At 39.8% G+C, this 107,074-nt stretch overlaps 2 protein-coding genes across 3 annotated transcripts; one reads left to right on the top strand and one right to left on the bottom strand.

The window, feature by feature from the left end:
• Positions 1-14,107: 14,107 nt before the first annotated feature.
• Positions 14,108-94,240, bottom strand: LOC120546828 (steroid hormone receptor ERR2-like). 2 transcript variants are annotated; one of them, XM_039782050.1, is made up of 10 exons: positions 94,203-94,240; positions 91,685-91,724; positions 90,577-90,751; positions 84,397-84,537; positions 41,931-42,346; positions 35,575-35,691; positions 25,657-25,767; positions 24,973-25,134; positions 18,719-18,988; positions 14,108-16,071 (listed from the first exon to the last, which is right to left on the bottom strand). In XM_039782050.1, the coding sequence occupies exons 4-10, from the start codon at positions 84,489-84,491 to the stop codon at positions 15,827-15,829; spliced, it is 1,416 nt and encodes a 471-aa protein (XP_039637984.1). In that variant the 5' UTR covers positions 84,492-84,537; positions 90,577-90,751; positions 91,685-91,724; positions 94,203-94,240; the 3' UTR covers positions 14,108-15,826. The 2 variants fall into 2 exon arrangements, with proteins under 2 accessions (XP_039637984.1, XP_039637985.1); XM_039782051.1 differs by lacking the exons at positions 84,397-84,537; positions 90,577-90,751; positions 91,685-91,724; positions 94,203-94,240 and adding an exon at positions 52,186-52,679.
• Positions 89,033-105,416, top strand: LOC120546829 (transforming growth factor beta-3 proprotein-like). Its single transcript, XM_039782052.1, has 7 exons — positions 89,033-89,850; positions 95,135-95,298; positions 101,378-101,507; positions 101,658-101,809; positions 102,375-102,490; positions 103,016-103,169; positions 103,594-105,416. The coding sequence occupies exons 1-7, from the start codon at positions 89,505-89,507 to the stop codon at positions 103,750-103,752; spliced, it is 1,221 nt and encodes a 406-aa protein (XP_039637986.1). The 5' UTR covers positions 89,033-89,504; the 3' UTR covers positions 103,753-105,416.
• Positions 105,417-107,074: the final 1,658 nt, after the last annotated feature.

Raw genomic sequence — 107,074 nt, 5'->3', positions numbered from 1 at the left:
TCAATAACTTCCTTACTTGGACTCCAAGTAAAACAATGCAGTATAATATAATACATGCATGACATAGTACATAAATAGCAGTAATCTTCACTCCTATCAAAGAGGAAAGACAAATAGACCTGCAAATGTGGCATAACAATACTGTTTGCATTTAATCTTTCTTATAGTTTACTGTATATTGTGCAGCCTGTGGTTCTTAGGGAGAGGTTCATGCCTAACTCCAATGGTGGCTTAGAAAATAAGGGAAGAAAATGAAAAAGTGAATCTAGTAAAAGTTTCTCAGTTGTAATCGGTGCATTTTTTGTAAATAGAGTTAGACATTTCTGCATTAAATCAGATCTAAAAACAACATTCTTTTGTCCCGCCATGGTCCCGATACTGAATGCAGATTAGTTTGGGGGTAAAAGAAAATGGACACGTTCTGGTCTAAAATACTAAAACAGGCAATAATCTACGTTCTATATAGTGTCGTTATTTTTTGACATAAAAAGGACCAAATTTCCCTGAATCAAATAAGACTGCAGTTATCTGCACGCCATTATTCATCACCATTTATTTATCATTCACAATGACTAATTGCCTGACTTGACTTCAATTTTGTGGGCTGGGTTCCTTACAGAGCAAGCTGCTCAGCTGCCCACCTCCCTATCACCCCAACACACCCACTTGCCTTTGAAAAACTGTAATTGAATGAGTTTATGTCGTCAAATTGATTAATCATATTAATTTTTACTTATTAGTGGGATGGTTGAAAGTGATGACAATTAGATTAATGAAATTAGTTAATTCTTCCTACCCACACCATACTCCCAACTATAACGAACCACAAAAAAAAAAACATTGAAAGGGAGACTGTTATGACAAAATTGGCAATCAAGATTTGGCTGCTAATTGAATGTCTGCTTTTATTAATGATGAGGTTTATAAAAAGACCTTGAGAAAGGAATATTAATTGATTAATCAAAGCACTCCAAATTAAAGGGGGAGTATACAAAGCAGAGGTCGGAAATTTTTTCTCACATTTGATTGTGAAGAATGCTGCAGCGTCTTTCACAGAATGAAAACATACCTGATTGATAAACAATCAACTGTTTACTGACATTTGACTCTATAGCTATCGTTTAAATTTCCCTGTTGACTGATATATTGGTGAAATATGTTTTGGAAGTTTTGGCTGTTAATATTAAAATACAATTCATATAATTTTCTTTCAGTATATTGTGATTAAAACTAATGCCTTTGCCAAATGTTGTCCACACATTACTGTGATCAAAAGATTAGTCAGTGTTTGTCAGTACAACATGTTGACATGATGAAGAGGCTCCACTCCAGATTTTACAGTGAAACTGGAAGTTGCCTGACCACAGATCAGTTCTGCAGGGAGCCACATGTCCCGGTGGGACCGCAGCAATTCATTCATCATGCCTGTTTGCCTGTTGTGGAAAAACAAAATCCGCATAAATATATGTAGATATAAGTAAACAGAGTGTGAGATCTCTCTAGCCGATATACTGCTTTGAATTTCATTACGCAACAAGCTGTCCGGCGGTTATAAACGATGCTCATGAGAAAGAAGTGATTGTTCGATATGATAAAGATAAAATGTAATAGTTTATGGCACCATGAATCTGATTGTAACATCCACACTATTATAAAGACAGATAAGAGCATTTATGACTATTTGCTTTGTGTCATAAAGGGAAGTGGGCTATTTGATTAATATGAGCAACTGGCTGGCTCAGGTTCAACAGATTGTGTTGTTGCATATAACTTACAGAGGCGGTAATGGGCTGGTTTATATACTAAAATGTGAGCTGTCACACATGTGAGATAAGCAGAATTATGACACACACAAACACATTCTGCATTTACACAGTGTAAGGTTTGATATGCATGCTGTGTTAATGTAGGTGAGTAATGTTTTTGTTTTCGCTGAAGAAATATTTACTTATGGCAAGATGCTATCTGCTCATGTGGTCTATACAAAAGTGTAAAATAGGTTGGTTTTCACATTCAAAAAACATATAAATCTTACTCATAGTTACGCTGCAGGAATGGATTACACCATGACTTCACCTATTCAATCAATGTATTGGGTCAGCATTTTTTTTTTGTATGTAGCTTCAATTATATTCAGTCCATCCTTTCATGTGTAGGGAATTATTGCCAGCGAAACAAAAGAGGAACTCCACCAGTTTCACACAACAAAGTCTGTTTGCAATTTTTTTAATTGCCTCAAGTGATGTCACTTGAGTTAGGGACACTTAGGGTTGAATACTAGTTTAAAGGTCCAATGTGTAATACTGACAGCTAGTGTTTAAAGTGGTTACTGTAGTCCAAATTCAAAATACTGAAAAGAGTCGTCTCCTCTGGCCCCTCCTCCCCCAGCGTCAAACGAAAATTTCAAAAGGAGAAAATACCTTTAAAACCTTTAAAAATTAAAAAGATTTAGGGGAGTAAGCTTACCAGACCATTGTGGGTAATGTAGGTACTAGGTTTTGACCATGGATACATTTTAAGAACTGGATACAGCATTCGAGGCGGAGCCCCGTTCATTCTTATGAGAGTTGCTCAGGGGCGCATGAAGCCTTCATGGAGCCAAAAATTACCCCGATGATCGGCACTACTTCCGCACTGTGCGGCCCACAGAGCAGGCACACTATAGGTTTTGACAAGGAAGAATACTGTGCGGAAAAAAAGAAGATATCTTTGTTTCTGCTGCATTCATTTTGATACTTTTTTAATAAACTATCCAGCATAATTCCAACAATGTTATAAGAGTGCTATGCTAAATCAGTGGAGTAGTCTTTAAAGTTCACAGACTTTTATTTTAGCAAAGAAAAATTAATTTACATCATATGTATTTTTTGTGTGTATGTTTCACAAGCATTCTAAACAATGCAATGGACAAGTCTTGTGAAAAAATATTTTAAAAACGCAACCATGAAAATACACTTCTAGGTTTGCGTCATGTAGATCTCTTTCCTCATCTTACATTTACATTTGCACCTTGCAGCCTCTATATATGGGGCTTGTTGGAAACTTTAAAAAGACTGATCTATACTACAGATGCAAATATATTAAGGCTTTGAGATTATGTTTACATTACAGGAGTAATGTAATGTATAACTCTATATTGTATTTGATCTTGATTATAACTTTTTTATTGTGAGTCTGACGGATTTGCTGTCACTATATTACACTCATACAACATGGCCCATTAACACAGCGGAAAAGAGTAATATTGTATGCAAAAAGTTGATGCCTGAGGTATGGTAATGCAAGTTTTCAAAGATGCAGTAAAATGTTTTATTTATAATAAATCACAAAATGAATGCCATCCAGGTTTACCTGATATTAATTAATACACTCATTAAAATCTTTAGTCTGCATCTATGAAATGGACAATTTGCTGCTGATTAAATGTGTTTTTATTCACTTCTTTTTGTGCAATTCTGCAATAAAATGTAAAGACAAATAGTAAAAAATGCCTACCGCAGTTTCCTAAAACCCAAGTGATGTCTTCAAATGTCTTGTTTTGTCTATAACCCAAAGATATTCAATTTAAAATAATATTAAATATAGAAAAGCAGCAAATCCTGACAATTGACGCATGTGTGCTTCAGTCACTTTGAACTGGACAAGGTGAATCTGCACACTGGACACCCACGGGATGCTGTTATTGGATGCCCATTTGCCAATACCTGCCTGCAACACCAGATCCCTAATGGCCCTATTCATCCTTCACTGACCACTCATCTTTGGACCCAACCCCTATACATTTCACATTTCTGATGTCCCGCTGACAGGGTCCAAACCTCTCTGTTGCCAGATGTATTGACAGCCATCAATGTTAGACTTGATCAAATGCTACCGCACCAGTCAGAGGCCATCAGTGGTCAAGGCATCCTCATCGGCAGGATCTATCGTCTCTGTTTACGCAGTCCATCCTCTTTAAACTGTGCTATTGATCTTGGCCTAGGTCATGGAGGTTTGGCATCAAGGTAGGGGAGAGGTGGAGGGGTGGTGGATGGGAGAGTAGGACGGAGAAGAAGGAGAATAAGGACACAGAGGAGGAGGATTCCCCTGGGTGTCTCCAGTGCCAGTTTCTTCTTATTTAGCATTTGACCCTGCTCTTGGCTTTACTGCTCAATGCGGCTGCCTTATTTTCAGCATATAGTCAATGGCTGCCAATATTGTGAATGCAGACTTGTCACTGCTCTTCAACAAAAGCTTAAAAATACTCTAAACAAAGACTTGATGTAGGCTATTTGAGGTCAATGGTTTAATTTCTTTCCCCTCCAAATTCGACTTTTGTCAGGTAAATATTTGAGTGAAAGATGATATCAAACAGTTTTTAAATCAATTGTCTTGCTTCTCACAATGTGACAGGTGCTCTGTACCTCCACACTTGCCGTTCAATTATGGGCATTTCTCGTGGTCGCCTGTTGCTGCCGTTATTTTACAGCTCTGCGCTCTAGTCCATTAGCAACACCGCTGCCAGAGCAGAGCCGATAAACCATCTGGCCAGGCTCCTGGAACAGATAGCAGCCTCTTAATGGAGTGAAAAAGTAAAAGCAATTAATGTCACATTAGCACATCACTAATAAGGTCTGCCCTCCAGTATGCTGCGGCAACAATAATCGTTAGGTTCAGACTGAGATGCATCCCAACAGCCCGTCACTACTAAGTCCTGAGGAAGGCCATGGTAGGAGAACTGATTTCCACAAACAAATAAAACCCTTTCAGATGAACTGATCACTCACTTGGAATGTAAAGTCAATGTCGACTTATTTACAATATTATTTAAACGTCCCATTTACTTTATGAGTTTTTTTTAACATTAATATGCGTTCCCCCAGTGGCTTGAAATGGTGATAAGTGTAAACCGAGCCCTGGGTATCCTGCTCTGTCTTTGAGAAAATGAAAGCTCAGATGGGCCGATCTGGAATCTGCTCCTTATGAGGTCATAGCAACATTAACATTCATTTGCACTTGTGTGTCTGGCCACTTGGTGAATGTAAGTCTAATATTCCACTCTCTATCTCTCTCTTAAGCTGCTAAATGCTCCACTATATTCACCAGCTATTCCCAAATTATGTCTGTCTGTTGTTTGGTGCTGAGTAGGTACAATGGGTTTACCGTATTTCCATTGTGATGAGTTAGCATGCTAACATTAGCTAATTAGTACTAAACTCAACACACAGCTGAGACTGATGGGAGTTTTTCAGGTGTTTGCTTATAAACCAAGAGGATTAACACAATATTATTCTCACCTGGACATACCAATATGTCTTTTATATTAGAACATTTTGTGTTCAAACTAATATAGATGCAGTTTTGGGTTTTTTTTTTGTTTGGGGGGGTGCCCTCCCCCGTTTTTTTGGACCCCCTTTTTTTTTTTAAATTTTTTTTCCAAAAAAAAAATAAACCCCCCCCCCTCTTTTTCTTTTTCCCCCCCAACACAAAAAAAACAAATGGGGGGGGTGAAATTAACAATAGATGTCATTCAGTTCTCTATACCAAACACGGCACCTACTGCAGCACAGTAGCTGTGTTTGAGTCTCAGGCCTCCATGAATCTGTCACATTGTTGTCATGACCTCCCTCACTTTCAGCTCTTGTCTTTGAACTGTAATTCAAACTTCACACAACAGCAGCTTCGTCTCAAGAGCTTTCCCAAAAACAATGCATGTCCTCTCTGGCTTGAATGAGACTGGGGTTTTAAGATCTGGCTTAATTGTTGTCTTTTCCCCGTGTTTAATTATAAAAAGACCAAAGCGCTGTCATTGCTGCTGTCTAATTCCACCATGTTCCGCTAATTATGCTGTGTTAAAAGAGGTTTTTCTGTTACGGCGTCACACTCATTAACTCAGTGGTGACACTGCCCTTAATTGGATAAGAGGCCATTAAGTCACTTTTCTCTGTTTAAAATTATTGCTTCTTTATAAACATCAACGCTGACACTAACTGGTTTAAAGCACATGAAACTACATCACACATAGCGTTCACCATGGTGTGTATTCAATATGTTGCCTTTTGTGTTGGTTCCACCTTTTTGAAAGATGTTAGCAAAATGTAAATCAATCAGATTTCTAAATATAATATCACAGATTTAAGTCCATATTATAAAACCTACTCATCACAGCTGCTCATACCATCACAAAGAAAAAATGTTCTTCCATATTAGGGGAAGATGTGCCAATTGCTCCGGCATTCTCTAGTTGCAGATACAACGCAGCTCTATAGGTTTAATAAGGGTCAGTCTGAAAAGAGAAGCTCTACAAACCTACAAAATGTCAGACACTGCAGTGTCATTACTCACAGTAAATGGGCTTCTTTTCCCAGCGTCTCCCTTTTGTCTTTTTTGTTGTGATCCTCCTGGATCCGGTGCACAGCGGGGATGCTGGGAACTGATATCCAATTATTTAAGTAGCTTGTAAAATACTAACTTTCAGGTCAACTGACGGAGCAACAAACCGATCTCAGTGATTGAATTGAATTTATGTAGAATTTTGGTTATGCTATTTAAGGCTAAAGCAAAATCCACAATCAATAGTACTGCTCGCCACCATGTTTAAATACCTCAAAGTTAAAATCAAGCAGATCCCCATTTAACATAAGGTATAGACAGAAAACAGACTGACACCACCACTGCTTGGCATTCCCCAGTACCCCTGTTCCCATACCCACACATGCCCTCAATTACCCTATGAGCACCACATGTGCAACATCATTAATAAGATCCACTAATAATGGTGGTGAGCTCCATTGGCCGTGAGTGAGATTTGACTAATTACTGTAATTGTATTGGAGTCATGCTCATTAAATATGAAAATTGTGTTCTGTGAAATGAATGGGTTTTCATGATCACTCTTGTATGGACAGGCAAGAAATAAATTAGAGAGCAGTTTCTCGTTGTGCAATTAACTACAGCACACACAGCTACCTGCCACACCCCGCAGTCTGGTAATATAACATGTGTGTATGTGTGTGTGTGTGTGTGTGTGTGTGTGTGTGTGTGTGTGTGTGTGTGTGTGTGTGTGGGGTATTTTTGTGGATGTTTGCCAATTTGCCATTACTTGTTGCTTATGATTCTCTTTACACATACTGTATGCATGACCTGCCTGCCCACGAGACGTGGAAATGTTAATATTGCACAGAGCATATAATTGCAATTGTAATGATGTTTTTCTTTATCTTTTATAGATAAAGTAGTTGTTCAGCTACATTTAATACATTTTTTTTTCATTTGATTTGATTTTTCCTGTAGCTTATATCAAGTGTCTTCTCTTTTTCTGATATGGTTGTACTGTATGAATGAACATCGGACATGGCACAGCTTATTTACATACACTAAAATTCCTTTTATGCAATTTTTATCTTTTATTTGTAAACCACTTATTTAAACCTGCAGCTGCTGAATGTTTTTATTTTTTTAATGGCTCTGCAACCATAATGTATGATCACTGTCACGGGTGAAGAAAAGCTCCATGTTATATAAGGCATTCATGACATTTCTTGCCATAAGCAATTAGTGGTGAAAAAAACTTCCTATCCAAACACAACAGAATGTGCCTGTGACTCTTTACTGTAACTTTTGTTCATACTTCTTTCGATCATCTCTGGGGATTTCAGCAGCTGTCAGGACTCCAGAGCCTAGACGACAGCGTCTGGGAGTGGCTACGTCCCAGAGGAGCAGAACACTCCCCCCTCCCCCCCCCCCCTTGGTTCTGCATGCTCAAGTTGTTTGAGAAATCTTGCAATGCAAATGTGGTACTTACCTTTGCCGCCCAGCAACAAAACTGTGTCACACTCACGGCGTTCTGTGAAAGCCCTGATTTTGTCTGAGGAGATATGGAGGTGAGGAAAGGCAGGTAAACAAAGCATAATGTGGAGGTCAAATGCTAATGAGTGCTCCATTTGTTACGTCTGGCTCCCTCCAAAGGCAAAGTAACAACGTCAGAGGCGCCCAGACATAATAAATCATCCCAATAAATAATAAACTTTAAGATTCAGAGTGGAGTTAATGGTATTCATTGTGCTACCTCGAATGAATTTACAACCGAGTCCTGATTTCTCTCATGTGGCCCTATTTAAATTGTCCCATTTTAAGCTGCGTGCTTAAGACGGCAAGATGCTTGCAAGTCCATTTTCAGGCCAAACGCCCTACCATATAATTTCCATCTGCTCACTGGTTAATAGGGTAAGACCAGAGAGAACCCCACTATGAACTATAATGTAACTTGCTTTAGATGAGATACAGGCCATAATGCTGCAAGACTTGAACAGATGCAATGCCATGCAGGGTTTGCAGCTGTTGCGAGGCCTTAGAAAACCCACAGCTGTCCCATCTCTGTCTGAGTCCCCAAGTAAAAGGAGACTGAAAGACGGACGTGACTGATGAGGTGATGAAAACCCTAAAGAGGAGAGGATGAGGAGTATCACAGGTAGTGAAGTGCACCATTATAATACACATCTGTTTCTTTTCTGAACTCTCTGCACGCCCGAGGTACCATCACTCAGTCAGTGTGGCTGCCTATAGATGGCGCTCAATTCATTTTGAAAAACACTGGCCTTTCTCATGGCTGTCTAACACAAAGTGCCACAGACTGCATGGTGGTGGGGATGAGCTGCAGAGAAAGGCACCCTTACCTGTCCTTGAGCCAGGCGACAGAGGGAGAAAAAAAGAGTAGATTCAGCATGTATGTACGCTGTAGCCGGGAGCCATAAATCATGACCTTCTTCAATTTACACAGGAAGCATATTGATGGTTTCTTATCTCCTTCCCTCACTTTCACCTAGTTACATTGTCTAAGACAACACCACTCTGGGTAACCATGACTGACACTTTACAGCCTATTCCTCGGTGGACTCTCACCTCAGCTGCTGAATAATCCTCACATGAGGCAAAAGAAAGGAGTGTGAGTGTACGGTAGTAGTGGTGACAATACAAGGTTGCACTAACAGTGTGATCATAGATTTTCTGAAAGAGGTAGGCAACAAGGTTGCCTGATTAACTGTGTGACAGTGTCAATGCCCCTTCTAAAGCACCGGCAGGCCCGACGACTGGTGACGATTTAAGGAGAATAAAACATGGTTTACATGATGGAAAGTCACTCTGAGGACAGTGGGCCATGCCCTAAATCCCTCCTAAAAGACTGAAAACAGAGAAAAGAATACTCACAATCCTACGAGGGAAGAGCGGCAATGATGAGAAGTGTATGAGACAGGTGATTATGTTTTATTATTTGACTTTCCTTGGAGTTTTTTTTCTTCAGTGTTTTTTTAGCGGCCCTAAGCCTTGTGCATCCCTTTAAAAAAGTTGCTTTGGTGTCCTTAGAGGACAAAAATGTCTGCCTCAAAATGCTGTAATGGTTGGTGTATTTTAAATGGGTTTCAATGGGGACATTTTTGTCCTTGAGGGTGAGGCTGAGTGTCTGTAGTTATTTTATTTTAGTTATTATTGATATTATTATTATTATTATTATTATTATTATTATAGGAGCTGAGGTTGAACTTCTTCCAAAATTCGAAAAGAAAACCTCACACCCTTGCCAAAATGTATGCCATATGAATTCACACCGCCAAAATGATCGGAAAATTAAAAAGCCGAAAGAAATTCCTATTGATGCATAAAGGTTAAGTGCCAATGGATGACACTTGTACATTCACTACACTAACATACTGGTATTGCTGATGTACTGTGCAGAACATTCCACAAGTTAATACACAGTTGTTATTGCCAGCAATAATATGGAGTGGCAGGCGTAGCCGTGCCAAGAGAATAAATAAAAAAAATGGAAAAGTGACAAGTCCATTTATTTGTTTAATTCAATCTTCTGTTGAGAGATGTTTTCGCTGGACACCATAGTTGATTTTGTTTAAGGGAATGGTTTGTGGCAGGCTGATTAAACACAGACTTACTCCCCCAACCCCTAAAGTTTAAAGCCTAGTAAATGAAATGACTTCCACAGGATTGCACCACAAAGGAACAGAGTGTGTCAGATGTGCATTCAGCCAGTGTTGTAGCCAACGCAAGGTCAAACGGGACATCGTGTAGACAGCAAACCAACTGACAGTCGGGGCAGGAGGATGCCGTTACACCCCAAGGCACCCTCTTGCTAAAGTGCACACAGACAGATGCACACATGATTGGTCATGCTAGGAACCGTTTGACTGTACATTTCATATGCTGAGATCAGGACAAGGCTGTACTGTAACACTAATAGATGTGTCTAATGAAAGCATGACGAGTACTCACTATTATTTTGTTAATAACCATTGAATAAAAAATGTCAAACTGCAAATGTGATTTTAACTGAGTCTTTAATCTACTGTAGGTAATGTTAAAGCTCTGCATATTTTTTTTATGTTAGGGCAAAATTCCAATAAAATATATATTTTTTTACATTATATAGTGTCAGTATTATCATTGTAGGGTGAAAACATTAACATTTTATTTACCTGTTAAAAGCCAAAACCATCAGTATTGTTGCATACCATACTATATACCAGCCTATATATATATATATATATATATACCAGCCTATATATATATATATATATATATACAGTACAGGCCAAAAGTTTGGACACACCTTCTCATTCAATGCATTTCCTTTATTTTCATGACTATTTACATTGTAGATTCTCACTGAAGGCATCAAAACTATGAATGAACACATATGGAATTATGTACTTAACAAAAAAGTGTGAAATAACTGAAAAAGCGTCTTATATTTTAGATTCCTCAAAGTAGCCACCCTTTGCTTTTTTTGATAGCACTGCAAACCCTTGGTGTTCTCTCAATGAGCTTCATGAGGTAGTCACCTGAAATGGTTTTCACTTCACAGGTGTGTTTTGTCAGGTGTAATTAGTGGAATATTTTCCCTTAATAATAAAAAAAGCAAAGGGTGGCTACTTTGAAGAATCTAAAATATAAGACTATGTTTTCAGTTATTTCACACTTTTTTGTTAAGTACATAATTCCATATGCGTTCATTCATAGTTTTGATGCCTTTAGTGAGAATCTACAATGTAAATAGTCATGAAAATAAATAAAAAAACGCATTGAGTGAGAAGGTGTGTCCAAACTTTTGGCCTGTACTGTATATATATATATATATATATATATATATATATATATATATTCCTTATTCGGTATATTCACATATTTTAGAGTTTATCAAACTGATGCTCAAAGTGTTTTATAGACTCAAAGATACAGTTTTGTTGAGGGTATCCATGGAGTCAATCATCACAAGGTTCATCTATCCAAGCATCTTCGTAGATGCTGGGTGACAATCTGCACAAAAAAGATCATAAAGGTCTTCCTCAGGACTGAGGATTGGGTTTAGAATCTGACAAAGACCACTGTGGTTGAAACAATGTCACGTTCATGTAGAACAAACAAGATAGCAGTGTGGGATTTTCTTTTTTGGTATCCATAAAGGCTCTTGTTATCCTGAAAGAATGTTTCGTTAGCTTGAAGGTATTCAAAGAAATAATTTGCAATGATTACATAAACCATGTGATTTTATTGTCACTGTACATTCAGTGCACTCTTAGATCTGACTCACTCCAAAAAAAAGCATATATTTACACATGGGTACATTAGGCATGAACACAACAAACAAAACACAAGAAAATGTCACACAATACTGTCCAGTGAAACCCAGCTGTGGTTGGCTTTTTGCTTGTTAATCCCAATTTTTTGTAAATTTTTTTCTCAATGTCTCCCCAGGACTGTGTGTGCATAGTTACCCTGTCCTATTCCAAGCATAGGGTAAGTTTATAATTAAAATGAGCCAAATTGATTCATATATCACAATTGCTAACATATTGCTTTTAAGGGGAGTAAACCTCTTGGGTAATCACATGTCTACGGTACATACACCTAGCAGGGTCCTTTATACACCGCGGACCAGGGACGGCCAGGGAGGTTTATCCATGTTTTATGTAAATCTCGTCATCTGAGTGCATGGAGATAAGTCCGCAAATGGAACAGCGAATAAGCAGCTTTCTCCTCCGAGGAATGTGTTCCCCAATTGCAGCAGGTTCATCTACATTTTTTTTAATACCCAGTCAGTGATGTCACTTTATTTCTGTGCCACTGATTCCCAGGAGGAACCCATGGCCCGTTTCCAAACCCAGTGTAATTTTCAAAATATGAATTGAGGTATAGGGTCTAGACTACTTCACTCGCTATACGTCCTGCTGTGCTGAAAACCAAAATCGATGATAACGTAGAGTGTGTGTTTCAGCATTGAGAGACACAAAGACCCAGAAAGGAAAAAAAAATATCTCACCTTAGACCAAATATAACAGACTCACGACTCATTACAGTGATTTATATTACGCAGCTATTCAGGTGGGCTCTAAATGTGTGTGTTGAAGTTGCTGATAAATCATGAGAAATTCATTAAATGGGCAAATAAAACAAACGATCATAGTTATATCAATGCACAGCAGCTACAGTATAGTATGGTGAAATATGCACAATACATTTGCAACGCACACCACTGTACAATATGTCCACATTGTAAACAAAGCACAACTAAATGTCTGATGCTCCACAACACAAGGGGTGGCCATATTTGCCTTGCATAGCCCAGTGATCGGTCTGTTATGAAACTATTACAGACCCCCATGAAATCGCCTTTGTAAAGGTTTTGACAAACCCTCCCCACTGTCAACCGAAATAAAATGTCTCTCGTCCCCAAGGTAGAGCCAAAGCAGAAATTTAATTGCTCCATTTCTATTGAGAATTTCAGCTAAGGAGACAATTAGAATTAATTGGATGTAGTAGAACCATTTTAGAACTCTGGAAATAAATTAAGCATTTTTCTTTTATTTTCTAATATTAATTTGAGAAGCAGGGAAAGTTGGGAAACAATTAACTACGATCAGTCTTCAAAGTGCACAGAGAAGGTACGTGTAGAAGAGAAGTTATGGGCCAGAACGTGTTTATCAACACTTAAAACACTCTCCTTTAACCATGGTAATATGAAAAACATCACTTATTTTAGTTTCTTCTCATAGTTAGGCTACAGGGCGAGGCTTCACACAGCAGCGTCTCTATCGACAAAGAGGCTGATGCTTGATCAATGCGTATATCGACTGAATAAAAAAAAGATCAAAGGTTTTCACCACCATCGTAGGTTTTAGAGGATGCTGAAAATGAAATGACGCACAGCTGGATGATAAGCAGATAGAAGGTACAACCATTAATAATATACTGTAAATAACATCAGTCAGGCTCAAAATGCAGTTTTATCAGTTTCCCCAAGTATTTGAAGAAATTATGCTTTGGTTTGCTACTGTACAGCAGTGATACATCCCTTGTTTTCAATTGGGGATGGTTTAGCTGGTTACACATTTGGGGAAGTGTATCATGGGAATTGTATTCTCTACTGTACTGCGTTAGAATTATATATGCATTACATTACAGTGAATCAATAGCGTCTGTTCCTGTGGGGATCATTTCAAGTATAGAAACTGGCTGTAGTTACTGGTGGCTTGGCTTTATGTTTTCTTCTCGTTTAGGCAGAAGCTAATGGCACTTTAAAACACTTTTAAGACACTACTGCTTTAAAGTGTTGATAAGGGACAATATCTGTCTCACTAAAATCCTAAGAGCAGCTGCTTATTGTATTATTTTGATCTTATGATAACATGTTTATAACTATTACATTATTCTGATTGCTTTCTTTGAATAATTTGGCAATTGGTTTACAATTGTTAGATATTACCCTATACAAGTTTACTATCACTTCTGGAGTATACAGATTTTTAAAATTAGTTAGAGCAACTCAGTGTCAGCGTTTCTAGACATGAACATTCAGTGCCCGTCTGAATGATTTGCACCTTCATTAAAGATAAAAGAGCAAAATAATTGTCGAAAAATACAGAACATCAGTGAGCCGTAATCTGAGGTCTGATATAGTCTGTTTCAATTCAGAGTAATTCAAGTTATTCTCAGAAACACAAGTGTCATTATATCGTTGCACTTAAACATTTAAACCTGCAGTAAAGTCTAGCAAATAGTTTTAAAAGGCTGCCATTTTAGACTTTAACAATCAAGGAGACAAAGGGACTCAAAACCCTCAGTTTAAAAAAAATGCATTAGTTTTATTTGAACTTGCCATCTTGAAACTCAAAAAGATCACAAGGATAAAAAGGAGACATTATCTGTCAAACGTAAGCTGTGGCAGATGTGTGTACTTGCATGCGAAAACGTCTATTGGCCATTTATATACGGGCGAATTTTGGCCTTGCTGAAATAGTTTGAAAGGGGAGAGATCAAGCCCAGTTTGAGTCCATTCATAAAGACGTGGGGGCTTTGTTGAGTTTTTTTTTCTCACTTGAGTTATTTGGAAATCTTAATGCCCAGCGACAACAGAGTCAAAATGTCAAAATCTCCTCTCTCAGAGCCACAATATTTAACCTGTAGTCCACACTGAGAACAAAATATTGGATCATTAAAAAATAGTTTAGATGCGATCATACAGACTTTGGTATCACACAAGACTTTGACGAAAAACAAACAAAGGACTAATGTGATTAGCTGTGGAATTAATGCTATCAATATAGTGACACTTGTTTGAGCATACAACCTAAACAAAGGGGTGTGGATATGAAAAAAAGCAAAACCTATACAATATAATGCAATCTAATACTGCACCATCACAAACTATGGACTCAAAACAACCAGAGAGTTGAATCAGCACCTATGTGACACAAACTGAACATTATAAACTTTACAAAGGTAGTATTTATTGCAGGGCTACGAGGTTGCATTACACATCATTTTAGATTGCATTAAATTGCATAGATGTTGCAGTTATTGTACCTGTATTTAAATAAAATAAATATGTTTTAACAAGCCATAGTTTAAAATTCTCAGCACAGAATATTAGCTTATCATGTGTATTTTTCACAGTATGCTTAGTTGCCAATATTTGTGTATGACACTGAACACAGATAGAAGTGAAGAATGAGGAGGGAGTTTAGTGTCCATAAGCAAAAACCACTGACTGAGACTCAGAGGCTACCAGACAGAGCTCGCTATTACAATACCCATTATTGCCACATTATTCACAGATGCTTAGTGCAAACTCTTTGTGAACTCTGATCACCAGCCAACCAATGTCCTTCTGTAAGCACCAAGTTGACTCTAACCGCTGAGTCAATGAAGCTACTACGAGGTAAATACATTACGAGGAAATCGAGAGAGTCCTACAGACCCATGGCGGGTACCGCTTTCTTTGATGACGAATATAAGAATATGTCTAGCAATTCTCTCACCCCCCTCCCAGTGCAATTTCACACAATATACAGTACACATATTATATGTAGACCAGTTAGAGACTATTGCTTTAACAACTGAGATTAGAAAATATGGAAAAAATAACCAAAAACACATAATGTGGCTACGTAGCCGTAGGGTTCTTCAGGACATTTATATTAACACACTTCCATTTTGAGATGAAAATAAGATAAGAAACAAATTCACAGAAGCTTCAGGTGATATAGAGCATTGGGTCTCTGGTTATAACAAGACCTTGGTTGCCTGATTTCTGTACACAACATCTTTATATACATCATCATGATCCCATGTCAATCAAGTTGATATTCACCCTTTTCAAAACTATTTCAAGTCCCCTTTTCTTTTATGTGTATTACCATTTAAAAGTGTTAACATGACTCAGTAGTCCAAGCTTCATCCTTTCACTCTCAATTGGCACACCACCTTTATTTTTTATGGGCTGACCCTTGCCTCCCATTGGGTGATGCTGCTGTCTGTCAAACATCTGGCCCAGGTGTCAAGCCTTGGCCTCCAACATCTCGAGGAATAGTTTGTGCATGGGGACTTTGCCCTGCATTTTGATGCTGTAGAAGTGCTGAACAGCCTTAGTGGCGGTCTGACGGAGCAGAGGCAGGGTCATTAGCAGCTTGCCTGCCCGTCGAGGGTCCTCTGGATGCTGGGAGCCCTCAAAGTCCTGCAGAGCCTCGTGGAGAGAATCCTGGAGCCTTTGGACAGCCTCGATGTTCTCTATGTGCATGGAGTCTGGAGCAAGAAGGGTGGTGGGGAAGGATGGAAGGAGAAAAGAAAAGATTTTTATTATTCATAATTCAAAGCTATAACTATTAAATATATTAAATGAAAAGCAAACATTTTCTATTGATCTGCAGTTTGACAAATGCAACAACAACTTGGTGTTTTGCAGCAGCATCGGCTGCCTTTAAATTCTGCAGCCTGTCTTTGCAAACATGCAATTTTGGAGAAAGGTTTTCTCTTGGTAGTAGTTAATGACGCTCCTTAAATAAATGCCTATGCATGTCCAGGACTCTAGGGAGAGAGAGGGAGAGGTACTGTAGGTCTGTATAAATATACAATGGGACAGGAAAAAGATTCATTTCTTTGGGTATCATGGACCACATACATCCCCCCTGCTAATGAATTCAGATGGCTGCATTACTAGGATATCGTTCAGCTGAATGATGGCGGCAGATGGCCTTCATTTCCATAAGAAAGAGCAGTTGGCCCCCTTATGTATAGGCTCTGAAATAAAACCAGTTGAGACTTATTAAAAACTGCTCTCTATGTACAAGTCTACAAGTCAGGGGGAAAAACAGGCTTGTCCTCCAAAGGACAAGCTGACACAGAGAGCGTTTTAATGGACAAGCAGTGGTTTGCTTTCAGCCAATTTCACTGTACAGACTTACAGTGTCGGGCCTAATCTGTGTATGTATCATAGCCACACTACATTTACTGATAGAAACAATTGTGCACGGCAAAATGGGAATTCAATTCAGTATTATAATTGAATCGAAGCAATGCATCTTGGTATATCTAAGAATAAGAGCAACTCGTCTCATCCTATAAACACACTGTATTGCTGTAGCTAAACCAAATGTGGCTGCTGATTGAAGCGTGTGAGGGAATTAGATCAGCTCTGCTATGTGTCATGAAAGTTGTGGAGTGAAGTAAGACCGTGTATAAACATGTAAATGAGGCAGAAAAAAGGAAAGTACAAGGCTAATTATGTTCCTAACTGACTGATTAAGTCTCTTTTACCAGTCGCCTTCTGTGTAAATTGCATTTCTATCTTGGGAAATTAACTAGGCTATGTGGACCGCACATGTGTTCCAGCTCTCTTCATTTGAAACCTTCATGTTAATACTGATCTGATCCTCCTTTGGCTGTGTGAGCATATGTGTGTGTGTGTGTGTGTGTGTGTGTGTGTGTGTGTGTGTGTGTGTGTGTGTAAAACAGAGAGAGAAAGGGAGATGCAAAGAAAGAATGTTTTCAAATGTGTGTCAGTGTGTGAGAAATGTGTGTAAAAGCACAGTGGTTTTTTTCCCTGTGTGTGTGTGTGTGTGTGTGTGCGTGTGTGCGTTGGAGGTGTTTAGGGGCGGAATGCAAAACTAACTTTGAAGAAACAATTTCCATGTAATCCGTCAGCAGCCTGGCGTCAATCCCGTCGATACTCCGCTAATTACAAAATCAATGGCCATGAATTTCCACAGCTGTCACACCCACAGGACCCCAGGAGCCGAAGCTGAGACTGTGTTCAAACGAGCCAAAGCTGCCCTTTCGCCCTCCCTGAGCCTCCCTCTCAACCCCTGGCTTCCTCTCTCACACTTCTCCCTTAGCTTTACATCCCTGTCTTTCCATCAACCCCCCTTACCCTCCAACTCTCCCCTCCCATTTATCCTCCCCTCTCTCCACTCTCCCATGGAGAGTTTGTCATCAGAAGACTAAAGCTCTGGGCTCAGCATTTTTCATTTTTCAGTCAGGCAGGAGAAAAGACTCCTAACAGGCATTGATTAGTGGGGGACAGGCCTGGTCTCATGAAAAGCAAACTGTCGATACGGGCGCAGCATCTTCACATTGGAACAAACGAGGCCCGTCGCTCCCCAACGCTCATTCCACTCCACTTAACACATTTTATTGACAGCCCCTGTTTTCCTAATGAAATGCTAAATATATCTCCCTCGGCTGTGGCACGCTGGCAGCCACTGTTATGGAGATGGAGAGAATGAGAGCACAATGTGACAGACAGACAGACAGACACACACACACACACACACACACACACACACACACACACACACACACACACACACACACACACACACACACACACACACACACACACACACACACACACACACACACACACAAATTAAAATATATAAGCGCACACACACTCACACACACACATAGGGAGTGTTGAATTAAACGACCATGCTCCTGACCTTTTCGTCCCCTCTTATCAGGTATCCTTCAGCGTGGAAGTGATCGGCTCACCAGATATAGACAATCACCTGACATTTTTTTGCTTTATTTCTTTGTTTGGTTTAATTAAATGCCAACTATCTAGATTCATGTAAGATTTAATGTAGAGATGTACCTTCATGTCAAGCTCATGGCACCTTTGCGTTTGCAGAGAAAAATAAGGAGATAATAATAGGATATTTGCAATAAAAATACAAGTTCTTGATGCTACACAATATCACTTTTGTTTAGCCAAGTGCCTAAACCAAAAGTAAGAAGCATTAAAGTTGAAAAAAACCTAAGAAAATCCAAGAAAAAATCCAAGAACTTTGGTAGATCTACTATAATTATTATTTAAAATAAAGTTCTATTGTTTGGCTGAACTGCATCAGTTTATAGTGACCAACAGTGGGATTGAGGAGGCTAAATATACCCGAGTTGGCGAGGGCGATGGCTTTGAGCGTGACAAACTCTTCCTTCTCCATGCGAAGCTTCTTGTAGCGTCGGACGAGCGGCAGGATGGCGACGTGCAGGTCCAGTAGGCCTGAGATCCTCGCCTGCTCCTCGTCCACCACGTAGTCCTCTGCGTACACAATCTCGTCTTCGCAGGGCAGCGAGCGAAACACGATGCTCAGCACCAGGATCTCCATCCAAGCACTCTGCAGTAGACTCATCTGGTCTGCCAGTGAGAGAGAGGAAAAACCTGCAGAATTGAAAAGAAAATGGGTTATTTTTTTGATATTTTCTTTCCAGGTATTGCTGCACTCACACTGTATAACCACATGACAAATCACGAGATCAACCCATTAACCTCAGTGCACTGTAATTGGCCGACTCAAGCCCTCAATGTGTTTTCTGGGCTGTCTGCAGCCCTGTATAATCCGCGAAGAAGTCCAACTTGAAACAGAGGCCGATGACTGTATGTGGGGGGCTTAAGGGGAGAATATAAATCAGTCAAGTATGGAGGCCTTTGAAACATGAGCTAGGGCTGCTTCAACCGCAAGATGCCGCTTAGTGAGGACAAATCCACTTTTAAACCTAACCATCTCTTATTCTTGTCATGGCACTAAAGAAAGAACATAAAGTGAATTCTGAAATCAAACTGACTAAATGAATGGGTTGAAATCAAAGTGGCCTCAGTCACTTCATCATTGTTTCATGGTTTGTGTCACCATCTGTCATAATATGAAGTTATCCATCATATAACTTGTAAAACTCTCCTCAAATATAGCGGATTTCATCTCTCAAATATTGTTTTGGCTATCATACCTTCATCGGAGTCATTTTTATAGTCATCTGAACTTTCAAGGAGTTTGGAATTTATAAAGGCACTTTAAGCCTGAAAGGTTAAACAAGCAACTATATTTGATGCCATTTTTGTAGAGTTTAATGGACTACATTTATTTAAAAAAACAAACAAGAAATCTTAAAAAAGGGATATGTTGAAGTCAAAAAGCGATGGAAGAGATTCGAGTATGCTGTGTTTTGAAAGGGTATAGATTTTCCTTTTTTGTACTGAAAATGAAGATTCAACTTTTATCTATCCATTATGGATTTAGCTTAATACTATAAAGATAGTTGTAATTTGACACACAAAAAAAATCCTAACTTCCACTTATTTGCTTTTCCTTAAAGTTTTCAGTGGAGGAGTTTGCTCAGTTGCCTTGAATGATGTACTGGTTGTAATGTTAGGTATATCTTATTTCATTCATTTCTATTTCTCTTGTAAAGTAACTGTAGAGTCTTTTGAGTGGTTACATAAGGGCTCCAACAGTAACTAATGGATGAACTATATACAAAGAAACTTCAGATACCACCCTGATGAAGGCAAGATGGCGGAACATTTTTGGGTAATAAAGCACAGTGTATTTAAGACGAGTGTGTTTGGTCTTACGCACACACTGATCCACATCTTGTGTGTGCGCTCTCGAAATTAGAGCTGGTTATAACATTAAGTCATAAACATAATTGATGGAATTCTCTTTAAATTAAATGCATTATTATTATAATTATTACAGAGGGACATAATGGTATTATGATGGGAAAGATTTTCAATCAAGGTAAGACAAAACAAAAACATATTCCACCTGATAGACACTTTCTTGATCCTTTTGTCTCATGCGTTCAACCTTCTGCACTCGAGGTAACAATCCATCCAAGATCTCGAGGTCGACCCGTCAACTCTCTTCTCTAACATTCGCACACACCGCATCAAACAGACGGACATCTGAAAGGACCTCAAGCGCCACAATACCTTTCACTACTCTATAGTGAATGGGAAGGTGATTGGGGGTATTGACCAGGGCCTTGAACCCACCACTCTGCTTACTTAAATCTGAGGTTGTATGGATGGGTATAGGGCAGGTTGACTTAAAAGAGGTCCTTCTGATGGTTCTTATCAAGCAAATAGAGAAACGACACGGAGAGACAGAATCAGGGAAAGAGAAAAGAGTGCTGGGGGTGTCATTGATTAGTAGATTGTAATCAGTCCACCAAATGCGCAAGGGGGATCGATCCAAGCCTCAGATCTGACAAACAGACAGTTGATGGAGGACATCCGGTACACGTTTAGTGATGGTGGTGGTGGTGGTGGTGTGGGCGGTTGGGGGGGTGGAGGGACTACAGGATCACTGAATGTACATACTGTAGGCTGCACCAGGAACTCATGAATTTACTCTCCATCCCCAAAGACAAGAAAATTAATGGCTTTAATCCAGCAAGGTGTATTTAGAGTAATGAGGGAGGATCAATGAGTCTAACATAATACATGTGTGGACGAAGTGAGTGAGAAAAACAGATGTAAAGGAGCAATGATTTAGACAAAAAATAATGCTTATTACTAGTGTGTAATACATCAAAGCTCTCATTTGGTTCACCCACCCAAAAAAGCATTAAAAGATCATTTTATACCACCATTTCTTGTTATGTTATCTCAGGTTTTTCTTTTAACATTTCTTTACACATTTTGTGAAAGAAGTGCACCCTTTTTAGCGGTCTCATTCTTTTCTTCATCATTCTTTTCTTTTCCCCAGACTGTGTGTGTGTTTTTTTTTTTCTCTACTCAATTTACTGAAGCGGTGCAGTGACTTCTTGGCTCCCTGGGGGTCACCCCCGAGCTTCAGGTGCGTCGCCCGGAGGTGGCTGAGTTAAGTGTCGCTGTGGAGGGTGATTCCCCCTGATGAAATATCAATATTTCACCCTACTGATTGACTGCTGTTTGACCAAACATGACACATTATTGAGCAAACTGGGAATGTCTCTGTCTCTGCTGTTTTCTCCCCATGAAGACAAAAAGCATGAACAAGGGATGCCACAGGTTTCCACTACACTATAAAGAAAGGAATTATCATCTACTATTCTGCCCTACAACGGCAGAGAGCAGTGAAGGAGAAATTAAGGAAAAAGAGTTTAAATTTTACAGGCTGCCAGGAAAACTGCATAGAAAGGTTGTAATGCTTTAATTTTATACCTTTTAATGCTGATTAGTCCACCTAATTAAATCATAGGCTATAAAGGATACTTAAAAAAAATGCAGATACTGCACTCTGCCTTTGGATGAAATCGAAATAAAAATCAATCTATAGTTTAATACATTTAAATATGGGATTTAAAGGCAACTTAAACACACCAAATTATGTGAATTCACTAAAGTCAAAAGATGAGATGGCAGTTACTGACACTCTGCTAAGCTAACGTTATCTTTTAGTCAAACTAACTTAGGTTAGCTTTAGCTACTGCTTTATTTAGCTACTGTATGTTGGATAACAAACTGAATGAACAAAATATTGGTTCAACTGATCATTTTCAGTTAAAGAGAAAGTGGAATAAGTAAATGTAGCTAGATAGTTGCTATCACATAGCTTTCTTGCTATACATTTTCATTGTGACAGAGCCCGTAGATTATTATTTTTTTTTTTTACAGAAATGCATTTTAATGGGATGGCGTTTGTTATACAGTTAAACCGAGTCTTTCTGTTTAATAATAACCAAATAGTTGTTGTTTGTCTTTGTAACACTGAATTAAGTGACGGAGAATCAAATTTGGGATTCAATTCTACTTACTAGGACAGTAAATCTACATGTAACAGCCTATGATGTTACAGGTCATACAGAATCACTGTACCATATGATTTAACAGTATATCATGCGTCTATTTCTATAAGGTACCAATCCTCAGCATACTGTGGGATGTTAGTGATTGTTTGCACAAAAGAAGAGAGCTCTGGCTATGCAACAGTACAGTACAGGTACAGATCAGATAAGTAATTGAATCCCTATTCAGTACAATGAAGATACTGAGTGGTTGGCAGTGAAGCTTGAAGCTGTCATTGAGAGCTAGGTCTAAAACAGACAGCAGTTCACTCTCTATTCATTTAGTATCATTACAGGCCTCCTAAGAGCCCTAATGGGCCTAATAAAAAGACAGAGGTAATAATGAGACTAGAGGGCCCTATATGAGCAGGAGGAGTAGGAGGGGGAGAGCCAGGGGAACACGCGAACAAGGAAGCCACAGAGTGTGTGTGAAAGATATGATGGTAGAGAGAGTCTGTGTGTGTGAGTGGCAGAGAAAAAGAGAGGAAAGAGGAAGAAAGCAATGCTGAACTGAATGAACACTAAATACTAAAGGGCGCTGGATGCTGTTGTGTGCACTTACATGAAGGTGTGTGTGTGTTAACAGCTGCACAAATTAGTGGTCACCTCTGACCTCCTGCTGCTATTCTGTTTCCATTTTCACAACAGTGTTTGCAACATCCAATCAATGGCTGCCTTGTGATGACTTACAGCCTTCCTCTGTACTTGGGCTTCTGTAGAAGCCCAAGTTAAACATGTTATTTATTTGGTGCACATATTTGCTTTCATATTTAAAGCAAACTGGTGCACATTAAAGCACATCATAGTAAGTTGCCTTTAGCTCGGCTTTTCAAATTCACAAATAATCAAGCCTTCAAAATGACAAAATGTAACAGAAAACCTATTCAACGTGGCATGTTTCCTCCCAGGTCTCCACATCTATATGTTGAAGGACTTTTACATTAATGGAGCGATCTGCAGTAATGACTCTTATTACCTCATCGTTAAGGCCATTTGCGCAGTGGGCTATGAGTGTAATGATGGGAGTGGACTGTTAAACTGTAGGGACCCCTTTTGTCTTAATCGTTACTTGGTGACACTCTGACCCGGTGGCCCCGGGTAAAATGTCCCCAGAGTGTCCCATGCCCCTTTAATAACTCTGTCAGGTCTGGATTTAGATCTACATAGCTTTCAAGATCAATAGTTATACATAGGAAATGGAACAGAAATTGAGGTCCAAAAATATGACGGCAGATTGCTTGAATTAATTTCTGACCCCCTGTAGCTATGACGTTGTTAAAGAATTGGATTTGGGATCTCTTTCTCTCTCTAGATTTATTTTTAAAAGCCAGTTAAAAAAAAGATTTGTGTCAAAATGTTTGATGAAAAAGAGAAAAGACTTCCTTTTATCCCTGTTAAAGCATCTTGCGGAGGTGAGACAGCACCCTTGCCTCGGACCCAAGCGTCCCTCCAAAGCCAAACGGCTCCCCTTTGTAAAGTCAATCCTCTGAGGTTCCCAGGACAGGTTTGGTATCAACACATTGATTATCATATCATATGACATCTTTATCAATGAAATATCTTTGGGTTTTGTACTGTTGGTGGGACAAAACCAAGGCATTTGAAGATGTTACTTTGTACTGTAAAATTGTGATGGGAATTGATTGAGAAAATATGTAGCAGTTAATTGATGATGAAACTTGTGTCCTGCAGCAATAAATTGCAATAACAAAAGGTTGAATTGGCCACATGTGCAATATTGTACAAACCATACTTGACTGGATCAATGAGATGTATCTACTTTGAGTCTAACCTGTGCTTCCTTTAAACATACAGAGGCCCAAAGTGTATGTTTCAACTGAGATAAAAAGAGAACATTTGAATAACAAGTCTTATTTAAGAATCTGTCAACAAGGAGCGGGTAAATCCATCAGTATTCCCCTAAATAAATCAATTTTACTGTGTAGTCTCCTTAAGTAAGTAAGAGGATTGCTTTCTTTAAGTCTGGGATTGAAATGGAATACATTGACATAGGGGTGGACCTCCCCCCCCAGACTCTCCCACCCTACCCAGTCAAATCAAAGGTTTCAGCTGCTCTTTATTGATTAGATTTTAGAATATGGGACTAGCTTCTCCCTAAGGTGCAGATGAGTAGCAGATGTTAATTATCCTGTGTGTGTGTGTGTGTGTGTTTGTTTGTGTGTGTCTGTGTGTGTCTGTGTGTGTTTGTGAGTGTGTGTGGGGGTTTATGTATGTGCAACAGTCAGTAAACTACTTCAGTAAGCTCATACTATATCGTTCCAGAAAATAAAAGTACAAATGTGGGATACTTCATTGTCAAAAGCTCACACTACCTTACACACTACAATAGATGTTTTTAAATTTCATGAACCAAAACAGCTGGTCCAATAATCACAGTCCTATTTCTTATGTCATACATTAATTAGCATATCAAAAAAAAAAAACATGATTGTATTTTGTTTTTAATCTACTTTTGGCAAAACACGGGGAAAAAAGTAAATAGTAAGTGCTTAAAATTGTTATATTAAGAAAAAAAGAATCTGAAAACGATTTCCCAGACAACACATTCCTTCATTAGCAGTCATGTCTCTCTACCTGGGATATGTTTTGCCCAGCCGATGATGACCACCAGTTCGCGGTCGGCCAAGTCGCACAGCGTGGTCAGGGCCTTGATGTCTCCGTCGGGCATGGTGGGGTCAGGCATGGCATAGATTTTTTCTGGTTCCACTACCAACAGATGGGAAACGATCTTCGTCACTGAAAGAGGGGAGGACGGATGCAGAGATGGAGAGAGAAATGAGAGATGGATTGTGAAACAGTTTTAGCAGTATAGCATATATAGTTAAAAAAAGAAGAAAATAAAAGAAATGTAGGCTGGACTGGGGCACAGAAATGACACAACAAGTGAATGATTAAATAATACATAGCAAAAGTGTTAATTCAAAATATAGTCTTGCGTGTCATAATATATGGTGAAGTCAAAAAAGTGTCAGGTTGAGATTGGCCTGGTCCTGAATCAGACTATAGCACATCTGAACACAGATTGTTTCCCCTGACATTGAAATCCCATGTACAAAATTTTTTAATGTAAATTGTAAAATGAATATATTTCCAATAGCAGTACTCCGAGTCCCAACATTTCTATAAATGCCCAAAGTTTTGAAATGGCTGCTTTGATATAAAAATAAATGTAATGTTAAGGTGCCTCCTTTAACATTAACACTCAGCATTCAGCTAAGTGAGATAGAAAAAAAAGAAGAAAAAAAAACTGTGACTCACATGGCTTTTTAGCTGGAGGAGGGATGCCGAGGCCGAGGTAGGCGCTGTTCTCGGCGTCCAACCTCCGTTTGTACTTCTGTCTCCCCCCTCTCACCCGGTCCAGACGTACACCTGCAAAAAATATTACACATGTATAAATGGCTGCTGCACCAAAGAAACTTTAAAGCTTTTAACATGATAAAAGACTATTTGCATAATATATTGCTGAGTCATAAATCTCTCTCAAGGATTTCAGTGTTTTTATTATTTTTTACATTTATTATAAACTGAGTATTTCTTCAGTATCATACACAGCTATTTTTCTAGTTATAGCACGTTAAGGAAGCCTTTTGTAGTACTTTATTTAAGCAATATTACACAAGAGGGGTTTGCTTTAATGACAGTGATGCGGCTAGGACCGAGGTGCTTTCATTTATTACATCAATTACAAATACAAATATTTTTAAATAGTGTTTTAATTCAACTCCGTAGTGTTGACAGAAATGGCGGAGTGATATTTTAAGTGATGCGCCAGGTGTGCTCAAATAGCTCTGGGTGTGATGTCATGCTGATTTGAGCATGTTCTAAATGTCTAGTTGACCAATCAGGTTGTCTGGTCAGATCTACTTGTTGTATAATCCTGTATGTAAGTAAGTCATTATATATGCATATACTGTAACTGGGACTACTAGTTTTTTTCTTTTATTTTCGACCTTTTAACAGAAAGAGTTCAATACCTCCTTGTTGCAGATGGAAGAGTGTAAGTATCTAGTTAGTATACAAACTGACATATCAGGGATTATCTTGAAAGCCATCTCAAAGGACACAGGCTACATCAGATGCACCGTATGTGCTGGATTTACACCCTTGTATTAAAAGTTGTTTGAGCATTGAGGGACAGCAAACAGATTTTACATGGTCAAGTGGAATTGAGTCGTGTGAGATTTCCCAGTGACTCGTATACATTTCTTTGATTCCCCTGGAAACAAAAGAATCCGATTAGGATGGTCTTTCAATTTCCTGACACCGACTATCCACTAACCTAATTACCCACCGTGCCCAGAGGGAGCTGATTCTTCCCAGCAAACACAGTGAGATCATTTTATGCCTGGCAGATTGAAGCTAAATCGAGAGTCCCTCTCCTAACACAGCTTTCCATTTGTACGCCTTAAAGTAATCAATAAGGCTTGCAAACAGACTTCTTGTTCTTTGAACACATGTGGATGCGGTTTTAATTAGTCAGTTAGGCAGCTTGGAACTGGGTTTGCGATAGATGGAACTTTAGTACTTGTTTCTACCATTACTCTTGGTTAAGGTAAATTTAAAATTATAAATTGTGCTTCAGGAAACTGTACGCATGTACTCCAGATATTAAATCAATTCAATAGCTTCTCTCTATTTAATGACACACACACACACACACACACACACACACACACACACACACACACACACACACACACACACACACACACACACACACAAACACAGGCCTAATAAAGGGCCATGCAGTCAGTAAATGCTTTCACAACAATAAGCTTGTGTAATGCAAAAACGTATCAAGCAGGTGTATACCCTAAATTGACAGACTTGTCAGACTAACTGACAGCAAATTGTTGCTGCTTTTGTCCCTGACATCTATCACCATCCTCACATGCATGCACACACGCACACGCATGCACGTCCGCACACACGCATGCACCCACAGGCAGGCACACACACACACACACACACACACACACACACACACACACACACACACACACACACACACACACACACACACACACACACAAACACACACACACACACACACACACACACACACACACACACACACACACACACACACTGTTTTCCCTACTGCAGGCTGCGGGGTCATGTGGCTGTGACAAGCGACAAGTGACCAAACAGCCGGAGTTAGAATTCCAAGATCCGCGGGGGCTGTTTGAACTGGAACATCCAACTGGCCCATAATTAATAGACGCTGACAAGAATTAAGAGCTCAGCGCTAACCAGTTTCAGTTTACAGCTTAGCGGTGCTGCAAACGGCAGAGACCCAAGGCAGGAGGGCAGAGAGAATGACAGAGAGGAAAAAAATGGTTAGATAATGTTGAAGAATGGCAGGGTCAGGGAATAAGACGGAACAAGCTGCTGTTTTTGGCTGAATGTATCAGTTTTCTGCAAGATCTCTGTTTTTCTTTCTCTCACTTTCCTGTCTGTCTGTCTCTTTTTTCTCTCCCTTTCAGCATCGGGTGTACATCTCCCTCCCTGACAGCCCTTCCTGTCCCAGCGAGCGCCTGATCCGACCAGTGCGGGATTATCTCCTCCCCATGTGATAGGGCACAGTACTGAGAATCTGACCACAACAAGACAGCTGGATGAGGCCCCTTGTGGAGGGCTGGGGGTGGGCGGGTGGGGGTTTGTGTCATCGTCAGCACCACATTCCACACCTCAGGCCCAAAACCACACCAGCCAGCATGCTTCAAGACAAATCAGGTCAAGAGGAGAGCTTGTGTTTTGGTAGTGTGAGAGCCTGGGACATGAGAGCAACAGATCATCTTTAAAGCATCCAGATCCATTTTTTTTTACGGTTGCTGGCCTTAACGTGTGGCAGCCAAAGTATGGATGCAGGGGTGAGGCTGGTAGAAGTCTGTGTGCTGAATGTTATGAACTTGGTAAGATCATACAGTACAGTATGCTCATAACTTAGACGGCCTAAGACACAAAGATACTGGCTGACAGTCCATTCTTGCTCTGCGTGTGTGTACATGAGTGGGGAAAGACGATGAGGCATGTTTGAATAGGAGCAATCTTTACGGCCACCTGTTTTCCTTTATGTGGCGGCCGCTGTGCGTGTGTTTGTGTCATGTGGATTTATTTAATTCTTTTAATGTGCTTAATAGGCTATTTATTCTTTATTTTTATTCCTATTCTTTTCAGCAAAGTAGTTGCCAATCCTGATTTTATGTCTACATAAAAGAAAAACAATTATAGAAATCATACAGCTAGGTTTATAGCCAGGATTTTAGGTATACTTAAATTCCACCAACACAAACACAAAAAAAGGTCACTAAATCGTAATTGTATAATAATAATAACTTTATTTTTTCTGTTAAATGTAATCACATTTTCTGTAAATCTCATAAAAAAAGACCCAACATTCTGGTGCGGAAATAATGAATCGTTTATTTATTTATCTTCTGGTTGTTATATTGAGTCTAAAGATACTATAACCACCATATGTGATACACACCATGTGTACCTTTTTATTAAAATATAGCATGTAACTCGCTCACAAAGTACAGACAGCATGACTTCAGTGTCCTCATTGGCTACAGGCCTGCACACTATTAATGACACTAGAAAAATACAGAACAAATCAAACATGGATAGAAACGATAGAAATTAAGTGAAAACTAATGATGCTGCTCCCAAAATAAAAAAACAGAGTTTATCTTTGTGACATTCGTTCATACTATGAAGCTCTATAGAGAACAGATTTCATCACACAAATGTGTGTTTGGCTCATACAGAGTGTATCGAGCTTGTCTGTTCCTAAATGAACATGTGCTTGTGTGTGTGTGTGTGTTTGTGTGTGAGTGTGTGTGTGTGTGTGTGTGTTTATGTATCTCTTGCACTATTTTCAGCCGCTCACCTGTCAGAGGCGCTTCTTTCTAGAAAATGTGTCAGAATTGGCTGGCTGGCTAACACTGCCAAAGGGAGATTACGAGCTCCCTATTTTAGCTGGGAAAAATCAGAGGGATGCAGCGTACGCCCCCTCCTACACAGTCGCTTACCCTTTACAGGGCACATGGACCTTGGCCTTGCAGAGCTACTTGTGAGGGTCGAGTCTCCGAGCCTGTGAAGAGCTAAAGACATCGGACAGCTTTTGTTTGATTGTAGAGAGAGAGGGAGGGTAGAGGAAAATGGGCATAGGACAAGGGGAGGAGGAGGGGGTGTATCAGGATGGCGTCCCACCTGTTCTAAACCCCAATGGGCTGACAAGACAAAACAGGAGTTGTTCTCCCATAACCGCACACTGGCATCGCTCTCTTTATCATGTTTTACACTTTTTATAAATCTGAGCCGGCGTGTCTGCAAGGGGTATTACTGTGTATTACAGAGCCGCGCTGACCACAAATGTGCCTGTATTTGAAAACATCTGCGTGGCTGGAGATGGCCGGGTCGATTCAGGATCCCCGATGTGTTGGCGGGCAGGCGTACAGTCTGTGGTGCACAAATTGCTGTGTGTTGGAGTGGGTAAAAGAAAAAGAACACAGAGGGAGAAGGGTGCCAAGAGGAAACATGGACCTCAAGGTCCGATCCCATGTCACTTGTCAAGGGTGATATACATTTGGCATGTGCGTACATGAATGTGTGTGCTGTGAGTCGAGTGTGTGTATCGGAGGGTTGTAAAGAGGTCAGCGCTTCGCTAAATCCCCTTCTTCAGAGGAACACGTGTTAGCCTCCGTGTCTGATCTATCACCTGCCAGACAGTGAGGACAGGCCAGTGCGGAGCCTCTGGGTGGGCGCTGACTCTCAGCTGCAGTCTGCCAGCTACTCTGACACCCTAAAAAGCAAACAAGGCCCCACACATGGGCTGTTAGATAGACAAGTTTGCCGTACAAGACAAATTCAAGTGGCAAGGGGTCAGAGGCCATTTTGTCTTTACAGCTTAACTGCCTTCAATACACAGACATAGAGCAACACAGGTGAAACTGAATCTGGTTTTGTATGCTGTGCAGATGTATCGGCTAAGACTTTAAAGGCACCCATACAGTATAGATTTTTGCTATATCTTTATTTTGATGATGTAATCTTAGTGTATAGATTGGTTTCTGATCTAAGCCTATTGATTGGAAAAGGGACCTGACAGTCTGTGATATTAGATATGGCTTTACTAATCTTTTGTGTATGTGGCTGGAGGAAAATAAGGCTGTAACGTTATCCCGGTAGCCACGTTCGCTCAGGAAAGACTGCTGATCCCTATCTGTGGTTGGGCGAGGGCGAGACAGCGGTGTAGGTTGCCAAAATAGTCTGGCAGCTTGTATTTATCCACCACGTTACTGTACAGTGGTGTCAGAAAAACCCCACAAGCAAAGAATACACCACAGAAACGGCGAGCTAACACTAAAATCGGCAAGCATGGACTTCAGAAGAGCAAAGGCTCAAGTGTCTTTTATAGAAATCGTTAAAATGTTCATTCATGGCAGAAATTCTGTAAACCTAACAGAGTTGTACACTTCTATTTCAATAGGACATACTTTTTAAACATGCTTGCTAACATGATGATGTGATTTCTTAGATTACGAAGAATTTGTTGCAGCACTAAAACTACAAAAAGTTAAAAATAAACCTTCCATCTTCACTGGAAAATACCAGGAGTGACTCAACACACAAAGTAAAAAAGAAATCTAATTAATTCCAGAAAATTCTTTCATAATTTAACATTATACAGTAATGCTAAAGGGTTATTAGCCCTGCTATAAGCTGCAGGCAGTGACTCCTGGCAGGAGTGACTGACACCATACCTTCCGCGAGTTGTAATTACGTGAGAATTTTTCCATTGGACCTGTGACCTTTTATCAGCCTCAGCTGGACATTTAAGGGGTCACTGAGCGAGGCTGGTTTCCTCAAACAGACTCCTGCAGCTACCTTCCGTGCAGCTCATCCAGGCGCTCTGCAGAGGCACAGCAGTAAAGCCAGATCTGGAAAGAAGCCTGGCATCTACAATATTTTTTCCAAGAGTCTCTTTGATTTTTTCTCTCACACACAAGATAATTAATTCATTTCTTGTCACAAAAACGGCTTACTCACATCCAAACTCACGTAATGTGCACCCACACAGGGAACATCATACAATATATAATGGTTAACCCCTCATCACTTTAATTCACTGGCTCATTTTGCTTCCCCTACTGTTTACGAAACAGATGATTTGTTTGGACCGACACTGGACTCCAAACACACCTGAAGCCACCAAACTGGGCTTGAGAACTCAAGTCAGCTGATTAGGCAGGTGTTACAGGGAGGAGGGGTTTCCCCTGCCCACCAACGGTGCTGGTGTATAACTGTGGCAGCTGGCACTTTATAATTCGGGATGGCATGCTTAGAGCGGAGCTTAGGAGGGTCCTGGTGGAAATATTAGACACTTTTAGAACGACTGATCACATAAGTTCTTTCAACATCTTCTGCAGTGCAAAGTAGTTCTTATGACACTGCCGCACTGTAACTATTTAAAACATAACTTTGGGATGTTGAGAGCATGGGAAGATTGTAATCTGAGCATTGGTAATACGAATTCATGAGGTAATAACTCTAACATGATAACGTTTTGGTCATTTGGTATACCAATAGTTGTAAAATAGACAATTTTAAGAGGTTTACAATGCAACATGTGGCGGTAATGTAATGCAGATCTCTTTAAGACTAGTTTGCTTCTTACATGCATCCTGCATTCATATTTGTGATTATTCCTTTTCCATGACCAGTCCTGTGCCACTTGTTACATGGTGATCACATTACATGAAGTAGGGCAAGCCGCTGTCCCCCATTGATTCCATGATCAAAGCCCCCCCATGTCTGTAAAAGGTTGTGTGGCACTATGCTACAATTAAATGTCCTTTTTCCTTTTAATTGAATGTCATCACTTTCAGAGAATAAACTACTGTGCCACATGTTGAGGTGGCTGTGATGCCGCGTCTCAGGAGCAGCAGGCAATGGAGGCTACAGATTTCCCCTCACACACACACACACACACACACACACACACACACACACACACACACACACACACACACACACACACACACACACACACACACACACACACACACACACACACACACACACACACACACACACACACACACACACACACACGCTGACTGTCCACATCAACGGCTTAGCTCGGCCCGCCACAGACAATACCCCACCGTTTTCCTCTAAGCATGCGCTAATAGTTTCAGCTTTATTTCTGAAGGAACTTAGTTTTTTCTGGCTGAGAGTCAATGCCTCGGCGTGAGATATTTGGGCCGGGATGAAGACATCAAGAGTGGGCGCATGTATAAATAGTGTGTTAATGGCAATACAATGAATGACCCTTCATTCTGAGATGAACAAACACAGCATACATAGTGAAGTTGTATTAGTGGCAGTGAACCAAGAGCCTGACATACAATCTTGTGTTACCAACACAGATTGCAGTTAACTGCTCCTAGCTTCTATTATGAGTTGTGTTTGGTGCTGGCAGAACACAACAAAATGGTATGACCATGGTTTATTTTAGGAAATGATGACTGTTGAGTCTATGAACAGTTTTTTTGAACGCTCCTTTTAACATTAGGATATATATTATACAATCAGTGTAGATGGCAGTGGACTGAACTCTGAATTTAACATGGTGTAATCTGTGTTAAAACTGGTATATAATGTTGTACTTAGTGGAGTTTCATGCTGGTCCTAACATTGTGAAGGGATGTTAATAATATCAGAGCTCAAATAATGTTCTGTTGAATAAGTATTAAAAAACACAGACACTACTCTGAAGCTATCATTTGTCAACTAAACTCTAAGTGTTGGTTTGGTGGATGGAGACCAGTCCCATATAAAGTATTTAAAAGCAATACTTGAGTAAAAGTACAAGTATCTTAACAGAAAATGACTTTGGTAGAAGTTAAAGTCACCTTTTAGAATATTACTTGAGTAAAAGTCTTAAAGTATTTGATATTTACTGTACTTGAATACCAAAAGTAATTTTCTGAAATAAAATGTACTTAACTATTAGAAGTAAAAGTACAGAAAAACTTTGATAATGAACTTTATTGTGGCTTCCTTATAGTAAAGCATAATATTCAGGGTGTCCACACCTTCTTAAACATCAAAGTCTGACATTAACAAAGAGAAAAACAGAATTTGAAGTTTTTGTTCACTCCAACGTATGACAACATTTCTTGTTAGTAACGAAGACGCTGAGGGAAAATGTAGTGGCGTAAAAGTGAAAGTTTCCAATAATATAAATAACGAAGTAAAGTACAGATACGTGAAAATTCTACTTAAGTACAGTAACTAAGTATTTGTACTTTGTTACATTACAACACTGATGGGGACTATCATGCCCATCCCACAATGTACCCATAGATGTAAGCTCACTGAGTTACTTTGATTCTGAAGAAAACTTGAAAAACATAATTCTCCCACAAGTTCTTCATAAGGAGTGCCTTTTTTCTATACATTTTTAAAGTTGATTGTGCACTAAGGGTTTTAAAATACCTCAAACAATTCCATGAGTTATGTGTTACAGCCACTGCTGCTGCTCCTGACAAGCGGGACAAATCAAACTATATTAACTAACTTTCCATTGTTTTCAGAACACCTGAACAGAACACATTCTCCTCTCCCTTTCACCTCACACAGTATCTCTGCCTCCGTAGCTCCCTCGGCACCTCACAGTTTGGAAACCCCTGATCTAAAGTAACTAAAACCCGAGGGAGTAAAAATGTGCCAATGAAATACATGGCATGAAATTCAACAAATAAATTATACATAATTCTCCCTTGCTTTCACAAAGCATATATATATATTATTATTATTATTATTATATTTTTTTTAAGGTGCATCTTATTGCATAAAAATCTGTCCAAAAAGGTGTACAGTGAAGTCCCAATTCAGCATTAGGTATTATAATACTCTCTACAAAAGCATAACTAAGAGCTAGACTATATGCATCAGGGTGGAATAGCTCTTCTAGCTAAACAAACAAATGCAAAAAAACAAACACATAACAACCCTCTTTCCTTTGAAAAAAAGAAAAAGAAAAATCTATCGGCTAGATTTTCCCTCTGTACTCCCAAAGGTCTCTCTCTAGAGGAGAAACAACACATGCAGGAAGTGAGGTGGGATGTTCGGAAAGCATTTAGCGGATCAATATGCCAGGCAAGAGAGGGGAAGGGAGACAGACAGACAGACAGAGAGGGAGAGAGAGGGTGAGGGAGAGAGACACCCAGAGCCCAGGGGAGAGGGAAGTCTTAGGAGAACAGCCTGTGCTTTTCAAGAGTACTGTTACACTTCTCAGTCAGTCTTGGTAGGAACATCCAACTCAGCAGTTTGTTCCTACCCGTCTGAGTTAAACGCAGAGAGGCTCAACAGTGTGAGGAGAGGTAAGCAAGGTTTGTGGGTGATGCCACTGGTGTCTCCCGGAGGACAAAGCTTGGTTTAATATCTGATCACTGACCCTTCTTTTAGCCCCCAGTAAAACTGTTAGACTGTGTTAGAGTCACGATCAACTGTCTATGTTCAACATTTTGATAGTTACTCCTAAAGCTCAGCAATCCACTTTATAACCCTAAATAATAAGCTTTTCATATTCATATTTCATTGATCAACTCTTCATGAGCTAAAAACACTTGTTTTAAGTTTGGTCACAATCTCAACAGCATCTAATAGGTTATTTAAAAGTTTTATAATTTAGATGATCATAAGGTTTTTGGTCCCATACAGGACAGCTTAATTCTAACTATAATAAAAAAAAAAACAGAAATCAGAAGAATGGGAGTAAGATTTCCATTTAAAAACAATATTTATTTTGCCTTTTCAATGCTACTTTTATCATAATTCTCTTAAATAGTTGAGACCAATAAGTGCTGTTTAAAATCTCACCAGGGCTGCAACTAACAATTATTTTAATTATTGATTAATTTAAATTGTCACAAATTAGTATAAAATAAAAGAAACAATACTTCACATTTGAGAAGATGACTTGACTTGATGGAACCAGATCATTTTGGTCAATGTTTGATATTAGGTTGTAGACTGCATTTCTGTTGATTGATACATCCATGATTTGTTTCAGCCCTATATCTCTTAAATTATACCTGAAGTAGAATTAGGTAAGAAGAAGAACACAAAAAATGACCAGGTAATAAAATCAGTACTCACCTTCTTTTAACATGCCAACTTTAAGACATTTCATGAAGCGGCACGCCTGGCACGACTTGCGTCTCCTTTTGGTGATCTCACATTCATTGGTGGCCGGACAGCTGTACTCAATATTCCCTGTAGAAGATTAGAAAAACATGATGTCATTAGAAGAATGACAGATGTTTTAGAATTTTTGCATAGAAAAGGAGACCAAATCGGAAAGAGTAAAGAACAGGCACAGAATGACAGTTAGAGACAACACATGCGTGTGTGTACACACACACACACACACACACACACACACACACACACACACACACACACACACACACACACACACACACACACACACACACACACACACACACACACACACACACACACACACACACACACACACACACACACACACACACACACACACACACACACACAGGCACACACACCTGTCCCAAGGTGACCCCGTATGACACTCCTGAAGGAGAGGAGGTTTTAGTGGCATTTTGATGGGACATGTAAAAAGCACCTCCCCGCCCCGGAGTCCCACCCCCATTTTGACTCACAGATAAATTGGCTTCATTAATGCAGAGCATCCTCTCTGCAACGCTCACCACGACCCCTTCAAGCTCATCCTTCTTCACCTAAAGGATGATGGGGAAGCTGCCCTCTCTCAACAACACAAGGGCTAAGAGATGGGCGCGCAGCTGAGCGCTCTGGATTAGGCTATCTAGTAAAAACCAAGAGCTGCTGTTAGACTCGCCAATCTAAGGCTTCCATATCATGCAGCAAAACTCAATGTATTATTCAAGTCCGTCTTGACGTTTGTTGGCTCACTATGGAAATAATTTGTATGCAATTTCATCAATCGGGTCCAAAAAAAGCCAGAAGTACAGACATTAAATCGGCTGCCATGTAACCGCTGCCTGTTTTTATCAACAGGTTTCGGTTAACAATTATTTTTAAGGGTCATTACGTGTCACTTCAAAAGCTGACGTGACCCCAAAAATCCAATGACAAATCCTCTATCCCAAGTACCTGAATCCTTTGATTGAGTGTTTAAACAATGTCCCCTAAGTCCAGAGATGTATTAATGGTACCTAAAAACAGCAAACCAGGTGTTATCTGTTGCAGTCCTGCCAAAGCTGCCCCCCACAACACACACACACACACACACACACACACACACACACACACACACACACACACACACACACACACACACACACACACACACACACACACACACACACACACACACACACACACACACACACACACACACACACACACACACACACACACACACAATCCCCTGTTGGTCGAGGGGAAGGTGCCAACATTTGTCAGGATCCCTGGCATCGATGGTGCCAGCAGGGTCATATGCACAGTGAGGGGCCCGGGGCACCATGCCAGGATGTTGGCAGAGGCTGCTGCTGGTTTCAGGGTAGGTAAAGTCTTTTAAACTGACAGGCGTTATAGGGAAAATACAGTACAGTGCTGATGTGTGTACCAATTCTATACTACAAACGTATTGTATACAGCATGTACTTCATACTAATTGTCATATTATACTGTTTGTGCAATTAAAATACAACAATTCAATAACTTTGTCTCAAATTAATACTACAACTTACTCTAAACAGGTTTTAAACATGTACTGTGTTCACACAGGAAAAGTGAAAAATGTAAATGAAGTAGCCTATACACAAAAGTATGCATACTAAAAGAATGCTTGATTTTTTTTAGGGTACTGTTGATGTACACTAACCGGTGCACACAAGAGAGATGGAGTTGGAAAACAAAATAAATGTGTATTCACTTTTTTTTTTTTAAACGTTCTGTTTGTAAAGTTTGATTGGCAACGTCATTTCATAGTTACAGTTTGACTGATGGCACAGGTAGCTGTCGGTCAAAGACGGTAATAAGTAATAAGTTATGTAAAGCACTTTGAATTACCTTGTTCTTGAAATGTGCTATATAAATAAAGCTGCCTAATCTTGCGTAAAGTATTCTTTTGAAATTTTTAAGAAATTACTGTACTGCAAAAACAGACAATCACTATATAGGACATACTGTCTACGATTAATATGTAGAATGGAATTTGGGCCCAACTAATGCATTATTTTGTACTAGCAGAAAATAATGCAATACGTGTTTGTCCACTAGTGCCCTCAAAAGTAGTGTCCATGGTATGGACAATCCCACAAAGCAATGCATCACATTTTACTGCTGTTGTGAAACACTGCTGTACACCCGTCAATAATGATGCAAAAATTATGATGATCCGTAGGTGCCCGAAATCTCAATTTACCTCTCACTATAGAGAAACTACCAAGTGGCTAATATACAGAGAAAATAGTGAATGGGCCGGCTTAGTTTAGCATACTTCTTTTTTCACCTTGTTTACCTTCTTCTTCTTTCATATTTATTTTATTCATGAACATTATTCTTACAAAAACATCATTTTTTTATGCTGCACCAGAATTGCCCTCTGGGGACAATAAGGTCACATTCAATATATCATTTTATAATTATTAAAGGAAACATTTTATACCTGAATGGATCCAAAATAACCTCTGTGTGTGTGTGTCATCATTGTGTGTGTATGTTGGGGGGGGGCGGGAGTTGCATTAGGGGTCCACAATAGTCTTAAATTGCCTGCCTCTAAAAGCTCACTGTCGGCATACCCTCTTAGTTAATCAGGTCTTGTGTCCACCTTTATTTCTCAAAGGACATTTCAGCCACTCTAATATCCTTCCTTAACCTCTCTTATTTTCCCTCTAAATTTTGATATATGATTATGCCATGCTATTATCCACGCACTCATCTCCACTCAAGCTGGACCTCTCCTTGTCCTCCTCCTTTACCGAGGCCGGGACCCCCCTTCCTGATTACCATTCCATTAAAGTGACTTCTCTGTTCAGTGAATGACCACGTCCCTTGTCCCTTGTCCCTTGTCCCTCTGCCTTTTATTTGGAGGACTCCTCAGCGTCTCTCTTCCCTTCCACTGTTATTGCCCCGATAACACGTGCCTCAGCTTCTAATTGCCCCCCCCCATCTCCTCCCTGTTGGGTGTGGGCTGGAGTGGCCAGGGGGCAAAGAACAGATCCTCACCTCCCTCCCTCCTTTCTTGACTTTCTCCCAATGAAATGCCTGGTTCTTAATTACAGTCACCCAACACTGATTGTTATTGACTGAAACTCCCGCGGCTCAGGACGAATCACGGACAGATTAGGTTCATTATGGGCCTGTCCTCAACGAAGGAGAAGAAGAAGAAGAAGAAGAAGAAGAAGAAGAAGAAGAAGAAGAAGAAAGAAGAAAGAAGAAGAAGAAGAAGAAGAAGAAGAAGAAGAAGAAGAAGAAGAAGAGAGGGGGATCTTTGCAAGACAACCCAAAGTCAAATGGGAACAATTTACAGTCCTTCACTGTTTTGCTGAGACACATGCAGCCTTTAATTGACCAGATTAAGCTAGAAAGTAAAGCTTTTACAGTCTAACTGGTATATACATTTTTAGGTTTACATTGCAACATGTTGAATGAATCCCTTCAACACACCGACTTCAGCCAGTAGGCTAATCAGGTAGCTTAAATCTGCCAGAAGACAGTGAGTGGCTTTAAGAAAATGTTGTCTGCTGTCTATTTGTCAACCTTTCATAAACACATACATCTAGCAGCAACGTTTATTAGAAGACAAATTTTTGTTGTCTCCACTTTTCTTAGTGATTGCTTGTTTTGTAAATCAATACAGACGGACACACATCATATTGTTATCCTTGACATTTATTTCTGTTTTAGCAAAAGTACAAACCAGTGAGTATCAGGAGTATCTGTGCAGCAGGCTGGGTAATAACTTTAGAGTTGGCCAACATGAATTGAAGTCACTATTTTATACTTGTGTTCTCTAATAGCATAAACAGAAAGGTATAACACCTCACTGATTCTTGAAACTTTGACAAAAACATGTCCCACTAAGAAAAGTGCCAATTCTTTTGGAAATTAATAACATTTTCATTAATAAAAAGAATCAAGGTTATAATCAGGGGGTCCTTTGCACATATGTAAGGTTTTATTTTATAGGTTTATTTTTAATTCTTTTTTAATTTAATGATTATTTGCTGGCCCATTGCCTACAAAATCAGTTGTCCTCGGACAGGAGATAATCATTTCAACTTGATTTAAAAAACAAAAAGTAATAATTGAATTGAATAATATCTTTACCACATGAAATAGTACATTGTAATATGTTTTAAAAACTACAGTGAGTTTTTAACAATATTTACTATTAATTTGTGGTTGCTCAAAATGTGTCCCACATATTTGTCACCACCGTCAGATATTTATAAAAAGCAATACAATCAGGCAACTACAAGGTCAACTACATTCCTGAGTACCCCATTTTCAAACCTTCATCTCTACTGCATGCTTCAAGATCACTCAAGCTCTTAAACTTTCTTTTTCGACACTGCTACTGTCACAACCATAAAATCTCAACACCGTCTCTTTTGTATGAAAAATATTAGATTAGATTTTGACATAAATGTATACTTTTTAAGAAGAGGTCTGAAGTAGCTAGCAATAGAGGGGAAACAAGACGGCTAATGTGAACAACTCATGCATATCATGTGAAAGAGTAGGTTTTTGTCACCACCGTCAGACGTCACCACCGTCAGGTTTTTGTGGATATCCTCGCGGCTGTGGTTCGGCCTTGAGGCTGGGGCCGAAACCACAGCCGTGAGGCCGTATTTATTTTGATCAACAATTATATTCTAGCCTCCGTTAAGGACTATTTGGAGGTTTTTGTCACCACCGTCAGACTGTATATCACAGAAAACCTGACAGTGGTGATGTCTGACGGTGGTGACAAAAACCTACTCTTTCACATAATATGCATGCTCAGGATTGTTATTTTTTTGGATCCAATAGTTAAATTAAGTTGTTAAGCAAGAAGCCATCTTGTGTGGTATACATTTTGGAATTGTATGTTGTTATGAGGCCACTGTTACCAGATTAGTGTCACCACCGTCAGTTCTAAAGTCACCACCGTCAGAGGGAGTTTTATTTGTTTTAAATGAATACGCTTACAATATGTTTCTTCTTCAGTGCTGTTGAGTTATTAAAGTAATAGTCTCTTTTAAGACAAATATATGTCTGTTAAATAAAAAAAACATTACTTTTTTCTATTTAGGCTTTAGTAAACGTTGTATGATGTTAGATCTTTTAAAGGAGTACACGTGAAACAGTATAAAAAATGAACAAAAGTGAATATTCAACATTTAACAGCATATCTGTGTACTACGAATGCCAGATAATGATTTAAAAACTCTAAATGCATATTAGACCAATTAAATAAAACATAATTTGCTTTTTATTGTGTCTGACGGTGTTGACAAAAACAAAGTAATAACTAGAAAAACATCTATTTTATGAAAAAAATATGAGGTGGTTGCACCAGTACATTGCTGAACAGCCAAGACTTTGGTCTATAATGATATACCTTCAGATTTTGTAATTTAACTAACTTTTTATTTTCAAAATTAAAACCTGTTTTATCCAAATTCCCAAGAATCCATGACCTGTAAAGTGTGCTGGGACAGTGAAACATTAACAGTGATTACAGAGAGAAAGTAACCAGCTACTGTATGTTTAATAAATCAGCCACGTTCAACTTATGTTTTGCAGTAATGCACTACTGTGTTTTTTTTTTTACTGTGCCAACTACCAATACAATTATATAGGTAAATGAAGAAGATGTTGAACTGTTTTGTATTGCTCCAGTAATTCAGAAGGGTTTGGACGGATCAAATTTATCTTCTCACTAACCTGCTGTCTAGTTCCATGTCTACAGACAACAAATCCTGCAAATAAAATTCTAAATTGTCAGTTGACAGCATATCCTCTCTGTCCAAGTGATTATTCTGGAACAGCTTCCACACATGGCAATGTCGATGCCATGAGTACAATTCACATGCAAACGCATCTAAAAATCCCAACCCAGAGCAGATTTACAGTCTGGGCCTAATGCCTGCTGTAGACGCTCGTAATCACTACCTTGTTTGAGTCCAATAAGAGCAGACGGTTGGATACCAGCACTGAGAAACACATAAAAATGGATTCCCCATCAGGTCAATATGTTTTCCTGGCAATCACAAATGTTGTGGTAAAGCTAGTAAAAACTATTTAGAATCATTATGAAAATATAGACAGGTGTGTTATAGTACATCTTGGTTAATGGGCTAACACTTTCTGAGAAGAACATTCAACCACCTGGGAAATTACAGAAAATATGATTTTTCTCAGGTTTAACTAGGAGTATATAGACATTGGAGATGAGCTCAGGTGAGCCAGTGAAAGTTGTAAGAAGAAGTGGGAAATACCTTGTATCGTCCTTTTGAAAAAGGCTTTGCAGGCCTCACAGGAGGCCACCCCGTAGTGGTACCCTGAAGCAATGTCACCACACACCAGGCACAGCCTCTTGGGAATGGCATTGAGCATGTACTCGCACTTGATCGGCGAGTCGTCTGCCACAACGCCGGAGCACTCCTCGTAGCGGCGTAGGCAAGCGGCAGCGCCACCACCGAGCATGCCTGGGTTGAACATCGGCGGGGAGTCCATTGCATGTGAGTGTCTGCTGCTGCCGTTAATGTAGCCGCTGGCGTCAGAGTTGCCGCTGGGACTGTGGTGACTACCGGTGTCTACTAGCGAGGAGGATGGACTGGAAGGCTCGGTTTTGACGTAAGAACCACAGCTGGAGGATAGATGTCGGTCCTCAGAGGGCATTCTGGTTAGCAGCCTGGATAAACACACACAAGGCGAGAGCTGTGGTCAATTTTAGTTATTGAATTTACAGAAAATAAAGTGCAAACTGGGGAGCAACAGAGCTAATTCATTGAGAAGAAACATTGTTCTTGGCCAATAACGGAACATCTTTAAAAATTCTTCTTAATTCTTTAAGGAGTCCGTTAGTCCAAATGTGGGAGAAAATTCCCTATTTTTTCTTAACTAGTCAGGGTCATGCAATCTTTTAATTAAAGTAAAACAAATACTGGAGGGACAGGGCTTTCAAACATCAGCGATATGAAAATGGAGCCTGTTTACCTCACATGCTAATAAGCACTGATTTTCTAGAGAACTGAGACACAAAGAACCGTACGTGAAACTTACTTATACATTAGAAAACTACAGTATCACTGAAATGATCACCACTAACAAGTGTTACAAGAAGCACTGAGCATTGCTTTCTTCCATCATCTCCTGATCATTCTGCGAGAAATTCATCAGCTGTGATGGAGCACGACGGTCCATCTGAGTTTGATAGATTATGTTACCGGCACAACCATTTATGTGTTGGAATGCCAAGTGATATACTACAGCAGCTTATTTCTCTCAGGCAAAATGGTAACTAACGACCATGTCAACAGATGCCCCATACATCTTGCAAACAATGCCCACAGTTGGTCGGCTGCCAGAAGTAAATGAATGAATGCAACTTCAGAAGGCTGTTAATGGACAGAGAGAGGTGTTACACTCAGCATATGGAGGATCATGGGTAATACATGACCCAATCAATAGTCCCGCTTAGTTTGCCAAAGGACGGTGCTGGGTTACGGTGGACTTAAGTGAGAGGTTGGAGAGCCTGAGGAAGAGGCACTGACCTGGGATTATGTTCCCTGATGGCAAACTTCATTATAAAGTTTGGGAAAAGGCAGAGTTAATGGAAAATGTAACTTCTGTACACACAACAGACTTACTAACAAAAATAAACTGTTGCCAGATAATTGAAAAATATGATCAGATGTGATCAAAAACAAAAGGTTTCTGGAGGGCTTCTTGCATTGCTGCATGTTTTTCTAGAACAACTTGAGTTGTATTTTATAAAGGGGAGGTTTAAAATGACAGACTTTTTTGGTTGAGCTTCAAGTGGACACAGTTCTTTATTTGCCATGAGAAGTACTTTCTGAAAAATGTCTTTTAAATTCACGAGGGCTGGGCACTTGTATGTGCATGACACAATAAATAGCAGCGAATACTAAGGCTATTGTTGGACAATAATTTCTCTTTAGGGCAGTGTAGCATCTGTATGTTGTTGTACTTGCAGTAGCTTAAATAACATCCTCTCAAACAAAGCATGAAACGAGGCTTGGATCTGTCTAAGAACCGCTGGCTCTGTCTATCAGAGTTGGTGCTGACCTTACACAACTTGAGCTCTACATGCTTGTGAGTTGTAAATATTGGACGAGAACAGGGGAAAGCCATGTTAAGAATGTCTGAAACTAACAAAAAGCTCATGTTGACCAGATTCCTCTGAACATGTTGCCTTTTTTCTGCCAGGGGCAGCCCTGGGTTTTCAAATTTAAAGTTGTTGTGGTTAGGCATGTATTTTTCCTCAGTGTTTATAAAGCCATGAAGTCATCAGGCCCTGATAACATGAAACCTCTCTTTTAACTGCTAACGGGTAGCGGGTGGAGGGAGGAGGAGGAGGAGATAGTCTCTACCCCTGGGCCCAGATCAGATCTATTGATCCTCTGCTTCCTTCCTGTTCCAGATGAGCCATGAAAAAATAAACCCTCCTCTTACGGGTCCCAGACATTCCTTATGCATTTTTAATCAGTCAGGACTGTTAACATAGTGTGAGATGGAGCGATACAACATTATGTTAGTCTTCATTCTGAAGCTATTGCGGTTTATAAAAGATTCACAGGGCACACGTTAAATCTGGTTAGCAATCAGCATGCATGCACCTATAGTCAATTGGAAGGTATATTTTCTCCCATCTGAGGGAATTGGAGAGAGCAGCGTGGTAGCAGTTAATACATCATCGCAGCCAGATAGGGGGATTCCCTATGGAATAGTACATTGTGGCATATGTAAAAAGTAGTTCATTCCCCACTTAGCACACAGTAACGCTGGGGAGATGTTTTTTGTTAGGTTTAATGGAAATTTCTAATGGGTCCTTTCAAATCTGTCGAAATGAAATAATGGCACGAGCCACCAATCCGTTCGGACAGAAATAGCTTCATAGTTTCATAATTTGGTTTCTTCCTCTTATTATGAAGACACAGATTTTCTAAGCGCAGCCTGACACTCCTCCACCTACCCCGCTCCCTTGGCAACACACACTCACTCAAACACGCACAAACGCATTGCACCTACAGTAATATCTAATGGGGTGTGTTTGCTCCGCCGCGCAGAAAAATGGTACAAACCGAGCAGACAAGCAAGACTCATCAGACAGACGTGAAGGTCACCTGCCTTCTCTGCTCTGCTGTTCTTAGAGGCCCAGACGGTCCCACAATGGACGCCAGACACAGGTTTCAGTGTGTCTACCCCGCTGAAGAAAGACAGCGTCTAGACACGACTTCATGGACAAAACTACAGCAGAGAGCTGTGCATAATGCTTAATATGACCGAGACGCTGCCTGAAATGCTGAACACACTCAGATCAGTGACCAATTCTTTTTTAGCTTGGAGCCAAAGCGTGAAGGGTGTAACATTTTCCAGCAGAGCAGCTTAAAATCTCAAATGTTTATGTTTGCATGTGTGTATGTGTATGTGTGTGTATTTTGGCATGCCTCCTCATGCTGGCAGTGTTTCAGATACCCTGCTTCCCTACATACATCCTGAATCCATCCACCTCTTCTCTAAACCATGAAATATGTTTTCCAGCCTTCCGAATTTCAGCACAGTAAATTTTTACCAGCAGTCAAAAATAAAAAATAAATTCTAAAATGTATAATCAAAGCAGTTCTCCACAATGACCTCATGCTATCCTCCTCATGTGTAAAGGGTTAACAATCAGACTTTCCATATTTGACTATGTATTTTCCCACTTAGGGGAAATATTGTTGTTAAGCTTGGGGCTAAGCTAGTAGCAAAGAACACAGCGTAAATCATAGTGCTGAACACACAGCCTAACATGGAAGCGCAGGGAAGGACAGAGGCAAGGAGCCATGCATGAAATTAGTTCATTAATCTTTCTATGATAGGCTGTCCTTGTTTGGGGCAAACTCTATCAGCCTTACACTGAGGGCCCCTTCCTGCCTGACACATAGATTACACTGTTAGTTCGCGGCCGGGGTGTCTGGGAAATGAATGGTCATGCGAGCGGGAAAATGGGGTAGCGTGTGTCGCCCAAGTGTTAAGTAGTAACAACAACATGCGTGTGACATAGCGTTGGCACAAATGAAGGTCATCAAAAAATGTATGCGTCTAAAATTTAAATGCATTTATGCGCTACTGCGAATGATTTAGTCGGTTTATGGAGAAAAGACATCAAATACATTTTTAAAGAATAGTTTAAGGTTACAATAGAAACAGCGTTAATTAAAATCTGCAAGCTGTGCATGTCTTCTCAATATCTTAAACAGTCTGCTCAAACCTTACAGCTTCAGTTAACACATCTAAATCACAGACTCTCAGCCATAAACTTAAATATTACATATACAATTCTAGTTACTATTCTAGCTATCAAGTCTGAATTGTTGTATCAATATATACCTCCTTAAGTTCTCTTACAGGTCTGCTTGATGAGATGATGCATTTACTGTCTTCAAACCGTGGAATAGTTTACTTCATTTAATTAATCGGCATTTAAAAGACTTATTTACTGCTATTATGGACTGAGGTAATTACCCTTTAAACAAAATGTTATTCCTGGTCTAATTTAGATTGTGTTGCATTTCTTTTGTGCTTTAATATCTTGCTTCTTTGTGGTAGGTTGTGCCTTCAGCATATGTTTTAGATATTTATATAATGTGCATTTTATTAGGTTTTATTTATCTAATGTTCAAGTCTGTGTGCATTTAATGTTTCGTCTGGCTGTAGGACAGGGGAAATAAAGTTTAGGGCTGCAACTGAAGATTATTTTCCAAATTGATTAATTTGCAATTGTTTTGACAGAAAATAATGAAAATGTCCATCACAAGGTCGCAGAGACTGAGGTGATGTCTTCATGTCTTGTTCTGTCTAACCGTACAAGATAGAAGAGGAAGAAGATAGATATCATGTTTATTATTATAGAAGAATAAGAAACCCCCCAAATATTCAATGTCACGATGCTGGAACCACTAAATGCTTTGCCATTTTTGCTTTAAAAAAATCCTTAAATGATCAATTGAATATAAAAATAACTGCAGATTTTCTAACTGTTAGAGCAATAATAACGTTAAAGCTAAAGTTTGAATTTTGTGCTTTCATTGTGAAGGACTGAATTTTCTGCTGTAATTATTCTAAACACACTTCATGGTTGAAATCTCAGAGAATAAGTTAGTGGACTTTTTTTTACTACAGATTTGTGTCCGGAAAGTGGAGAAAGAATATCCAGTGCTCTTTATGAATTTTGTTTTGAAAACCATTGTACAACAGCTTTACATTCTTACAAATATCCTACCTTTAAAAGTTACCACAAGTTCCAGTACTACTTTTGTATGTATACACACACACACACACACACACACACACACACACACACACACACACACACACACACACACACACACACACACACACACACACACACACACCTTCCAACATATGGCCTCTTCAATGTCACTGCCACGAGGAGAGATTGCATAGATTTCCCACATGGATGATGTCTCCTTACCTGGAGTATCAACTCCCCCCACCCCCCCCCATCTACATACACGTCCACCACCTCCAGGAAATTGCTCTCCCTGCAAAGTCAAACACACCCCTAACTGCCTTTTAAAAAGAGACAGAAGAAAGAGGTTATGGGGGAGAAAGAATAAACGAGCAGAGACTTAAGCCGTCATTGGGAATCAGAGGGGGGACTCATGAGGGACAGTTCCAATATTGATTTCATAAATAAACAGAGATGGCCATTGATCCTAATGTTATTTTGCATTTCAATTACTGCCCAGAAACATAACCTTCAAACGTCTGCTTCTCCACAGTAATAACATCCACTGATAATCACAAGCGAGTCTTGTCCGGCGCAAATTGGCTTCGTCTCTCTCTCTCTCTCTCTCTCTCTCTCTCTCTCTCCCCAAATGTGTAAATGACACAACTTTGCATTTGCCTAATGGTATTAGGGCATGGGCTGAATTTCAAGTGAGACTCAAGCTGATACAGTAAGCGCTCCGGTCAATTGACACAATGCAAATTAACGTGGTGAAGAGGAATTAAGTTCACAATGTGAGACCTCGTGAAGCTACGATGAGGCCCATTAAATTAAACATGCTGGCTGACCCACACCATGATTAGACGCACTGCTTCTTGTTCTCTGTGTGGGTGTGTGTTAGTGTGTGTGTGTGTGTGTGTTAATTTTACTTGATCAATAAAACAAACTCATTCTAAGAGGTCGTCTCTGCTGCTTGCACTCAGCCTGAGCACATGAAAGCCACATTAATGTTTTGATTGAAAAGCGGCTGCAAAAAAAGCCTCCATCTACATCCTGATGAATTCAGAGTCCTTGACAGGCTGCCTAAAGGATATATCTACATCACAAGGGGGGTCATGACATGTAATGAAGTTATTTCTTCCCTCATGCCGTCACACAGAGCTGGGCTGTACCCTCATATGCAGCAGCCATCGCCATTAATAAACACGTCAGGCGGAACACTTTTGAATTGTTTTTATCTGTGGTCATTTTTGCTGAAACTGCTTCCTGCATCCGTCAGTGGGTTCGTTTGGCTTCCCAGTCAATTGTACTGGTCCCCTTAGCCAACAAACTTGAATATGGGATTTAATAAAACAACAACAGTGACAGTGTTACTTAAAGTGCAGTGATAGCTGTTTCCATGCAGTGTAGAAGTGTGTGCTGGAAGCAGCCAAATTTGTCCTATCACTACGGTGATTAAGCAGAATGTAAGACACTGGCCCTCACAAGTAACAAAACAACATTTATAGCAATGTTACAAAGACTTAAAATTCTATTTATTATTTCTGATCTACACTTAAATGCTTTTGAAGAACACATAGAAGCAGCGATAAGACCCAAAATCTATCAGTAACATATTAAATATAATTTCATAAATATCAGATGTTTTTTGGGGGAAGTTTTATATCATGGCAGTTTCCAGTTAAAAATCTCCACTTTGGCCCAACATAATACAACATAATACTGTACACTATATGTCACTAATCAACTCCACAAAATGCGCTTATGCACAGGGCTGAAATATTCTGCTGTAATTTAATTAAGCCAATTTTTTTCCGATACTACATTTAAAAATATTAGTAAAATATTACTTATTAGTCAAAGATTAGTCAAAGTTATAGGTTATTTGTCAAAGAAAAAAACAAATAAAATAAAAGTATATTTAATATCAACTTTGTAATCTCTTCTTTATGAAATGGAATTATGCGGTGGTGCTAAGAATTTTGACAATGCTTGGACTAATTTTTATCGATTTATTTTTTAAGATATTAATGACACTGACAAATGAAAACACTACATTATAAACACAATATGACAATGTGCATACACTAGTGTAATAAATGCAGATGCAACGCATGATAAGATGATGTTTCTCTTAACAGACACAGTCAGGTGTTTCCATGATATATATGCAGCACTAAAATTAGATCCCAGGTCAGTGTGTGATTCTTTGGTCTCATCCTTATGTGCACGCACATATGTGTTTATGTGTCTATGATTGTGTGTGTGTGTGTTTGAATACGTTTGACTGATTGTGTTTATGTATTCCTGTTGGTTTGCTTATGAAGGGCACCTACGGGAACAGCAAGTGGAATAAGAGAGAAATGGATCTGATTTATAGAGCAAACTGAACATAAACAACATTTCAACTTTAAGTGTAAATGATGCCATTGTCAAAACTGCCACGGCTAATCACAGAGACATAATTAGGCTTGACCATTTTAAAATCAACAACTGCTTGTTAAACATTTATATAATAGAACAATAATGTGTCTTGGTTTCAAAAGATATAAAATTGTTGAAATTAGTGTTGACCATGAAAAAAACATTTATAGGCAGAAGGAATTTTTTCTCTTCCCAGAATTTTCAAATCATGTCATCTGACTGAAAAAGTGGAGAAGAATAACTGAAGAGACAGATTGTAATAGATTACACAGTTTAATGGACTCTGGGTCCAGTCGGTATTGTGGCTCCACACAAATTTGCTTAAAATGTGGTTCAAGAAACACCAAAACGGTCCTCAAGTGAATATTTTATAAAGATTAAATCATATATCCCAACACTAAATCAGCACATTATATTTACATGTATGTACAATAACATTTTTCATTTAATGTTTTGTGCAGAGGAAACACTGTTGCAAAAAAACATCTGTAAGAGTCAATAAGGATTTGTGTGGATATACATTTAAATATATCTATAATGTAACATGCCTGATAAGCTTATATTAGTTTGTTGGTAGAATAGCATATTTGCCTCCTCAGCAGAGACGTGGCGTGAGAGTCGGACACAGCAGTCGTGGGACCTCTGACCTCTGGCCAGTAGGTTGGTCGTCAGGCCAAAAGGCCACTAAGGGATTATTAATAGCATTCCCCAAAGCCAGACCTTACTAAGCATGGCTTTATGTGACACTACAGGCACATATTTACTGTGTGCAAATACATGAGCAACTACAATTACTTCTAGGTGGTAAACTGTATTACGTTAACAATACTTACAGGCAAAGACACTTTTTAGAATCATTTATATATTGTAGCTTCTGTTACGATACCTTTTTGCTAAAAAGAGTTTTTGCTACTACTGTATAGAATATAAACTGCACATTTTCTACAGTTTATAGTAAGGACAGGCTATTTTATTTTATTTTTTTAAAAGCCTTATCATTGTTTGCTCTCCTTAAATAATATAATCAACATAGCAGTTAAAATAACTCCCTTAGAAAATGCAGCATTAATCCGAGGAAGTACTCAGTTAGGCTAGTAGTATCACAGGTATGTGGAGTGGTGAGTTTGTGTGCGTCCACATATGCAGGGTATACAAGCAGATGCGCACACACACCCCACAAACACACACACACACACACACACACACACACACACACACACACACACACACACACACACACACACACACACACACCCAGTGTTAACATGTAATAAAACATATAATAACTTAAATACCAGTCTTTATTGAATGGATGTGTACTAAATGCAGTTCTACAGATTCTGGAAAGTGATGACTGTGCGAAAAAGAGCTCAGGGGTTGTGGAGTTTTTTCAACTGCACTGCAATCTGCACAGGAATTACTATATCGAATGTCAAAGGCTGTAAAGACAATACATGAAACCGATCTATTTAAACACACTAAAAAGTCATGAAACCCTGATCTGTTACTTTTATGTGAGATATCAAAACAACTGACAAATTCTCTAAACACTTGTGGTTAAACATTACACTCCCGAAACTAGTTCTCTGTCCACTAAGAAATTAGTGTGAATAATTTGACTGTAGTAATTAAATTAAATCTACTTACTTTATTTAATGGACCTTACTTTGTATACTGCACATTTCACTGCACTGTTGTCAATCTTATACTTTTTTTTTTTACTTGTCATTTTGTGTGCCAGTACAAATCTAAAATACAAAATAAAATGAATGTAAAAAATTAAGCACATTTTTGTGCATGTAGCATGAGAAGTGTATAAAAGCTTCAACCACTTTTAAATAATTGTTACTAATCCCCTTTACAGTAATAGGAGCAGTTACATTTGAATGCAAATATGTTTTTTATCTTGCTAAACAAATACAGGCTGATGTTATTTCACTTTTATGAGTTTTAGTTTAACATTACAGAAGATCTTGTGGACAGTTTGAAATATTCCCAATCATAGTCCTGTAAAAAGTGCTAAGCAGGTTAAACCTTTCCAATCCCATCTACAGCTTAACATTAAGAGGATCCCAGTAAAAAGAAGAGCTTCTTTCTAGGAATGCAAGAAGTGTAGTCGTGAAATTTAAAAGGACTGGTGCTTCATTTGAGATGCCAGAGTTTGACTACTGTAGAACAAGCTGCTTTATTCCTGCACTAAATGCACAATGACAATATGCATATACACTTTAATGTTATTCAAATATAATTTGTAAGTATAATATAAAAATTCTTTCCATGATAAGCAGCAAAATAAAAAAAAGCAAAGTGCAAAATTGCAAACAACAGCAAAGTGCTCAGAGCTGTAACCAAACACAGGCAGGCCCGTCGAATATACTCTTATCTGCCTCAAGAACACACTCTCACTCAGACTGGGCAACAGTAAAGTCACAGTTTTCTGTCCCTGGGACACCGGCTGCTGCCAGAGGATAGTTGTCTGGATATCCTCCGCATTAATCGGCCCCTGGCTCTTCCCTGTGGCGGAGGTTAAACCCTGGATTCTGATGCAGGGCTAGACAGCTGTAGGGCAACCTTCCGAGCTGGACTCCCCACGGGCTACTCTACCGCTACCGCAGCCTCACTGACACTACGGAGCTCTGCTGTCCCGCCGGGTTGGCTGTCCCGTACATTGGGGGGGGGGGTGAGGCAACACGAGGAACTCCCTGGCTTTTGAAATAGTTTACTTTATGCTTGAGATTTGTTTCACAAATGATTTAAACAGACTTTTATGATTTTTTTTCTCTCCGTTTTGATAAAAAGTAGAGCATAGAAGTAAAGATGAAACAGAGAAGAGAAAAAGATGCACCTACTGGTTGTGGTAGCAGAGAGGATCAGGGATGCACAATTCGGAAACATCCATCAGTCCACGTTAAGCATTCCAGGTGTTGCAATACAAAACAGATAAATACACAGCTGGGGAAAAGCTGGAGGAGGAAATCAGTTCCTAAGTCTCCACATATCTTGATGAAATGTTGGTCAGGTGTTCCTGGGTGTTGTCTCCCCTCCCTCCCCCTGTTCAACACACGCACAAAATTAAAAACAAAAAAACCTTCTGTCCGACAAACTCCAGTCTGCACAGGTGCTGCACACTCAGGCTCAGGAGTATGTGTGGATAGAGGAAGATTAGTGGTGATATAGAGAGGAGGAAAAACGTGAGGTAAAAATGATGAGAGGAAACAGGAAGTAAGTGTAGAGAAGAGAAGACAGAATAAAGATCAGGGTAGTGATGGATAGAGAAAGAGAGAATAAAAGGCAGACAGATGGATGGAGAGCAGCAGTGGTGAGAGCGCACTCAGGCTGAGTAAGTCAGTGAGGGGATTGAGTCTCCATTGAAGTCATGGGGGCTCTTTAAGAGCAGAAAGGAGTGGTTTGGTGCATATGGAGCAGCTGCCATTGGTCGGTTTCAGGAAGGCTGTCCTGAGAGCAGCCAATGAGGATGAAAGAGTACTGAGGTGGGACGGGCTAATGAACAACCAGTCGGTGTCCAGTCATTCACAAGGGAGCGCTGCAAAACACAGACACAGGCAGACCCTCCCCCAGATAGATATAGTTAAATATAGATATACGGATGTGGATGTGGATGTAGATAGATACAGAGAGGGAGATAGATGAGCAGTTTCTTTAGAGTCACAGTTGATGTTTACTTCTGCAAAAGTAAACTGAAGTGGACAGCAGTAATTGACAGGCAACAGAAGTAGCAGCACGTTCACTAAAGGCGATTTAAACAGGTCTGTTTACTGTGCTTTAAAAGGCTCAGTGCCAGCTTACAGAGCTAAACTGTTCCCTTTACTCTTTTATCCTCCCCACCGTGGATCTGGCTTTCCACAGCCTGCCCTTCTTTAAAGTAATGGCAGCTGCTTCCCACAGCATTTCACCAATCACACTGTGTAGAGAGGGGGATTTACCAAACCCGAAAGAGGCAGGATGTACTAAACCGAGAGTGATAATAACCTCGGCAGGAATGATAATAATGATGACAACGACAGACAAGTTTGAGTGGATCTTTACCACGTCTGTGTAAAGTGGCAGCCATCAGAGGAAACCCAAAGCCCTCCCTCCCCTCCGACCCACTTCATCAACCCACATTTTCCTGATCGATACAAAACCCATCACATGCTCTTATTGATCACAGCGTTGCTGTGTCGCCAGAAGCCTCGGGACAGACTCTGTTTCCCAACTGACTTTTAAATAAAAAGGAATTATAATTTTGAACGTCTTCTTTTCATGTCAGTCCATATCAAAGTCACAGGAGCAAAAGCTGATTGCTCTAATAAAAGGAGCTGTGCATTCTCAAATTAAATTTTTGATCAATATTTTGGCATTTAATGTACTTTTGTGCGGAGGAAAACCAGGATATTCCCGCTGATCTGATTAAGACATGCAGACATAATCAATAGAGGAGATATGTTTATGTTTTTAATGAGGCAGAGAGAGAAGACAGAAAAGGAAAGACACTAAGGTTTAGATGACATGTATGATTCATATCAAGGTTGATTGCTGGGGAATAAGTTTAATAAATAAATGTGGAAATGTTTTATTTTAAGATTTAAGTTATATCCAAATTTAGAGTGCATGTGAAAATATCTTGGCAATGGGAAATTATATAAAAGGTACTGTAAAGCTGCGGATTTGGTCAATTAAACATTGGAGAACCATTATCAAAATTGACATTCTCATCTTTTTTTCAGTCTATTAGTTAAATAAATTCACTGTATTTAATTCCGTAGCTCCACTCTTTTGTTTGTGTTGCCAGTTTTCTGAGGTGGGCCATATTGTTCGTCCAAGGCTCATCTGCCTCCCTCCCTTTCAGCCCAGCAAGGGGACACCGGGCTTCGTGGCATCTGACAGGAAATCTATTGAGCACACAGTCTGTAATCCCACTATCACGCTATCACCAAACGAAGAAACAGTAATCCAATCATTAGGTCTGTATTTAAGCAAAACAGATTTTCAGCTATACGACCAGGATGTCTCTTTAAGCAGATCACAGTAAGTCTGGGGTCTGAACACTTACAGTTTATGTTTTCATAATAGGTTTGCACTCATTAGCCGTTTTTCATTCTCAGTGATAAATTCACTATCTCCAGTGCCTCTGAATGCTGGGATATGGCCTTAATTTAACAGAGAAGAGATGGATACAAAAGGGAATTGGGTTCATTTTGGAAAGAACATTAGGCTTATACAGTATGTGAAAATGTGTGCACTTGTGAACAAAAATACATAAAACCTGAAGGAAACGTTTCTAAAGGCAGATCAGAAAAGCTAAGATTTAACCGTCTGTGTGCAATCAGCACCTTGTTTCTGAAAAGTGAAAGAGAAAACCAATCGTTAGCTGTCAATAAATAGTAATTACATATTGTGGTGAGTTGAGGGACACCCTGTCACATCGGTTGCATGTAATTAAATCTCTGATTCATGAGCAAACTAGTCTTTTATGACTGACCTTCTGACCTCTCCTGACAGACACACTGTACTATGTAGCTCAGCAGGAAGCTCACTGTGTGCTGTGGATAGAACTTGTGTCAAATGCTGCATGTCAACTTTTAATAATAAACTGATTTAACTGAATTGTTTCTGCATCCATATATTAGTATAACAGTTTAGCAAAATACGAAAAAATAGAATGAATTAAAAAGACAACAGGATGATAACAGAAAACTGAATTTCTCAGGTGTTTAGCTGTAGACTCAAATCGCTGCCACTTCTCTGGTTTTAATAAACTCATCACACGACATTACACTGACTTAAATTACTGATATTCAACAACAACAAAAATCAACGAAATGGGAAAAATACAAGCCAAAAAGTAATTTCCCTAAAATATGGAATTAAATGTTGTTTTCTATTTGAAAGGTAGCAAGTTGATGAAATCGGGTTTATCTCAGAGAAAATTATGACTGAACAAACTGTGTTTCCATTCAAATAGAAATGTTCTGCTGAACTCATTTGAGGAATGAGTGCAGAGAAAAACACAGCTGCTGATTCATATTTATCTTGTGAAAGCCCACAAACGTATGACATAGAAATATTATTAGCTTGGGAAAATCATGTTTATTCCTGTTATTTAACTAACAATAGAGACAGAGACACAGAGAACGAGAGAGAGAGAGAGAGAGAGAGAGAGAGAGAGCGAGCGAGAGAGAGAATGATAACGTGCACAACTCCATCGGAAATAATAACATCATGGAAACATAGAACCATGGTTCAAATTAAAACAAAAAAGAAGAGAAAGAAGATAATGTTTCTGTGTTGCACATTCCTAGAAGTCATTTCATTATAAAGCAGCTATAGCAACATTGTATATAAATAAGAGGGATCATCAGAGGTCAAGCTGAAAGATTATTAATGGCATTTTTACCTGTGCAGTAATCTGTTTTGATACATTTAGGTGCATTTTCTTTACTATTATTTTCTTTGGTTTACTGTGCACTGATGTGGTTCTGGTTTTAAGATGATATTGTTCATGTTGCATGTTTTATATGTGTTATTTAACATCTTGGGACCATGATGGAAATACGAGCTCTCACTTTAACGTTGAAATAAAAAATATATTTTAAAGACAAATTATATTTTCAACTACTTAAACACATGTAAAGAATTTAAACCCTCAGCAAAAAAGCAAGCATATTGTACACATGCAGCAATTAAACTTCTAAATGGAAGTGTAAAAGCTTTAACTCCACCTCCAGAACCAACCAAATCAACAAAAATGTGTCTTTATCCAACCACTAACACAGTGCTCTCAGATCCATCATTTGCACACTCCCCTCTCGATGCCACACACTTGTTTGGCTCGTCTGCTGGAGGAGTGTGGAGAGGGATAATTACTATAGCCACAGGGCTGCATTAATCAGCTGGGTGCATTTGTTGGTTTTTATTATGTTCCACTCCCCTCTCTGGGCCACGCCGACTGAGCCAGCAGGACTAGACGGTGGTGGAGGAGCGTGGTTGCCCCGCTGCCCGTTCACGCTGGGTTAATAAATGCTATTAGCCTCTATCTCTTGCCTCTTAATTTCTCATTTAACTGAGGACAGTTAAAACAAAGCTACACGAGCAGTGGTGTTAATCAGGGACTCGTAGCAGGACTTGCATATCTTGATTGCGAGAGCTGGACTCACACGATGAGGGAAAGAAATGTATGAGGGGATTTCTAGTACTGAGAGTGGACCTGTTTTTGCTGTGACACTGCTTCATGAAATATCCATGCAGGCAAATTCACATTTGATCATTCATTATAGTGGTGGTATGATTTGATATCACTGATAGTAAGCAACAGGCAGAGTACGTCCAAAAGTGTTATGTGAAATTATGCTTATTTGCTTGTGAGAAAACTTTGTATTATCTACTGTCCAGAGCTTCTCCTGAATAGTTTGCACTGATATTGTGGGAACATGTATTATTATTATTATTAATAATAATATATTAAGAGGAGGAGTTGTATACAGATTCCATGCAGAGACTGCAATAGTTTACTTTTATCATGATTTTAAAGCAAAATCTGTTCTTATAAACTCTTACATTATTGTCTACTTGCATTGGTGCTTTCATGTATCGTGGCACAGTTGTTCTCACTGCACCATTCATTATTAAAATGTCTTCAATCATGATAAAGACACTTTGGTTAAATGCAATCGCCAAATGGCATATATTATCTGGAGGACATTTTTCTACCTTGCGTTGCATCTACGCTCCAGTGAAAGCCGTGATTGTGATTCCAGCAACAGCAAAATGGTCTCCACTGTGTTTAATCACATTAAATATAAACAAAATCAATTGCTCCGCCATGCTCTAATTTTAAATAGCTCCTTGACACCAGTCAAATCCTCAGCGACACATCTACGTCACCTGCATAACACAAGAGGGTCTGGATGGAGTCACCTCTAAAGCGAAGCCAGGTTGTGTCATTGCCATCTAGAAACAGGATCAATACATTCCTCTCAAGTTCATTCAAATAAGGCAGCTGGCAAAAAACGGCCCTCGTGGTGTCAGCTTTTTACAGCTTTATGACGCTTATGCGTACGAAGCAAGCCTGCTGTGGTTAGAACCTGCAGGTAAAACAGCTAGAGCCAAGAGAAGTGGTTAACTTTTCACGGATGCTTTGAGCCTCTGGACAAACATAAAACATAAAAAAGCAAATAATATGTTAAGATATCTTAGTATTAAAAAATACTGAAGCAACAAGCTAGCTTGTGTTTAAAAAGGCCTGCAAAGAAAACGCATTGAGGAGTAGGCATGTACATTCATCTGTGCAGGTACACTGATCTGTAGAATAGCAGTAACAACTTGCGTGCTAAGTGAGTCTTAGCAAAAACGTCCAAGAGAAGGAAAAAGAACTGTATGTTCATTGAATTCGTTCCACGGAGCTGCCGGTTGGGCTCATACCGACTTCAACGTCTCAGAGCACCCACAGGGCTCTAGTAACTCTTCAATTACCAGCTTTCCTCTGAGGAGTGGTTAACTTGAGTACAAAACTTTCTTTTTTTAAATGACTTATAGTGTGTTTGATAAGGAAATTATCGTCTTTGCTCGTCCCAATCCCATGACAAAAGACACTGTTTCTGTATCATCATCTCCATGGACGACTTAGAGAGTTAGTGGTGTATCCTGTGAAACAATCATCATCTGAGCATGATTTTAGCTGCTGAGAAATTATTTCAATGCATAATTTAACAGCTACGGACTGCACACGTACTTGAAAACATCGTAGTCTTACAGAAATCTGAGGGAGGAAATAAAATGTCCAGTGGATTTTAAACTGCAGGAGTTGCAGCCTGTTTACACAGTGCTGATGAATATAATACTAAAAACAAACATGTATGTAAAGCAGCCTTTGTTGGCAGTAAATCTCATTTTGAAGAGAGGCTTGGTATTCCAGACTTGGCTTCCCTAAGATCCAGGGATGACTTTCATTTAGTCTCACCTCTCCATCCAACTGGGGTCACCCCTGTTGGTATAGCAAGCACAGCAGTCACATTGCTCCACCATGCGCGCAGATTGCTTACTAGAACCGCCTGGAACCTTTCATATTTCCCAGTCAGCATTTTTACAGGATAATTTTGGCAGCCTTTAAGGATATCGCTGCCTTAATAGAGGATAAAAATAAACGGGTGGTGGAAGGGCTATATCAGGCCGGTATAATCTTGTATTCTATACTGTGTGGAGCTAAACGTCTGGCTTTGGCTTCATTCAATGAGATTAAACTTCTCCCCGGTTGATTCCAAAAGACCATTTGTCCTATTTTTAAAACTAGAAAGAGCATTTTGAGCCAAGTAAATCCAAAAAGGCCAGTTAAATTGATTAAAATACTATGGTGTAAATGGCATTATAGAACAGCTTCTAAGAATGTCTTTGGACTATATCCCATTGAGCGATTCTGGTCAGCAGATTTCTATAGATAGTGTGTCAGATTCAGTTTGTATTTGTACATGTTTGCATGCCTTGATGTGTACTGTATGTGTGCACACATATACAAGCAGAGTGTGTGTGTGTGTTTGTGTGTGTGTGTGTGTGTGTGTGTGAGTGATGTATGAGCATATATTGGTATGGCTCTGTGTAGTTATAGCAGTGACTGACTTCTGTTTAAGAAAGCTTGTCACAATGTCTCAAAGAAGAAAACGGCTTAATTCAATCAGCGTTGCCACTTTCAAGACCACAAGGGAGCAAGCTAATGGTGTTAGAAACTTGAAAAGTTGGGGGGAAAAAAGCTTGAGGAAGTTCTCACTACCTGGGAAAGAAGTCTGTTCCTTGAGGCTTTCTTATACTGTATGATAGTAAAAGCTCCACTCTTCTGGGCCTTGTTGCTTCTCTGTGAGCTCAAATGCTGGATTTTAGTTTGTGCTCCTCCCATGAGGGGCAAAGCTTTGCAGAAGTTAGAGGAGGGTTATATGAAGTTCAGTGGAAATGTTTTGTTTTTTCCAGCAGTCAGCCAACTTTTTAATAAAAGACAAGAATATGGATCGAGATGTTCTGCAGAAGCATGTTTGGAAGTGAGTGGATGGGGAGTTGGAGAATATACAGTTTTAGTTAAATGTGAAAAAGAAGCCCTCTTCTAAATAGGCACCCTGTGGGCATTCCCTTTCAGAATTACGAGAAAGAGACAAATGTTATGCTAAAATCTCAGGGAAACATGTCAGTGTGTTTCTACGCCTGTGCTGTCCAGTGAGAAACTGTGGGTCTATAAGGCATGCACCTCGTTTGTTTTATGCGCCCTTCCCCCTTCTCCGACATTCACCCCCATTAATTTCATGATTGTGTCTTCCTCTCATTTTCTCCCTCGTTATGCATTTAATGTTTCCAATTTGCCGTCATCACAGAAAAACGCCACAAGAAGCTATAAATTCTTTTCTAATTCCAAATAATTAGGATTACATGGACCAGTGGTTTTCAATCAGTGAGATCATCTCAATGATAGATGGTAGGATAACTGGTCATTGCCGAGACATAAATATTGTGTCGTTCAATTAATCTGGTCTAATGAGGTGTCAAAGCTGCCACTCATCCATCAAATACAATTAGGAATAAACACATATGCATGGAGATGGGTAATTAATAATTAGCAAAGCAAAGAAAACAGTATTGGTTTCAGCAACCAAATTCACAGAGCAATTTACCACAGCTCTTTCTTCATTTGATTTTTCAAGTGAGTGAGACAATGCCACATCGAAGGAATTTCAATCAATTTTTACCCGTTTTCGTGTCTGATGTTTGCTACGCTCACTGATTCTGCCAAGACATGTGTCACTTTAGAAACCTGTTATGAACCTTAAAGAGGCAGCTCCGAATCACATTGACAGTTTAACCTTAACAAAGCCCTAATCTAGGTGCCTTTCATCCAAATGAACTACAACTAGACCTGAAAACAAAGCGTGATGGATTGAGTTCTGTTCTGGACCAAAAAAAGAGGAAAACATTTATTCTAGATCTTGGGAATTGGGGACTGTCATCAACAGTTTGTCTTCATCTCTCTCTAAAGCCCACAAGGCTCATTGTCCTAAAAAAGACATTTTATACCGAGTGTTCATTGTCTTCCATTTTCAGAGGGCAGTCAAGCATCCTGACAGAATCAAAGTGCAGTGCTGGGATGAGACCTCCAGAATGAAAATAATCATTTATTCAAAACATAATGTTCAAGCTGTCAAAAGCTTTCATCAGAATCTGTCACACAAAGGTAGAATTATTTGAGACTCACTTGTATCAGCTCTCAGCCAAAGGTCCTGCTTATTAAAGCCCTCTGTGGCACCCAAGTTGACACCTGTCAAACAGTACCACTGGGGTAGTTTGCCTGTGACACGTAAACAATTACAAGGCTTCACCTCCACACTTTTGGTCATGGTCATAAAAACCGGTGAGGAACACAACGCTTAACTCAAACAACCATGCCTACTAGAAATTGCATGCATATACAACTACACTGTGCGTACACTTAATATGCACCACCAAATAAGTTAACATACAGGTAACATGATGCCATAAGTTAACATTTCCTCATTATGTTAATAGAAAACTACAAATCCTAAATGTCGATAACAAACTAATCAGTAAAATGTAGTGACTGCAGCATTATGAAACTTTTTTTATGGTTATGTTTAGACACTGGCAGCAGTTTAAGGTTAGAGAAAGCTCACAGTCTGGTTGAACACAGGAAAAGTCTACCATGACTTGATGTTTGTATGGTTTTGTTTAGTGTAATGTTATCTGCAGGACTTTTACTTACTTTTACTAATTAAGTATTCTTAATGTGGTATTGGTACTTTTATTTAAGTAAAGGATCTGAGTACTTCTTCCACCACTGAGGTAGCTAAATAATGTTAGTAAGTGGATCCTGAGTTGAGTCTTTGCCAAGTTAGTCACTTTAGCTCAGCACATTTGGATCACCGGTATAGCAAATGCAAATGAGAAGACAGAGTACAGAGAATGTATGTTTTTATACAAAACATTATTAACATTATCATTATTCCAGTGATCCGGTATAGAACCTCTACAGTGCCCAATGCTTCCTCCTGCATGTCCCAGCTGATGATGGTAGAGACAGGTGATGCAACAGAAGTCAGTGGTGTTGTCTTCCTAAAGCAAGTCTACATAACAGGCCAGAGACACCCCGGTGGTTCAGTTCAGCAGCAGCAAAGAGGCAATTACCCAGAGGCATCGGGGCGAAAGACAGGAGGAAAATCAATACATAATTTCAGCATTTCAGTTTCCTTCAACTGAGTCAATGCCTCAATTTACTGTTGTGAGTTAGTCATTTTGAGTTAATCTCCTTTTCTATTTCATATTGTACGATGAAAATGTTAAATACTGATTTACCTATAAATCCTTTACCTGTTGTGGGTTATAAGAGACAGCCTCAAGTGGATGAATGCAAATGCAGTTGGAATTTGAATCCTCTTAATGTGAGGTCTAGCATTAATAAGTGTTGACACTGCCATACATTTTGAGTCTGAAAAAGCTGATTCTAAATTCACAAAAAAAGGTTATGCAGACACCTCAGTGCATCCTATGAGTGGCATATTTAGGAGACATTCACTTCCCCTGACCCCGGGTTAAGTGTCTGAGAGGAATTTCATCTAGTCCTAATGGCACAGAAGTGTGGTGAAAGTTCACACAAAGTTTACAGCTACCACACAATACCATTTTGTACCCTGTCACACTGTGTTATGGAGGCGGGCAGATGGGCAACCCCTGCCTACCCAGCACCAAGATGCCATGGTTAAGTGACAGCAGCCAGACACAAAAATGAAACAAATCAATAGTGGCGTCTCTTATGGAGAAGACCAAACCACAACACAACATGATAATGACCACAAGTCCACTCAAGCGTTGAGGCTACCCCCAGAGAGGTGCTTCTTTAAATGAATGCAGGTTAGTATGATTGACTAATCGCCTACTAAATTAGAATAGACAATATCGTATGGCTGTGTGCTGCTTCTAAGAGCTTTGGCTGCTCTGACTCATAGGAGCACCTATTGCCCATGATGATTGTTAAACATAATGGTACACCTTCTTCCATAACCTGGCAATTATAACGCCTACAAAAACTTCAGGCATTATCTACTTACAAAAATAGTAAAAAGACCCATTTTTAGGATTAGATATAGCTAACTTTTATGTTGTGGATTTGAATATGAAAAGGAGACTGGTGGGGAGTGCAGAGAGCCCAAGGGACCCAAACACAGACTTCCTCTAAAATGTTAATCGTTTGACTAATTGAAGGTATGTTCTTTGTTGGCTCTGCGTTTTGGAGGGTCCCTTCTATGGACCGAGCGAGCACAAGGTAGCAGGGCTTTCAGATGTTATTGTATTTGACTGCTGCTGCACCGGGGTGCCAGTGGATTTAGGTGCTTTTAAGATAAGTTACGCGGCCACGCACGCACACCCACAGACGTGCGTGGAGACACACAAACCTGCATGTATACCCACCCACCCACACGGCGACACATGCGCACACACACTAACACATGTACATGCCATCTATTTGCATTTCAAAAGAGCATAATTGCCCACGGCGGTGGCAGGGGGAGCATGGCCTCAGGATTCCCCGAGAGCGCTTGTGAAGTTAACGAATCATGAGTCTAGACTCAACTGAAGCTCCTCTTTCATGCAAGCACATTCATACCAACATTCTCCGAAGTAATAGGCAGGTAGAGTAGTCACACACCGTTACAGAGACAACCCATTTACTCCTTGTTGCAGTTCAGGCAAAAAAAAACAACAACCTGAAAAGATCCTTTTTGTAAAAAGATTTTCCCTTTCCCCTTGTTCAAGGATAGTTTTAAATTGTTTAAGATGTTGAGCTCAGTCATTAGCCATTTTACACTCAAGCTGAATAGCACTACGATAACATTCACAAAAAGAACTTTGGACAAATCAGGTTGAGTCGCTTACATGCACTGCAGCACACATTTACATGCAGTTGGTCAGTGATCAGATATCAGATTTCTCCTCACAATATTTTAAGGGTGACTTTGGCTTATTAGATAACAATGACACATTTGTATGAATTCTGAATTTTACAAATAGTCTAACATTCAGCCATGGAAAAACTCATTAAGACTTATTTATTTTGGTTTCAGTTTAAGTCAGACTTATTTTGTAATTATTCTGTAGACAGCGACAGTATAAGTAATGGTCTTCCCTTTCACCCCTCTGCACTGCCGTCACAGCTATACTTTCCCTGATCTTTGTCTTTGTCTCAGACATTGTAAAAACCCTTAAGTGTATATGGCAAGAAATCAATTTACTCCTTCAAAACTCTATTAACCAGGTTTCTCCTAATCCTCAGAGACGGAACTTTACTGAATGCAAGACGCTTCTTATTAACGGAAGTGCAACAGGTCAAGCAGCCAAATCAATTTCTGAAGATATTTTGGGTGGCGGAGGAAACCGTTTTACTAATCAGGAGCTACAGTGTGCGACTCCGCAGATGCAGCAGTTTGTTGAATAAGACGTTGTATTAAAACACTAATTAGTACATTTGTCCATTCATCAATCTCTGATAAGATGGTTAAGTTTTTTATTCCTTGACAAAGAATGTAATAAATTTCATCATAGTTCTCGGTTTCAGAGGTTCCTTTTTTTAAGTTACCTCCGCCATGCAGGTTATGTTTTTGGTTCGGTTTCTTTGTTTGTCAGCACGATTACAGAAAAAACTACTGGCCCAATTTTAATGAAACTTGGTGGAAGGATGTGGCATGCGGGCCAAGGGAAGAACCCATTAAAATTTAAGGGGTGGATATGCAATTTTTTCACTTTTGTTAAAATTGCGAGATAGGACATTGCTTTAGCAGAGGTTTGTGCTCTCCAAGTGCCCCTATAGTTTTAGTCTCGTTTTCGAAATTCATTTGTAATCATAGTTTCCGTGGATGAAATTAACACAACATCAATGCAAAAACTATAATCTAGATACTTGTGTGCATGTCAACAGTGCAGGAAGAAAAGACCAGAAACAGACAGCATGCTTAGCATTGTATCAATGTATAGAGATGTTTCCTATACATGGCAGTCCAGTGGGGACGGTTAGGGAATGCTAGAGGAAGTCGAGGTGATGCTGAGTCTGGTACTACACGGACTACAGTCATCTGAAAGGTAAGCTGCCTCGTTGCGGGAAAGACTGATGGCCTGGCAGAAGTGTTATTTGTCTTGTATTGCTGGGTGAGCCCTCACGTCCACTCAGGAAGAGATGAAAGAAGGACGGACGGTCTGTCTGGGAAAAGTGCTAGCAATGTGGTGGAGGACAATCTGTCACCAGCAGTCATCACTTAACAGAGCCCAGAGCTGCACCACTCACTCAATGAGAACCTCACCAGACTTAAATGGGAGCGCTGGGCAGAGCCAGAAACAGACATGATTAAAAATATGCATGAAATGAAATGCAAATCCTTCACCCTTTTACTTTAGCATAGAGCTCAAAAATCTGAAAGTGGGACAACAGAAACAATTTGACAAAAAAGTAATCACTAGCGTACAAAATTAGAACAACAAGAAATATTTAAGATGATAAACATTAAACAATTATTCTACATTTTTCAGTTTTAACCCCTGCGTGTTTAACAAAATAACACACAAACACACTTCGGTATCTAACAGGAGCTGGCACGGCACATGGAGGTGAAGGACGTGCAGAGGGGTCCGCCCTGTCTCATGACACAATAAATGACTGTGATCCAAGTTCCAGCAAAAACAAGGACTGCTTTTCAATTCCACCTCTTTTACCCAGATGAATGATGAACCCGAGGTAAGAGGTGCAGTGTTGTGGTATTAATATACATCAGGGGCCAGAGCGCCACACTAAATCAGGAGCCCCAGTGCATTTGTTATTCTAATGACAAGCTATAGCCGCAGTCAGGCTCTGTGGAGTTGGGAGATCCTAAACTGCGAGAGGACTATATTCATACCAACATCACTCCAACAGAGGACCCATACTCCATGCTGGAGTACAATGTTACACTAATCTACACAAATAATACAAAAAAACAATCTCTTGAGTGCTGAAATTAAAAATATTACCCAGATAAAGCCACGTTTCAATCAATGCAAGACACTTTTTTTAAATCGCATTAAAGGCTCTCTACTTCAAATTACTTTTATTCATCTCTGAGGTGTTTTAACCAACAGCTGCTCATCTGACCCGATGGATCATAAATCAGCTTTCAGAAGAAGATCGAGTGAAAAGGAGAAGAGAAGACTGACGATTCTGGTGAACTCTCCGGATTGAATAATCAATACTGACAAAAATAAATGGCTCGACTATTTATCAAAGTCTGTGGTCAGCGCAATAGCAGGATTCCTGTAATGTATATTTCATACACTTTTATACTCATTGATTACCTGCCCCGTAGTTTGTAAATTACGTGTATATTGATCTGCTCATCATACATTTGTGCCACTGATAAAGAGATCAAGATTGAACTCTGTAATATAAATCTTGAGCCATTTTCTGCCAATATCACAAGGTATTATCAGGTAAAAATAAGATGTTTATATAGTAACATTTTAGTGTCTTGTGTAGATTATTATTAACAGCACCTTATTATGAGAGTAATCAGGAAAGAAATCTGATTTTTATTGTGAGAAGCATTAAAAGAGGCTGACAGATTAACTGATCAACTGAATGTTGCGCATGATAATGAAAATGTAGGCTTCATTGTATCATTGCTTGAATATTGGTCGTCTCTCAATTTTTGCTGATTTAAAATTCCACTCCGAGGCAAAAAAGGGCACTTTCTGCAATATCACAAGGTGAGTCCTGCTCCTGAAGTAAAACATATTGATTAAAAGGTGATAAATCAAACATGAAAAAGAGAAACACCAGTCAGAAGTACCATTTATTCTCATTATCCGAGTTTATGCGTATATTCCATAGGGAGATCAAACTCAAAAGATGACCAGGAGTGTCCCCATGAATCCAAACAGATTATAGCGAGAGAGAGAGAGAGAGTTAGGGTGGGAGAAAAGAGGCTTTGGATCGATGGCGCCAGATCAATGATCAATAGGCCGCTCTCACCAATACACTTCCTGCTGACGCTCAGAGCTCTGGTTACACAGATGAAAATGGGTGGGCAGGGCCATAGAGTGATGATGATTTATGTTAGCAGGGCAGATGTTTCATTTAGGAAAGAGACCTGTCTGATAGAGATGCCTGAATGTCACCGCCTGGACAGTGAGTGAGTATTTTAACTTTCATACCGATGGACTGGTGCTGGTCTGCAGGTGATAATAGGACCTATGGTACAAATCGTGACTTCCAGGAAGTACAATAAACTCTTTTAAAATGTATTAACAGTTGAAAAAAAAGGGGAAAAAACTTTAGAGACTCCAGTGTGGCTGCACAAGTAAAATACCTGTTTACTTTAAACTGGGTGGCCAAATTAAATAAAGAAAATGTGTCATCCAAAATCTAACACAATTCATCACTTCAGTGTAGAATTGGGCACCAGAGAGGTTGGTACCTGACAAAGAGGAAATAGAAATATTTAAAGGCTTAGTTTGGTCCATCTCACAAGTAATGGCAAGTAATGTTTAATATGTAAGCCAAAGTGTGCCGTTTGCAGGCCACCATCTCTTCTCCACAGACTGAAGGGGAAGATAGCAAAAAAGATCAATATCAAACTGGCCGGGCAACCAAGAACAATGCAATACATCATTTCCCTGCAGTAACATGGATGATATGTTATCATTATAGATTACAAATATACTTTAGTATCTTCATCACAGCTTATTTTAGTGAATTTCTCCACAGTAGAGTCTTTTTTTGAGAAGTGAAAATGTAGCAGTATTGGACAAGATTTAAGATGAAATTGACCTAAGTCAAGACACATTTCTCTTATGGAGTCATTTTATGACCATTCAAACTCAAACAAAAGGCCCGTTTTCTACCTTACTAAATGGCACCAATCCAAATCTGAGTATGAACTTTTACAGATTTTTTTTAACCCGATCAAGATTTTCTTTTTATAACTAGATATGGCTGTATAGTAATTTTGTAAATTTTTCGCATCATGAGCTATGAGCATACACGTTTCACAGGGTCATCAGTGGCTAAAAGTGCAACAAATGCTCATTTCACTTTATTTTATGGCAACTCTTAAAGTCAGAAAGCCGCCAACTTTGGTGCTCTGCAGTAAAACTGAAGCTGTGATGTTATTTGTGTCACCAGTGCAAGTGAATGACACCAATTCACGCGTGTCACCTATTGTCTCTTACGAGTCCTGGTTTACAAGATTACAGTAACCGTCTTAACAGAAGCAGCAGTGACAATTCACAACAACATATCCCATACTTTTCTCACATCAGTGCAACCAACACACACTCCTGTGCACATACGCGAAAGGTGAACACATGCACACACCCAGGCGCACAAATGAGGGTCCGGTTTCGACCTGTCAGTCACCCATGCCTCTCACAGCCAAGGTCTAGTGACAACTGTTAAATCAGAGCATGCTTTCATTCCTGCCATGGCTAATGCTGTTAACTGAGGAGCAGCATCTCGGCTAACACATCCTGGGTAACTCTAATTACCCCCGAATGAGTCCCGCTCATCCTCCTGCCCACATGGTGCCCAACTCCACATCGAAATGGGAGAATAGGATATAGGAGGGAGTACAGGACCACACACCATCACTGAACAGTTTCTATTTCTTGCCAAATTCACCCCATGAGCTCTAGTCAACGTCTCTAAACTCTGTTTCTGTAACAGGGATGGAGCGCAATAAAGATGTGACCCCCTCCCCCCGATCCCACCTATAGTTACCCCTTGCAACACTGTCCACCTCGCTCTTAGCCGTGGTAAATTGGGTTAACGCTCACTAAGTGTCCCATCGTTAGCGTTGTTAATTGACTACTGCGTGTGATAATTAACAGGGAGCGGACAGCCTACCTCGCTAATCTTATTTAGGTCATTTGCATTTAAAATGGTTTTGGTCTCTCTGGCAAGTTGAAAAAAAAAAAAAAAAGCTCTTGGAAATCATGTTTGATGGGCGAGTCGGACTGAACAGCCACTTAACATAAAAGCCTGTGAAATTGGAGATGATGCATTTTGTGTGAAATGTCGTGGTCTAAAACTACTTTCTACATAGAAAAGATACTTGTGGTTTTGTATAGTATAAAAGAAAAGAAATAAACTAGAACTTTCAGATGATTAAAGCATCAAAATAACACAAAGCCGTGATGATTTAAAGTTCTGTAAACTGGACCCAATGGTTGTGTTTACCAAAGGCATGCTGTCCCATAAAAGTACATCACATCCTATTTCTCTTACTAACTTGTGTTGTGAACTCTTAATGTATGAAGGTTGATTTTGTTGTCGTGCTGTGATACCTCCAGATGAATGTTTTCTTTGTTGAAGCTCCTTCTGTCCTATTTTGGCAATGACATGAGCGCTCGGTAGCTACAGGGGAGACACACGACTGAGCACTCCTCCTGATTCACAGAAGCATTAACACAGCACATTAGCTCCGCGGAGTAGTGGGAATGAAAGATGGGCTAACACCGCTGCCCCAGGCAAAGTGAAGACGTACACTAAAGCCAGCTGCCATCTATTATGGATAGCCAGCGCCGACCCCCACTGTTGGTGTTACGGGGGTGACAGTGCTGTCCTTGCCGAGGCGTTGACCTTCCTTGGCGGGGAGAGGGCACTGGGCAGATTAAAAGTGGACTGGCTCACCGTGCAGTCCAGGCGTGCCCCTGATGTTCTGCCCAGATGGTAACCACACTCAAGTAAATACATACACACACACAAATTCTGCTGCATCCTGGGATGGCAGATGTGAGCTACGAACACAGCCGCTCCTCAGGACGCTCAGCCTTCAGAGTCTATACAATCTACAGTTAGTTTCCACCCACCAACACACTCACAGAGCAACACGTGCATGCACGCGCACACACACACACACACACACACACACACACACACACACACACACACACACACACACACACACAACACGCAGTCTTCAGAGGTCTAACCAACCCTCACCTCCTGCACCCTCCTTCTGAGTGTTTCTCCATCACTTAATTCTGGCTGTATGTATGTGAATCATCCATCACTCACTCAATCAGTCCATTGAATTTCATTTAGTGCGGTGTTACACAGGGCATGTGATTGATTCACTGGTACCTTTTCACTGAAGCTTGAATGACACACAATGCTGGTTTGCCCCACACACACACACACACACACACACACACACACACACACACACACACACACACACACACACACACACACACACACACACACACACACACACACACACACACACAGCTTGCTTATAAGCTGCTGCACTGGGTCTCCATTGCCAGGGGGGAGAGTTGGGTGCCCATGCTGCCAAAGAAGACCCCTTTGAGATTTAGTCAAGGTCACCATGTCCAGCTGGCTGTGCCAACATCTGTTCAGAACGGCCTCAAGACTGGCAGGAGAGGGGCTGGTCTACACTGCTTGACCTTGGACCACTGGCCACATTTGGACAAATAACTGTTACTGCAGTTAATGCTATCTAACATTGTATAAAGTCCATACATGGCAAACATAATAATTTCCTTTATAAAATATATAAAATATATTTATTATTATTAACACTGACTGTAATCGAAGCTTAAGTTTGTTGATTTGGAATGACTGAGTTGGGTAATAGCTCCATTCATAGTCGAGCCAGATCGATAAATCAACCAGGCTGTTATAACTTGAGTACTCTATATCATTTTATGTGAGTACCTGAATGTTGAAATGACTGAAAATGCCCATCCCTTCTTGTAATGTTAGCTGTGATAAATTAGCCTAAAGCTCAATGCTTACCTGTTCATGAGGAAATTAGCCAACTCGGCGTCTAAGCTGTCCCCATGTTTTAAATGCATCTCCAATATTTACCCGTGTTTTACAACGTCTCTGCTCATGCAAATGTTTAGAAAGATGGCTGGTTTTTTTTAGGTTGCGTAGAATGAATCTATCTCTGTAAATTCAGTTGCTTCTACCATGGCTGCAGCACGTTGTTTTTGCGTGTTTACGTTTCATGTCTGGCAACCCAGGTGTCAAAATGGCCAGTTGACAACACACAGGCCAAAACAAAAACAGACCTTCTGTCCCGGAATGGAAATATAGGCTTTAGCATTGTGGTCAGAGAAGATGGTATTTCAACTAAGCATGTTTCCTTAATATCTGTGACATATTGTGGTCATTTTTTGATTTAAAACAGTAAATATATTACATATTGGACATTTAACAATAGCTTAATTCATAGTAGAGCTAGACCGATAAATCAACCAGGCTAATATATCAGCTGATATTAGCTTATCGGAGATATCTGTATTGGTGTATATGCTGGTTGATAAGTAACAAGAAACTCCAGAACAGAAATGTTAGGTAAATTAAGGTAATTTAACCGTATCCCTTACATAGTTTGTCCACCAGAGAGCACTGACAAGTGAATTTTTACACAGTAGTGTAAAGTGTATCAGCTGATATTCGATTTTTGTGAATTTATATTTATAGCATCTGTCGGGCTATAATTCATGAAGCACATTTTTACAAATGTAATTTTGATTAAACTCTACAAAACAAAATAAGTAGGGCTGGTTATCGTTTAAAATATTACGATACCAGTACCAATACAGTACCCTTAAAGTAATACCGTTGCCAGTAGAGTACTATATTTTATCCTTTTTTTCTACCTCATTCGATACCCATCGTGTGAAAGGAAGCATCTCGGCAAGCTGAACTGCCAATGACAGTGCGTTTCTAAAAGGCAAACGGCATGTATCCATCGCTGCATCAGTAAGTGTAGTGTTAGTGGACAGAAAAATGATTGACCGCTATCAACACTTTCCTTGTTTTAATTCTTCATGGAGTTTGTTGTCTGCCAGCAAGGCTATCGATTTTTCTATCAAATACGAAAACGTGCATTGTGGAGAGGCCGCAGAGGTCAGTGTGAATTAGAGCAGAGGTGTGTGTGTGTGTGTGTGTGTGTTTGTGTGTGTATGAGGGCGTCCCCTCCTCCTCCCCTACATCCTCATTGTCACTCCCCAAAGGCCTCTCTGTTAAATTGGCTGACAGATAATAAGATCATACAGGAGAGTACAGACACAGAGACCTTTGTCCCACAATCCAACAGTCTTACTTCTGGTAAAACTGCTTCATATTTTGATTGAAACGTCCCTGAGATTAAGTGTTTTCCTTTTGAACTAGCAATAGAACTACTCTGGTAAAAACTACTGTATCGTCTGTATAGCCTGACAGTTACAATATATATATACAATTTTTTTTTTTTTTTAAAGTAATAGTAATTATCTCTTTATTTTTATATGACCTTTTTAAAGCAATTCATGAGATCAAGACTTTGATTTCATAAATTAATTTTAAAAGCAATTTATTGAAGTGAATATGGCACACACAGATACAATTTTAGTGCAAACAAATCTAAACTTTTTCAGTTGATCTTTTGATTTTCCGTGACCTATAAAGCTTTGTCATAGGAAGGGTTGGCATTTATAAATGTGTTCAAACTGCTCACCGCATGGTAATTATGACACCTACCAAAAATGAAATGTGTCTATTCAAATCTACTCATTTCCAAAAATGGTGGTAGCAGCGTGGTTTGCCAACCATCATTAAAATAATCTATTGTTTTGGCCCTGTTTTCAGTGTAGAGAGCAAGTGTTAGAATAAACACTTACAATGCTAGTGGTGGAAAAAGCCATTGACATGTAAACAGCATTTTCAAATTTGTCTGCATTAGTCAAACTCTAACAGTAGCTCGTCCGTTTGTGGTCCCAGTATTTATACTAGCTGCATTTTCTCATTATCTCTAAATCTCTTTGCTAAAATCCCAAATGGACCAAAACTATTCAACTGCTATCTGCTTTACATGTATCTATAGTATTCATATTGAGATGTGCAGCTCTCCTCTCCCCCACAACACCCCTCAATACATCCCCATGGCGTGTCCTCGGGCCTTCTGCCCCAAGGGCTCATGGGATATGAATACTCCCTGGGGCTGCTGTTTTCACAGCCTGTGAGAGAAACACTCAAGAGAAAAGGAGAGAGAACAGGAGAGAGGCAGCAGCAGCATTTCTCTGTTTGCTTGATGTCACTATAATGGAAATATGCATAAGTGAGAAAAGGCATAGTGGGCCTTTGGGGCCCAAGAAGTACAAATATTTTAATAACAAACACTTTCAGTGTTTGCCTCCTGTAACGACACCTGGGTATTATTTCACATTGAATGCAGTCAGTCAGTGCCAAATTCTGTATGCATAAAGATATAGATGTTTTCTACTTTTACTGGAAGTGATTTTTATGCTGTGGAAAGTTTTCCTGGTGATATGTCCTTTGGAGAACTGTCATTAATCAAAAGTCAAAGTCACCTCAGATCTCACATTAGAATAGACCAGTTTAGCTACGGCTGAAATTGCAGCTGACCCCTGGTGCCCTGAGCACTTATTCAAAATCAGCAACACGGCCATAGGGGGCTAAAACAACTAAATTGAGTGAGGTTGCAAGAAGCTAGTACGACTACTGAGGGAAAATACCCAATAAAGCAATGCCAAGTGGCAATCTCCAGGGTTTCCTTGAGCTTTCTAATGTCCTGATGGGTGACTTACAGCTTTGTGTACGCTATAAATGTAAATGACAAAGGTTATACTGTAGAGAATAACAACAACAACAAAAAAGAACAAAAATGATGGTGTTCATGCCAAAATAGTAACATATGTCCAGTGCAAAGGTGCCTGTGATCAAAACTAGAACTTAAAAAAGCATCTGACAAAGGTGGCAACGTCCAGCTTCACAAGGTGAAGTTGCTCTTGGTATTGAAACAAACCCAAAACCAAAGTACATCTATTACAGATGACATTACAAAACTGTGCCACCTACAACAGTTCAATCTACTCTTCTACAACTAAAATAAGGAGTACATTTTGGGAGCTGTTTGATATCCATCAACAAATTTAAAATATATTACCTAAATATTTGTAGTAGACAAGTAACAAGTTGAGCCAAAACGTTTTTCAAAAAGTATAGTGTCTCCATGATGAAACAAATGTGCTGTTGCTTTTATAAATAGCAGATGAAAACCAGACACATTCTGTACATAAATGAGGAAAAGCTTCATCAGACCCATTGAATCCAGTATGAGTGAGTATATGCAGCCTGTTTGAAATGATTTGCATTTCTTATTGTGTTATTGTCTTGAATCAACTTATATGTGTTAATTATTGAATTAGAAATTATCTCACTCTCAACACAGTCACAGACAATTACAACCCTCAATAATAGTGGAGATCTGTGTCTATATTGAGTGTATTTGAGATTGGTAAAAAGGAAAATACAGAAAACGGTTTGGCTGAACAAGTTAGACTCCCTTCTCGGATTTTTCATAATGAGCTGTCAGTCATATCTCAGTGCCACACAACTTTCATCTGCCCTGATTCCTCCCAACCTCCCCCATTTATCACTCCTTTCTCTCTTCTGCGACGCACTCCTCCGACGCCCCGTGTCGTTTATCACGTCCGGTGGAATAGAGTTTCTCCAGCTGTCAATTTAGGAAATGGAGTGACGAGTGAGACCCCTGGGACCCTGCACTAATCTTAGAATGCAATGTTACGAAAAATGATGTACATCTCCAGTAGCCAGTCACACTTGCATCCGCGGGAACAGCACACGTGTTCATCAATTACCTGTCCTCGCCCAAAATTCCTCCTGTCAGTAAACAAACAAGTAATCAAATGCCGCAGCCCGGCAAAAGTAAACTTAACTTATTCATCTCCTTTACGGTTTTGGCAATTAGGTCACGCATACCTGTATATAGCTCTTAAATTTATCCTAAAATTATAACCCAAAGGCTGGAAAAATCTACTCAACTCAGCTCTACTTTACTCAGTTGCTCTTTCACCTCAATGGTGTTCGATAAACTACTACCTGCCCTGGGGTTTTAACGGTCAGTGCTGCTGTTGTTGTCAGAGCCTACGGTGAAAAACGCCAGTGTCACACAGTTGTGCGTCCCATGGGGAAAAGATATCATAGTCTGTTACATGACAGGTGTGGCAGATGAGCAGTGAGTGAAACCCTTTGCTCATCGCTCTGCGGACCGCTTAGGACGGCAGTAGACAGTATGCGATGCATGCTACTCTGCTGCTGAACGCATAAACACCTCAGGCCCACTGATATTAGAAATCAGGTCCAGTTATGTTGAAACATTTGAGGAGGAGTTCTACAGATAATGACCAAGTTGTCTTTTTATTATCTGCAAACTGTTCATGTATGTCATGGATTATATTATGCATTTCAATATGATGCACTAGTTTGTCTTGTGCTATTTTTATTTTCCTTTCAGGTCAATGGACCAATGAAACAAATACTGTAATTCTGCGTGAATGAAGTAGAACTGTCTCCTCCACAGTGAGAGGTTTTGTGAAATAGTAGTATAGCAGTTATTCCATTGGCCGGCTACTTGTAATCACCCTTGTGGTTTAAAAAGGTCGAGGGGTCAGGGGTTACGGGAGATAAGGACCCTAGGGACCGTCATAAAACACTTGCGACACTTCAGCCCTCGTTTGTCATGCCAGAGCTCGATATCACTCATTCATCTTGGTTAGGAAAGTCTTTTCCTTTAATAGACATCTTACGTCACAATCCTGCATTGTGACCACAGTCTACGCCCTCTAAGACCAGTTATTTTTACAGTTATGTTTAGAGCATGATGGTGCATTTATCAAGAAGAATCCTTGACTTGCCATTGTTTCAGACAAATGTGTATGTTTACTGTATATGTCGGTGTGTCAAGAAAGAGTCCTGTATAAACCTACAGAAGCTTTATTTAAAATCTCTTTTCCCCCGTGTCTGACAGCAACATAAGTTTGAGGTTTTCAAAGTCAAAACACTCTTCCTCAGATTGGGTGGTAACAGCGACTGCTCACCCTCATCCAGATCTGCATCGTATTTTCCTGAATTTGCCAGCGCAGAAAGGAACAATCAAACGGCCGACAAAACAAATGAGATTCCCTTACATTAGGCAACCGTGTAATCACATTTCCCATGTTGTCTCTTTCCCTATATGCTACGTCCTGTCGAAATTGGAGCCAGAAAGTAGGAGCTGCATCAGTCGGGTCACAGTGCAGCCTGGTGCAGGCCTCCCACCGTTAGCTCTGCATACAGAGACGTTTGCTCCCGCTAAGACATCTCATTTAGTGCATCTGCAAACAACATTACAGGTGGAAACGCTTTAGGAGATGTCTTGCAAGCATTAATCCCATTTGTGTCCTAACCCATTTCAAATGTGCATGCCGCTGCACTCATGAAATGAGAAACATGCTGTGGCGATCAAATGGATGCAACACAAACATTTCCAAGGACTTCAGTGGACACACAAAGGAAATGTCATCACTAAGAGGATCTGCATTCAACAATAGAAAAGAAACTAGTGCCTTTAAATGTCGAGCAATGAGCGGTCGATTTAATAAACCTTATATGTGGAAATTAAATGTTGAAAAAAATTATAAAAGGCTCTTTTGCAATTAAGGTGTAAGAAGACAGAAATAAAGTCTATAATGCATGTACTATTTCGTACAAAATACTAATCTAAAAAAAACAGGGAGAATATTTGTAATTGCATCTTTTCAAAAAGGTAACCACATCATCATGTCCTAAAAACAGCAGCAGGTGGTGACACAAATTGTTGTATCATGCTTCTTAAAATACTGAAATAAATTGCTCCTAATGAAATAAATCTTTCCAAAACCATGCAGTTAATGTGAAATGGCAGCAATCTACTGAAATTCAGTACCACATTTTCAATTTGGAAAGTTTAAGTAGGAGAGTAAACAAAAAACGTGACTTTATGTTATGGAACGTATCAAAATGATTAAAAGAAAAACAAGAATCCAAAATTATGACAAGAAAATATCCACATCCCTCAGCAGGTGGTGGTTTGAGGAATACAATAAATAATTTCCTTGTGTATTGGACATAATTTTTGCACTAAGCTCAAAACATTAGCGATGAGTGAAAAGAAAAAAAAAAGTTGAGGTTCTTCTGTTTATCAAATCATTTAGACTCAACAAATCATGTGTTTTTAAATCCAGGTGGAAATGCTTTAAGTGACCTTGTGAAGACAAAAAATAAAACAAACAAAATCAGAAAGTTAGACATGCAAGCCATGAATACAGCATACATAGGAGTCAGAAAGCATGAATAAATATGAAATGCTGCCTGTAGTTAAATACTACCCTCTAGTGGGCGTTGCAAGGTTGCTGTATGTCTTGTACAGTCTGTGATGTCAACTCAGGACCCAACAGAGGAATCAGAGGCATTTAATTACTTGAAAGAGAGGAGAGTTCTTTACAGATTTGCTTGACATCCGTTTTATCTTAATCCCAGAAAAAATAATTCAGAACAATCCAAAATCAGAAATATGATTATTGCTAAAGTTTCAGTCTCTCATCTGAATATCCAAAATGCACTCAATTCTCCAGGAGAGAACACAAGCAATTGCTGCTTCTCAGCTGTTTATTCAATAAGTCATACAATACACACACCATACAAAGAACATTGTACAGGAGGGCTAAACATGGTGCCATGTCTGACCTGCTCAAACGGGGGTTGTCTGGAAATTGTGTCAACACACCTGTCGAGCTGCAACGATACTGTAAGTCGATGAATTGATTCGTCGATCAACACAAAATCAGTAGGCAACATTCCAAGGTTCCAGTCTCAGATGTGATGATTTTATTTTTCTTTGTTATAAATACCTATTATTTAATCATCTTCAAGTTAACCAGACAAAACAAGCAAATTAAAGACGTTACTGTGGCTTTTGGTCATTATTTCAATTATTTAATATTTCAAACATCGAATAATTGAGAAAGAAATCCACAGATCAGTCGATAATGGAAATAAGCCTACACACCTGCACTCTTCTCTCCCACTGCTCACTTTGCTGTTTCACTTCCACACTGTGAGTTAAACTACTGTCAGGTGAATGACATACGCCACCCAATCCCCATGGCCTGCTCTTAGCATTCTCCTCCTTGGTCACGTCCAATTAGCTATCCCCTAAACACTCTTTCTCATTAGGCTAGCCATAATCCACTCATCGTGCCTTGATTTGGCAAATAAATCACACTGAGTTTTTTCAGACTATTTTCCCTCCCGTGCTCCACCACTGCTGCTGTCTTTTTAAGCTCGGTCTCTCCCTCAGCCTCGTTAACCCTGTCCAGAGTTTCTACGGTGACAATCTCCACCAGGCCTCCTCATTGGACATGGCAGCTGGCAATTTGCATGCCAGACTATTTCTCTTCATCATTGGGCCTCTTTCTCTCTCACTCTCTATGCTAGAAGAATAGAGAATAACTCAGCAACTGACGGCAGACGGCATGCACGTCCTTGTCCTACAAGGTTACGAATCCATTTCATCTGTGCAAGAGGGGAGTGAATTAAAATAAATGATAGCCGGACATTTATTGCATTCTGGGGGTGAAGGAGGGATAGGGGAGGAGAGGCACAAGTTGCGGAGTGAGACTTGTGTCTCACACTGAGCCAGACTGGCAGACAGTTTGATATTGACTGGCATACAGCGTTGGCACAAAGAATGAAGACAATACGAAGACAATAGAATTATCCACCACAGAGCTGAGTTTGAATCTGTTTGTCTCTGAGCCCAGCGTGCTTCAGTCTAGCTGTTGCTCTGGGATCATACAACTCTTCACAATGTATCCAGCGTTGCACATCATATGTGACCTGTGCCATCAAATCTGAAGGAGCTAAATTCATATTTTACAGTTATTCCTATGTTGATATTTTCACCATAAATGTTTCTATTCATATATCAACTTTAAAACAGGTTTATTCTCAGAAAGTACAATTATATTTTAATTGTGTATTTTACTGTTAATAAAATACATGCATGCCCCTTTGAGGCAAGTTTAAAACATTTAATAAACACTTTTAGTTGCTTGCAGGTACAGTATAGAGTGGGCTGCATAGTTTAATGACCCTGTTGTGGAACGTGTTGTAGACATATGGAATATATCAATTAGTAAAAAGGTGGCATTTTCTATTGGAATATTTTTGTTTTTTATCAAGTTTACTTTTGTAAAGAGGACAGTGGATTGCTTTCTCTACAAGATGAGTCGATGATAGCTGAAACCAATGTCAACTTAAAGCTTTAGTGCATAACTTTTTGATATTAATGAACGTCCGTTACATTCAAGCCAACCATGAGTTGCTTCAAAGCTAATTAAGACTATCAGCTCCAGTCCATCATGTTTTTTTAATCATCCGTGTCCTCCTTGGCTACTAGCAACTGCGTGGAGGAGGTGGGCGGGGGGGCGTCATGGTAGGCTTGTAGCAGGTGGAGGGGCCAACAGTGTTGTTGTCATTACTTAGAATTCCTCATGATGGCAGCAGAAACTATGCACTATAGCTTTAAGGTTTACACTTGCTACTAAGTTGTGGATCCTAAAAAAACCTTGTTCTTCTTTTAAGCCACTACTGTTGAACTGCCAGTATTATTAATATGAGGATGTCTTGAGTCTATTTTGTCCACATTTGGACTGGTACATGCCTTATAATATTTTTAAAGTTGGAATCACTGCTGTCAATTGAATTGCAGCACTGTGATGTTGTAAAAGTCGGGGATAGTGTTTACAGATGTCACTGGAGAGCCACTGTGCATCACTCCAAACTGCTCCTTGTTTCCGTCTGCGTATTCCAAAAATACATCCTTGGACCCAAAGGATCCCTCGCTAAGTGACTTTTTTTCCTGTTGACCACAAAGCTATCAATATGTCTGCCTCTTGACACTGCCCTATCTCTCTCTGGACAAGGAGGCCGGACTCTGAATGCTGACTACTGCTCGCTGCACAGCTCTCCTGGACCTCTTCCAGGACACTCTATTGTAATACAGTTATTTTTAGACAAGTTGATGCAAATAAATATTTATAGTTGTTTGCAGGTCAGGGGTCTCAATGAACTGCAGGGTGGATGGTAGTGAATAAACTACAATATGTAACTATGTAAGCAGGAATAAGGGTTCAATACTGCAGGGCAGGAATAAACGGATGGGGAGATATTTAAGGCTTGGCACTTGCTCATACTTAAAAATCAGAAAGAAATACATTATAATTATAATCTATGGAGCAAAATGAAGACTGAGACCATATCTATCAATACTAATAATGGTTAGGCCTCAAAATAACTTAAGTGGAGAGCTTCCTGGTGCGTTATGGGGTAATTTATTGCAATGTGGTGTTAGATTTTTACTCACACTTTCCCTGAATGCAGCTTTCTCATTTTCCCTGACATCTGGATGCCTGTGATAATAGCCCTGGCGCTGATCACTTTTACATTAAACTTGGGTCTGAATGGAGATGTGTGTCACTGGAAATTATTACACTTGTCACTTCACTCCACTTCCTATCAAATTTATACTTTAGGAGAGGATATTTCTATGCAAAGAGACTGAAATGACCTAGACAAAGCCTTGGCTTGGGTGATGAAGGAGTAGCACAAGGAGGGAAAATTTAAAGTTCAAGGAAATGCTGAAGAAGCCAAAATGTTGATTGAATGGTAACATTTTCCTGTGGTCTCCCCCCTAACCAGAATTTGGACAGAATATGGAGGGAATATTGTGTTTCTGTCATTGTTCATCTAGCATAACTTTGAGTCTAAATATAGGTCATGCAAGAAAGGCTCAGGCCACACATGCAAGCATACACACACCGAAATACACACAAAACACAGTGAGTGAGTCACTGTGTGCTTTTACTCTGTAATACTGTTTCTATGACTAATCCTTCTACCTTTCAAAATAATTCAAATATTTCAGATAAATTGACTTCAAATGCTCCTAAAATGGAATCAGTGCAGTGACATACCGTAACTACTGTAATAGTATTTAGCTGTAATTTGATGTGTACATTGACTGAGAAATCTTTATCAGAAATACCAATTTAGAAGTGCACTGCATTACCTCTGTATTAACCTTCACTTCAATAATGTTGAACAGATCAGTGTCCGTATAAAAGCTGCATATAAAGTACAGATGAATCTATTGGCACAAATCAATCTTCTGCACAAATGTCCAAAAGTTGAGTCGTTCCGTTTCTTTCTCAGTTATTCATCATAGAAGAGACTGTTGTCAGAGTGCAGGCGGTCAGACAATACAGAGAATACAAAGAAGTCGATTTTAATTTCTGAAAGTGATGGTGTACACCTCCGTCTCTGGAACCACATGTACCCATAATGGATCAGATTCCACCAGAACATTTTGTCCTGTGCCTTTCTCGATTTTCTGACCGTCTCAAAGAAAATATAAATACACAATGATACCGTGGACTGACCAATCTGCTTTTCAAAATCACATCAACATTTGCCATTGCAGTAAAATGGCTCACAACAATTAGCAATCTCTAATTTCAACAGCCCAAACAGAGACACATTTTGACCTTCATACCGACCAGCCGACCAGGCGTCTGTCCGTCAAGGCCGCACAAACAACCCAGCTACTCAAACACTTGTCATCATCCCTCATCAGCATCTTGATTGTTGTGGAGGACAGATTAGAGGGAATGTCCACATACATCCAGCGGCCTCTGATGTGACAGCAAGGGTTTATGGGATAGAAACCCAAGAGCCCCGCCTCGCTTCACCTTGACCCCGCCGCCCCCCTTCCGCCACTACCACTCCTCTCGTCCCAGGCTCTCCAGTCTGACCTCGTCATCCCGGCCTCTGGCCTCGCCTCTGACGGCTGAGTTATTACCATAATTACCCAGGAGGCATTGCAGGGAGCGGCCACATGGCCATGTTTAACAGAATATTTGGGTGTTTTATCGACTTTAACTCAGCCCCTGGGGCAGGCGAGAGGGGGCCTGGATGATAAGAAAACCACTCATGTGGGAAATGAAGAGGACCATTTCACAGACGGAACCAAGAAGGGGATGAAATATACTGTTAATGCAGCAGTGACCAGTGCACATATGTCATATATTCTCTAAGACAAGGTGTAAATATGCTCATATATTCAGGTGTCGAACAGAAGGACTTGGCTGGAGATGACTACCTTCTAAAAATAGCACTTTAAACCTTATAATGGAAAAAAAATGTATTTGGATTGCTTTGTGTCAACATCAAATATTTCAAGTCCTGAGGTGGAATGAAGGTGGACTCGAAAAAATATATTACTTATTTTTCACAACAGGGATCTTCCGAATTGACAGACTGAAGGGCTTTAGGGAAATTTATAGTTTTTGTTTCTTAGTGTTGCAGTTTGTTTCTTACTTTCTTACTGTGTCGGACCAATTTTTATAGACTTTTTCCATGTTTGTGTATATTTTCTCATTTTAATTAATAGAAGTCTGTGGGATCAAACAGCAACTTCTACTACTTAAAACAATAGTTTAACATACATTCAAACCATGCAACAAGGTCATAAAAAAGATATTGAGGAAAAACAGTCAAATTCAACCCAAACTGAACTATTACTTAAAGAACAATGATTGTTTTCTTGCTGTGACAATTGCAAATTAAACACATTTTGGAGGCCAGGTGGATTTTTGTCAAAACAACCGTTTCAGCTATATGTTACATTTTTAAGAAAGCTCTTTATAATCCATGGCTATACTGCCATGTGTAACAAGCCAGGAGGCCATGCATATTCATACAGTTACAGAGTGAAAAGTACAGCCCAGCCTGCCATACACAGGGCACAGGGGCCATTGGCCTTAGGCCAACAACGCACGGAGAGACAAAGATTGTGTATAGTAAGCACACACTTCTATTAATATCTGTATTTATTTACACTTACAAACCCACACAGAGAAATATAGAAACACGCACACGTTCACACAAGCCCTCACCTGCTCATAAAAGGTCAACACATTAGCATTCCAATACATACTGTATTCAGACTTTCCTGGTCCTATACAGCTACCCATCAAACATGTCCAAGATGGCACTTAGCCGTGTGTGCCCGTGTCTTATTATGCAGACCCATCTGTGTGGGTTCAAAGGTCATGGCCGGGCCTGGCAGGGGCTACAGGTGAGCAGATGAGAACAGTAGGGGCTCGGTTTAATTTAGCTAAGCACTACAGGATGCAGTGCGCCCCTGTACCTGGGAAGGACAAGTTGAACTTTTCACACTGGGCCTCAGACTCATCATTTCAACGGGTGGAAAGTCAAAGAAAAATGAGTAATAGAGTCACAAAAAAAGCTTTTGACAAGGAATCTGTTTCTTTGTGGCTGAGTTGTTTTTATTTTATTTTGTAAGACTTGTTCAACAAAGACAGACAAGCACATAAACACACAAATCTACGTACACACAGGACTCTGTTACCAAGTCGCTGTTTTTACCTCCCTTTCTTTCTCTTTTTCCCTCTGACACACATCCAAGCACACAATACACAGACATATTGAAAGAAGATGACTGTCAGCAGTGTAACCGTGTGTGGGTGTGTGTGAGGGAGAAAATCCCTAATCTGGCATGGGCCAGCTTCCTGTCTAGACTCTGCATGAGGAGGCCAGTGCTAACCTGGCCAGTGCTGTGAGTGTGTATATGTGTGAGTGCATACATGCACACTACCATTGTGTTTGTGTGCAAGCTACTAATGTATGTGTGAGCACAAACCTGCATTATGTCTGTGTCTTATAGAGAGAGAGAGTAGGTGGCCACTATCATTGTACTCGTCCAAACCAAAAAAACAGACATTAACCACTGGCCTTCTATATCTACTGTCCAATGCTTATTTTTTTATTGGACAGTTTCCAGTAAAGCTCCTTTTTGTTTTCTGTTATTTTGACACTTTCTTTGCCACGCGTGCCAATGCTGCCACAATTCCAAAAGCCAATTTCCTCATTATCCAACTTGCAGCACTTACGGGAATAGAGAGGTGGGGTTGTGGAGGGTTAAAGTTGGAGGGAAATGGAAAAAGGCCTGATGTGGTTTTCTCTAAAATTCCATACAAAGAACGAGGATGAGCTAGAGAAGGACTGGGCTTTTGTTTTCCTTCCTTATTCTCTGTCCTTCCTAAATACAGCTGATCAGCCTTACAACAGTAAATATGGTACTGAAAGCTGTATACTTTTGCCCAACACTATAAAAACATAACTGAAAATGAAAAACGTTAAGTCACTGAAAAAGAATGCCTCATGGTTTGGTAACACGATTCAACTGAGCTGAATCATAACTGGAATCGCTAACAGCCTCTTGCCATCAATCATTTGCACAAACCCTGCCATTAGTAATCACAACAAACACCACTGAGCACAGCAACTTTCTGCCATCTTACTCACACTGAGAGCTAATCAAAAAAATGCTAAGTGTGTTTAGCCTTAGCTTTGGCAGTATTTGTCTGGAGTGTGAATCAACATCATGAGCGTCGCTATTTCATATTCATGCAGAGGCCCAATGACACCTTGTCCTTTGCCTTCCAAAAGGCCTTTACTCAGCAGATCACCACCCCTGTAGAACCAGATGTAAAGTGAACAGTCTTCACCTCTGTGACATCAGCCCGTCACAATATGCCATCTTATGGGAGCAAGCCATCACAGAAGCCTGCCAAAGACCAAGGCTACGACCATGGCAGCCAAAAAGCCAAGAAGAACAAATGACAATGGTGAATTTTTTTTTTTTTTAGGTGGAAAAGAAATTAAATGTAAATATTTGGGTGAAAAGTCTTACTTCAGCACGTCTTTAAAACCCCATTAATCAATTTTTTTTAAAATATTGAAATCTAATAAATGACTGTAATTTGAAGGTGTGATAAGAATTATGTTGTAGCTCTACAGAACTTTTTAGCTCATTTTAAATCATTTTTGTTTTACAGATAACACATTTACTGTATAATGATTGTCTTCTTTCTCCCATTAACCCTGTTTTCAGCAAACAACCTCTGATTAAAGCAGCATCAAAGAGCAGACAGACAAAGTTAGCATCTAGCTGGTGAAGAAAGTCAAACAACTACCATGCTAAGACCCTAATTCTTACCTTAGGAGCAGGTGAAAACCAAAACAGTTGTAAATCGAAAGTGAATATTGGACTTACATGCATAAGGTAGCCAGAAATACGACTCCAATGGGATGTCGATGGCCTGCCATGCCTCCTGCAAGTGAGACCCCGTTTGCCAACACGTTAGCCATGTCAGGGATGTGCCTCTCTCAGCTGGTTTTGAAGGTCTTCTGTCACCTAGAATTTTCAAAAATGGTAATACATGTCATTTAAAAGCAATTACATTACTTTACATTCTTTTAGCAGATGCTTTTGTCAATAGTGACATACAATAAGTACATTAAACCTCCACAGGAACAAAAGCTAGATGTGGTCATCTCTAAGTGTAGTCTGAAACGGTTGGTTTTCATCATGCAGCAAAAGATGGGCAGTAACGATATTCAGACTTCAAGGGGATTTCAGAAAAGTCAGAAGAGTCTTGCTGCAACAAGGACCCCAAGTAGTGTATGAAGAATCAAGTCTTGCCCAGTCAACAGCATTTCTAGCCTGAAACACAAACTGAGCACACCTGTGAGTACACCAACATTCAAAAAGTTCCCCACTGCCTCAAACTTAACCACACTCAGAGATAAAGACATAAACCTCAAGCACGACAACGACAGAGTGACAGACAAGCTTTTGCTGACTCCACGTGATCTCACCTTAAGTCATCGTCTAGCCGGCGTGTTATTCCTTTCCTATGTACATGTATTAAGAAAGCCGATGACTAACACAGATGGTGGACAAATCAAATGAGTCATTTCAGTTGTATGGCCATGACATATACACATCATTGTCTCCGCTGGTGTGGGTTTAGGGGTCTCCTGTTGGCATTCCTATCCAACTGACTCCCCAAGTATGACTCATAGGCTTGTTACCCCCAGACTAAGCAGACTTTACTGTGCTGGCTTGTCAGTGTGCTATAGTAGGGAAATTTGGCGGGACGCTGCTTAGTATTTGGGGTTTGTCTGACTCAGTCTAGCCAGTCCTAAGCAGTCTGGCTGTGTGTATGTGGTCAGATGGTGAACTCTGTCTACTCTACAGAATCACGATAAAATCTTTAAAACAAACGGTTTGTTTTGCAAACTCAACAGTCGCTCGATAACTGCACAGCTAGCAGAGGTTAAGCACTACGGTTGGTAATCTGACAAGTAGTCATCAGGAACGTAACCTACATCACAGGAAAAAGAGGACATATTCCTCTGTACTGCTACCAGCATGTGTTTTTGTTTTCATCCTCCGGTCTGTAGCTGCATTCCTCTCCTGTGTGTTGTGCGAGACGGAGAGATTGCCGGAGAATGACTCACTAAAACCTGACCCAGCAGTGAGGTAATCACTGGAGGACGCTTGGAGTAAAAGTGAACTTTGATGGCGATGGCTGGGATCATGTCTAGGAATCCCCAGACAGTTTGGAATAGTGTGTGTGTGTGTGTGTGTGTGTGTGTGTGTGTGTGTGTGTGTGTGTGTGTGTGTGTGTGTGTGTGTGTGTGTGTGTGTGTGTGTGTGTGTGTGTGTGTAGGATGACATAATTTCTGTTCACCAGTCCAGTCCATGTGATGGCTGGTGTACGGCCTCCTGATGAAGACCCACAACCCATTACAGAATCTCTCCACACAAACTTGTTAAGTCAAATGGAAATAGATGCTCAACCCAGAAGTACAGCTGGTAGTTGATAATGTATAATTCTGCTTTTAGTTTTACATTTCTTATAAAACCAGAGAAGAACGGAAGGATGAGTACTGTACAACACTGATGATGATGATGATGATGATGAATTCAGATATAGATTTTCTAATTCATTTTGCATAAATAATATTCCAACTAAATGTGACATTTCACAAAACAAAACTCCTTAGGTATGATGCATTGAAAAATTTAGTCCACTAACAAAGTTAGAACAATTCTTGGACTCTTGAATGTAGGACACTTTCCTTAAGCATTAAATATACACTCCCTGGTCACTTTATTAGGTACATCTATCAGTCCAGTTCAATACTACTGCAAGCTACAACCTCAATAGCAGTTATTAATAATACTTCTCTGACAGTGTCATTTAAAACTGAACACAATTATCTTTGTAACGGTAGAAATTATGGTTGAGCTGTTGTATTGGGTTGCATCAGATTTTACAGGTGTCCCTTATAAAGTGGTCACTGAGTGTACATTTTTATATAACTTGATTCTCTGAAAATATATAAAATGTTGAGTTTCTCTGCTCTTGTGTCAATATACAGATACAGACAGCAGACATTGTTTGTTATGCAGCATCACCTGCTGGCTTAATGGAGAACTGCCAACATTACAGTAATTGACAAAAGATGAGACAAACAGCAGCAACACCGATACAGAACACGGGACCTCTTTATTGACATCAGAACAAACAAATGTTCACTTTACAGTGAAATGTAAACTTAAATTCTTTTTAAACTTTTAAAAAACGTAAATAAGCCACATTAAATAAATGGTATATTCACTGAGGTGTGTCATACAAACTGGGAAATTTGCTCGAAGAAGAACAAAGAGACAAAACAAAAGACAAAAGTGTTACCCTTGGTAACGAAAAAATAATAATAAATGACTGTGTTGTGTCACACTTTATCTTTGAGATAAGCTATAACGCAATGCAAAAAAGTGGGCATAGAGGTCTGTGGGAAAGTGGCAGAGGAATACCAGGCACCAGGGTGCTTGTCTTAAAATAGTTTCACAATGGCTATGAAGACACCTTGTTCCCTGCTCATTCTTGGATCATTCAAAATGCCCAAACACCCATTTAGGGTTTGGATCGCACAAACATCACTGACCTAAAGTTATGAATGAAGACATATCAGCCAGAGCTAGGAGGAGCGTTACAGGAATCCAATGTCCAAACACAGAAAAGCAATACTGTCCCTATGACAAAAGTATTAAAGACAACAGATACGGAAGAGCTTGATCATTAAACATCGAGCTACGGTTCACCTGTTTGAACAGCACATAGTATTTTCATGCAACTGTCAATGAAACAGTGAAAAAGAAACTTGATATTCCTCAAATGCTCAATAAAGAATAAAATGTAAATCAAAACTACTCTTTACATAATGCACTGTTCAGATATAGAAAAACATAAAATGTAAATTAAAATGGTATAATATTAATATATTAATACATACTTTTCCAAGATGACATCTGACTATAAAAGAGGAAAATGACAGACAGCAAGAGTGAGAGTATCAGATGGTGCATGAGCATGTATGAAAGATTCATTTTCATTCAAGTATCATAGTGAGTTGAGGAAGAAATTACCTTGTTCTAACAAAATGTGTAAATATAAACCTCATATTAATCTTAAAATCCTGCAAACAAGCAAAATAATTTTTTGAAAGTTTGTATATAGTGCACACAGGCACCTGCATATGATTCAATATTTACCAAGTTTGGACATTCTACGAAATTGTTCTTGCTATGCAAACTGGTGAGCAAAAGAAACATAGTGACATACCAAAGCCCATGTTTGGGTACGGGGCCTCCAGTGGTTGAGTGAGCTTTGACCTAAAATAGGTCTGAGAATGTGAATATGCTCTATGAATAGAGATAAAACAGACTGTGGAGGGCAAACAAAATAAAACAAGATGAAATAACTTAAAAGGGCCTGCAAATAAACCGTCAGACATCAGTGCATGAAAATGAATTTTGTGTGGATGTTGGTTTGCAGAGGGCATGGGAAAATCTACACAGACAGAGAATAAACTTTGGTTCTTTTGAACAGTAATGCAATCATGTTGCCTGTAATTTGAGAGCATGTCCTGTATTGTGTGGGTCTTTGTAGGAGTCCAGCAAAAGAGCAGACAAAGGACCCAACTGGGAATCATCACAAATTATCTTTATGGATTTTTTTTTTATGTGTAAACTCTATAAACCCAGCTATTGTCATGTTTAGGGTTGCTACCACAGAAACAAATACCGGTTTTAAAATCTTTAGTCCAAGGCAAGTTTAAGAAACTATTTTGAGATTAAAATTAAACAGAGAAATAATGTATAAAATGTAAGTCCTAGACTAGGACCTAGATTTGACTGTTGTGTGTGTTGGTCTACATTTGCCTTTAAATAACTGTCCTTGAATCAGTCCGGGAGGGCAATTAAAAGCAAACATTAAACCTTTGTGTTTCAGAAGCGAATACACGTCTTAATATCACAATGTAGTTTAAAAGTGTATAAGTATGCAATATTATAAGACTGAGGGGAATTTAATAGAGGAAAAGGAGAATTTCTTCAACTCAGATACTCTCAGATAGTAGATAACTGCTAGTACCACACTTTGACCACTAGAGGGTGCACGACCCAGGCTACAGTATGGTAGACAACCAGAAACATCAACTACTGAGATCTCTGTAACATCGCTATTGATATTAAAAATATATATTTTAACACCAAAGAACCCACAAGACCAGATATTTACTCCGCTTCAGATGCCTTAATAAAGAAAAAACTGGCGAGAATATTAAGGCTAAAACTTTCCAACTTCATGTAGCCTAACTGCTCTTATGATTGACGTGTTCAGAAAATAAAACAATTTAGACTATCTTACATGTGTATCGTGTCACAGTGGATGTCTGGTGCATCGCAGTGAGCGCTGTTATGATTTGGGCTCTCCCGGCCGGTTGCCTGCGGTCCCTCCTCCATCAAACGTCAGAAACCAGTGCTATAAAACACATGAGGCCATACCGACCGCTCAAAGTCGCATATACCTCGTTAACCTGACAGCCTGCGGTCTGCCTCCGCACAGACAATAAAGCACTAGATTTTGATGACAGAAAAAAGGAGAAATATGCCGAGTTGTGGGACGACTTAAATCTACCGGATTGAGCACAAGAATGCAAGAAAAGTCTGTTTTTTTTCTACAGATATTTGTGCCGGATACATTTTACTTGTGCGGATTAGTTTCTGTTGTTCTGGACTTTGAATTGACTAATGTCTAATGGGCGAACACACATTTGGATTTCTGCTGATAACAAAAGGGACAGCCACAAGAAAACGAATTAAGTAAGGAGTTTTTCATCATTAGTTCCCAAGGAAGTTAAAGGAAACATCAGCAGGGCTTATCAGTTTGATTTGACACTGACCTTGGCAGTCCTCGCCTGTGAATCTGCACATTTCAACTACCGAGCGAACCAAATGCAGAGAGAAAGATGCATTTGGGCAAGGCTTTACTGTTTGTCCTCCTCCTCAACTGCGCAACTTTGAGCTCATCTCTGTCAACTTGTGCCACCGTGGATATCGACCATGTGAAAAGGAAGAGGGTCGAGGCGATACGAGGTCAGATTTTGAGCAAACTCCGACTAACAAGTCCTCCACAATCTCTCGGACCGAGTAAAATCCCTTATCAAATCCAAGCATTGTATAACAGCACCAAGGAGCTACTGGAGGAACTTAGGAGGGATCGGCAGCAAAGTTGCGGTCAGGACAACACAGAGACAGAGTACTATGCCAAAGAGATATACAAATTCAACATGGTCTACGGACCGCCAGAGAGCAGTAAGTATTACGATTCTTTAGGTAGCTAAGTATATATCACTTTCTTGTTTTAATGCCAGCAATTAACAGGTCCGTGCGTAATTACGCACCAAATGAAGAGTGTACGCCTAAAGCCCGAGCCAGCCAGACGCATCAATATTAAAACTTTGGCTAGGTTCCTATGTCATTCATAAAGATCTGTAGTATTTATAGCTTGTAGTTAAGCAACTCTTTATCACTGAGTTTTTGGTCTGCTGCACATTAAAGACCCCCTATTTGAGAAATATCAATATCAAAACACTATGCTTTGAATATAAAATAATAAAAGATGTCTGTCTGATATATGATGTTTAACTGCTGGACACAATATGTCTCTTACTTCAATGTAAAGTCCATTCTGTGTGTGTGTGTGTGTGTGTGTGTGTGTGTGTGTGTGTGTGTGTGTGTGTGTGTGTGTGTGTGTCCTGAGAGGGTTCAAGTTTCCACATCACACACTATTGACTTCCAAACTAGTTGTGAGATGTAACATAATGATCTTGTAGGTACACATTTTAAACTCAGATGCATGTTAGAACAGCCTGCTAGTGTCAATATCTGCACAAACATCATTCGGCACAGTGAAGCTTTCATATAAATATTTATGAACCAACATTCTTTTTAATAAAACATAAACAGGTTTTGTGAAACTGAAAGGTGAACTTGTTGTACACTTGAAGGATGTGCTTTGTTACTGTCGTGCTCACCAACCTGTTTTAACTCTGCACCAATGTTCCAGGAAAGTCACTCTCCTCCTACTCCTGACTCCACTCTTCCTCCTCTTGTTTTCTTTTCTCCGTGGATTCTGTCCTTCCCCCAGATGATCCCACTTCCTTTTCAGTCAGGCCCAAATGAGAGCGACATCTGCCCAGGACGATGGGGATGCCTTTAGGAAAAGGAGTAGGGAAAGTTAACAGAGGTGGAAAGGAAAAGTTAGATGATGGAAGGACCTCCCCGTTAGTCTGGATAGAGGCATCCCTCTCTCCCCTGGAGTCAGTCTGTTCAGGAGGAGTGGGGTCCCATGAAGCCCTCGAACACATTACTACCACCCACCTCCCCATTGAGATGGAGCTTAAAGTGACCCCACTTCCTGTCTTGGCCAGTGAATTAACCATACGGGTGGCCCCTGAGAATGAGATCACTTTCTGCACTGCTCAGGTTTAACTTTGCTAAATTGAGTGTGAAACTGAAACGGCATCCATCCCCTTATACGTGAATGATTCCACTGTGCCGTCATTTTATTGCCTCTAGGTAACATTTCGCTGCTCGGTTAATAATGAGCTTTGTTTTGTTTGTGAAATATTTCTTAAGATTATCAGTAAAAGGCCTGTTAGGCATACTTTTATTTCTCCGATTTGTGCTAAATCTCTATATGGCACGACTATTTCCTCCTATAGAAATAAAAATAATGAACTGGAAATGGAAAACCTGTGCTGAGAGGGACATGTGTCAGCACTTGAGAGAGATTCATACAGCATGTGGTCCGACTGAGTTTGGATTACGGAGAAAGTAGAATAGGATAAATGCTGTGCGTGTGTAAGAGCCAAAGAGGGCCTCATGGTCCAAAGCAAAGCCAAGACCATTGCATCACAGTCCCTTTGAAATCAACAGGTGTTTCTCAAAAGACCTATTTTCCCTCAGCAATGTTCTGTTTTGAATCTCACAAAATAGTTTTGACAAAAACAGCAGGCAGGCAGTAGGTGCCTTGAGTTGGTGTGGTGGTTTCATTGCTGGATTCAGAGCCAAGAATGGATATACATACAAGTACTTTTTGTTGTGTGTGCATGTAAAGTTGGGTTAAGATCATAGTTTGTTTTACCGTAATGTGGTCTTTATGCCGATTAGTTAGATGTGAAAAGCTGAAAAACAAAAAGGCAGAAAGTCAATAGCATAAGTGCTGAATTGATGTACAGTAAGCATCTGTACGTGTGTGTGCACTAGTTAACGTCACTACTTCTCAGATACTTAATGTGCACAAGCTAATAATATTCTCCAATATTTACTTTTTACTCAAGCCTATAACTGTGGTATTGGCATGGCAGAGTGTTATTTTAATGTGTCCAACGTGATCTCATACTTGGAAATATGCATTTTGTCAATACCCTGTATATCCACATGCATACACTGAGCCTGCTCTCTGAGACTGGTTAATGTGATTTTCATATGCTGGAGCTGCTTTTCTTCAGTTAAATGACAAAGAGACCAGCAGATTAACACAATATATTGTGGATATAATACAGACATTATGACTTTCTAAGTATTCTTTATCATGTTTGCACTTTCATAGGAAATAAATAAGGTTTTAAAAGTTTAACCTTTCCAAATCAAAACTCAAAGCATATACAAGTTTTACTTAAATGAGTTTGAATGGGAAGCTCATCTCTATTGTAGCCTCACTTTACAGTATTTAATAACAGGTGTATATTATACAATTTTACATACATGTTTTGTCTGGTGCTGCTTTCAGTCTTCTTATCAACAGCTCTCCCACAAATGATGCACACTTCATATATAATTTCTTCACGTTTTTGTCTAAATCAATTTAGTGGTGTCTGAAATGGACAGAGCCAAAGCCCCTTTACGGTATTTTTCAGAAGATGTGTCGAATTTCTCTTCAACAAGTCAACAAGACAATATACATAGTTTGTCACATATTGAAGTGTTTTCTGACCTGACACCCCTATCGGCAGGACAACATAATTGTTACAAATATGTAATGTATTTACGATGCGACAACACTATTGTTAAAGTTTGGTTCGGTTTAGGGAAAGATCATGGTTTAGGTTGAAATAATGACTTGGTTGGGGAACATTGTGATTTGGCTTAGATGACTACTCCAATATGGTTAGGGGAGCTTGTCTTTTGAAACAGAAACAAACAAGCTGTCTCCTGATGTTTGGTTGACTCGTCCATCCACCCCGACCTCCTCACTACACAAACCTTGTCGCTTTATTAACACCGTCAGACTACTTCCTCCTTTGCTCCAGTCATAATAACTATGGCCACAAGAGAGGTTGGTCACTTAAACATATCATTTTGCACATCACTTGCTGAAACAACTGATGTGGTCATTCTTTTTCTCTAATAAGCAGTATAATTTTTTAGAATCCAAATTGACATTTCAGTAACGGTCTCTACTTGAGATGACAGATGTTTCCACTATAGGAATGAACTTTCTTTCGTTACAGATTTATGTGCATTTAGCATCGTTTTGGCCAAATGCAACAAAATGTTTCGACAAACATTTAAATGTCCCCATCAAGCACTGGTATATCAGTTTCTATACCTTTGGACAGAGCCAGGCTAGCTGTTTGCTGCTCCCAGTCTTTGCACTAAGTTAAGCTAACTGGCTCATGGCTGGAGCTTCATATTTACCGTGCAGACATGAGTGATATCAATGTTCTCATCTAACTGTCAGCAAAAAAGCAAATAAGTGCATTTCCCAAAATGTTGAACTATTCCTTAAACATCAGTGAGACTGTAGGTAGACTGTGAATGAAGCGACTTTTATGAAGACACAGCCACCTTCGTGTGTTGCCCCTTGTGGTATAACAGGAGATGGCTTTGTGGAATAAAGTTTTGACTCTTAGCCAGTGACATCACTTTATTTCCCTCAGTTAATGTGGGCAAACACACATTCACTTTTTGATGATTTTTTAAGGTAAACTGTTGACCTTTGGTGGATCTGAGGCAGCTCTGTGAACCAACACAAATCCGTGACAGGTGCAAATGAAGCAGAAAGCTGCTGGAAGACTGGCAAATTACTACATTGAGAGGCTGGACTGCGATCATCGGAAAGATTTCCTTTTATAGCATGGTACGCATACAGAATCTGGCATATGTCAATGACTGAGGTTAGGTTGTGGAGAAGTCATCATGGTCAGAAAGGGGTTTGGGTCCAAAAAGTTGTCAGTGGGACCGAGGATAGCAGGGTTTTGATACGCAGATACCAGCAAGGTTAAGTCATAGTAAGCTCAATAATATTGCTATTTCAATTACAACATTTTCATTTCCCCCAAATATAGACAAAATGTGTTGGAGAAACAGTGAGGAATTTTGATAAAGCAGGCAACCACACTAATCATTCACTGTGGGCTGATAAACCTACTGCCAGCCATTAAAGAGTGAGCAAACCCAAGATTATATTTTAGGAGTGAATGGGTTTATAAGTCTTCTAGCATATAAAAAGAGAGTAAATCCATGCCATTATTTTCATATTAAAGTATCACTTTATTTTTGACACAATATATTTAAAAAATGAAAAAAATACCCATTGCATTGCCATCCAGAGTATGAAATTATTACATTTTCTTGCCAACTCAGTTAAAGTACTGTACCTTTTTTTGTGCACAACTAAAATTACTCTGGCATTGAGCGGATCCAAAGAAACACCTCTTCCAACCTGTAATAGAAGAGTATTTTTCAAAATTGTGTTGTTGAATGAGACAGGCTAAAACAGTGAGTGTTATTATATAGAGCTGAAACGAGTTGTCAATTAATTATTCAATCAAGAGAAAAACTATTTTTAAAACCAATTAGTTATTTAAGTAATATTTCAAGGAAAAATGCCTAAAAATCACAAGTTTCAGTTTCTCAATTGTAAGAATTTGCTGCTTTCATTTGTGTTCTTTAGTACAATATATTTTTGTTGGAGTGTTGGTCATACAAAATGAGCAATTGATGAAATTATTTTGGGTTTTGTCACTACTTTCTGACAGATTAGTGGATTAATAGAGAAAATAATTGGCAGATTAATCGATAATGTAAACAATCATTAGTTGCAGCCATATTAACTTTCACAACTTCTAACGTCAACTGCAGACATGTGTTTAGACATAACACCTTGTTCCCAAAAAAATGTATTATTTTTTTATGGCTTCTTACCAAAGCAGCTAAATGGCTGAATTCCATTTACCTGCGTTGGTTTCAGGGTCGTGGTATTGTTCATGCTGGCTCACTGCCACTGCTTACTGGGTCACTTAAATATGACAGAACCATAGTTATTGGTCTCAGTAACACCTGGAAATGTTCCTACTATAAAAAGTCAAAATGGCTGCGGTCATAAAGGCCTACCTGAGAACTTTTCATTAAATTGTTACACTCATATGAAGGAAATCTTAACGCAAGTATCTGTAATAATGTTGTCCAGAGGTCGTGTAGCATTTGAGGTCTGTGTTCCGGCATTAACTGCTTGTATTGCATCAGACCTTGATAAGAACTTCCAAGCCTGTTCTCTTACAAAACTTTTATGTTATTCTCTCTGTTAAAGACGATCTGCTCTACTGCCCAAAAGGCATCACCTCTAAGGTTTTCCGCTTCAACGTCTCCGCCATGGAAAGGAACTCAACTAACCTCTTCAGAGCAGAGTTTCGAGCCCTGAGGGTGCCAAACTCAAGTTCCAAGAGGAATGAACAGCGGATTGAGCTCTACCAGGTGCGTAAAGGTACCGTCTCCTTGTCCTTCTACCAAGATCAAAGGCAAAGCTCACAGCCAAGGCAAGAAGGAGTTTCAATGTCTTTCTTTTCTGGAGTGTAATCTTTGTTTTGTAGATAGTTATTCTAATCTGTGAAGAACATATCTTACATAAGATGGTTAGTCGTTCTCCACCACATGATTTCGGGCCCTAATTGACAAAGAGACCCAACGACAAGATTGTGGTTGCAGGCATGGGTATCAGCCAGACCAAAAGCCAAAAAAGCTCAACAGGCCTGCAGAATGTTAGTAGAACCGGGACAGGGGTACTGTTAGTGCAGTGCTGGCAGCCCAGATTTAAAACAGTCCTCATTTTGGTTATGTACAGGTCTTTAACATTTAGTCCTCAAAACAGTATGCACGTTTATTAAGCTATTAAAAAGGACTCTGGTCTGCTGAGTGATGAAATGATGCAACACACTTCTACAGTCAGTTGTAGTCAATGTCATCAGGTCCCTGTTCTTAGTTTATAATGTCCTTGGCATTAGGATCCAATACAAAGATAATTATTGAAATAAAAAAGAAACAAATCCCACCACATACCAGATACTCTGGTCAGGAGCAATGTCATGACAAACCCAAAAGGACAATATTACCAATCACAGAATAATACTATAGGCAACTGCCAACATTAACTCCAACTCAACACCAAGCGACAAAAAGAAGAAACACTAGATGGCAGAGGGATATTTTACAATAACATTGAACGCAAAACAGGCTTATGGAGCCGGACCCAAACGCAACACTCCTGTTTCTGTTTTATCCGACAGCGGCAGCATGGTGTCTCAAGTGCAGCTAGTCTGCTCTGTATCTTTAGCTGCAGACTGTTGTACGTCCTGGTGCTGGAATCCTTTCCAGTGAAATACAGTCACACTTTAATCCGTTTAGCTGTCAGCATTGTAACCACGTTTAAGCCAGCTAACGTTACTAGCCAACGGTAGGTACGGTTTAAAAACTGCATCGCGATTCATTTTTTATCTCAACCAGTTGTAATCTTTACACATTTAAATTGATTTTTAACCGATTCACAATGCATCGTTACATCCCTACTAATTACTCCTCAGCTCTGGTTGAAGGTGGGTGGAGTATGTGATGTCACCTGACTCCATGAACCATTCAGAAGGCTAAAGGTGTAACCTGCACTGCCCTAAGGCTGCGATCACACTGCCTGCGTCGTCCGTCTGGCAAAAACCCAAGTCTTTCCATTCATTTTGAATGGGGGTAGGGCATTTAGGCCACGGCGGGGTTGCCGCAGGGGGCCACTCAAAAAAACACAGCGGGCCTGCAGCAAAAAGTTGATACCGACTCAACTTTTGGAGAAACGCAACCCCACGTCAGGCTGCAGTGGCCAATTATGTAACCGGTCAGTGTCAGTGTGTTTTGAACTATGGTTTGAGGCAGTGTGAGAATCCCGTACAGTAAACAGGAAACATCAGAATCAGAATAGCTTTATTGCCAAGTACATTTTTTACACATACAAGGAATTTGTTTTGGTGTTGTAGGTGCATGTCACACATTATCTAAATAAGTTAAACAAACAGGTTAACAGAACAGACAATATAAGTATAAATATATAATGTATATATACACACACAGGATGTAATAAAATAAGAGTAACAATTAAGATAAAAAGAGCAGATTAAGTACAGTGGCATGTAGAGCCAGAGGTGGGTGTGGAGAGAGTCAGGGTGGTTTCCGGGCCTTGTTAATAAGGCTAGTGGCGGAGGGGAAAAAGCTGTCCTTGTGACGTGAGGTTTTGGTCCTGATGGACCTCAGCCTCCTGCCAGAGGGGAGTAGCTCAAAGAGTTTGTGTCCGGGGTGGGAGGGGTCAGCCACAATCTTCAGAGTCCTGGTGGCGTAAAGGTCCTGGAGCGGTGGGAGATTGCAGCCAATCACCTTCTCAGCTGACCGAATGACACGCTGCAGTCTGCCCTTGTCCTTGGCAGTGGCAGCAGCGTACTAGATGGTGATGGAGGATGGACTCAATGATGGCTGTGTAGAAGTGCACCATCATTGTCATTGGCAGGTTGAATTTCTTCAGCTGCCGCAGGAAGTACATCCTCTGTTGTGGTTTCTTGACGTTCACTTGATGTCCTGGGAGATTGTAGTCCCCAGGAAGCGGAAAGACTCCACAATTAACATTGTGGAGTCACTGAGTGTGATAGGGGCAGGTGGGGCTGAATTCTTCCTGAAGTCCACAACCATCTCCACTGTCTTTAGAGCGTTGAGCTCTAGGTTGTTTTGTTTGCACCACATCACCAGGTGGTCAGCCTCCGACCTGTAGGCGGACTCGTCACCATCAGAGATGAGTCTGATGAGGGAGGTGTCGTCCGCGAACTTCAGAAGCTTGACAGACTGGTGACTGGAAGTGCAGCTGTTGGTGTACAGGGAGAAGAGTAGAGGAGAAAGAACACAGCCCTGAGGGGATCCGGTGCTGATGGTCTGTGAGTCGGAGATGTCTTTCCCCAGCTTCACATGCTGCTTCCTGTCAGACAGGAAGTCAGTGATCCACCTGCAGGTGGAGTCAGGAACACCAAGCAGGGAGAGTTTCTCCTGGAGCAGAGCCGGGATGATGGTGTTAAAGGCAGAGCTGAAGTCCACAAACAGGATCCTGGCGTAGTTTCCTGTGGAGTCCAGGTGCCGGAGGATGTAGTGGAGGGCCAGGTTGACTGCATCATCTACAGACCTAGTGGCTCTGTAGGCAAACTGCAGGGGGTCCAAATGGGTTGTTTAATTGACACTATCACCGCCGCACCACCCAGCAGAAAATTTCCGGATCACTTTTCTTGGTGTGAATGCCGAGTAACAGGTGAAACAAAGCTGACAAGTAAGGGATATGTCAATCAAGGTCTGTCTGAATACATATAGACCTGTGAAGAGATCTAATGAGCCAAAATCATCATGGTCCTTTTAAACAATTTAGAATTTTAATATACTCATCTAAGAAAAGTTGCCTCTCCTCAACAGAAATCGAGACTCATGAACTAGACAGGGGTGCCCACTGTCCCGCTACTCGTCAACGTTGTTATTGAGGTCCTGGCTATCTCTCTTTGTCAGTGCTCAGCTTTTGAAGGAATACGCAGAGGGGGTATTACCCATAAAGTATCGCTATACGTGGACGACCTTCTTCTATTTCTATCGAATCCCAATATCTCTATACCCCCCATTCTAGCTATCCTGGGACAATTTGGAAAACTGTCGGGCTACAAACTCAACCTGGAAAAAAGTGAACTTTTCCCAATCAATTCCCCAGCTCTTAGCATTCCATCTTCCGTATTCCCTTTCAGGACAGTTGGTTCACATTTTAGATATTTAGGCATTACCGTCTCACGCTCTATCCAACAATTATTTAGGCTCAATTTTGCCCCCCTAATTGAAAAATGTAGATCGGATCTTGAACGTTGGCGCAGCCTGCCTCTGTCTGTGATCGGTCGTATTAATCTGATAAAAATGAATATTGTGCCTCGATTCCTGTACTTTTTTCAGAACATCCCTATTTGTATCCCCCTGAGGGTGTTCTCTCAACTGGATAGGCATTTTTCTAACTTCATTTGGTGCGGTAAGCCACCGCGCACTTGTAGAACAGTTATGCAAAGGCCCAAACGTTGCGGCAGTTTGGCTCTACCCAACCTACTCCATTACTATTGGGCCAGTAACATTCAGAGGGTTGTTGAGTGGGTTCAGAGTCACTCTGACCCTACAGCTCAGGTCTGGAGTCTCAGATGGCCCCTGTAAATTCTCTGGCCACCTCTCCTCTCGCTCTCGTATCCAGTGTGCAGTCTGACAACCCAGTAATTCTTCAAACTGTTGAAATATGGTCCCAGTTCTGGAATAAATTCGGCTTGCAGAGCCCATCCCTGATGGCACCCATCTTAACCAACCACCTCTTCACTCCAGCTAAACCTACCCTGGCTTTCCGAGCTTGGCATTCAAATGGAATTTGTCTCATTAAGGACTTATACATTGATGTGTTTGCCTCATTTAATCAGTTATCAGAAAAATTTGCTCTGACCTCCACCAACTTCTTTCGCTACCTACAGATCAGAGACTTGGTAAGGAAGGGCTATCCCCCCTTCCCCAACAAACCACCCGCCACCATCTTAGATCAAATTCTGTCCTTGAATCCTAATCAGAAAGGCTCCATTTCTCAGATATATTCTTTAATAAACCACACAGACAGGCAACCTTTGGATAATTTGAGAACCCTTTGGGAACAAGACTTTGGCAGCCCTCTCTCTGAAGATATGTGGGAAGCAATATTAAAACAAGTACATAAATCATACCCATGCTGTAGACACGGTCTCATTCAGTTTAAAATAGTTCATCGCTCCCACCTTTGTAAAACTAAATTAGCGAGAATATATCCTAACGTCGATCCCACTTGTGAGAGGTGCGGGACGGCTCCAGCGACGTTGTTTCATATGTTCTGGGCTTGCCCCGCCTTCCTCGCTTTCTGGCAAGCAATATTTGGTTCCCTAAGTGAAGCATATAATATCACTATGGATGTGCATCCCATGGTTGCCTTGTTCGGTGTTAATGCAAACTGGCCGTCCGACATTCACAGTGTGGTTGCTTTCACAACACTTCTGGCCCGCCGCCTCATTCTTCTAAACTGGAAGGGGTCTAGACCTCCTTGTCATGCTAGATGGCTGAGAGATGTATTTTATCACTTAAAATTGATCAAAATTAAGTACACTCTGCATGGAAGCAAGTCCAAGTTTTATGAGGTATGGGGCCCTTTTTTACGTTACTTTGATAACTTGAAGGATATAAAAGACTGGGATGACCAACCTTGGAAAATACACTGCTGGTTCAGTACGGTCGTCTGTATCTGTGACAGGATGATGACTTTAGGTGTGGCTCTTCTTTTTCTTTCTTTTTATTTACTCATTTTATTTTTATGTTTGATTTTTCTTTCTTCCCTTTTCTTTCTTTTGGATATGGTGTACTGTATACTGTTTGTCTATTTGTTTAATGGTTTTTTAACTATCTTATCCCTTTTTGTAACTACAAGAGGTTGTTAGGGTGTGGGTTGGGGTGGGACATGTTTTTGTTGTGTAATGTCTGTTAAATACCAATAAATAGAACTTAAAAAAAAAGAAAAGAAATCGAGACTCATCAGACCAGGCAACATTTTTCCAGTCTTCAACTGTCCGATTTTGGTGAGCTCGTGCAAATTGTAGCCTCATTTTCCTATTTTTAGTGGAGATGAGTGGTACCCGGTGGGGTCTTCTGCTGGTTTGGCCCACCCGCCTCAAGGTTGTGCGTGTTGTGGCTTCACAAATGCTTTGCTGCATACCTCAGTTGTAACGAGTGGTTATTTGAGTGAAAGTTGATCTTCTATCAGCTTGAATCACTCGGCCCATTCTCCTCTGACCTCTAGCATCAACAAGGCATTTTTGCCCCCCAGGACTGCAGCATACTGGATGTTTTTACTTTTTCAGACCATTCTTTGTAAACCCTAGAAATGGTTGAGCGTGAAAATCCCAGTAACTGAGCAGATTGTGAAATACTCAGACCAGCCCGTCTGGCACCAACAACCATGCCACGCTCAAAGTTGCTTAGATCACCTTTCATTGCCATTCTGACATTCAGTTTGGAGTTCAGGAGATTGTCTAGACCTGGACCACACCCCTAAATGCATTGAAGCAGCCGCCATGTGATTGGTTGATTAGATCATTTCATTAACGTGCAACTTAACAGGTGTTCCTAACAATCCTTTAGGTGAGTATACATCAGCATGTTAGCATTATCATTATGAGTATGTTAGCATTCACCTCAAAGCATCGCCTCACAAGTACAGCCTCACAAAGTGACTAGCATGTATTTGCTGCAATTTTATTAAGGTTTTCTTTATATGCATGCTCCAGTAATCATATTGTCTTACCTCATAGCATTCATTTCAATTGATCAAAACTGTCTTCCTCTCGTACCAACGTCCGTACCTCCTGTCCTATGTCTGCTCTATTCTACGTGTTGAAGCTGTTTCAGTATTGAGAGAAAACCTTTCAGAGTGACCATTATTATTATTGCTTTGCAGATTGTGAGGCCAAACGAACACATTAGGAAACAACGCTACATTGCAGCCAAGAACGTGCTGACCAAAGGTAATCCAGAATGGGTCTCCTTCGATGTGACTGAAACAGTGCGGGAATGGCTGATGAACAGAGGTAAGACTGAAGTTACAGTCATTTTTTTATCTAAATGCTATCATTAATCATATATATCCGAACTCAGAAATGTGACTCGTATCGAGTTTTAAAGAGGGAAACTTGTGACCTGGGCCTCTTTTTAGAAATCCTCTTTTCCATTGCCATCAGGAACTAATCTCGGTTTGGAAATCAGTGTGCACTGTCCCTGCCACACCTTCAACCCAAATGGTGACATCATTGACAATGAGAAGGAGGTGCTGGAGGTAAAGTTTAAAGGTGGGCTTCAACAACATTTACTGATTAAGTTATATATGCCAGATGTTAGTTGCTCTTTTCATCTAATGTTTGTAAATGTTCATGTCTTCCTACCATTTTACCATCCCTCCTTTCAGCTTAGATGCAATGCATTGTGTTGCATATTTATGTGGTCCCTAGTACTACAATTTACAAGATTTATTCTTTAATATATATATATATATATATATACATACATATATTTTAAATATGCCTTATTCTGGTAAATAATTTGGGGTATTTGGTACAATATGGTTTAATTTAAGGGTGTTGATGATTGTCGTTATATTGTTGCCTTATTCAACGTTTGCATCAGAGTACCAAGAATACATTTAGAAACAACTTAGCTTTAACAAACAAAGTTTCTCTTTTTTTTTTACTGTTTTCATGTCTGCATTGTGTAAAATTATGACAGGGATGACAGCTTCATAGTCAATCATTTTGCAAATTGTATGCTCGGATTGAGGTATATTACGAAAGAAAAAAGCCACTAAATACTTGGTTTGTAAGCATACTTGTTTTGTATTGTAGTAGTGTATAATTAGGAGATGAGAGGAGCGAGGAGACAGCTGCTCTGGATACGATGACCAGAAGGAAAAGGACCAGTACCTGCCTCACCTTATCCTCATGATGATCCCACCCCACCGCCTGGAAGCTCAGTCCACACGCCGACGCAAGAGAGCGCTGGACACAAACTACTGCTTCTCGTAAGGATATATAAATCACCTTTAGCACTAGTGTGCAATGCTGTAGTACTTTTAGTCTTTGGGTTAGTTCATCAAATCTAAATTTCCGAATTGCAAAATAGTGAAAAATCTTTTTTTCAGCTTATTATTATTATTATTATTATCATACATGGTAGAATACATGCATCAGATTATACACATATCGTAATATCCCAAAGATATGCTGTAACAAACTGTATCTGGTATCCCCCACATATGGCAAAGAATATGTGGTAACACTTTACTTGAAGGTATCTACATAAGAGTGACATGACACATGAACCCTAACCCTAACTTGTCATGACAAAAACCGAATGACAATTAATGAGAGAAGCGTTATGTCATAAACGTTTATGACTGTTTATAATGTTTATGATACGTTCATGACAGTGTCATGTCATAAATACCTTCAAGTGAAGTGTAACCAAATATGTTAAATATCAGAAGTACCAGTACAAAAATTAATTTGTGGACTAATTACACTATTGTTATGCTTCCTCGTGACAGAAACACAGAGGAGAGCTGCTGTGTTCGCCGGCTCCACATAGATTTCCGCCGTGATTTGGATTGGAAGTGGATCCATGAGCCCAGTGGTTACGATGCCAACTACTGCTCCGGGCCCTGCCCTTACCTGAGGAGCTCAGATACAACACACAGCTCGGTAAGAAGCACCCATCAAGGATAAAAAAAACAAAAACAGGAGAGTTTGTGAGATTAAAATTGAAAATTACACAAAATATAGTTTCTCATTTACTTCAGCCTTGCAGATAGTTGTAGTTTTATTTGCCCAAATTTTTAGATACAGTATCCACCTCTGAGACCTCTGCCTCCACCTAGAGGTCTTCACGGGACCAAAACATTCAAAAATTTTGGAACTACTTTTTACTGAAAAAATAGCCCCTATATGTCCAGAAAACACCTCTAGACAAGCAGACAGCATTATGTAGACCTTAATCTCCCAGAAAATGTAAAAAAAAAAGCTTATTAGAATTTGTCAAATTGTTTATTTTGTCCTTAATAGGTCTCCATGATAAATTCTCAATAATGTTAATATTAAACAATCTCTCCTGCGTGCTTTCCAACAGCTGCTGAGCTTGTACAACACTCTGAATCCGGAGGCATCGGCCTCCCCCTGCTGTGTCCCTCAAGACCTGGAGCCCCTCACTATACTCTACTACTCTGGACGGACCCCCAAAGTGGAGCAGCTCTCCAACATGATCGTCAAGTCTTGCAAGTGTAGCTGAGAAGATGTGAAAGGCGAGGTAGTGCGGCAGGATTTTACTAGGTACTGACGAAAACCCATGCTCGTTGACTTTTGAACTCTTAGCTGTGACAATTACTAAAACTGACCCTGTGGCCTCATGGCTTAGATCTGAACACCACTCTGGAGGTCACATTTTTTAAGGATGCAGATTTTCATTTTGTTTCTTGTTTTGTATTTTGTTTTCCTCCCACTCTGGATGAGAAGTAGTTATTTTCAGTTCAAACCAAATGTTGCAATCATAGTATGATCTTAAAATATTTCCTTCTACATTTGTGAAGGTGGACAACATACTCTGCAGAGAGCCCTGTACAAATCTATCTGTGACAAAGTGGGAGCTGCTTCATTGACGATGACTGAAAGGGACTTATTTTGTGGTATATTTTCTGCTTCAGAGTTAAAGCAAATATTCCACAAAGTCATAGTCTCCCTGTTGTCAGTAGAGCAGCTTTCCCGTCTCTAGCCTTGGGATAATACTGTTTATAGTCACAAATATAGATTGTGCTCTACTGAATGGTCGAAGAGTCCTTTCAGGATGGATTTTACCTTGACTTAAGTTCCCTTCCTTTCAAACAGTGGACATTATCTTCAAACATAAAAGGAGAAAGGACAGACTTGCTGCTGTATCCAAAGCCATAGCTGTGGTCAGGGAAAAGGAGAGCTGAGAGAATGCCTGCTGGATTTGCAATGGAAAGTGAATGAACAAAGAAGTTGAGCCAAGCTTTTCTTTTTTTGGCCGGCCAGCAGCAATGGCCTTTTTTTTGCGGCTATTAGAATGGATGGAAGAAGAAGAAGGGAGTAGGGGACCTGATAGGAAGTGAAGAACTATGATGGAAACAAGCCATGAGCACAATGCCATTCACTGGAAGTTCTCATCTCTAACAGGTTCAAATTATTTATGGGACATCAAAGAATATACTGGAAAGGAACATGTGTTACGCAACAGGTTTTTATGGGATTTCTTTTACATTAATAGCAGATTTGATCCGTTATGCAACTTGTCATATAGTGATTGTTTCACTAACTGGGACAACGTTTGACGTAAACTAAGGGTACGGTTACATTTCCTTGTGATTCAAGAAGAATATGCTTTTTGTCCATATACAAATTAGTTGGACCTGTTGTATGTGATCCAGTATGTTTGACTGAAGTCAACTTTATTGTATTAAAAGGGGACCATCACCAGAAAGTTAAATCAGAGCACTTTTCTCCAGCATTAATAGGAAATGTCATGTCATTTAAAATGTTTACTTCTTTTAAAAATCATACTCTCCTATCAACTCACCTGTGCATCACTCCATCCAGCTGACCAGGAATCGCATGTGTTCCCAAAAACACTGCTGTCTTTCATTCCCTCGGCTGCGTCTCAGTTTGTTTTAGTGCTCTTTTACAGTGTGAAGCCCTAATGGAACAAAAAAAATGAAGCGGGAGGGGAAAAGTCATTACATGACAGTGGCTGGATGTACAGTTAGACCTAATTTTTCTCTGAGTCAGGAGAACGATTCTGAATCCCTGTACTGTTTGACATTCACTCAGTCAGTCATCTTACCTTTAGATGACATTTAGGTGACATTTTTTTTGCAGTAATATTGTTTGATTGACTTGTTGATCGTGATTGTTATTAAAAACACAACATGCAAAACTTGATTGAGCCCTTTTTTAAATCTTAAGAATCACTCCAGCTTTGTATTTTATTTAGTAAATAATAAAATGTAGGCTAATAGATCTGTAAAAACATTTAACTAAAAATTAGGAAATGATGAGTTTACCCACTGGTCTTGTCTGCCATGTTGAAATGCTATTTAAAATGCTATTTTCTCATAATGTTTTGGTTCCATACGAACATAATTTTTCTTACTTGGATCTCAGCAGTCCCACCTGTTTCCTGCAGAGCCTTTTTTTCTACCAGAGTAATAAATTTAACTTCTCTTTCTTTGGAATTGTTGCTTAATAGCTTTCCCAGGCAAAAAGCAATTACTCTTTTTTTCAGTACATATTAATGTGCAGTCATCTCTTTATTTTCTTATTGTTCATAAAATAGTTAGTATAAATCACATACAAACATAAGCATATTTTACATTTAGTACAATTTTCATGAAACCCTGTAATTCATCAGGAAGACCGCTCCAATAGACCCTTTGACCTTTGGACAAAAGCTGCAGTGCAGAGTATCTGGTCCAAAATAAATATATAAATTCCTAACTTATTAACATTTGAAACTGAATTAACATATTCATAAACCTTTGTGTAGGTGCAGATTTGATGGCTTATGTTAGATGCATACTTTTATTAATAAAAGAGAAAAGCAGCCTGGACCTAACCCAAATGTTTTTATTAATGGTTTGTAATGGGTCTATATAGCATTACTACATATTTTATTACCATTAATAAAGCCTTAATTAAGGGCTGGTAGCACACATTGTTATGTCATCTTTCCTACTGGACTGGCATTAGTCGTACAGATTTTCTTTTCTTTTTTTTTGGGGTTGAGCTAATGTGGACTGACAAGTAGCCAGAGAGAATTCCCTTTCTCTGTGTGCCCGTTATTGTTCCCTGTCACAATCAATCAGAGATGAACCATGATAGAAACACAAAGACCAGAGGGCATGACGAGGTCTAAAAACGGGGGTCGGGGCTTTAATGGCTTTGCAGACAGCCTTGTACTAACAAACACACATTTCTGGTAAAGAGCAGCCGTGCTCCATGCATGATTGATTTTCAGCAAAAGCCCGCAGAAATCATGCCACTTACTTACACTTAAGTCCACCACTTGTTCCCTGCTAGAAATGTGTGGTAATAAAAACCCAGCAATGCTTTCACAAATTTAGTATCACATAACTGCAACTTCATTTCACTGTTTACTTCTTCAAATCAGTAAATGCAAACAAAACTGGGTTTCACTGGGTGGACTTCCAGCATGAGTAAAATTATATAGCTGATTCAGAGTATGTTTTCCCATGCCGGTGTAATGGAAGTAGGCTGGGGGGTTAGCAATGGCAAGGCCTCTCCTAATAGCGGCAATAGCTTGGCTTGGGTCTTTCTATTCGTGCAAGGAGTCATTTTGGCTCTCGTAGCAGTTATAGCCACATTGTTCAGCAAAACATCTTAAAATGTGAGACAGTGGTTGTCTTAATATTCAGTATTTGGTTCTACCAAGGTGGCACACTGAGCAACATGACAAAAAAAGAGTGGTTGTTGAATCATTCATAAGCTGCACCACCTTAATGGATCCTAAAAGAACCTTTCTAGAATCTTTCTACTGAGTCTGGTCTTTCATTTATAGCAGAAGGACACTCAAGGATGGT

The sequence above is a fragment of the Perca fluviatilis genome, chromosome 18 (genome assembly GCF_010015445.1).
Source record: "Perca fluviatilis chromosome 18, GENO_Pfluv_1.0, whole genome shotgun sequence".
Lineage (NCBI taxonomy): Eukaryota > Metazoa > Chordata > Actinopteri > Perciformes > Percidae > Perca > Perca fluviatilis.
The sequence above is the reverse complement of the archived record's forward strand: the minus strand, read 5'-3'. Positions and strand labels throughout refer to the sequence as shown.

What these genes read in the sequence shown, in the direction of transcription:
- LOC120546828 (XM_039782050.1), bottom strand. Translation starts at nt 84,491, where the DNA reads ATGGCTAACGTGTTGGCAAACGGGGTCTCACTTGCAGGAGGCATGGCA. An exon ending in TTTCAAAAGGACGATACAAG is followed by an intron (nt 35,692 to 41,930) that starts GTATTTCCCACT and finishes AATCTTCTACAG; the next exon opens with GGAATATTGAGTACAGCTGT. An exon ending in CATCGCCCTCGCCAACTCGG is followed by an intron (nt 16,072 to 18,718) that starts GTATATTTAGCC and finishes TTCTTGCTCCAG; the next exon opens with ACTCCATGCACATAGAGAAC.
- LOC120546829 (XM_039782052.1), top strand. Translation starts at nt 89,505, where the DNA reads ATGCATTTGGGCAAGGCTTTACTGTTTGTCCTCCTCCTCAACTGCGCA. An exon ending in CTACGGACCGCCAGAGAGCA is followed by an intron (nt 89,851 to 95,134) that starts GTAAGTATTACG and finishes TCTCTGTTAAAG; the next exon opens with ACGATCTGCTCTACTGCCCA. An exon ending in AGCGGATTGAGCTCTACCAG is followed by an intron (nt 95,299 to 101,377) that starts GTGCGTAAAGGT and finishes ATTGCTTTGCAG; the next exon opens with ATTGTGAGGCCAAACGAACA.